The 131,769-nt window shown below is 39.0% G+C and overlaps 7 protein-coding genes and 1 long non-coding RNA gene across 15 annotated transcripts; 5 read left to right on the top strand and 3 right to left on the bottom strand.

Annotated features, from left to right (window-relative positions):
• Positions 1-28,232: 28,232 nt before the first annotated feature.
• LOC110379264 (uncharacterized) lies at positions 28,233-31,610 on the bottom strand. The gene is made up of 3 exons (XM_021338874.3): positions 31,238-31,610; positions 30,538-30,717; positions 28,233-28,386 (listed from the first exon to the last, which is right to left on the bottom strand). Exons 1-3 carry the CDS (start codon positions 31,453-31,455, stop codon positions 28,284-28,286), a joined length of 501 nt encoding a protein of 166 aa, XP_021194549.3. The 5' UTR covers positions 31,456-31,610; the 3' UTR covers positions 28,233-28,283.
• A 431-nt stretch (positions 31,611-32,041) lies between these two features.
• LOC110379260 (titin) lies at positions 32,042-42,470 on the top strand. 3 transcript variants are annotated; one of them, XM_021338868.3, is made up of 6 exons: positions 32,042-32,179; positions 32,534-37,720; positions 37,974-38,380; positions 39,972-40,355; positions 40,434-40,781; positions 41,393-42,470. In XM_021338868.3, exons 2-6 carry the CDS (start codon positions 32,730-32,732, stop codon positions 42,310-42,312), a joined length of 7,050 nt encoding a protein of 2,349 aa, XP_021194543.3. In that variant the 5' UTR covers positions 32,042-32,179; positions 32,534-32,729; the 3' UTR covers positions 42,313-42,470. The 3 variants fall into 3 exon arrangements, with proteins under 3 accessions (XP_021194543.3, XP_021194544.3, XP_021194546.3); XM_021338869.3 differs by having other exon boundaries at positions 32,042-32,202; XM_021338871.3 differs by having other exon boundaries at positions 40,434-40,785; positions 41,393-41,608.
• Position 42,471: 1 nt separating this feature from the next.
• On the top strand, positions 42,472-54,025 carry LOC110379263 (uncharacterized). 2 transcript variants are annotated; one of them, XM_021338873.3, is made up of 6 exons: positions 43,514-43,647; positions 48,702-48,793; positions 49,094-49,480; positions 49,872-50,255; positions 50,356-50,688; positions 52,844-54,025. In XM_021338873.3, the coding sequence occupies exons 3-6, from the start codon at positions 49,186-49,188 to the stop codon at positions 53,848-53,850; spliced, it is 2,019 nt and encodes a 672-aa protein (XP_021194548.3). In that variant the 5' UTR covers positions 43,514-43,647; positions 48,702-48,793; positions 49,094-49,185; the 3' UTR covers positions 53,851-54,025. The 2 variants fall into 2 exon arrangements, with proteins under 2 accessions (XP_021194547.3, XP_021194548.3); XM_021338872.3 differs by lacking the exons at positions 49,872-50,255; positions 50,356-50,688; positions 52,844-54,025 and having other exon boundaries at positions 42,472-43,647; positions 44,065-48,793; positions 49,094-49,447.
• A 3,158-nt stretch (positions 54,026-57,183) lies between these two features.
• Positions 57,184-71,856, top strand: LOC135117479 (uncharacterized). The gene is made up of 7 exons (XM_064036808.1): positions 57,184-62,580; positions 62,800-63,191; positions 66,323-66,673; positions 66,804-67,079; positions 68,288-68,383; positions 68,636-68,830; positions 68,948-71,856. The coding sequence occupies exons 1-7, from the start codon at positions 57,773-57,775 to the stop codon at positions 71,854-71,856; spliced, it is 9,027 nt and encodes a 3,008-aa protein (XP_063892878.1). The 5' UTR covers positions 57,184-57,772.
• Positions 71,857-73,973: 2,117 nt separating this feature from the next.
• On the bottom strand, positions 73,974-82,154 carry LOC110379266 (uncharacterized). Its single transcript, XM_049840934.2, has 6 exons — positions 82,006-82,154; positions 81,196-81,806; positions 80,258-80,655; positions 79,733-80,101; positions 79,238-79,507; positions 73,974-79,150 (listed from the first exon to the last, which is right to left on the bottom strand). Exons 2-6 carry the CDS (start codon positions 81,615-81,617, stop codon positions 73,974-73,976), a joined length of 6,636 nt encoding a protein of 2,211 aa, XP_049696891.2. The 5' UTR covers positions 81,618-81,806; positions 82,006-82,154.
• A 4,609-nt stretch (positions 82,155-86,763) lies between these two features.
• Positions 86,764-103,765, top strand: LOC110383091 (protein RCC2 homolog). Of its 2 annotated transcripts, none has more exons than XM_049836831.2 (12): positions 86,764-86,880; positions 92,264-92,472; positions 92,740-92,886; positions 93,560-93,635; positions 94,044-94,175; positions 94,786-94,885; positions 95,450-95,553; positions 95,978-96,144; positions 96,813-96,993; positions 99,517-99,594; positions 100,166-100,266; positions 100,871-103,765. In XM_049836831.2, exons 1-12 carry the CDS (start codon positions 86,877-86,879, stop codon positions 101,039-101,041), a joined length of 1,470 nt encoding a protein of 489 aa, XP_049692788.1. In that variant the 5' UTR covers positions 86,764-86,876; the 3' UTR covers positions 101,042-103,765. The 2 variants fall into 2 exon arrangements, with proteins under 2 accessions (XP_049692788.1, XP_049692777.1); XM_049836820.2 differs by having other exon boundaries at positions 92,252-92,472.
• Positions 103,766-111,150: 7,385 nt separating this feature from the next.
• LOC110383092 (protein Jumonji) lies at positions 111,151-128,043 on the top strand. 4 transcript variants are annotated; one of them, XM_049840426.2, is made up of 13 exons: positions 116,524-116,619; positions 118,449-118,533; positions 119,197-119,369; positions 119,501-121,233; positions 121,316-121,552; positions 121,787-121,982; positions 122,281-122,504; positions 122,607-122,822; positions 122,961-123,127; positions 123,253-123,544; positions 123,659-123,844; positions 124,124-124,222; positions 124,626-128,043. In XM_049840426.2, the coding sequence occupies exons 3-13, from the start codon at positions 119,249-119,251 to the stop codon at positions 124,809-124,811; spliced, it is 3,657 nt and encodes a 1,218-aa protein (XP_049696383.2). In that variant the 5' UTR covers positions 116,524-116,619; positions 118,449-118,533; positions 119,197-119,248; the 3' UTR covers positions 124,812-128,043. The 4 variants fall into 4 exon arrangements, with proteins under 4 accessions (XP_049696375.2, XP_049696377.2, XP_021199492.3 ...); XM_049840418.2 differs by lacking the exons at positions 116,524-116,619; positions 118,449-118,533 and adding an exon at positions 111,151-111,299; XM_049840420.2 differs by lacking the exon at positions 118,449-118,533 and having other exon boundaries at positions 116,456-116,619; positions 119,528-121,233.
• LOC135117210 (uncharacterized) lies at positions 114,327-115,665 on the bottom strand. The gene is made up of 2 exons (XR_010276711.1): positions 115,107-115,665; positions 114,327-114,671 (listed from the first exon to the last, which is right to left on the bottom strand). It is a non-coding gene; the product is annotated as an uncharacterized LOC135117210 (long non-coding RNA).
• Positions 128,044-131,769: the final 3,726 nt, after the last annotated feature.

Genomic DNA, 131,769 nt, shown 5'->3' with positions numbered 1-131,769 from the left:
CCACAGCATTTTTGTGCTTAAATCATAACAATAATTGGCTAACTGATCATTTAAAAAAAAAACATACGTTTGGCCAATCATTTTGAAGTCATAACTCCCTTTCAGCTAAATCATCGTTTAGTAACCCGACACCTACGGAGTTATCGAGAGCTTCAACAAGGCAATAATTTGACTTTTTGGAAAGTTTTAACCCTTCTCATTATTTTTCATATGGTTATTTTTGCATTTATCGCCAAATTTGGTATTTTTTTTATGTCAAACTGTGATAGGAGACGAGTTGTGGTCTGGTTCTGCTAACATTAAATTTGTTTTGTCGCAGCCTAAAGTACTGATACTGCTCTAAATTGTGTTTATTTATGAGAAAGGGTTATTTTAAAACGCGTGGACACAATATCTAAACAATAGAACGCTTTACGCAAAAATACCGAAACTCTTAACATTGCCATCAATCATCAGCACTGACCATTTAGAGCAGGTGAAAATTTTATCAAATACGGATAGTTTTTCAAAAATGTTTAGATTTAACAGAAAGGTACATTAATCATTTATTAAAACTGCATTATCAGTTTTCCGAAAATCACGTCAAAAACTTTTCAAAACCCCTACGAACTGTCTATCAGGAATTAGTCCAAAACAAGGTTGAACCAGTTTCTTAGGAAATCTACGAAATTCAAATTTAGAATACACTCTCACGCATGCTTGGCTAGCCCTTTTGATGCTAGTAACATCCTACAGTCATTAAAACCCTTTGAAATACACGTTAAGTCCTTAAAACCAAGATTTCGCATAGGTGCCCGTTTTTTTTGCAAAAGAGTGTACAAGCTGTTTATGAAAAAAGTCTGGGAAATATGTTCAACCTGTACACTATAGGCCGTCCTTTTCAGGAATGCGGAAGATTTAGATTTACCCAAGAGTTCTTGAATTGCCTGAGAACAGGGAAGGCTTCGCACAGCTTTTCTTATGACCCTATCCAACTTTAATATGCCTTAAAGAAAATCAAGGAGCTGAGGCTCGATTCTGCTAATTTTACTTAAGCAACATACGATTCACATCCAACTGAGATCCAATCACGACTCAATTACGATTGAAGCGTAGGTGAAATAAACTAATTTAAACTTTTTATGGTTCAATAATGAATCATATTGTCTGTAAATGATTAACGATTCCAATATGATTGTAGAGCAAACTACCGCATAGACCAAATGGCGGACCAATCTCAAACCGATATAATCATTGGAATACGATTGGTCTTATATTAGTAGCAGAATAACTGCCTCGTTGGTCTAGCTATCGCAAGCGCGGCTGCTGAGCGCGAGGTTTCGGGTTCGATCCCCGGGTTGGGAAGTAATTTGTGGGTTTTCGAAACTTTCACAAAGCAACCCGAAGCCTGGAAGTTGGTGATTGATACCACCCGTGCATCGGAGAGTACGTAAATGTCTCTGATCTCTCTTCGGTCGTGTTGGATTGCCGCCCCATCGGGCTATGAGAGTGAAGGAATAGTGAGTCCACCTGTGTCTGCGCAAATGCTTGTGCACTATAATACATATGTCCTACGCATTTGGCTAATCTCCTAACGTGAGAACAGTCACCGTAGCCGATAATCGGCTAGGAAGACAACAGTAGTAGAATAGCTAAGGTTAAAACTGCTGTTGCGATTCAATTTTGACATTATTGATTTAGCAGAATCGGGCCCCAGGTGTTAGAGGATATCGAGTCCGGAAAAATACTGAAGGTGGGGCAACACGGTGGGAAAAAAAGGTGGACAATGATTGGGTTCCAACTTTCTTCTGGGTTCTAACTACTTTGAAGCGGTTGAAGGAAGATGGAATTTTTTTGGTGTCTAGGGTTAGAAAGAAAGAACTTATATTATGCAAGGAAGTGGCGTGAAAGAAGTGCTCGCAGAGATCTATGCGGTAAAATCATTATAAAAAATGCTCCATGGTCATGCATACGCAAGAGCTGTTCGAGCCGCCATTGAGGAGCCAGACACCTTGAATAACTTTTTTTGCATACAGGGGAAAGATGGGGAACTTTGAAATTTTATTTACAATATTATTTTTAAACGATCTCACCAATTTTCAGCTCGTTGTGAATTAATGTAACTTCACACTAATTTTTTGGTCCAATTTGACTGGACTATTACCGGCAGACATCAGACAAGAAAATAATAAGACTGTTTAAAATTAAGTTAAAAAAATATTTCCATAAAATAATTGAATAGTGTAATGCTGTTGATAGTAGTTTAATATATATATATATATATATATATATATAAGTATATGTATGTAAGGCTCATCAGCCTTAGTCAAACCGCTAAACCAGTTTTGTGGGAAAATGACTATGTTCAAAACTGTACATTACTGAAATAAATAAAAATAAACCCCTTAGTTTATATAAGTATACTCGTAACGGGCTGTTTGCCATCGCTGTTGGCAAAGAGCATCAAATCATATCAGGCAACAAGGAGTAACAGCACAAGGCAGTATTAACGTTCCACAATATAGGAGAGCTCCTAACAGGGGCGATCATTGCGATTACAATTACTGTCATAAACCAACTCGTCATCGTCTCCCACAAAGTGTGAAAGTGTATATGTTATGTGAATGCAATCTGTAGAAAAAAATAATAATAATAATGGAAAAGTCACTTGAATCCGCTACCTTTTGATGTATTAAATGGGCTTACTGATGCGCGGAGCTACATTTTTCGGTCGGTCTAAATAATGACCAATTCGCATATATTAATCTCTGGGTGGAGGAAATAATCGTCCTACTATAATAGGTATTTATTTATTTCTCAAAATTAAGATCAGGCGAATCTAATGAACGATTACTAGCTACTTTATATAATATGTCTCGTCGACCATTGGAAAGGAACCTGTCAGTCGCAAGTCTTTAACAACTTTCGTCGACTTACATTTGGGATTCAACAGTATATCTAGGGACCACATTTTGGAACGGAATTTACTAACGCGGTGTCCTGCGTGAGCGACGAACGCGACGCGACGCGACGCTGCGAAAGCGACGAACGCGATCAACTCAACGGCATGCCCTACATGCGGCCTACGTGACAGTCTGCGGCGAGACGCGACGTAACGCGAACTTGTTTTGAGGGCGACCAGATGCGACAACACGAACTATTCAGAAGGGTTGATCGCCGCAGTGCGTGAATCAAGATTGTTGTGGGACAAAAAACATAAACATTATAGAAATCGTTTATTAGTTGAAAGAATGTTGCTGTCTCTCCATGATTTGAGAAGTAATGACCAAAATCACGTAGGACATTTGTCGCGTATAGCATCGCGTCGCATTACGTCGCGTCGTGTTGCTTCGCGTCGCGCCGCGTTCGTCGCTCACGTAGGACACCGCGTATCACCAAAAAGCATTTTCGTAAGTAATCAAAATCCAAAAGCAATTATATAATAATTGCTATTGCGATATCTCATTTATAATGAAAAAAGTTACATTTTTAATTCCAACGACAGACATATAGTTTGCATAGTTCGAAAAGCTCCTAAAACCTTTCTGGATTGTACATACGTGTGTGCTAGGTGTTATGATTATACTCCGTACCAAACAATTTTTTTAAGATTAGCAACCTCTTTTATTTCCTAGTTATGATTTGAATATCGAATATATCGCGTCAGTCGTTAACCGAAAGTCCATGTTTTAATGCTAGGTCAATATCCTGCCGTGACTTCTGATGCAACGCTTATGGCGGACATAGTATAATGAAGGTAATAACAACGGACAAGGTAATAATGAAGGTAGCAAGGGCTTCGCCAGGGGGGGGCAGGGAGGGGCAGCTGCCCCTCCTAGAGATTCAAATAAAGTTGCCAAATATAATGCAACCAAAGTCCTAAGTCTTTGAGTTGATTTGCTTGAAGTTCAAGCCTTGATACGTCGAAACTCGAATGAATTCACCAATTCCACTAATAATATTCCGTATGCTGAACTACGCTCGGCGTGCTATACTCTTTCGTTCGGAGAGGGGGAGCGGGGAAGCAACAAGTAACCGCGCGGCGCCCGCGCCCGCCGCACTATATTCATATTCTGGCATAATAAACCAAACTCAACAGATCAAACAGTTGTTAATATCCAAAAGAAGCAAAAACCTTCTTTCCCGACACGGAAATTTTGACAGCTCTTCCATGCACGACGTGCCCGGTAGAGCCGGCCCAGATTACACAGACTAAAAACAGTCGGGAAAACAGATCCGAATGTGCGAGCCAGATTACTATGAGAAATAAGTGACGTAGGTAAATCGCCCCATCAGAAATTTAATTTCAAAAAATCTGGTAGTTGTGAAATTTTTCACATCTCAAAATCGTCAAGAGGCAAAAAAAAACTTAGAACTTTTTCATAACTTTTATCGAAAATACATGTACATGTATTAATGTCAACATATTATGTCATGTCTCCAATGTCAATTGAAATTGCACACACTGATTTAATTGGAATCAACGGGAAAGAACAATAGGAAAACACGCAAGGTAAGATTAAAAAAAAAGCGTAAGTACTGCAATAATAAAAACATGTTACCTACACTTATTTATATTATATATTTTCTCTTTTAGAAATGGAACATTTGCCTTCCACTAGCAAGGGCGATGATTTTAAAATTATACCTTCACAGAGAGGCGGAAATATACTTATAAAGAATGGATACAGATATATTTTAAGGCGTATTAACTTAAATAGGCATAAGATTAAGATTTTATACATTTTTTGTTGGTTTTTGCTTTGGATTTGCATATTGTTTAATTTTGCCAAAAGGTTCTTCTTGTAAACTATAGACTAAAAACCCAAATCAACGCATCATAGTGGTATTAGAGGAGTCCAATTGGGAAATTCAAAATACGTAAAAGAATCAGGGAATCTGTTGGTGAATCAACAGAAAAGCCACCTGCAAATATATCCAATGCGCGTAAAAGTTTGTCCTGCTAAAAAGACCGTAAATCAAAACATACTTGTCAAGCTTGTCATAAATGTATATGTCCTGAACATCATATCTTTCTGCAGTGATTGCATTAACAACAAAGACACTATTTTTTTTTTTTTTTTAATAAATTCCATAAGCAACTGAAGACTTGTTATTAATGAAGCAATACTTTGAACCACTTTGGGCAAAAATACAAAAAAAAAAATTTTTTCACCATTCGTTTATTTAATCCCCATATTTTTATGTGCCGAAAAACTGGAACGATGTAGTGTGTTGATTGCTTAGTAATTAGTACAGCAATAACGTATAAAAAAAGATATTTGTTTATTGCCAAAATGAAGTGTTTCTACTTACAATAATCTTCAGGAGAAAAAGCAACGAGGGGTTATTAGTTTTAGAAGATTTTTGTTATTATTTCTAAAGCCATTTTAACGAAAGTTCCGTTACATTCCATACATATTGAATTTATGTAACAGCCATAATGACGTATGTTAACCAGTTTTTGAAAAATAAATTTTATTAAAATGAAACCGTATTTTTATTGACCAAAAAGTTACATTATTGTGTAGCCGATAAATAAAGTTTTATTATAAGTAAAAAATCAGATATCTAACTACTATAGATTTTGCCACAAAAAGGGTTATAACAGTAGGTAAATTTTAGTTGTTTTCGGGCTCTCCCGAGAAGTTGTCATTTTGGCCTTACGCTACTCTAGTTCTTAACCCACGATATGGTGTAAAATTTTCAAAATTCTATCTCTAACGGATCTAACTTTTTTGTTGATACACCCATATTAAACTTACGAAACTGATATCAGTTGTTTTGGCGTAGTTGAAAAAGTGAAGTCCAAAAAATGCACCACGTTCAACCTACGAATCTGTCATATTCGTGAATTGAGATCATAGCACACATTAATGAATTGATCTAGCGACTCACAGCAAACATACGAATATGTAAGATTCGTAATTTCACTTTGGTAGGATATATTCTTTAAGAGACTCAAGTAACCCATAGAAAACTTACGAATCGAGCAGTTTAAATGCTCCGCGAGGGGATAAAACTCGTGACAGAGATCAGCAGCAAAGAATGATCCCAAGACTTTGTCATTTAATTTTGACCTAGAAGCAGTCCTCCAAACTCCTAAAGGTGCGTCTGGACCATTCTTTTATGTTCGCAAATTAGCTGTATATGTCACCGGAAAATAACAAGGGGTAGTATTTAAACGCAAATCAAAAAATATCCTTTTTCTATGCAATAAGATTCCGATTTCCCATCAAAATTACTGATTGCACAGCAAAATATTCAACTCAAAATATCACTAAACACACTACAATTTATTTTCGCAGCGTACAGCGATTTTTCCTAAAGCAAAAGCTTTTTCATCAATGCACAGCTAATAATCTTAATGCACATTATAACATGTTAACTCTTTTTCTTTTAAATATACGTAGCTTCTATTTTTATATTATTTACAGCAGTTTTTCTGAATAAAACAGCATTTTATTAGTCACAGTCATCTTATTATTTATAAATTACCACATAATGAGATCAGCAAAAAAATATAAAATTAAATACAAAATTGTAATTTATTGAATTATATGCATGCAAGCAGGCATGCAGCATGTAAGTAAGCATGCAATATGCAGCAAGCATAGCTTCTGTCACGGCTCCGGCGGTCCCATGCGAGCTTATCGTCGCAGATGGTTTTCACGCTCACCACCGCAGCTTCGGCTTACTGGCCGGCAGAGCCGGCCATCCTCTACCGCGTCGGCGAGCGTTAAAACTACCTGCGTGTCAGCTCGCAGGCCGCCTCGCCCCTCCGCGCCTACGCGGTTTTGAATTGCACTCTAGGGGTAGGGCAAACAAGATTACGTGGAGTCGGTTTTGCAGCTATTCGTTTTCGTTACTAGCTTCAATTTTTAAAACAATGTTTTTTAATTGAAGGTTATAAATGGCTATTTGCTAAATAAATTGAATATAAATAAAATTCTACCATCTTCATAGTACGCTGAATGAGATTTCAGTTAATTTGTTCTGCTTTTAGAAATAATGCAATGTGACAAGATTTTTTTGTTATAATAATCAATAAATTTGCCGAGCATGGCTTCTTGAAAATTAAGACAAACATGATGAACAGATTTTGTTGTACTTACTGGTTAATATGCGACTGGGATAGTTATTTTGCTATGAAATATGGAAAATTTGCTGTGCATTCAGTATTTAATGCTTGCATGTAGTATTTTTGTACAAGAATAAATTTAACTGTATTGCATTATAAGGAAAAAAGTAATGTCATATTGATGTAAAATTTCGAATTATCTGCAGTTTGAGTTTTGTTAAACATTTAGTTTATTTGTAGTGAAGTAAGTTATTTGATGTAAAAAAGAATATAAATGATGAGTATTTATTGATAGGCGATTATTTATTTGATATGCAATTTATTATATCCCAATAACAAGAGCCGTAAGTTTATCAATTTAATAGGAAGTTTATAAACCTTCGTAAGATTCTAAACGGGAGATAAATTGAAATATTTTACGTCCACATTTTCGTAAATTGATAAACTTACTGAACTCACTCGTAAAATAATAAGTAAGAAGTAACCAAACGCTACGCGCGATCTGATTGGTTGGCTGTCACGTGTCACCTCTCCTTCCTCGCGGCCGCCATTGCTGGCCACGGAACATAAACAAACCGGTTTGCTCGTGCGTTTTTATTAGTTTTGAATGTTGAACTGTGTTGCAACTGTGAAAAATAGCTTTATTTTGTTAAGATTATCTATCAGTACCCATAATGAGTGACCTACAAGCTGCGGACACCCAAAATGAAGGAGATAGTGTGGTAAATGCTAGAACATTTGTTGACGAAGTAAAATTTAACACAGAGCTACGAAAGTTTTGTAGTGGGCATAACCAAAATAGTAAGAAATCGTTAATTATTTCGTCTGTCCATTCGACAGACGAAATAATTAAAAATGTTATTAAAATGATAGAAACCAGAGAGCCAGAGAGGAACCAGGCATTGTCGCTTGCAATTTATAGTTTGTCAAGTCTGATTATTCCAAAGTCTATGGACACAAGCATTGCCACTATGAACATTGACCAATCAGAGAGCAGTGTGTTATTTTACGTATTTCAAAGATCGTATATTTAAAAGAGTTTCCTTGATTGGTCGAACCATATAAAATCTTACGAATAGATATTCGTAAGTTTTTAAATTTACCGTATGACGTCGGAAATTGATCAATTTACGAAAATGTGGACGTAAAATATTACAATTTATCTCCCGTTTAGAATCTTACAAAAGTTTAGAAACTTCCTAGTAAATTGATTAACTTACAGATCTTGTTATTTTCCGGTGACATATACAATTTAACATTTTATAAAGGACAATGGGCAATTCCGGTCCAAATGTCCACCTCGAACGAGACCTATATGGCTAGATAGCCCGTTAAATACAGAACATTTTTTGTTATGAAAGTAAAAAAAATATAATGCCAGAAAAAAGTTATAGCAAAATCAAATAAAACATTTTATAGATTTTTTCAATTTAATTTTTTCAGCAACTTTTCGTGATGTTAGATTTTCGTACTTTCTGTAACTTCTGACAAAATAGAATTGTTCATTATTAGAGAGAAGACACCACCAGTTACATCGAACATTCTTAGATCCTGGAACCGCTGAGTATATTTGTAGCATTCCGACGTGATCGCGCAGATTCAGGACTCGGATCAAGCAGTAACCAAGCAGTGACAGTGAATAAAGAAGAACAGTGGTTCAGGTTGTGGTCCTACAGTGTTAACATCGTACCGGAGAAAAAGGTTGTGGTACAAACACAAGCGGTGAGCGATTTTATATTTAAAAAAAATGTCTGATCCAGAAATTTTTTCTGACGCTGACGGTAAAGAAATGGGGACTCCCGTCTCTTGTGAGGTATCGAAAGTCGGACTTCCAATGCGTTGTCCGCCCTTTTGTCCGGAAGAACCAGCTGTATGGTTCGCCCAAATAGAGGGCCAGTTTGTCCTAGGAAAAATAAGTAGCGATACGACAAAATTCTATACCGTGGTTACTCAACTAGAAACGAAGTACGCAATGCAGGTTAAAGACATTATCACAAAGCCGCCAGAGACAAATAAGTATGAACAGATCCTTATCTTTAAAGCATCGCGCTGTAACCAAAATAAAAAAAAACAAGAAATTAGAAAATTGCATCCACCTCGGCAGCACCTCCTCTCAAACGCAAGGCAACTGACATCTTGGTAGATCCGGACACCGGAAAAGCAATCGAAGATGCGAAAAAGCCAAAGATCGATCTGAATGCAGCAAAGAAGTTTGCTTGCATATCTGCGATAGTGGACATGTATGTGCACCTGCTTAATGCCATCTTTAGACCCAAGAGAACCCTTGCATCTGACTCTATGGAAACTGATGAATCCTATCTCACTGATAATGACAACCCAGATTACAACATCACGTCGGGGTCACCAATGAAGCATTTTTATTAATACACAGTCCTATTCAGGCCTTGCTTATTATATGCTGTTCTATACGGATTAGAATCCTGTGTAGTATGCTTGTGAGCATCTCGCTTAAATGCTACATATTCAAGCACTTCTGGCGCCTCAATTGGCTAATGATTCGTACATCCATCGGGCAAAAAAATATAGAGCAGATCGTGGAGTACCTGCGTATTAAGACCAAATGGACCTTGAGGGTCGAGAGGTTGGAGCCGCGTCACAACATGAACTTCAATTCGTTTGTGGTGCGTGTTCCGACGAGCGGTGTCGACAAGTTCCTTAAGGAAGACCTTTGGCCGAAAGGTGTTGTGTTCCGCCGGTTTCGTGGGCGGCTACGTGACACCAGTCAGCGTAACACGACGCCGATGATTCGTGTGCAGTAGTTTTTTATTTACTTTGTTATTTTGTATAAATGAATAGCATCTTAAGTTAAATATTATTGTATTTTTATTGTTACAACCTCATGTATTACTTTAAGTATTTTTATATTTTTGTAATGTATTTTTATGGGCCTTAGTTGCCTGAATTAAAGGTATAAATAAATTTAAAAAAAAAACTCCGGCCATTTAATGTGAATGTCTTAGTTCATGACGATTTTTTAGATTTCAACCCCAATTGGTGTCAGTTGGTAGAAGAAATTTCGAGAAAGCAAAGTTCGAAGAAGAAATGCTCAAATTAAGTTAAAAGAAATAATGAATAAGAAGACGATGGAGTACTAGAGGAGACAAAACCTAAAGTGGTAAATAAAAACAGGCGGATATTGAAACTGAAATTTATCGTAGAATTTATCACATCCATTTCTTAAAAATAAATATCGTCAATCTAAAGTTTCAAAACGCTTCTGTGTAAAATTAGTTTTTTCCAGTTTCGTTAGTTTACCATAAAGGTGACGATATATTGACCCGCCTCAACATCCGTGTAACTGTTTTTTACCCACAATGACGCCGGGTTAAAGATCCTGAAGACGCTAATGCTTCTTTTAAACAAAATGGCTTTACAATGACTATTCTCACATTCAATATTTCCAGGAAGGCTGTAGTGAAAGGTGTCCCGAGTGATTAGTCCGAAATGGAGATCATGGATAACCTGAAGTCCTCAGATTCGCAAAATATTGAAAGTGACACGTCTTAACATGAAAGTTGTCAATGAGTAAGTCTGAGTGGTTTCCTACTTCTACTAGAAACCACCACTACGGTGGTTTGATTGTCAGATCATTCCGTAACGTGTCTTCTGTTTTTAGAATTCCCTTTCTGTGGAAACATACAACTATCCTACCGTTCAATGCTTTGCATGCTGCAGATATAGTCAGATCAGATAATTGGATAACCTGGTGGATTTTTTCCTCTCGTTGCACAAAGTCCGAATCTAACGCGGACGAAGTCGCTGGCAAAAGCTAGTCATCACTAAAATGGTAAAACTTTTCCTGTATCAAAATTATTTCAAAATCGATGATTCAGGTTTGAAGGAGAGCAAGCAAAACCTTGACAAATTGTTAAACAGTCATCAGTGTACGGATTTTAAAAATGTTGATCAAAATAAAGAATTTGAATATGATCCAATTATCTTCGATGATGCAGACGTTGGAGACATTGTCGCATGGTTCGATCTGTTGATAGAAAACGAAAAAAAGCAACCCAGCAAATGTCTATGTTGGTTAAAGTAATCCATATTATTTACCACTTTTTATCCTTTTTTTTAGTAGGTAAGGACTTTAAAAATATTATTTACAAAACTTCCTTTGTGGAGCAACGTTATGTGCTCTTATTTCAAATCGGAAACCTCGGGCCCATCGCTTCATGTGTAAAACAAAAATAGCGAGACAACGAATTTACGAATATTTACAGCATCGGTATGATTATATCGAAGGAGAATTTGGCATTAATTCAATTAAAAAAGTTAGGTTCCACTACTTCACTAAAAACCAAATTACGCCGAACTAGGCGTGCCAATATTAAAAAAAAATATAAAAAAGAATAAGCAAATCCAAAAAAACAAATCCAACAAAAAGAATTATATTTTTCCAGTGATTCTATATTTAGCGATAGACCATCCTATTTTGAGAACTGGCGAGGAAAATCGAATAAGTACATTTAATCGTCTGAAAAAAGATGATGAAATAGTATTTAAAAGAAACGGAAATTTAGCTGTGAAGGAAAGCTCAGATTATTTCAATACATGTGAATTCGATTCGATTTTATTTGATAGGTCAAGCCTGTATTAGAAGTTCAGCTCTCAAAAGCTTTTTGAGTAAATTACAAGGAGATTGTGTCATTTAATTACATTTTTATGCTTTTGAACGGAGCACATGATATAGAAATTAAACAAAGTAAGACCTTTCTTTCGATGTATCATTCGTCTATCTGCATTATAAATATGTATAGTTTCTGTGTAATCACTGGCGATGACTACGGCAAGTGGCGGTTCTAGGGCCAAACTATTCTGTCATAGCGTCTTGGTTTTTTTTTTGTAACAAATTAACGGAAAGAGGGGTGGTAAAGTAACAAATTACTACTAATTCCTGGCAAAGTGTCATCAAATATTGTGAGTTGGCCGCGTGGCCGAAATGGACATTCAAAAAAAGCATTTCAGCAAAGTTGTAGATCTTAAAATTTTCTACAACATTTTTTTCCTAAGAGTTACCATTCGTGAGATATCGCGATTGTAAAAGTCACACTATACATAATATGAAATATGTATATAGGTACCTATCAGGTAATACATATAAGGCACTTAATATTATATAAGTATGAATACCTATCTGTGTCTCTTTTATACATACCAACTATTCTGGTAACAGTTATTGAAAAGACAGTCGGTCCCTAACTGAATTCCCTCTTGTTGAAGGATACTCCTTGTGACCCTTACTGGCCACATATGTACAGCGGTTTCACCCACATCCCGTGGAAACCTCGGCACGAACCCAGATAAAAGTAGCCTATAGCCTTCCTCGATAAATGGGCTATCTAACACTGAAAGAATTTTTCAAATCGGACCAGTAGTTCCTGAGATTAGCGCGTTCAAGCAAACAAACAAACAACTCTTCTTGTGAATTGAGATTTTTTCGATTATGATGACGGATGCTAATAACTGTCCGTCAGGAACCATTTTTGGAATAAATAAGCTCGCGGACCAGAAGGTTGATATTAGGTTTCACTTTATTGGCGAAACAATATTGAATAAGTCAATAGAGGTGACGTATGTGGCAGATAAGTTAACAAAGTCTCTGCCAGGCCCCAAATTTAAAAACACTTTAACGAGATTACCCATTAAGAGGGCGGGTAATTAAAGTGTTACTTAAGTTTTTATTGATATGTACTTTGTTTAAATTTATAATTTTGTTGGTTTTGTTGTAATGGTTTAATTTCTTGTTTTTGTGTTATTTTTATACATTGTGTATTTGTTTTGCTATGTGAAGACAATGTATGAAACTTAAATACATGTGGCAGATTAAGGGGGCATGTTGAAGGATACTCCTTGTGGCCCTTACTGGCCACATACAATAATAATCTGTCACACGTAGTGGCTTGTTTAAAATACTGTCTTTGATGTCATGATGCTATATGAAAAGTCTGTGTCGTTGTGTTTGTGCTATATTCGATTTTATAATATATGTTATTATCGGCACCCTGTGCAACTCTCTTTCATTTACCACTTGGTTATGGGCCCAAAAATGCCCTGCCGATAAGCAAAAAAATCGTATATTGTGAATTGAGATTTTTTCGATTATGATGATATGATGTAATAACTGTTCGTCAGGTTCCATTTTTGGAATAAATAAGCTCAACGGAGCAGAAGGATTCCAGGTTTGGAAATACCACGTAAAAAACTACTTGGAGTGCAAAAACTGGTGGGTGGCTGTAGAAGCCGATGAAATTACTCCTGCTCTGAAAGATGCCGATCGACAAGCACGAACAACAATATGTCTGCTATTAGAGCCTGAATGTTTTGCCCACGTATATGACGAGACCGCGCGTGAGGCATGGCACAATCTGTGTGCCGCATATGAAGGCAAAGGCTGGGACAGACGAATCGCGATGCAGATTCAATTATCTACAACTTTGGTCTGATGCGTTTTTTGATAAAAGTTACCTTTTTTGAAAAAAATCTAAAAACTTTAAATTTTGACCTCGAATAACTTTTGACGCACACATGGGATCGATGGGGACTTTTAATATTTTGTTTGTTAACCCTAGCTCTCCACCAAAATGTAACTTTCCGGGAATTTTTGTTATTTCAAATGTCTATTTTGACCGGACTAAAACTATACTGGCTTTGACAGCATCACTAAATGCACGCGCAAAATTATTCTTTGATTTGAGTTAGTCAAACAGAGATTATTATTTTGACTCGTTTTTCTCACCGCTCTCTCAAACAAATGTCTTTACAGCATCCAGTGTAAAGCCGCGCCACCTAAATGACGCCTACGACTCCAAGCTGGTCCGCGTCTACTTGGACGGAGACCGCTGCTCACTGATATCTCTCGGACATTTGCCACAAGTCCATCTAAGTCAAATTTGTTGTCACGGTGCGTCGACAGTTCGAGTTCTCTGTGAATTCATTCCAGACCGCTGTTGACTCGTTCCTCGAATGCATGCAACGGCCTATCGGCGAGAACTTTTACTCGACTGTTGTGGGAGAGTCCGTTTACGATGACTTCAACGAGGGACAGAGCCAGCTCGCCGAGAAATAGCGACGCGGCAGGCGGCATAAATCAAGAAAAATATAGGTTGTTGTTGAAATATAAGTTACCAAATACATAACATTAAAAATGCGTCCATGACAACATAAAAAAAATACCACATTCTTACCAAACTCCACCTTACCACAACTTAGTCTCTGTATGCTTACAAGTTTAACTCTACAAGTATTTTATCTTCGATCCTACTCTTGAACTTTTACTTTAATAGTTCTTTTTTTTAAACTGCAATTAAGTATATTACACTAACTGGTACCTACTGCACGCTGGACTGCACTGATGGAGTATTTTTCTGAATTCCTCGATGAAGAAGATAGAAATATCATTAGAAAAAATTATAACCAATATATATAGTCAGGGACACAGCGCCGCAACTTATTTAGAAATTAGTTCTTTTTTTATATGTATGTATAATATATTTTTTTAAATAAATATAATATTGTTTGTATTGATTTCTGCACTAAATGAATACACAAAAAATATATATAAATAGATAGAAGAAGAGCCTTTAATTGCAACAACGACACGCAAAACCAATAGTAACAAGAAAAGCGAAAGCCTTACATTTCCAGATCGTAAATATGAAGAAAAACAATACTTTTCGAACCAACCAACCGACATGTCAAGATGACAACGATCAACATAACAACAATATTCCAAATCCTGCCAATGATTGCTGACAGGCTAGTCTGCGTATGTCTCTGACAAGGCTGTGAGACACACCTTATGAACTTAGCAACTGGTGCACTTCCCATATGGCATAAAACATTAAAAAGCAACAAAAGATCTTTTAGACACAATATCAGAATGACATCAAACACAAGGATACTTTTTGCTAGTTATGTAATGGTATAGCACAGCCCACTTTTTCAAATCAAATTTTAATATCATGGAAAATGTTATATCATGTAAACCAATTCAGCATAAGACTTTTATTTTAAACTGTTATTTTTTTCCTTAATAAATAAAAGTAAAACATCCAACATAAATAACACAAAATTAATTGATCCAAAATTGATAAATTCAATTTCGACAAACTCCAATAATAAATAAATATTCACACATGTCAACAAAGAATTGAATTCTCAGACCACAGCAGCAATATAAGCCTTAGAATACCACATCCTAAAAACCAAGACAAAACCTACCATGTCAAAAAAAGTATATAGAAATAATAGCATAAGGTCTTTTTTTTATATATACACTAAATATTTTAAAATGTTGAATGAAGAGATTTAGAACAAAGTCTGCACATACCTAAGTTTATAAACTGGAGCAACTACATTAAATAGATTCATTTTTTAAATACTTGGGTCACAAATAAAATACATAAACTATACACATGTCTTAAAAACCAGAAGCAGGTTTATTTAATAAGGAATTAACAAGAAACAGTTTTAACTTGAAAATCAACAAATATTAATCAAAATCGTATTCCCGTCAAACTACGACATGTACTCCAAGCAGAGATGCACTGGCTGGGTGGCGGGGTGTCTATGGTCGCTCGTTTCTGCTACCCTCTATGTAACCACTGGCAGCTAACACGGCCTCTCCCGGCACCCTGACATTCTCGGCAGTTGGATCTGGCTCAATTTTAAAATATTTAAATCTCCATTGGTTATCGTGGTCGTCAACGTTTTTCTGGACACATGACACTTTCATATTTGAATTGAACAAAAATTATTCGAGGTTTTACAAATCTCAAACAAAGTAATAATCCATTTAAGCAAAGAGAAATAAATAGCATCAACTTTAGCTCAAATGATAGGAGGCTATTCGGAAACCATAAACCTCAGACTATTCGGAAGGCATAAGCCAACAGAACCAGCACAGCAGCACCCGTGCCGCAATCAGCAGCACCGGCACTGCAGCGCTCGTGCCGCGCCCAGCAGCACCGTCACAGCAGCGCTCGTGTCGCAATCGGGAGCACCAGCACTGCAGCGCTCGTGCCGCAATCAGGAGCATCGGCACAACAGTGCTCGTGCCGCGCCCAGCAGCACCGTCACAGCAGCGCTCGTGTCGCAATCGGGAGCACCAGCACTGCAGCGCTCGTGCCGCAATCAGGAGCATCGGCACAACAGTGCTCGTGCCGCGCCCAGCAGCACCGTCACAGCAGCGCTCGTGTCGCAATCGGGAGCACCAGCACTGCAGCGCTCGTGCCGCAATCAGGAGCATCGGCACAACAGTGCTCGTGCCGCGCCCAGCAGCACCGTCACAGCAGCGCTCGTGTCGCAATCGGGAGCACCAGCACTGCAGCGCTCGTGCCGCAATCAGGAGCATCGGCACAACAGTGCTCGTGCCGCGCCCAGCAGCACCGTCACAGCAGCGCTCGTGTCGCAATCGGGAGCACCAGCACTGCAGCGCTCGTGCCGCAATCAGGAGCATCGGCACAACAGTGCTCGTGCCGCGCCCAGCAGCACCGTCACAGCAGCGCTCGTGTCGCAATCGGGAGCACCAGCACTGCAGCGCTCGTGCCGCAATCAGGAGCATCGGCACAACAGCGCTCGTGCCGCGACCAGCAGCGCCGGCACAGCAGCGCTCGTGCCGCAATTAGGAGCACCGGCACAATAGCGCTCGTGCCGCGACCAGCAGCGCCGGCACAGCAGCGCTCGTGCCACAATCAGGAGCAACGGCTCAGCAGCGTTCGTGCCGTAATCAGGAGCATCGGCACAACAGCGCTCGTGCCGCGACCAGCAGTGCCGGCACAGCAGCGCTCGCGCCGCAATCAGGAGCACCGGCACAGTAGCGCTGTAGCTAAGACCAGCCGCACCGGTACAATAGCGCTGGCTTGCTGCGACATGGCAGTTACATATTCTCGTGTACAACTCTGCGAACAAGCACTCACGACATACATTTCGCCCTGCCACTTCTGATTATCATCTTATCTCTCTGATTATAATCTGGAAAGCTTTTACCTTTCAAAGAAATAAATTAGAGGCATAACTTTGACAATCAAACTCAATTTCTCTTTTGCTCAAACAAACTAAAACCTCATCTTTTGCTACACAGTACACGCATGCGTGACAATACCAATGGTTGGTACATTATTACACATTTTTCCACTTAATAAAGCTAAGAGCATTAATTACTTCTGATATGGAATCAAAAACCCATATGAAATATTGAACAGATCACCTGACCTCCTTATTCCAAACGACATGCTGGCAGTTGGCACTCCATACAGCATGCAAAGCTCATGCAGCAGCACAGCACCTGTGGTGCTTGAAGTGTCACAGCGCCTGCAGCCCCTACACCATCACCTCGCATGGTTCTCATAATGGTGGTCTCCTAGTGTTCTCTGTCTTAGGCTTATCCTCAATACCTGTAGTCAAAAGTCAAGCAAGCAAGCATCAGGCCAAGGTAACCAAACATTCAATTGAAAGACTCACGCATTGTCATGTCACAGATTTGAACATAGTTAACATCACCAATTAATGCACCCCAAAATACATATTCAGTAAGATAAAAGCTAAGGCCCAGTTGTTCATATGTTACGGTAAAGTTTAAGTTAAAAGGACAATGCCTAAAAACGTCCCCACCCACCAACAGACTTGAAAGTAGTGTCATTGGATGCGCCTCATTTAATAGATCATTTCTTATTATGGAGACACATTCCAAAAGTATGGGGTTTAGGAACTATAAGACAATTTAGTATCCTTAATAATCAATTAACTTCAAGTTTGTTAACCAATTACTCAGAGTTGGGTGGACCGATTTTGATGTTTTTATTTTTATTTTAAAGAATCTATCTCAAAGTTAGTCTAACGTAATTTTCATCAAGATCTTTTAAGCAGTTTTTTAGTTATCATCGGTTAAAATAATGGGTTTGAAGAGGCAATGTAGGACGTCGTGAGGACACCTTCACCACCACCAACAGACTTGAAACTAGTGTCATCGGAAGCGCCTCCTTTGATAGATCATGACTATCATAACGATTTACGCCAAATGTATGGGGTTTTGGAAATATTCGACATTTTGGTATCCACAATTAACGTAACGTTAGGTTAGGTTAGTAGGTATACACCGTGACTTTTTAGTCGTCTTACAACGGCAGCCCACTTCATGTATCCAATGACTAGTAAACGTTCATATTAAAAAAAAAAACAATTATGAGATTTGAATAATTTAAAAATAAAAAATAATTCATTAAACTCCAAACATTTAGAGTATGTCGTCACAGTAAAAAAATATCTATCGGATAAGGCGCTTCTGATGACACTAGGTTCAACTCTGTTGGAGTCAGTAAAGGTCCATACAAAATCATTAAACCAATTATCATTCTAACCGGTGATAACTCAAAAGTTGCTAAAAAGATCCCAATGAAAATTATATCGGACTAACGTTGAGACACCTTCTTTGCATCAAAACAAAAATAATCAAAATCGGTCCACGCAACTCCGAGTAATTGGTTAACAAACTTGACGTTTATTGATTATTAAGGATATTAAAATGTCGTGTATTTTCAAAACCCCATACATTTGGAGTAAATCGTTTTGATAATCATGATCTATCGAAGGATGCGCTTCCGATGACACTAGTTTCAAGTCTGTTGGTGGGTGGGGACAGGGTCCATACAAAATCCGGCATTGTCCTTTGACCTACGTCAATTTTGACCATGGTAAATTGACGTTTTTATTATGAAATTTTAACGTTCGTAAAACTATCTGGTACTTCAACGCTTTTTGAATTTAAGCATTGTGAATTTTAATGTAACTAGAATTTAACCCTTACCTTGACGTAACCGAGCTTCGAACAACCGGGCCTAAGGTCTGTAAACAGAATTTCAATTCGTAAAATGTGAATTACACCATTGCCTCCTATTGGGTTTACATGTTGGTTGTATCCCTTTCTTGAGCACTCCAGGCCTCCGAGGGCCACAACCACAACATAATGACACCAAAAATCTAAAGCCTGATTCACAATTTGAACTATTCCATCTTAATGTAAGCAAATTAAGTGAGTCAAAATCAAAACAGTGTGCATTTATATCACAAAAGCAGTAAACTTATATTTCTGTGTACTTGTTGAAACTCTCATGCAGAAAGATTGGAAATAAACATTATTGAGCTCATTCACATAGTAAGCCTGTTAGTTATCAAAATTTCAAGGGACAAAAACATTTCAAATGCAAACAAAAGATGCACATTATTGTTCTAGCTTGAATAACACTTTGTTCAGGCCTTAAAACATTTATCTAACCTTTTGTATTAAAAAACAACCCATTGGTCATTAGCGATGGCACCTGAGAAACACTTTCGGTCAGTGGGTCGTCTTAGGGAATATGTATTTAACCAATAAGCCACCAAGGTAGATTAGTCATGTATTACATAAAGGCTAAATAAAACCTGATTGATCTCACCATTTACATGCAGGTACATTACAGGACTCTACCGGTAACATCTCGAGCATAGTAGGAGCAAGGCATATTGTTCACGGACACCACAGCAATACATCAGAAACTCATTCCACCCGAAGAACACGAGAGTCCCAACAGCATCAACGTACTAAGCTCAAGCAATTCTCGACTTATTAATACCTTAATATCCACATGAAAACCAAAGCAATCGTTAATTCGGTTGGAGTTTTTTCAGATGAGCGTTGAAGATTCTCCCTCAGCCAGCTCAGCTCAGCCTTGTCGCGTTGAGCGCCTGCTGCTCTTTCTTTTGTTTCCCGAAGTTGCAGTGATTTCTTCGCGGTCGCCAGATCTTAAGGCGGTAAAACCGACCTTTCTTTTGGTTTTATCTGTGTATTCAATAACAATTAAGTTTTGGTACTTAATAAAATTAGTGAAATAACTATATTTCGACAATTATAAAGTTGAGATGCGTATTTTGTCCTAACGTAAAAATGGCAGAGTCGCGTCACCGGAAGTCGGTCGCCCCATCGAGCTTAATATATGTCAATGGGTCGCCCGCCCGCGTAGGCTGCGTTCCGTTGTGGTTCCGGTTTCTCTTACTATCGCTGCGTTCCGGCGTAGACAGTCAGACAGAAACTCACATTCAAAATGAAAAAACCATTAATTTGTGATTCTCTAGGGACGTGCATGCAACTGTGTCAAATACCTTCATGTACCTGTTTGAGTTTATACTTAACTAATCTTTTTTTATGTTTACAGATTTTTCCGTTCATACGTTGACGTTTAAAAATGAGCCATTAATAACATGGAGAATACAACACCAACCTACAAAAGAAAACATCTTTTTTTTTAACGACGTCAAAAATCATCAAATGCTTCCTCCCGCTGTGGGTTAGCAGCGGTGAGGGAGTGTCAGACTCTTACTGACTAGAAACCGTCGTGTTCCGTCGTATGCCATTTATGTACCAGGACATGACCAGGGCCGCGGTATCTCTTTTGAACAACCCGCAGCCCCGGCAGGCCTTGGCCCTTCTAGGCCCCGCTGGGGTAAAGAAAACAGCTCCCTTTCAAACTTCATTTAATTAAAATCCTTTTTGAAAAGCAAATTTTTATTTCCAATCTAATGTAAAAAGAAAACAATAAATGCTTCATCCATTGATCTGCGTATTTTTCTTTCTGTTCCCCAAAACTAAACCGGGATCAATTCCGTTGACAGGGTAAAACCGACGGAAACAGTTTGCGAGTTAGGAATAGTTACCTACTACTTAGGTACATACATAACTTTCAGTAAGTATGGTAACGTAACAAACTTGAGATATTTTTATTTACTCAATTTTACCAGCCGATCATGTAAATATATCGGTTCAGCAGAAAGATTTGTCAAACATCAACGAAGTGTGTTAGTAGTTACCATAGATGTTACCATACCATAGCATTACCATAGTCCATACTAACTTCACGCTTAAGGCTCGTTTACACAGTGCGAGCTGCTGCCTGGCCAGTAGACAGCTACTCGGTTTGTCTACTCGTACGCCAGTAGCTCGGCTTGTCTTTGATGTCTACACGACACCTAGCTATAGCCCTGGGCCCCGATTCTCCTAAGTCAATAATGTCAAAATCGAATAGAAATCGAATCGCAATATGATCGTAATAGCAGTTTTAACCATATCGGGCATTCTGCTACTAATAAAAGACCAATCGTATTCGATTGACATTTGATTGGTGTGCGATTGGTCTGCTATTTTGATGATTTTGGTCTATACGGTAGCTTGCTGTACAATCATTTTGCAATCGTAAATCATTTGCAGACAAAGTGGTTCATTATTGAATGACAGAAAAGGATAAAACCTTTTATTTCAAAGAAAAAATAGCGGAATGCCACATACGCTTCAATCGTAATCGAGTCGGGATTGGATCTCAGTCGAATCGAGTCGAATGTCAATCGAAGGGCGCTTAAGTAAAATTAGGAGAATCGGGCCCCAGAACGAGTCGTGTCGCGATGTCGAGTGAACATGTTTTATTATTGTCAGAAGACCATCTATCCGCAGCCATTTCGAACTCGATTTAGTACACAGGCGTAGCACACAAAAAAACACGGGTTTCACTCACAACTGCCCTGGGGCCCGATTCTCCTAATTTTACTTAAACGACCTTCGATTGACGTTCGACTCGATTCGACTGAGATCCAATCCCGACTCGATTACGATTGAAACGTATGTGGCATTCCGCTATTTTTTCTTTGAAATAAACGTTTTTATCCTTTTCTGTCATTCAATAATGAATCATTAAACCACTTGACCGTTATTAGAAGCTTAAAATAATGAGATAGGCACTTCCGTTTTCCGTTGTATTTTACCTCTCTTTCTACCTTATATATCCTTCTCTTTCGCACCCCCCTCTTGTCACCTGGCGTGGTGGGCTTGGTTACTTGCTTGTATCCAAGCCCGCCATTCTTCATTGGCTTGAAAATTTCCGTTGTGTTAACTTGTGCTCTTGTGCCATCATTTAATACCGAAAATTCCTATTGCTAAAATATATTTCTAATAGTTATATATTTAATTTTCCGTGTTCATAAAGTGGAATAAACCCTGCACGTAAGTAGCACAAGTACTTTATATCTTAACGGTTTTACCGTTCGCTTAACCATAATTATTTTTCTACCTTCATAATTATTTTTTGTGTTCTTTTTCTTCTTAATTACATAAATGTGATTTTTTCTTTTCGTTTAGGACTAATAAACGGTTACCCGTAATGGATAACAACCACAATACTTACCCTAACGAGCAATTGGCTACTACATCTGGTGTCAAACGTAAAGTTAATTTTCGCCGGTCAAGTAGTAGTAGTAGTAGTTCAAGTTCGTCAAATTCATCTTGTTCTTCGCAATCTTCGCGAGATTCAAGGAACAAGAAAAAGAAAACGAGTCATCGTCGTTCCAAAAAACATAAATATGACCGTCGTCTTATAGAAAAATTATCTAAAGAAGTGGGTGAGTTGAGAAAAAATTTTGCTGGTTACGGTGATAGGAATTACTTAGATAATGATAATGCTTCATGTATATCGGATGTCAGTCGTGATCTTTATGATAACTATTGTGTCGACGCCTCGCAGGCGTCACCGTCATGTAACATATCAGATACTGTAGTGCCGCATCTAAGCTTTGATTTCGAGACTAAACTTAAAGATCCCGCGATTCCAAAGGCACCTCAGGAATATTTAAAGATGTTGGATGAGGTTCAACGGTTTGGTAGTAGTACGTGGTCCGATGTGCGATATGCCGATACACAAAAATTATATAATCATTCGCCTGGATTTATAGAGTTGGAAACAAACGAAGAGGTGAAGGCGTATGATAACACACGCCACCTAGCCTACTCTGATAAATCATATGCGGCGTTTACTTTCTGTATTTTGAAACAAAAGGAGGTTGTCCTCAACGGCCTTCGAAATTTATTAATATGGTCTCAGACTCCTGAGGCATCATTAAATAATCTCAATAGCAAAATTGATGAACTATTTGTCAAAGGTGAATTTCATAAAGTTTCGACAGATCTGCTTCAAATGGCCTGTGGCCACAGAGCTGAAGCTGTAGAAATGAGGAGAGATGCCGTCCTCAAATATGCTCGGGACCCGTTATTTAAAGCTTCATTAAATAAAATACCCCCATCTAAAACTCATATTTTTTCCTCTGAAGCATTTACTAATGCCTTGGAGAAAGCCGGGGGAGTCCGAAGAGCGTTCTGGCCTGCAAAGCAGTCTAATAGCGGCAATGCTTCGCGAGCAAAGCCTTCTAGTACTGCACGGCACCCCTCGCAGGGGCAAGCCTTTCACCATGTACCACCGCGTGGTACCTCTGCCTATAATTGTTGTGAGCCCGCTCCGGCGGCATACATGTATGGCCACCAAAACCAACCCTCGCAGGGTGGTCATCATTGCCATTGTCCTCCGAAGGGACATAGTCACTCTAATATTGAACATACTCATTATAACCATAATAATAGGGGTGGTTCCTTTCGAGCCCGCGGTTCGAGATCACGACATCAGACTCAAAGAGGTACAAAGCGTTCTTTTTCGCCCTCTTGCAATAGGAACAATAAAAGACAGAGACAATGACTGTCCGCAGTTTCTAGCGGGGCAATTGGCACAATACCTCAGTGCCTGGAGAGTAATGGGAGCTCCGGAATTTATTTTAAAAATAATATCAGGGTATCGCATACCCTTTCAACAGAAGCCACCTATGAAAATTCCAAATTTAAAATGCGATCGGCGTCGCACACCAGTGTCGGCAACAATGTCAACAATCATTCATCAAATGAAACAGCAAGGTGTTCTGAAGGTTGTCGCTCCTTCGCCAAGCTTTGTTTCTCCTCTATTTCTGGTGCCAAAGAGCGACGGGACACTGCGCCCAGTCTTCAACCTAAGAGTATTAAATCAATATATTCTAACAGATCGTTTCCGTTTAATAAACATGCACCGGGTGCCGGATTTTCTGCAGCCCCAGGATTGGATGTGCAAAGCAGACTTGTCGCAAGCTTATTTCAACGTGCCGATTGCCGAGTCGCACAGACGGTTTCTGCGCCTGATCTACAAAGAAAAATTATTAGAGATGACCTGCCTACCCTTTGGCCTAAGCACAGCACCCAAAGTTTTTGCTTGCCTTTCGAACTGGGTAGCTCAAATTCTTCGGGAAAAGGGTTTAAGAATCATCGTTTATTTAGACGACTATCTGCTAGTACATCAAAACCGGGAAGTTCTCATCGATCACGTAAATATATTGTTGGACACCCTTCAGTTTTTAGGGTTCCAAATCAATTACGAGAAATCAGTCCTTGTACCACAACAAACCATAACCTTTTTAGGAATTGTCTGGAACCCCTGGACCAATCACAAATACTTACCGGTAGAAAAGTCTGCTGCTGTACAAAAGAAAGTCTCTCAGTTCATAAAGTCGGGGAAAGCCACATTAAAGGAACTGCAAAGCCTAGTGGGCCTGTTAAATTTTGCCAGTTTTACCGTTCCTCGGGGCAGATTACACCACCGAGCAACTCTCGACTACCTCAAAACCGTATTGGGGTCGGCAGCTTCAACCGAACACAATCTGCCGCTCATAGTTGTAGAGGAAATGTTTTGGTGGCTACAACATTGCAAGCTTCCGACGCCAATTCATGTACCACCTCCAACCAATTTTCTGACCACAGATGCGTCAGATGTTGCATGGGGGGCACATCTCGACAACATTGCTGTAACAGGCACTTGGAACTCGGAAGAACAACTCTTTCACTGCAATATGAAGGAGTTGTTAACCATAGAAAAGGTTCTGAAAATTCACGCACCGAGTATAGCTCACGGTTCCCTTCTGATCCAATCAGACAACCACACTGCGGTTACCTATCTTCGCAGCGAAGGGGGGACAAGATCTCAACCAATGACGATCCTAGCTCACCAAATCCTTCATATTCTGGACGAACATCAGATTCAGTTTCGTATTTATCACATTCCGGGGAGGTTCAACATTCACGCGGATTGTTTATCCAGACACCGTCAACCTCCAGAGTGGCACCTGCTACCGAGCTGCACGGAGATGATTTTCACAAAGATGGGGACCCCCGTAATCGATCTTTTTGCGTCCAAGACGGCTCGAGTAGTATCGAACTATGCAACGCTAGACCTCAACGATCAGGAAGCGATGATTCACGATGCGTTCAGCGTGCCTTGGAATTTTCCAATAGCGTGGGTGTTCCCGCCCCCATTTATGATACTTCGAGTCCTAAGACACCTGAACCACGCCACAGGAGTTTATCTGATCGTAGCACCACGTTGGGAGAAGGTATTTTGGAGGGCCGACCTCAAGTCTCGAGCCATAGCACCACCTTTCACGCTGACGAATCTGAAGCGATTTTTAGTCGACACGAGGACCAGCTTACCGCCTCCAAAAGTCCAAGATATAGTCCTGGAGATCTGGAAGTGTGGGGGTGGTCAGAGAGAGTAAAATTTTGGAATCCTGACCAAGTATCCTTGCTTAAAGATTCCTGGCGTTCATCTACTTGGAAGACCTATAAAGTTGCCTGGAATCGTTGGCTGTTATGGTCCACGCAACATAAAATTAACTCGGTTTGCCCCGACGGGGCTCAGTTGGCTCAGTTTTTAGCAGATCTGTATCTCAAATTTAACTTTTCGTACAACACAATTCTTCTTCACAAATCAGTAGTGTCTACATTATGCAATACAGCGTTATCTGGTAAATTAAGTGAAGATGTTCTAGTTAAGCATATTTTAAAATCGATATCTTTAAAAAATCCTAAACCGACTTCAAAAGCCCCTATCTGGGATATTAATATTCTTGCCGACTATCTTTCTCATTATTCAATAGATAGTGATAATATTTTTCAGACCGTTCGTCATACGGCAACACTACTAATATTATCGTCAGGTCGCAGAATTCACGACCTGACTTTGTTGGATGTTAGTAATAAACATTGTGTTATTAATAATGATTATATTATTTTTTGGCCTCTATTTGGTTCAAAGACTGATCGTAGTGATTATAGACAGTCAGGCTGGAAGCTTTTGGTGAATCCGGGACAACAAAATCTAAACCCTGTCTACTGGATCAATAAAACCATTTCTTTATTAGATAAAAGACGTAGTGAGTCCGGATCATCAAATTTATTTACTACCTTACGCGGCCCTCCAAAGCCTGCATCTCGAACTGTGATTGCGGGGTGGATTAAAACACTTATGAAAGATGCTGGTATAACAGCTACCCCAGGTAGTGTGCGGTCCGCAGTAGCATCTAGGAATTGGATTGACAATTTTTCCCTGGATGAAATCCTAGCTAGAGGCAATTGGAAATCTGTAGACACTTTTCGAAAATTCTATCACCGTGAAGTTATCTCTAGTAATAACAATTCATCCATAACTACTTTGTTTGATCCTGTACGATGATAATTTTTTATGTTTTTGATTTATTCACATCTGATTTAATTGTTATGAATGTCAGTTTAAGTTATATTTTTGATTATATCTATTGTAATCTGTGCCTTTTTGACAATGAGTATGGAGTGTATTGTTTTTTGTTCTAAATAAAGAGGATTTCTTTCGCACAATCAATTATTGTTTATATTTCATCCTTTCCTAAGTCACATTGGCCATGTCACCAGGCGATAACAAACAGGTCTCATTATTTTAAGCTTCTAATAACGGTCAAGTGGTGTAATAGACGCGTTTTACCTGAAATAAAACGCTTATTAAACTACTTACCTTATTAGAAGCTTAATTTTTATCCCTGCCTGGTTCCTATAATTTCGACGCAATGAAGAATGGCGGGCTTGGATACAAGCAAGTAACCAAGCCCACCACGCCAGGTGACAAGAGGGGGGTGCGAAAGAGAAGGATATATAAGGTAGAAAGAGAGGTAAAATACAACGGAAAACGGAAGTGCCTATCTCATTATTTTAAGCTTCTAATAAGGTAAGTAGTTTAATAAGCGTTTTATTTCAGGTAAAACGCGTCTATTTTGTCTGCAAATGATTTACGATTGCAAAATGATTGTACAGCAAACTACCGTATAGACCAAAATCATCAAAATAGCAGACCAATCGCACACCAATCAAATGTCAATCGAATACGATTGGTCTTTTATTAGTAGCAGAATGCCCGATATGGTTAAAACTGCTATTACGATCATATTGCGATTCGATTTCTATTAGATTTTGACATTATTAACTTAGGAGAATCGGGGCCCTGCTGGCATTGGCGAGCTACTGCCAAACGCGTCCAAACGATGCGAGCGACGCGACGCCCGAGTCGCTGTCATGTGCGAGTTGCTGCCGGGCGAGCAGGCGAGTGAAAACAAAAAATGTTGAAGTAACTCGGATGCGAGCTACTGTCCAACTGACGTCCAAACAGTGCGAGTTATACATGAGTTATAGCAGTGCAGCTACTCGGCAGGCTGTCTGGCACGCTAACTCGTACTGTGTAAACCAGCCATTAGTTATAGCTAACCATAAGACGACAATCAACGACGACGACGACGAGACGACGATCAGACGTCGTGTCTGATGAAAATATCATAAAACATTCTTCTGTCGTTTATTAGCATCCTGAGTTATGTTACCATATGCCCTTAATCATAGATTTATTTATTTATTTAGGATCCTATTATTCTATCCTATTTAGGGCTGATTTTTCAATCATCAGTTAACTTCTATCTGAGGAATAAATATGGCGGTTTGACATATTTTCCATACAAAAGCTGTCAAAACGTTAAAAATATTCCTCAGATAGAAGTTATCTGGCGATTGAAAAATCAGCCCTTAGGAGAGAAGCTTTATTACGTTGAGGATGGATTATCCAGATAGCAAAGAAATACAGAGACTGCGAATTATTGAAATTAACGCCATCTAACGCTAACTTGTAGAACTCGATGTTTGTACAAGCAACGTGCGTGGTGGAACTAAAATTAAAGAACTGTTTGATATTAGCGCTATCTAGTATAAATATTAAGAACTTTATGTTATCCATCTACTCTGTTATTCAAAGTGATGTCATAATTATCCGATATATGGTGTTTAAACTAATTTGAAGTAAAAGGCACTTTCTTTCTTATTGGCAAAATAATACTCCAGCAAATATAGAGTAACAATCACCCAGAAAACCAAAAACTAAAAAAAAACTGATGTGGTCTCAATGGTCTCAGGTGACGCAGAAAAAAAACCATAAGCTTATCAGTTACGTTTTATTACCTTCACACACAATAATATAACAGTTAGCCGTCATAGATATTTCTTCGGTATGGGCGGAGAATAGTCGTAGTACAAGTGTGCACACTTTGGAGGTAAATTCTCTTCATTGATGTCCAATTTCGTCAGAAAAGACCTGAGAATAAAGGTTAACTTAAGGTCGTAATCTTACTAATAAGTAAGTAAATTAAATATTTTTTTCAATGTCCTTCTCCGTGTGAGAGGAGGCCTGTGCCCAGCAGTGGGACGATAAATAGGCTGTAACTAACTAACTATCCATGATGATGAATGTAAAAAAACCGGCCAAGTGCGAGTCGGACTCGCGCGCGAAGGGTTCCGTACCGATTTATAAAACGGACAAAAAAATCAAGTTTGTTGTGTGGGAGCCTCCCAAAAATATTTATTTAATTCTAGTTTGATAAATGCTCAATCCTTCTCCCTGTGAGAGGAGGCCTGTGCCCAGCAGTGGGACGATATAAAGGCTGTAACAGTAACAGTAATTCTAGTTTGCAGTATTTGTTGTTATAGCGGCAACAAAAATACCTACATCATCTGTGAAAATTTAAGCTCTCTAACTATCACGGTTCTTGAGATACAGCCTGGTGACAGACGGTCGGACAAAGGAGCGAAAACAATAGGCTCTCGTTTTACCCTTTGGGTACGGAACCCTAAAAATAATTTCATCATCTGCGTAGTCTTTTCCTTACTAAGTAGGGGTCGGATTCCAGTCTAAGCGTATGCAGGTGAGTACCAGTGTTTGACTGCCTATCTAATCTCCTCAACTAGGTAAACATAATAGAAAACTTAAAGTTCAAGATCATTTGCTACCCATAGGTATACAGAGTGTTTCGTACCTAAACACAATAAATTAAATACGTTAATATACTGGTTTATAAATGTTGATTTGTGTTACAAAGAAAAAATAAAACTAAGTAAAAATAAAAAAAATGAATTTTTCAAACAAAGTAAATACATTCGCGAGCAAAAATGGAATCATCCCCGTGCACTATACAAGTAAAACGATTGCCAATAATACAATATTTTCAGTTAAATTTACGTAGTAACTATTATATAATCTGTGGTTAAATGTTTATTATGGTCTCATTTGAAAGCCTATACTTTAAGGGTAGAAACAAAAAAAAATCATTTGAGCTGAAAATGCTGGAGTCGCGCCATAACGCCAACTTCAAGGCGTTCGTGGTGCGAGTGCCGACATGTTTCCTGCACCTCGTGTTGGACGAGAACTTCTGGCCACAGGACGTGGTGTTCCGTCGCTTCCGCGGACAAGTGCCACGAGACCGCACAGTGACATAGTGCATAGTGAAGTGATACTAACATAGTTTTAAGTTTTTTATATACTAACAATAATTTTGTATAATATAATATGTATGTTAGTCATTAAGGTATATATCTATGGGCCAATGCAGCCAGAAAATAAAGGTATTTGATTTGATTTGAAAATGGCGCTGGTAGAGGAATAGGAGAGAATAACGCAAGAAACAGTTAAAAACTGATCAGGTCCATGAGACACCGTAAAAAGTAATAAGGGCTAGATGAGGAAATACAAAATACTGAAACAATAACCTATGCTTGATTTTGTTTGAAATGTTAAATTTTTCAGCTAAGCTCAATTTTATTTTTCGCCGATTTCCGTTGTTGTCTTAAATAAAGATGATTAGCTCCTGAAATACGGAAATGATTTTCCTGTTTGTACCCTTACTTTAAAGCTAAAAGTATAGGCTTTCAAACGAGACCATAAACAATAATTTAACTGTAAATATTGTATCATTCGCAATCGTTGTAATAGGTTATTTTTTTTACAATTCGCCATATAATATCATAAAGTAAATGTTATAGCATTCAATGTGTTAAGGTACGACACACCCGATATATAAAAAATCACACTTTGAATTCAGATTTAACATAGGTAATTTTGAATTTTGAATAAGAAGTCTTTTTACCTTAAATGAATTTCGGCGCCTGGTATAACTGACTACTGACATCTGATCCCTTCTTGCCGAGTAATCTACATGCTAATACCACAGAATAAAGATGTACAATTGTGAAGGTACCTACTAACGTTCGTAAAAATTTCACACATGTGACAAAAGCTCGCCGACGCATGTGCATCGACGAGCTTTTGTCGGCGCTATCTGTGCCTGCAGTATTGTATCGTGCACCGAGCATATGCGTATGTGAGTGACATTGTTACTAACGATATTAAGTAGCTCCCTATACAAGAAGATATTATACTTATTTACACTATGCTAATACGATGATCGGTTACCTCCTTATCCACTGTGCACACATTATGACCGCGAAGTACATGTGAACCATCATCTTCATGACTATATTGAGGAAAACAACGAAGTTTGCCAATAGAAAACAGATGATTATTATCAAATCCTTTACTGTGTTGCTGAAGTATGTTTCATTATGCTTCACAAAACCTCTGATAGGACAGTATCTGAAAACAGAGTAATTTTCACCGTTAGACTAGCATCGACTCTGCACATATTTGAATAAAGTCTATTTTGATTAAGTACAGAATACAAATCAAGTCATGATGTTACAGAGCGAGAAGAATGTTGATGTTTTGAAGGAAGAGCTGCTCCTCAGTCCCGGTATAAAGGTACGTACCTAATACCTATGTAATAACTATCAGTACCTACTCTATACAAAACATTGCCTCATGAAGCAATTAGCGCTAGTTAAAACATACAGCTAACTGACACAGCATACATTTATTTTAATGAAAGTGGCTTAGTCTTAAGCAGTTGTTTTCTATACAATTATCATTATATACCACTATAACAAAAAAACAGGAATTGCTAAGAGTGGATTGCACCATATAAGTAATGTAACAAGAATCGTATATCGTTCCATGGTGTAAATGCAACCCAACCTTACTATAAAACGTTGGAGCGGATATCGTTGAAGTATGACAACCGAGAGGCAGGCTAAGTGCCACGCGTGAATCACCTTACCTTAAATTATATCCAGCACAAGAATCGTACACGTTTTCCACGAGACCTACCACGGGGTTAGTCTTGGTCCTTTTGTTGAGATCCAGCAGACGGCAGAGGCTGTTGCTCTCCAACAACACGATACTGTCTGTGTCCTCTGTACGATAGCCAGCGCGAATGACCTTGCACTTGCACTTTTCCACTCTGAACCCTGTGCCCATACACGGTGTTCTACTCATGACAGTAGCGGTTGGATTATTTTCTAGCCAATTTCATCCCTGTTACTGTTTTGTCTCGTTTATTTTATATTCTAGTAGGTAGTGTTGTTTTGCAAATTCTTTCATGCTTATACTTGATGGGCGTCAGTGTGGACTGCTGCTAAGCAAAGACTATTGTAAGAATTTATCTTCTTTAGTTTATGGCATATGAAACTGAAAAAGTTTTAATTGGATATTAACTAGATCTACTGCGGAAGCGTAAAGAGGCGCTTCCTAGACTTCGTGTCTAGGAAGCGCCTCTTTTTTACTCGATCCGAATTTGCTACCACACCAAGCCACGGGCGCAGCGATAGCGGTGGCGGTGGCGGGAGAGCACTACACACAAAACGCCAAAAAAATACATTTAAGAACTCCCAATCTTTATTCAGAATTAAATACCTAACTTGTTTAATTTTCGGTTTCATCAAATGAATTGTGTCCCCCAGCCTAGGGTCATAGCTTCAAGGCTGGCAGCGTTTATTTTAAACTTTTTATAAGTGGATCGTATAGCAAGCAAAAAAATATATCATTCTAATTGAAAACTGTCATTTGACATTTGACACAAAAAAATGGCATAAGAGTTTGTAAAAATGCACTGTAACAACACAAAAATCTTTTAAAAACATGTTATTCATCACCCAATAATTTACAATAATGTCTAAACTGGAGAAAGAACCTTTAAATTTGTGAATAAAAAATAGCGAAGGTACGTTCCACGTTTTCTAACTGGTAAGCTGTTAAGATCTTATGGAAGGGCCTGTATAAGCTTCTAGCGTGTCTTTATAAAAGTTGTTTCGAGTTGTAGGTAATTGCTGAATTCAATGTTAGAAATATGATCAGATACATCTGATTCTTTATTCTGTACCCTAATGTCTAGTAAAGTGAAACTGTACATTGAAACGGGGATTAAATAGTATCCATTGCTGTTATTAACTCACAGGCGATTGTAGATTTTTTTATTTTAGATAGTTGATTTTTAAACTAACATCAACGACAGAACAACAGGTATTAAATTTATTAAGTAGGTAATCTAATAGTCAATTTATTACAATATTTACAGCATAATCAAACAAAAACTTTTCAAGATAATAATAACAATGAACCCATAACCATTAATAAAATGCCGTATCAAGTTGTTAATGTAAAACAAGACCAATTGTCTCGAATGGAGGTGAAGTAAGAGAACAAGTATACAATTTATTCATATACAAGGATAAGAAGAGCAGTTTGATTTCGCACTATTAAGTGATATCAAAATGAGGAAATTGCAAAATAAGTTTAAACGACAACATAAACCTTCTCGTTTGGATCACGAAGAAAATCCATGCCGTGGTGTAGATAATATCAGTATCATTGTCCATAAGAAAAAAGTGAAGAACCGAAAATTATACGATCTTTTCAAAAATGGTAAGCAGCCAGCAATCGCATTTCGTCTATCACGCTCAGGCTTGCATAAAACTAGAAAACGCCTTACTAAGCACCTCAGCTTACCAGAAATTAATAAAAAATCTAAAATATCTAAACATCATACAAAAAGTTCTGACGCCATTTTAAAGAAGAAGAACTGTTTTAATACAAAAATTATAGTTAACAGAGTCTCTGGCTATAATTTGAATGAATATTTAAGCCCATTTAACTTTCCCACCCAAAGAAGATGGAAAGTTTACCGCTGTCAATTGAGCAGTCAAGAGGACAGTTGCTGCTGTTCTTGCAATTCGGATGCAATGTTTGAGGTGATGAAAAGTCTCTACGACTGTTACAAAAAGAAAAACTGTGACAATTGCAATTGTATACTATGTGGGCATTTACCACAAGAAGAAAGACGCCTAGGGGAAATAAAGAAATCAATAGCATCACTCGGCCTCGATGCAAAGGAAAGAAAGGAAACAATTAAGAAATCTGAAAAAGCCTTACGTGGAAAGAGCAAGGAAGAAAAAGAAAAGATTTTGAAAGAGTTGGCTAAAACTGGGAAACCACTTCCGGAAGGCAAAACAGCTTCAGAAAAATCTTTGATCCAAAAAGTTAGGGCTGATCTTGGACTACCTCCTGCACCAAAAACTGCATCAGAAAAGGCAAAAATGAGAAAAGCTGAGCAGGCAGGTGCAATAACACCATTAGAAGGAAAAACTCCATCGCAGAAGGAAAAAATCCTCAAAGCACAAGCTCAGCTTGGTATTCCCCTTCCAGAAGGGAGAACAGAATCTGAAAAGGCACTTATTCAAAAGGTAAAAGCTGCTGCTGGCATCCCAATGCCAGAAGAACGGACGCTATCTGAGAAAGCTGTATCCGCTAAATTAAAAGCAAAACCATCGGAGGCAAAAGCTGCAGGCCTATCAACACCTCTTGAGGGTAAAACACCATCTCAAAAAGAAAAAATATTAAAGGGACTAGCCAAGCAAGGCATTCCTCTTCCAGAAGGAAAAACGGCTTCTGAAAAAAAGTTAATTGATAAAGTTCGTGCTGACCTCGATTTGCCACCTGAACCGAAAACTCCATCTATGAGGGAAAAGTACATCAAAGCAGCTGATGCAGGATTATTACAGCCACTAGAAGGTAAAACGCATAAAGAAAAAGAAAAAATTATACAAGGGTTACAAGAAATGGGAATTCCATTGCCTGAAGGACGCACAGCAACTGAGAAAGCGTTGGTAGCAAGGGCAAAGGCTGTACCTAGACCACCTTCTGTTTTAGCACCGTCAGAAAAACTTCGTAAAGCAAAAGCTGCGGGGCTACTGACACCTTTAGCAGGTAAACCTCCTGCCCAACGAGAAAAAATATTAAGGGGTCTAGCCATGCAGAATGTTCCACTTCCTGAAGGCAAAACGCCCTCTGAGAAAATGTTAATTGATAAAGTACGACGAGATCTTGGCCTACCTCCTGAACCTAAAACACCATCTATGAAAGAGAAGCATGCGAAAGCAGCTAAGGCTGGTTTTTTACAGCCATTGGAAGGAAAAACGCCTAAGGAAAAGGAAAAAATACTACAAGGATTACATGATATGGGTATCCCATTACCGGAAGGTCGAACAGCATCAGAAAAAGATTTAATAGCCAAAATAAAAGCATTGCCACGGGCACCCTCCATGCAAGCTCCAGTAGTAGGGCCTACAGCTTTGTCCCCTGAAGAAAGACGAAAATTAGATGAAAAAACAGCTAAAGTAGTTAAAGAAGGGAAAGGACCAGCTGATGAATGCATATGCGGCCTTCTGACACCAGAGCATGAAAGAGAACCCGCAATCGCGATAAGAATACCGTCTGCAAAAATGAGACCCACTAAAGCAGGTCTTTTAACACCTTTAGAGGGTAAAACACCTGAACAAAAGGAGAAAATACTTAGAGGTTTGATAAAACAGGGAATTCCGTTACCTGAAGCTAAAACACCTTCAGAGAAGAAACTAGTTAACAAAATTCGAGCAGATGTAAGATTACCACCAGAGCCAAGAACACCGTCGATGAAAGAAAAATATAGGAAAGCGCAAGCAAGTGGTGTTATCACTCCATTGGAAGGTAAAACAACAGCGCAAAAAGATAAAATTTTAAAGCGTCAAGCAGAACTAGGATTAGAACTTCCTAAAGGACAAACACCATCAGAAAAAGCAATAATTTCAAAATTAAAAACACTTCCATCACCATCAATTACTTCAGAAAAACTGAGAAAGGCAAAAGCAGCAGGATTGTTAACACCTCTTGAAGGAAAATCTCCTGCACAAAAAGAAAATATCTTACGAGGCCTTGCTAAATCTGGTCTACCATTGCCAGAAGGCCGAACCCCTTCAGACAAGGCAATGATAAAAAAAATCAAGAAAGAGATGGGTGTCCCCGAAAGAACTCCATCAGAAAAACTTCGAAAGGCCAAAGCTGCAGGTCTATTAACACCTCTAGAGGGTAAACCGAAATCACAGAAAGAAAAAATACTTCGGGGCAGAGCAGCGGCAGGTTTGCCTTTACCAGCAGGGAAAACACCATCTGAAAAAGACTTAATAAAAAAAATCAAAGATGACACTGGATATGTGACACCTTCCCCATCTGAAAGAATGAAAAAAGCAAAAGCTGCCGGCCTATTAACTCCTTTAGAAGGTAAAACACCTTCCGCTAAAGAGAAGATTCTTCGTGGCAAAGCTGCTGTAGGTGTTCCATTAGGAGAAGGGAAAACACCATCTGAAAAGGAAATAATAAAAAAAATTAAAGCAGAATTACCGGAACTTAAACCATCATCAGAAAAATTAAGGGCTGCCAAAGCAGCTGGGTTATCAACACCATTACAAGGCAAGACACCTTCACAAAAAGAAAAGATAATTAGGGGACTAGCTAAATCGGGATTGCCATTGCCTGAAGGAAAAACTCCATCGGAAAAAGAATTGATAGCCAAAGCAAAAGCCGAAACAAAACCTCCGTCACAAATAACATCAGAAAAATTTAGAAAGGCAAAAGCGGCAGGATTATTGACACCACTAACCGGAAAGTCTCCAAAGGAGAAAGAGAGAATATTAAAAGGGTTAGCAAATCAAGGCTTACCACTTCCTGAAGCCAAGACGGTATCAGAAAAAAAAATTGCAGCAAAAGTACGCAAAGAACTTGGTCTTCCACCTGAACCAGAAACAGTATCAGATAAGGAAAAGATGCGCAAAGCTCAAGCTGCTGGCATTGTTACGCCTCTCCGAGGAAAGACACCATCTCAGAAACAACGAATTGTACGTGGAATGGCTGATGCTGGAGTTAAGTTACCTGAAGGAAGGACTGCATCAGAGAAGGCTCTCATTAGTAAAGTTAAAGCTGAACCGACAAAAGTGCCATCTGAAAAATTACCTCAAGCCAAAGCTGCTGGTTTACTTACCCCATTGGAAGGAAAAACAGACGCACAGAAAGAAAAAACTTTAAGAAAGTTAGCCGAAGCTGGATTACCTTTACCAGAAGGCAAGACGCCGTCAGAAAAGTCTTTAATACAAAAAATTAAATCTGAATTACCAAAAACAGCCTCGGAAAAGTCTGTTGTTCGCAAGGCTAAAGCAGAAGGGCTGTTGACACCTTTGACAGGTAAGACGCCAAAAGAAAAAGAGAGGATACTACGGGGCCTCGCAGAAGCTGGATTACCATTACCCGAGGGCAAAACAGCTTCTGAAAAAGAACTTGTGAAAAAAGTGAAAGATACAGCCCCTGGAGTTCCACCGCAACCAAAATCTGAAAAGAGAAAAAAATCTAAATCAAAAAAAATTGGAGTTACACCTTCAAAGAAACTGGCAAAAACCATGGCCAAGGCTACTCCGGGTATTACCCAAGAATTTGAAGACATCATCAAGACAACAACTTGCGATCGTGGCTGCGGATGTGACAAGAAAAAAATCAGATTTAAGCATAGCTACGTCAAGATTAAAGTGACATCTCCAGATATATCCTCCTTGTGTCCCTGTCCAGATGAGTGCATTCCCGGTGTCAAAGCGGGAGCCTTTATTGATAACGAGGGTATTAAAGTAACAGTCGGCAGAGTTGATGGCGCCATTTCATACACCAATCAGCACAAAAATAATTATATAGTCACTTTGTTTGACCGAACTCTAAAGAATAGGTGCTGTAGTACCACGTCATCTGACACAATAGACGCAATCACAAAAGGCGCACCGAGCACCGTTGAAACAGATATTTTGAAAAGGAGTTTATATGAAACTTGCCCATCCTTAAGGTATACAAATTATAACGATAAATTTTATAGTGATAATGAAACTGTTACCGAATGTAACAGTCAACAGATTTGCAGCAATAGCTGCAAATCGAATGAGAACGATACAAATGATAGGTACGATGACACTAAGGACACGCAACAATGTGAAAAATGCACCGCATCCGATGTGTCAGCAGTCGAGAGCAGTTGTGCTTACACTTCTTACGCAACATCAGAAGCTTCTCAGAATTGTGGCTGTGAATCTTCATCGAATGAAAGCATTGCAACTAGAAGCTCCGTCAGTGCCAGTTTCAATTCAGCCCTAGTAATAAAAAGCGAGTCGTCATTATCCTTGGGTACAAATCCAAATACAAATTCATGTACAACAAGTATAAGTACAGAGGCAGCCAGTGCGATTTCGCTTTCGCATAGCAGCAACAATTCTGCAACTTCTGCCAGTCCTGTTTGCCCATTTTGTATGGAATCCGAAGGCCGCAACAGTAGTGACACTTCCGAAGACGAAACAGAGAGCTTTGCAAATGAGATTGACTGCTCTGGGACTGACGACAGCTCCAATGATACAGAGACCGGGTAAATTATATTTTTACTTTATCATTTTATGTAGTAAGGATCACATAACATTATTGATTATTTTTGGTCCTTACTTTCGTAATAAATGTGAAAGTAATTTCATTTTTTTTTTGTGCTAAAACAGTTAAACCGATTCGCATCAAATTTTTAGTGTTTTTTACTGTCATGGATTGATGCGTTTGTCAGTTTCAAAACCAGGGAAAGAGATGTAATGTTAAAGAAAATATTATCTAATATACTCTTAATATTTCAGCAATAGCTCAGAGAGTGTAGAGCCTTTCGACGGATCGCAATTAATGAACAAAGAACCCGGAATAATACTAGGCCTAGGACATCGACATGCATGCCTTAACTATAGACTGTCTCAGGCTCTACATCGCACAGAAGACAAAATGAATCGAAATAAAAAGAATATTAATAGTCACGAACCCGTGATAGTCATCAATAATTTGAATAGTGAGCGCGATATAACTGCAATTGTGGACCGACTGCTGTCAAATAATGAATTCTCCGATGCTTCCTCGATAATCTTAGTGGTGCCAACGTCAGATGACAATGACTCTGATCGGTCGGCACATTCTTTAAGATCCCCTTTATGTATACAGCTATCGGAACATTGCGGCAATTATTATCGCAAGCATTGTAGCCGTCAGGAACCAGGTTCGTGTTTGTATTCTTTGTTTTTATCCTATTTTATTTTACCAATAGGTTTCGCCCAATATCGATTACGTGAAAAGTTACTCTGAGTTGATATTAAAAAAACTGACTACATTTAAAAATCTGCCTTACGTATAGCGCAGGTTTGAATTGCAAAAGTGAATAAAGGGAGTGTAGAGGGAAAAATGACTGCCTCGTTGGTCTAGAGGTCGCAAGCGCAGCTGCTGTGCTCGAGGTCTCGGGTTCGATTCCCGGGTTGGGCCGAAATCGCTTTGTGGGTTTTTTTAAACTTTCACAAAACAGCCCGTAATCTGGAAGTTGGTGTTTGATTCACCCGTGCATCGGAGAGCACGTAAATATCGGTCCTGCACCTGATTTCTTTCCGGTCGTGTCGGATTGCCGTCCCATCGGGTTATGAGAGTGAAGGAATAGGGAGTGCACCTGTGTCTGCGCAAATGCTCGTGCACTATAATATGTCTTGCGCAGCTGGCTGATCTCCTTAAATGAGAACAGCCGCCGTGGCCGAAATCGGTCGTGGGCGCCATTATCATTTAGAGGGAAGAAGTCGGTGTCTAATGGATGTTACTAAGTTAATTTTGCCACCGACTTCTAGGCCGATGCACCTCAAATAAGGTTTTTTTTTTGCTTTTTAGTGTTTTTGGAAGTCAGTTTAATTTTTTTGTAAAAAAGTTTTTTATTTACAGCTTTTTAGTGACACGAATAGTTGTCACTATCCATATTAGTAGAAAGTTCTCATCAATACTAAGAATATAAGCCCAAATACGAGATATTTCACATATTCAGTTGTTGATTTCCCTCGACCTTCTCTGGTCTCCATCATTAGGTCAAATCCAAACCTTCACTGTTGCAAAGGTCTCGTCAATACAAATAATATGACCCCAAACACGAGGTACTTTACACATTCTGTTGTCAAGTTCCCTCGACCCTCTCTGGTCTCCAGCATCAGGTCAACTCCAAATCTTCACTGTTGAATAGTGTTTTCAGGCATACACCTGAGTGTCAAGTTTTTACCCTATATATGCCTACAACTTTCGAAGGTTGCCCTCGATTTCTCAGAGTTTCCATCATCAGATCCTGACCTGATGACTATGGGACCAACTGGCAGCAATTTCGCGTCGAACAAAAAAATAATCACGTAAATCGGTCTATAAACCTCGGAGTAATCGATGTACATACATAGAAAAAAAAAAAACATACCGGCCGAATTGATAACCTCCTCCTTTTTGGGAAGTCGGTTAAAAATGCTTTATGCTTTATAATGAACTAGCGACCCACCCCGGCTTAGCACGGGTGCTGGATGTTATTATAATATAAACTTTTTAGTTTTAAAGATTCAAGCATAGGTACATACCGTACATAGTGATATAGGGACAGAGAAAGCTTTATACTATGTAGTGATGATTACGCTTTTATCAAATAACGGTATGGAGCGGGAATAGGAAAGGCAATAGTAGTCAGTCACCCACTCACTAACACTCACACACTCACTGTTTACACACTGCTAGTTTTTTTTTAATTGAATACCTACTTTGAATTTGGACTAAGTAATTATCCTCAGTTTAACCTGTTACAGAAATAAAGCATGGAAGAGATGTTCGTAGAGTAAGAGTATCTGCCCAAGGTAAAAAATATTGCCTTCAAGGGATGGCACCGGCATCAGCACCGGCAGCAGTATCTTTCCATGACAAAGAAACTATGATTAACTGTAAGGGGCCATTTTGCCCTGCACATAAGAGAAAACATGCACTAATATACAAAAACAAACTCTGTCAGATAACGACTCCTGATGGAATATGGCAGAAGGTGTATCACGCCGTGAGCACTGACACTACAGCCGACAGGCCATGTTGTTGTCCTCGGAAAGATTTAGTAAAACACCAAAAGAGAAATTGTAAACACCGATGTGTCTCGAGCGTAATACGATCTGAAGTTATCTCGCCTCTTCTTGTGAATAAAGGTGCGAACTTAGGCGCACTTCAATGTCTCAAAAAATTATTAAATCATATTGAATTTATATTTTAATCTTTTTTATCAGGCTTAAGCTGTGAGGGGCAACAGCTGTTACCCAACCCGAATGTGACCCAGCAAGTATCTTTTGCTTCCGTAAACCAAGGTCCCAAATCAGTGGCTCCTTGTGAGATACTTCCATGTTCTGGAAGGTTCGAATGCCATACACCAAGGGATAGTTCGGTGATAAATCGCCATTCACGTGCTTCCATTAAGCCTTGTCCATCCGTTAAGCAAAACTCGAGAAAGAAGCAATCCCGACCATGTCAATGCAATCCAGAACAATTAAAAAAATTAATAGAAGAAGCCTTGCAAGTAGGAAAAGCACTGAAATTGATATCAACAGGGTGTGGTGGTTCTGCTGGTAACGTAACAGGTAGGTATGTTGTTTTTTATCATCTATTATAGTGTAATTAAGAGTGAAATAAACCTATAACAAATAATTTCATACACTTAGTATGAAATTATTCCTATACCAATGTAATTAATACTATACTTCTATACTAATATAATAAATAAAAATTGTTTGTTTGTACCCTGAAAGCTCCGAAACTACTGAACCGATATGAAAAAATATATTTCACTGTTAAAAGCTTGCCGATTAAGAAACACTGAATTTTGAAAAAACCGCGGGAAGTGGGCTAGTATTCAGTATTTTGACTTCTGCTAAACCGGACAGTGAGCAGCCTAATCCTTCACCTAGTAAATGGGCTGTCTAACACCAAAGTAATTTTACCTGTAATTGACCTGAGATTTGCACGTTCCAGTAAGCAAACAACTCTTCAACTTTATAATATTAGCATAGATTTAAATACAACTAGCTTCCGGCCGTGGCTTCGCCCGCGTTTTGTGTTCATAAAAAAGTATCCTATTTTTAATCTAGTACCAACAAGAATATGTGTCAATCATGATCGGTTAAGTAGTTTTTGCGTGAAAGCGTCTTCTTTTATTTTTAAACCAAAAAAGTAAGTTAATGTTCTGTTTTAGAAAAGGACGTAAAAATTGGATTCTGTACCCCTCCAAGAGAAGACACCACGAAGCAATGTACATGCAGTGGTAAGAAAAAGAAAGTAAAACTACGTCCTTTATGCCCATGCGAACAGTTTCAACCACCCATATCTCAAACAGTCCCTGGCCCAAAGGATGGCACGACGTCCTTAGGCTGCCAGTGCTGTAACTGCGATGACTCTTCGTTAAAATCCGAGCCACAAATGGGTACGATAACCGTCGTTGGTCCTGGGGGAGGACTCTCAAAAATTGAATCAAAAGGAACTTTTACTCAAGCAGGAATGGTACAGGAACAAAATGAAAAGCCCCGCAAAGAATGCGTATGCAAGAACAAAAAAGGAAAAAAAAAGCAAAATGTAAATTGTGAATGTCCTTCTGAACCCGAACCAGAGCTTGATTTGGACCTCTTGTGTCAAGAGTATGCAAACTACTTATGGCTTCATGATCAAATGGTTTCGAAGCAGAAGTCTGATATGACGCAAACGCAATCTGGATTCACAATGTTTAAGAAGAAAAAGCCGCCTGAGCCGCCTGAGGCGGAGTTAACAATGGATGATGCTGTCAGGTACTACGTGAGTATGAACCCGGCATTGTTCAAAGATTTGGTTCTTCCGCTACAAAACAACGAGGACTGCAGTTGCGAAGAAGATAAAAAAGGCAAGAATAAGAAAAAAAAATCTAAAAAAGTGGATTGTTCTTGTTCTTATGAACCTCCTGAACCACCACCACCACCTGAGCCTGCGCCTCCTGAGGGTCCCTCAGGAGGGTTAAAGTTTTCCATGTTTGGCAAAGGTTCGGGATCTAAGGGATTAACCGGAGTTTGTTGCTTTGACCTGATCGAAGAGAGAAAAGACACCAAGCAAGGAACTTGGATCTCGAAACCGAACACTAATGAGTGACGACGGCCATATTTTGTTCAATAGAGTTAAAGTTTTAAAAACAAAGTTACTAATTCAAGGCTCAGTATACCGTTACAATTCAGTTTTGTAAGTTTTTTTTTATACAATCAGCTTGTTTTTAATAGTAATTTATTATGATGTAAAATAAAAAATCCGGGAGCCGCTGGTATTGTTTTTATTCATTATCAGTATTACAAACAATTTACGTTTTATAAATATAAAGTATACGTTTAAAAAAGGGTGAATACAATGTCCGGGTCTATGATCGTGACGACGGCACTGGGAAAGAAACCTGCTCTCAAAGATTGAGCTCGTCGCTCCGCCAATACAGCCCGCCGACTCAACCGGCAGCCATTATGAAAACATGCGATGCCAACCGATAAGTCTACGCGTCTCCGCAAGCGGCCTCGCGACCTTTTTCAAGCGCTTTCACACAAGCGTGTTTTCTGCTTAGTTATTCCGATTTCGATTCGACTCACAACCTGTGTCGAAGATGGCCGTATCATCAGCGTACAGAGCCAGGATGGTTGCCAGAAACAGCATCGTCATTGAAAACCTTTGGCAGTCGTTACGGGTAGCTAAACACTGGTACTCAGTTGCATCCGGTTAGACTGGAAACCATCCCCTACATAGTTGGGAGGAGGCTAGGCAAATGATGACTATTGTTGATTTGTGCGATAAGAAATGGAATTTATTTATTTCTTCTACCTAAGTATGAATCATCATCATCATCCGAGCCTTTTTCCAAATCATGTTGGGGTCTGCTTCCCGTCTAACCGGATTCAGTTGAGTACCAGTGCTTTGTAACATCCGAAACACAGCCAATGGTGCCTAAGATATACTTAGAAAGTACATACAAACTTAGAAAAGTTGCATTGGTACTTGCCTGACCTGGGATCGAACCCGCGCCCTCATACTTGAGAGGTTGGTCCTTTACCCACTAGGCCACCACGACTTTTTGACATTACCTAAGTATGAATACATTGAAGAAATCATTTGGCACGTGCTTTAGGGTTCATTTTAAAAGGCAGTTTTTTTCATCTAGATATTGTAGCAGTATTGTGTAAGCTCTCCATGTGGCCCGTACATTACTACTTCACACCGTTTGCATATGAAAAGGGCTTCAGTAATAAGTGTTTTTAACAAATATGCTTGGCCATAACTATAAAACTCTTTACGCCGTCTGTCACATTACGCCACTTGACATATTAGATATGTCAGAAAAATATTTTTGTACAAAAGACATTACAACTTCAAAAATGTAACACTACATGATTCTAATAAATATTGTGTGCAAAGCAATAATAAAAAAATATATAGAATAGATAATGAATGGTACGTTATCTTTTTATGTTAATTTTGTATTAATGATCTCGTGATTGAACTTTCATGAAAAAATATTGAATGTTTGTAACGGATTGATGAGCCATTTTCCGATGAACAAACCATGGACACAGTTGTAGTTATGCATAATTGTCTCTCCTCAATATAATTAAAGTTAGTATTAAGAAAGTTCAGTCTAACGATCTCTTTTGTCAAATTGTGTAAACGTAATGACACACGTTTATTGATAAGTTCTGGAGGTGTAATTGTACCATATGGCTTCTGAATCCGCGAAGTAGCTCGTAGGTAAATATAACCTTTTACGATCGGTAGCGATGACGGAAATGAAGTAATGAGTTTAGATTGCTGTCTTTCTTGGTCTATATTATCTAATAAAGGCTATTCGTATTTTAAGTTTTGTAATTTCAGATTGTTGATGAGGATTAAATAACATTACATGTATCTTGAGCTGTTGCTAATAAGGTTGTTTTCTCTTTTTCACGTCATCAACCCGTGTAGCATACGATGATCATGCTTTAAATGGATTTTTTTCAAAAAAATATACAAAATGATTGTACACGAAGATAATAATAATGATGCCCCGATGACTTACATACACGAAATGCCATAATTTGATTACGGCATACTGATGTACCTATTCAAATGCAGCATTTTCTATAACCATACTCAGAGGCTTCACAATTTAATCAGAACTCAACGGTGTTAACAAAATGAAGGAATTGAAAAGTATTTACATTAACAAAAAAATGCGAAATGAATTGATTCATTTCAAAGAAAACCAAAACCCCGAACCATGCCATGGAAATGACAACGTCAGCACAATAGTTAACAAAATAAAATTAAACAAAGAAAATAAAAGAAAAATGAATGTACACAAACCACTGCCAACCGTCATCTACCGCATGTCAAGTTCTCGGATATCGAAATACAATATGCAGGCTGGCAAACATTTCAGTGCACCCCAATTCCATAAAAGAAGAAGATCCGGTCTAATAACCAATAGTTATGTAGCAATTCCAAAAAGAAAAAAATCCTCTAGTTCGAAAAACATAGTAAATTTGGTTTTAAAAATAATTTTAAGAGAATTACTCTTGGCTAAAAAACCTTTGCCCGAAGGAAAAACACCGTCGGAAAAAGCCTTAATTCAGGTAGTCAGAGCTGAGCTTGGATTACCACCTGAACCTAAAACTGCTTCAGAAACGGCAAATATGAGAAAAGCCGAATTGGCAGGAATTATAACACCATTAGAAGGGAAAAGTCCTGAAGAAAAAGAAAAAGTTTTTAAATCCTTAACAGCGGCGGGCATACCTCTTCCGGATGGTAGGACCCTATCTGAAAAGAAATTAGTAGAAAAAGTAAAGGCCGATGCAGCAATGCCCGTAGGTATGCCATCTGAAAAAAATAAAAAAACCAGAGCTAAAGATCTTGTCACTCCTCTTGCAGGAAAAAGCCTAGAACTAAAAGAAACAAATTCTGATAGAATATATATTGATAATGTTCGTGCTCAATTTGGTTTACCACCTAAGCCAACAACTCCTGAATTAAAAGGCAGTTATGCTACACTAGGACTTTTGGAGCCGTTAGTAGAAAAAATGTTACAAGGTTTACATAGCTTAGGCATACTAATACCAGAGGTACGCACCGCACCCGAAAAATCTTTTATCTGTAAAATAGCAAAAAGTGCTCAAAAAGTCTCACTAACGGATAAACAGCGCTTGGAACTATCGTCGAGGCCGGGAACGCCTCTCGAAGAAAAAGCACTTACACAAAAAGAAAAGATATTAAAAAGACTGGCTTTACAAGGCACTTCACTACCGGAAGGCAAAACCTCATTTGAAAAAAAACTTATTGATATGATACTCGTTGAACTTGGCGTACATTCTGAACGAAAAGCACAAGCACTTAGAGACAAGTATGACAAAGCACCTCATGCCGGATCTTTTCAGCCATTAGAAACCAAGACTTCTAAAGAAAAAAAAAACAAAAGGCTAACAGATAAGGGGATCTCTATTCCTAAAATTGAAGGAAAACCAGCACCATCTATTACAACCGTCAAAATAAAAAAAGCTAAGGCTGCTGGATTTCTAACACATCTTACGGGAAAATGTCTAGAGCAGAAAGAAAACATACTAAAAGGATTACCTAAAACTGGCCTGCCACTTCCTCAAGGGAGGACTCCATCAGAAAAAGTATTAATAATAAAAATAAGGAATGAATTGAAAAGACCCGACAGTGGTCCTGAAAAACAGTATTGTGTTAAAGCCGGTAGTCTCTTGATGCCTCTACAGGTTAAAACAAGAGTACAAAAAGATAAAAATCTTAGAGGTAGATCGGCTGCTGGAAAACCTTTACTGATTGGCAAATCACCATCAGACACAGCTCTAATACAAAAGATTAAAGATGACACTGGTTATATGACACCATCTCCATCAGACATGTATTTACGCATGGCAGAAGCTGCTGACTTAATAACTCCGGTTAAACAGAAAAGTCGTTCGATGAAAGAAGAAATATCTAAAGACATGTTGACTCAAATTCCAAAAGATAATACACCGTCCGAGAAAGATATAATAAAAATTCTGAGAGCTGAATATCCGAAAACAACACAGAAACAGAAACGTGCTAGAGCTGCAAATACTTGGACAACTTTGCAAGGCAAAACTCCAGAACAAAAAAGAAAAATACTCAAAACATTAATTAAATCAAGGCTCCCGTTACCAGAACCCACAACTGAATCGGAAAAAGATTTAATAGACCAAATTAGAAAGGGAACTGGACTTCACACTGAACCTAAAACTATTTCTACGAAAAAATATAAGAAAGCTCAAGCTGCTGACATATTACAACGACTATATCATGATGCTGGAATACCCTTACCTAAAGGACAAAAACCTTCGGAGGAGTCAATGATTGGAAAAATTCAAGCTGAACCAGCACAGAAAACGATATCAGAGCGATCAAAAACAGAGAAAGAATCTGCACTGTCTTCACCACACGAGAGAAAGATACTGGCTCAAAAGGAAAAGATGAGAATTGCTAAAGATGAGGGTGATACAAACGGCCCAAAGAAAACGAATTCAGAAAAATTTAAAAGTGCTAAAGCCGAAGGCCTTTTATCACCGTTGGCTAGAAAAATACTAGATGAGAAGGAAAAAGTAATTACAGAATTGGTAAAGCATGACTTATACATTCCCGAAGTAAAAACAGCTTCAGATAAAAAAATTGCATCAAAAGGAAGTAAGATCCGTAAGGAACTTTCTTTAAGTCCAGTGCCACAAAATCTATTGATGAAAAAGAGTCAAAAAAATGCCACGACATGTTTGTCTCCTCCTATAAAAGGGGATGTGCTAAAATCACAAGCATGTATGGGTATATCTTTGTCAGAGGGAAAAACGCCATCAGAGAAAGCATTAATTGCAAAAGCAAAAGCTAAAACACAACGTCCAAAAGTCACAAATTCAGAAAAAAATAAAGGTGCTAAAACAGCAGATCTATTATCACCGTTCGCTGGAAAAATAGCAGAGAAAAAGAAAAATTGTAATAGAGGATTGGCAGAGCATGACTTACCGCTTCCCGAAGCAAAAACACCTTCGGGAAAAAAATCGTCATCAAAAATACGTAAGGAACTTGGCTTATCTCCAGGACCAAAATCTCCACCGATGAAGGAGAGGCTGCCAAAAGCCGCTGCCAATGGAATAAGTAGTCCTTTAGAAAGTTTGTCACTGGCCGAGAAAAAACGCATTGTAACAGCCCGGACAGATTATGGTATGATTTTAGATGAAAGAAAGATTGTTTCGGAAAAATTATCGGCAAAAATATCACCCGAGAAATTAAAGAAAGCAAAAGCTGCGGGTCTACTTACGCCACTAGAAGGTAAAACGCTGGCGCACAAGGAAAGGATACTCAGAGGTCTTGCTGAAGCTCGTCTACCTTTGCCGGATGGTAAAACATATTTTGAAAAATCTCTTATTAACAAAGTGCGAACTGAGCTCGGACTGCCTCCACTTGCAAAGACGCCATCAGAAGTAGCTTTAATACTTAAGGCAAAAGCAGACGGATTATTCACACCGCTTACTGGAAAAACGTCTGCTCAGAAGGAGAAAATACTTCAAGGACTCGCTGCAGCAGGAATGCCATTACCTCTAGGTAAAACACCATCCGAAAAAAAAGTTCTTAAGAAAATAAGGGTAGTAGCTGGATTGCCGCCTTTTCCAACTCCGTCAGAAAGATTAGGAATGATAAGAAAGAAAGATAAAAGACTTGTCGTTACATCAGGAAAACTTGGCAAAGACAATGGAATTTCAGACGAAGAATTCAAAGAAACTATTCATATTAAAACTACTTGTGACCGAGGTTGTGGCTGCGATAAAAAGAAAATCAGATTTAAAGATAGTTTTGTTAGAATCCGAGGTTCGACCCCGAATAATTCTTACACATGCCCTTGTCCTGAGAAACGTATTCCAGGAGTTAAAAGAAGATCGTACGTCGACAATGTAGGCGCTAGGGTTACGCTGGAGTCTGCTGATATCCACAGTAAACATTCAAAGATTGAAAAATACAATGAAAGTAAAATGAAACCAGTTCAAATTAAAAAAGAAGAAAAAATGCGAAGTAATAAATACAAAATGCAAAACCACAAAATGTATGACATCAATGATGATATTGGTTGTACGTTAAACACCACAAGTTCTGACGAAAGCCTTAATATAGTATCAGCAATCGGTACACCTTACATTGATTCGGAAAATGATTTACACTACTATTCACCACCTTATGAGAGATGGGCCTGTGAATCCAAAAGATTCGTTGACCCGACATGTATTTTTTGTGACCCTTTGAGTAAACTTTGTAACGAGCCCGTTTCAAAGAATTATATGGTAGCGGATAATCCTTACCACGGCAGTCCTTATTCAATTTTTGTTGTAAAAAGTGAAAGATCAGTAAGCTTAACTAAGAGCTCTTCCGAGAGTATGGATACGATTAGTGTGATGTCGTATGCAAGCAGTAGTGTCTCGTCTAATTCTGAGCATTATTTCGATTACCAGCTGTCCAACGAACTTTTTAGCAATAGCTCCTTTGAAACCTCCGACTGCTCTGCAAACAGCCTTTCCTACGATGTCGATGGGACACTAAGAAGGTAAATTAGTAAAAAAATGTTTACTATTGAATAACTTTTAGTTTTAGTTTCACTTGATAATTTGAGCTAAAGTCATTAAACACGTTTGAAGGCACTTATGATCGGCACGACACGGCGCAGCTATTATAAGGTGCGTTTATTGACGTGATAAAATGTTGGCCAAATTCGAATATTAGGTTAATTGCTGGGTTGGCGCTACGCCGTGCCGTGCTGTTCATGTGTGTCACCATTTATGCACCGGTTACTCAAATTTTCATAAAATTTAGTTTTCAGTTTTATTAAAATTAAGCTGTTTTGTAGTGATTGACAATTTACAAGAAAAAATCAGAAAATAATTCAAAATAAAAGAGTTATAAAACAGGCATAAACCAAAAGAATAGCACGTGTTTAGTATGGATCAAACACAAGCAAATACAATGTGTGAAAAAAAGGAAATAAGTACACTAAAGAGTAAAAATGGCGAACCAGTAGTAGTAATAAACCACCTAAATAGCGATCGAGATATAACAAATATGGTTGATCGACTTTTGTCAAGGAGTGAATTTTCTGATGCCTCGTCAATATTTGTTGTTGTACCATCCGATGATAATGAAGCAGATAACTCGTCTGATGGTCGCAATTCTACTATTTGCGTACAAATGAGTGCAAATCCTATGAAATGGAAAAGACTGAATTCATCCGAATACGGTAAGTTGAATATAGAAGCTGATCTATTTTTTTTCTCTTTTCAGAAGCATATTTTGTCTCATATAAGACTAACCTAATTGAGGAATGACTAATTCTTCTTACAATGTAACCACAACAACTTTTTTAACGACGTAAAAAATCATCAAATGACCCCTCCTGCTGTGTGTAAGCAGCGGAGGGGGAGTGTCAGGCTCTTACTGACTAAAAACCGTCGTGTTCCGTCGTAGGCCTTTTATGTAGGTACCAGGGCCGCGGCAACTCTTTCGAAATTGAGCCCACTCTTCCACCAGCGTTTGCTATTAAATTAATGAGTTGTTATAATTCTGCTCTGATCCGGTGTGTCTGCTCAATTTCTCGCAAAATACGTCAATAATACTCGGTCACCTTACAGATTTATCGCAACTGAGGAATTCGTCTACTGCGCATGGCGTAAGAATATCTGCAAAGGGAAAAAAGTTTTTAATGGAGGGCCTGCCGACAACAGTAGTATCTTTTCATAACAAGGAAACCATGATCGAATATCATGAAACAATCCAGAGAGTAGATTCAATCCGGAGACAGATAGAAAGGACGAAGAACAAGCTTTGTCAAGTAACAACTCCTAATGAGATTGTGGAAACATTTGGGAATTGCCATGTCGTGGGTACCGACACGACTGCAGACAGACCCTGCTGTTGCGCTCCCAAACCCATTGAGTACTCCGACTACAGCTGCAACGATACATGCGTAGCGAATGTCACTTCCAAGCAAGTAACACCTCTTCTGGTTGATCATGGTACTATTTCATTTCTCCGTACTGCACATGGTTACAATGTTCCATCTTGTTGAAATTCTAAAATGATAGACTTTGATTTAAAATTATTTGATGTTTGCAGGTCTGAATGGCGATCCATTCCGTTCACCAGGATTAAGCATGAAGTCGCATGACTCGATTGAGCCCTTAAATGTATCAACCATTCCAATAGTGGCTGCCCCTGTTGAAAGTTGCAATTCTCCCTTAGCAACGAATAAACCTACTGAAGAGACAGGAAAAGAACCAAATATTAAACCGTGCCAATGCACTACAGAAAAGTTGACGGCATTGCTACAAAAAGCCGTCAATACTAGTCTGTTACTGAATATGAAGTCTACTGGATGTGGAGGAACTGAGAATCTCCCGCCCCCACAACCCCATTGCCCAGTTTCTGGACAGATGCCACCAGAACCAGGTAATAGAATAATATGGTACATTAAAATGGTAATCCCGATGACACTGAAGCTACACAATGCGTTTCTCTACCGCCACCCCTGCGCGGCGCCGCCCTTTTGATGTCCGATCCGTAGATCAAGGCGGGAAAAAGAAATCTTTCACCAGTTGTCTGTTTCTTGAGCTCTCTATTGAGTCAATCATGGCAATATCGTTATTAGCAACGATTGCCTTCATCGACACAAGCTGTACCCCACAGTTCCACATGCTCCCCGAGGGAACTACTCTTCACCCGGGTTGAAAGTAGTGCATAGGCCCAGACTTTAGCTTATCAGTGTACCAAATTTTATTTAAATCTGTTCTGTAGTTTCAGGGTGAAAGATCTATAGAGGCCAACAAAGATATTTTCGCGTTTACAATATAGTATTAATAAAATAAATATAAGCCAGCATACTTCATTAGGTAGTTTTAATTTTGTTGTACTAGTAACCAATATGAATTCTTCAATTTGGGATATTATTAAAACATTTGAAATAACAAAAAAACGCACAGAGCTGAATATTGGTGAATACTTTGGATTCACTATAAAAGTCGACGTCGAACACTTCGATCCAGATCGAAATTCCGAAGATATTCGATTTCAAAGGTCAAGACTTCTTTTTTCTTTCGCAAACTTTTCATGTGTGTTGCAATTTCTAGTGTGTATTATTGTCTTTTACAGCCAAACAAAGCCAAATTAAATTAATTTGATAATTGATAACTGTTTTAAATATTTTTCCCGATCTTGTACAGTGTGTAAAAAAGTGTGCCGGGGCACCATATATTTTGAAACATCTCCTTTAATAATCTACAAGTTTGATCTCTCTGACATTTTTGATAAAACTATCAGTTTTCTAAAAAATAAACTTAATCTTTGAAATCGAATATCTTCTGAAGCTCGCTCTGGATCGATGAGGACTTTTTATATTTTAGTGAACCCAAGGTCTCCACCAAAATTCAGCTGTGGCCGAATTTGTTCTATTTGGTCACCATTTTTAGGGTTCCGTAGCCAAAATGGCAAAAACGGAACCCTTATAGTTTCGTCATGTCCGTCTGTCCGTCTGTCCGTCTGTCCGTCTGTCCGTCTGTCACAGCCGATTTACTCGGAAACTATAAGTACTACAGTGATGAAATTTGATGGGAATATGTGTTGTATGAACCGCTACAAAAATATGACACTAAATAGTAAAAAAAAGAATTGGGGGTGGGGCCCCCCATACATGTAACTGAGGGATGAAATTTTTTTTTTCGATGTACATACCCGTGTGGGGTATCAATGGAAAGGTCTTTTAAAATGATATAAAGTTTTCTAAAAAACATTTTTCTTAAAGTGAACGGTTTTTGAGATATCAGCTCTCAAAGTCGTAAAAAGTATGTCCCCCCCCCTCTATTTTTATAACTACGGGGTATAAAATTCTAAAAAAAATAGAGGTGATGCATGCTAATTAACTCTTTCAACGATTTTTGGTTTGATCAAAGTATCTCTTATAGTTTTTGAGATAGGTTGATTTAACTGTAATTTACGGAACCCTTCGTGCACGAGTCCGACTCGCACTTGGCCGGTTTTTTATGTGTAAATTGACTACGACTATTATATTGTAAATATCATTTTTTTTTTCTTTTAACAAAAAAACTTACTCTAAATGGCTACACAGATGTTTGTAACTAAATTAACCACGAGTATATAACAAAATATGTGAATCCAAGTGAGTTGTTGTTATAGGTTGCACCCACCGATCACCAGCCCAGGCTAATAACGCGAAGAACTTTCTAAAGTATAGCTGTGACCACAACTCCGTGTGCCTGCAAGTCGGCAGACAACAACTATGTCGCAAGTAATTACCGTTCCTTATCTGAAGTCAGTCTTGAATTATCTCCATCAAATTCATCCATATTATTTATACGTTTACCATGCGAGTGTCACATTCGAGTTAGCCTAACGCTTTTATAAAATAATTACTTAAAATAATAAAAAATGGGAAAAAAATGAAATCGATGGAGTATGCTGGCAATTAACGAACAAATCTATGTATCATTTAGTACCCAAATTTAGATAGCAGAGGATAACATTAACACTAGGTTCTTAGGTCACAGACTTAATCAATAATAGTATATCAGAGAATTTGAAATCTTTTCAGGTAAATTTGACGATTGTCCCAATTGCTTGCATCCACCAGAAGTCGACTTATGCGGTTGTGACGAATCCAAGAAACCAGTAAAACTTAAATCAAAATGCCCGTGTCCGTGGCGCCATCCACGCTCCCGAATGACCTCTCCAGCTGGCCTCATTCCAGGTGAACTAGCCAAGGTGAGCCAGGGCCTGTATAGTCCGGCGGATCCAATACATCAGGGCGCGCAGACGCGCCAATATGGCGCAGCAGGAGAGTCCGTACAGACAAAAACGGGGGAAACTTGTACTCAAGCAGGCACAAAACAAACAAGATTTACCTCTTCCGTCGGCACATGCACTGACCCCAATAATGATTGTCCCTGTAAACGGGGAAAGAAGAAAAGGAAGATCGTATGCAAGTGTCACGAGTCAGAACAAGAGTCAACTCTTGAATCCGATTCACTAGTAACTCCACCAGTAGAAACACAGTGGGTTAGTGTTGATGTTACCGATGTTGAAAGGGTCGATGAAAGAGAGGTTATGAAGTTGAAGTCAGGTTTAACGGAGAGAGTTTCAGGATTCAAAATGCATCAGAAGAAACGTCCGCCAGCCCCACCCCCACCCCCGCCGGAAGAGGAGATTGAGTACACCCTTGACGATGCCCTTAGGTACTACGCAGCTGTAAACCCAGACCTATTCCGAACAATAGTTGAAGAACAACAGATTATGATAAAACCACAAGAAAACAAAAAAGGACGTAAAGGCAAGAAAAGTAAACAGAAAGTGGAATGTGAGTGCCCGTCTGAAGTCCTAGCTCCGCCTCCTCCATCTTCTGCTACCAAGCAAGCCCCTCAGCAGCCACTTGGTATCACACCGATCATGTCACAATCTGCACCATCAGACGGCCAAGGTGAAGAGGACGAAGGCCCATTTCGAGGACTGAAATTTAAAATGGCTGGCAAAGGTTCTGTGTCCCCAGGACTCGCTGGGATTTGTTGCTTCGATCTATTTCAAGAATCGTTTACGACGTGGTGAACATCCGCAAACCAATCAAACAGTACTTTTCATTAGACCTTCAATTCTTTCCATTAAGTTTATAAAGTCGAATAAATAATTCTATATCATGTACCTTAGCGTCATAGTTTTTAGTATTTTTTAACGAAAATAAGTTGTTGTAATATTTTGATAACATATTGTAATTAAAAATCGAATAATAGTAGTCTTTTTGGTTTTCTTCGTCTCCTTTTACAATCTCTATGTGGGTAAGTGTTTAAGGTCACTTCTTATTTTACCGTGGGTTTATCTTCATTTCCATTCTTTAATTACGAGCGTGTCTTACCAGGGTTCCCTCTGTCGGGCAGACTTCATGCTCTGAATTTTATTTGGCATAACACACTTGGCATAATTTTCTTTTAACGAATGTTTTTAAGGCATAAAAATATTTAGTATAATTATTGTTTCACCAAATATTTATATGTATGTCCGAGTTTACAGTTGCATACTTTTAAGATGGCAGAATTTTATTTAGCATAATTGCTTTTGGCATAGTTAGAATTCCGCACTATTTCGTTAGGCATAATGTTTATTTTTAGCAACTATTATTTGCTATAATCTCACTTGGCTATGAAATTCTGTCATCTTCATAGTACATGAAGATGACAGAATTTCATATGGATTCATTTTACTTCGCATGTTGCCATTTGTGACCTTCAATTAAAAAACATTGTATTATAAATTTGAAATTAGTCACGAAAACGAATCGCTGCAAAACCGACTCCACGTAGTCTTGTCTGCCCTACCATTCGTGTGTAAACAATTCAAAACTGCGTAGGCACTGAGGGGCGAGGCGACCTGCGAGCTGAGGCGCAGGTAGTTTGTGTGAAAACCATATGCGACAATAAGCTCGCCATGGGACCGCCATGAGCCATGCCTGCTGCAAGTTGCATGCTTGATCCCACTGGCTATTGGCTTGTTTACATGCTTCTTACAGAAAAATAAAAATCATATAATACTTGATCAGTAGGTCAGTGACCCGTAAGGACTGCCGAGAATGTTCAATGACAGCCATGACAAACTCCAAAACAGTAATAAAATTGGTGTCCGTCCGACACATAGGTACTTAAAAAGGCCTGTCCTGGAATCGACACCACGCACTCATACTTGAGAGTTTGGTTCTTTACCCACTAGGCCATCACGACTCGACCTATTTAATATTGAAAAATTGCAAGGTTGCGAAAATTATGCCAAGTGGAGCTTAAAAAGTAAATAGCTGTTAAAAATAATTTGCAGCATGAACATCTTTGAAAATGCGTTGATAATGATAAAAAGGTGACCTCTGCATGTGGGTGCATCGTGTCGTTCACTAGCTCGTATTCGATCGCATAAAAAATTAAAAACTATTTGTATGTAATTAATCGGAGACGAGAACGCTCATTTGATAGGCCTAGGATCATTTGATCAGGCCCGCCGTAAGCGGGCGTGCAGCGCGTGCACAGTACGCGGGCGGCACGTCCTAGGGGACGGCAAATCTAGCGACTTATCACGTAATATTTAAAAAATACAATATCTTTTTACCAATGATTTGATTTCAATATATCCGAACACAGCAATAGCGCTAAGAATATTACTTAGGTACACTGCCGGTTTCAGTTAGGTACATCTGTTGAAAGGACATTCTCAAAATTAAAGATTCTTAATAACTATTTAAGATCAACCAGTGGATGGCGTAGCGTGGAGCAAATGCTATTTAGAGGCGGCAAAATTAAACCAATAAAATTTCAGAAAAAGCCGCCCTAGCTTTGGTCGTCTCCAATTTTGACTGTTTCACCCTTTGCATCCCCAAAAAAATTCGCGCTCGCTGCGCTCGCGCATGGCAGATATCGCATTTTATGTTTATTTCATTGTTGAGGCATTCAATTCTGAAAAAACATTTTTCGCGCACGTCCATTATAGCTTTTTATGATATGTTTACTTTATGAAAACACTAAGGAAAAAATCGCGCTCGCTTCGCTCGCGACTTTTGCACTTCTCTTCTGTGCATATCTTACTTTATGACTTTGCTTTCTTAATTTACAGTGGTTTTTATTTGTTTTGTGTCCTTAACTAAAAAATTTTCGCGCTCGCTCCGCTCGCGCTTCCTTACATATGAGATGTATATTATAAGTTGACTTTTCTACGGGAAACCCACCAAATAACATATTTTACTGACTTTAACCATTGTTATAGATATTTAAGGGCGTTAGTTTAAGTTAATCACAATCTTTCAATACATAGGGGCCACTTGGGTAATGATTGCACTGCCTTGATGCCCTAAGCAATTGCTTGCTAATAATGCCCTAATTAATTGCTTAGTTTGCTTATAACCCAGGACTGCTTAGGTTACTCTGAACATTTGAAGTAAATAAAAAGTTATGTGTAATGTATGTTGTGTATTGCAATGGTTATTTATCCAAAAGTAGGTGGATATTCTGCAATCAGAGCGGTGCATGTACATATTTTTTTCTGTTGGACAAGTAAGATGGATATGAATGGGCGGGGGGGGGGGTGAAGGTCCAGACCCCCTGGATCCCCCACCCCTTATATATTTTTTGACAAAAGGTATGTAGTCATAGGGCGGCATAGGCTGTTTTGCACGCAGGCGAACAAACAGCTAGCGGCGGGCCTGGCCACATGACTGTAAAAATGTAATTAGTAATTAGAATTTAAAATTGCAAGTTGAAACCACCGTATCTAGAGATCTATCCAGGCGGGTGGTTGACTCTTCTCGTGACCATCCTCGGTCAAAGGATGGCGATTGAACGAGGTAATGCTGCAAGCCTCTTGGGCACACTCCCAGTCGACAGCGATGGGGACCAAGTGTTCATGCTTTTTAGTTTTTGTATTAAAATAGTCTTTAATTTATATATGTAAATATTGGACTAAATATAATTTACTAAAATTTTGATTTAAAATTGCACCAATCTGCGCCAATAGATTTGAAGTCTTTCATAGCTTTCACCCATCTTTCACCTAACTGTATCTTTTTCTTAATAGTACCTAATATGTGGAAACGTAATGGATTGTACAATTAGTAATAATTTATTGTGTAATTTAGAAATTATAAGAAGTGTATGATTGTTTGTTTCCCAAATAAAATAAAATAAAATAGCTTTACCACCTACGCCTTTAATACCTAAAAATCAGCCCGAAAGACCTTATTACACCTTTACCACAGATTACTAACTAGTTACTACGTACCTTTTCACTCAACCTGCAAACTTCTTGGCTGCAATTTTCATTGAGGTTCATTGGTTTCAGTTTCATCTAAACAGGAAAAAAAATACATATTTGGCACTGACATTTTCAAATCATGCAGTCAGGACCCTTTGACATGTGAACATGAATGGCGTGTAAACTATAACTTTACTATTTAAAAAAAAAAAGCAAAAAGCCGCGTAGAACGTATCTCCATTACATTTTAATGCATTAAATTTCCTTTAGAAAAATTATACATTATGAATTTTTTGGCTTGAAAGGTACGTGGAAAAGTTTGTATCATCACAGTTTGTGTTATGATAACTAAGCGTCAGCTTATTTAAGCACAAGCTACCAACGTCCTGACGACCTCCTGAAGCGCAAGCGCGCCTGCTGTGCTCGGGGCCCTGGGTACGATTCGGGCCGAGGTTTCACTTTCACAAACAAGCCCGGAGTTTGGACTGTGGTGGTAGTACATCCCCTGTACCTGCGTATCGCCGTAGTCGGTGCTTTCTGGAAATGGTTTCTTTTTATCAGGATTCAACAAGAGAAATCAGAGCACAGATAAATAAAAGAAACAGCAGCTCAAAAGCTGATACTAAAAACACGGGAAACCGTTCGTTTTATTGTTTGATCTTTTGATTTATTTACTTATCAACCCACAGTTACTGTTCAATTATCAGGATGTAACCAATCCAACAAAGAAATCACGAGGAACTTCAGCATGCCGGAAATTAATAAAAACACCATGCAGAAACAGCTACGCCTTCGTAGTAGTCATGCAATGAAAACACAACAAAAATCCCTTTTCGAATCGAAGTTCATCGTCAATGTCGTGTCGGAGGATCGATTCGATGAATGTTTAAATCCTTTTAACTACCCATATCAAACCAATCGGAAAGTCCGTAGGTGTCAATTAAAACCTGGTGAAGACGACTGTTGTTGCTCTTGTAACTCTGACGCTATGTTTCAAGTGATGAAGGCCTTGTATGAATGTTATAAGAAGAAAAATTGTCAAAATTGCAATTGTATTCTTTGTGGCCATTTGCAAAAGGAAGAGAGATTGCTCGGATTGATAAACAACTCTTTTGGCACTATTGCGGTTGATGCTACTGACAAGGAACAGAAAGAAAAAGTAAAAAAAAATGAAAGGGCTTCACTTGAAGGGAAAACACCTTCAGTAAAGGCTTTCATAAAAAAAGCAAGAGATGAGCGTGGTTTACCTCCAGAACCTAAAACTGCTTCCGATGTGCCGCCAGAAGCAAAAACAAAATCAATGAAAAAAAAACATATAGAAGCATCAAAAGTATTGGAGCCACTACAGGGAAAAGCACCTAAAGAAAAAGAAAGAATATTACAGGGCTTGCATGACACTGGCGTTACACTTCCTGAAGGTCGGACACCGTCTGAAAAAGCTCTTATTGATAAAGTCAAAGCAAGACCTCGTAAGCATTCGGCAGTACCTAGATTTTCAGAAAAAATGCGAAAAGCAAAAGTTGATGGCCTATTAACACCTCTTAAAAGTAAGGCACCCGAAGAAAGAGACAGGATTCTAAGAGAACTTGCTATGCGCGGAATACCTCTCCCTGAGGGCCAAACACCATCAGACAAAAAACTTATCGATAAGGTTCGCACCGACCTAGGTCTTCCTATTGAGCCCAAAAATAAAGCTATCAGAGATAAACACCACAAAGCAGCTTCAGCTGGCAAACTTTTGCCATTGGAAGGTAAATCAGCTGCACAAAAAGAAAATATATTGCAAGATTTACACGACATGGGTATACCGTTACCCATAGGAAGGACGCCTTCTGAAAAAGCTCTTATTGCTAAGATAATGACTAGCCCCCGTGCGCATTCCATTACAGTGCCTACAGAGAAAATGCGCAAAGCGAAAGCGGAAGGTTTGCTCACTCCACTAAAGGGCAAAACTTCAGCTCAAAAGGAAAAAATATTAAGAGGACTTGCAAAGCACGGCATTCCTTTTTCCGAAGGCGAAACACCGTCAGAAAAACAGCTTGTTGAAAAGGTTCGCAGTGAGCTGGGTTTACCACCTATACCCAAAACACCAAGTATGAGAAGAAAATATGTGAAAGCTGCCGATGCTGGATTCTTGCAGCCATTAGAAGGTAAATCCCTGAAAGAAAAGAAAAAAATTCTACGAGGTTTACATGATATGGGTATACCGTTACCAGAAGGTCGTACACCATCTGAAAAAGCAATCATAAAAAAAGTCAAAAGCAAACCTCGTGCCTCTTCACTTTCTCTGAAACATCCAGAAAGAATTCGCAAAGCTACAGCTGAAGGGCAAACATCTGATCAGAGAGAAAAAGGTCTAATAGATCTTGCAATGCGAGGACTGCCACTTCCCGAAGGTCTAACTCCATCAGAGCGGAAACTGATCGATAAGATTCGTGAGGCCCTAGGTTTGCCCATTGAGCCCAAAACTAAAGCTATGAGACAAAAATACAATGAAGCAGCTGCAGCAGGCAAGCTATTGCCATTAGAAGGTAAAACATCAGCACAAAAAGAAAATATGTTGAGAGGATTGTATGACATGGGCATACCTTTACCCAAAGGGCGAACACCTTCTGAAAAAGCTCTTATAGCAAAAATTACAGCAGGCGCTGCATCATCCGCAATTCGGCAGACGAAATCAGAAAGATTGAAAGATGCTAAAGCTGCTGGGTTATTGACACCGTTAGAAGGAAAAAAAGCTGAACAAAAAGAAAAAATACTTCGGAGGCTTGCTAAGCGTGGCTTACCACTCCCTGAAGGTAAGACTCCCTCGGATAAAAAACTAGTCGACAGAGTACGAGCCGAAGTGGGGCTACCACCAGTACCAAAAACACAATCCACAAAAGAAAAATATGACAAAGCTCAAGCAGCCGGTCTCATAACACCCTTGGAAGGCAAAACCACTTCACAAAAGAAAAAAATTCTTAAAGCACAAGCAGCTATGGGTTTGACACTACCAAAAGGGCGAACTCCTTCCGAAAAAGCTATTATCGCTAAATTGAAAACAAAATCAACACCATCAATTACAACAGAAAAAATACGAAAAGCTAAAGAAGTGGGACTATTAACACCTCTTACAGGTAAGCCTTCTAAAAAAAGAGAAAAGATTTTAAAAGGCCTAGCTAAAGCAGATTTACCATTACCAGAAGGAAAAAGTCCATCTGAAAAAGCTTTAATAAATAAAGTAAAAACTAAATTGGGGCTACCCGATTTAACTGATTCAGAAAAAATACGACGTGCTGAAGCTGCTGGTCTTTTAACACCATTAGAAGGAAGAACACCTGCACAAAAAGAAAAAATTCTAAGAGGCAGGGCAGCAGCGGGTTTACCTCTACCGATGGGAAAATCGCCTTCAGAAAGAGCTCTGTTACAGAAGATAAAAGCTGATACTGGCTATGTGACACCGTCACCCTCAGAAAGGTTACGAAAAGCAAAAGCTGCTGGCTTGTTAACTCCTTTGAAAGGAAAAACACCATCAGTGAAAGAAAAGATATTAAATAATATGAAAGCCGCCGGCGTCCCTATCTCTGAAGGTGAAACACCATCTGAAAAAGATTTAATAAAGAAATTAACGACTGAACCTCCACCTTTAAAGAAAACACAATCGGAAAAAATGAAGCTAGCAAAAGCTGCAGGTCTTTTAACACCTCTGCAAGGTAAGACTCCTGAACAAAAGCAAAAAATTTTAAAAGGTTTGGTGAAAGCTGGCATTCCATTGCCTGAACCTAAGACCGAATCAGAAACAAACTTAATTGACAAAATTCGTAAAGAAACTGGTCTTCCACCAGTGCTGAAGACACCATCATTGCGAGAAAAATACAGAAAGGCTCAAGCTGCTGGATTAATTACACCGTTAGAGGGTAAAACCCCTGCAGAACAAGAAAAAGTATTACAAAAACTTCATGACGCTGGTTTACCTCTTCCGGAAGGTAGGGGATCTACGGAAAAAGCTTTAATCAAGAAAATTCAAACAAAGCCACCACGACAAACTTCCTTCGAGAAATTAACATCAGCAAAGGCTGCTGGGTTCTTAACACCACTAGAAGGAAAAACAGCAGCACAAAAAGAAAAAATATTAAAAGGCCTTGCAAAATCAGGCATTTTATTACCAGAGGGTAAGACTTCTTCTGAAAAAGACTTGATAAACAAGGTTCGACAAGAAATGGGATTGCCGCCAGAACCTGAAACACCATCATTGCGAAAAAAGATACAAAAAGCTCATGCTGATGGATTAGTCACTCCACTTGAAGGTAAAACCCTAGCACAGAAAAAAAAAATTCTCCAGGCTCTAGCTGACGCCGGTATTCCACTTCCTGAGGGAAGAACTCCTTCTGAAAAATCATTAATTGCTAAAACCAAACCCAAGCTTAAAGTACTACAAGAAAAAGCTGCATCACTGGAACGAAAAGTAGCCGCAGAAAAAAAGAAAAGAATAAAAGGATTGATAGACCAGGAATTACCAGGTGGGCAAGCAAAAACGAAAACATCTTTGGAAAAGTCTATTATTCATAAAATTCAATCTGATCTGGAAATAGCCTTAACGTCAAGGACGTCATCGGAAAAATCTATCATTCGCAAAGCAAAAGAGGCAGGTTTATTAACTCCAATAACTGGAAAGTCACCAGCTGACAAAGAAAGAATACTAAAAGGTCTTGCTGAAACCGGCATACCGTTGCCAGTTGGTAAAACGGTATCTGAAAAAGCTTTAATAAAAAAAGTAAGGGCCGAAGCTGGCTTAGCACCTGAGCCAACTTCTTCGGAAATAATGGGTAAGATAAAAAAGAAAACAACAACGAAACCAGGAAAAGGAATAGAAGCTAGAAAAATTGAACGTGTAATTAAAACAACTACATGCGATCGAGGTTGTGGTTGTGATAAAAAGAAAATTAAGTTCAAACACAGTTACGTAAAAATCAGAGTTACTTCTCCAGATATATCTTCCCTCTGCGATTGTCTGCAAGAATGTATCCCAGGCGTTACAAGTGGAGCTTTCATTGACAACGACGGAATTAAAGTTATCGTTGGCAGAGTAATAGGCGTACCTTTATACTCTCGAGAGTATAGCTACCATAATGTAGTTGATGGTAACCCTAAATCAAAACTCACAAACTTTTTTAATAAACATAATAAGTCACAGTACAAGGTGTGCATGAATGTTGCTAATGAAGAGGAATACGTCATGAACAGCAACTCCGATAGTAGTTCCAGCAACCCGCACAGCAGCTCGGAAAGTGACAACATTTCCGAGCACACTTATACACCCCCCTACGAGGGGAGGCGGTGCATTAAACTCGGAGTTTCAAAAACTAAATCAAGAGCAAACAGTTTTGATTCGATTTTCGTTATTAAAAGTGAGACCTCGTTAAGTCTGAACACGAGTCAAAGTAATAGTATGAACACAATCAGTGTGGTGTCCGTTATGAACAGCAGCATATCAAGCAATTCTACTCATTATTCGGGTGATCGAACGACTGATGAAAATGTGACTTTAAGCTCACTAGATAATTCAATAACAAGGTACGTTGCATACACAGATATCTTAATTTATTTGAATACCTACGCTTAATAATTCATAACTTTTTAAATAAGAATCAATGGAACATTCCATTATCCGACTTGATGCTCCAAGTTAATGAATAAATTATCTGATTACCTGTTTGGAAGCACACGTGTACACTAGTGTTATTATTTTCTTCATAAAATTGTATAGTACTACTACTCACCTTCTTTTTTTAGCGAAAGCGAAGATAACAACGAACGAACACCCATTAGGACAGCCAATGTGAAAAAGAAAATTGTGCAACCAAATCCACAACACGAGTACAAAGTGTATATGATGTCTCAAACCAAAATAAACTTTCCTACTCATCAAAGCGGCAAAACCAAAAAAACACTGACTGAAGCTCACGCGCCTGTGACGATATTAAGCCACATACCGACCAAACTAGATTTGTCGAAGTTAATGGATAAGATTCTTAAAAAGAAACGATACGCCGATGCTGCCTCCATATTCATTGTAATACCAACATCTGATGAGGAAACGGAAGATTCCGAGGCTTCCGAAAACTGCAATGCCAGTAATAAGTCAAGTGAGACTCAAGTTTCACACCAAAATAAAAATCTGAAGAGTAAGTGATTTTATGTAAAACATACATATATAAGGTCCATTGAAAAAGATGAAATGTGTGAATGAATGTTGGAGTGAAATGGCAAGCCATATAAGGGAAGTCGCAAAAGACGTGTGCGGAGAGTCGAGAGGAAAAGGTTTGATAGATAGAGATACATGGTGGTGGAATGATGAAGTACAAAAGGTTTTGAAAGAAAAGAAAGTAGCATTCAAAGAGTGGCAGAATGTTGAAATAGTGAATGCAAGTCTGAAGGATGACAGAAAGAGAATCTACATGGAATGGAAGAGGAAAGCAAAGAAGGCGGTAGCAGTTGCCAGAGCTAAGGCGCAGGAGAGGTTGTACAACTCCCTGGACAGTCCAAGAGGCCAAAAAGAGCTCTACCGTATTACGAAAGAGAGAGAAAGACGATCGAGGGACATAACCCACATAAAATGCATGAAAGATGAATCTGGCAAGGTTTTATGTAAAGATGAGGAAATAAAAGAGAGATGGAAGGTTTATTTTGAAAAGCTTATGAATGAAGAGAATGTTTGGAATGGAATACTCCAAGAGGCACAAGTAAATAAGGGATTGGTAAGAGAAATTAGCATGGATGAGGTTGAAAGAGCGCTTGGAAGTATGAAAAATGGAAAGGCCTTGGGCCCTGATGATATACCAGCAGAAGTATGGAAGGTATTAAAGAGGAACGGATGTATGTGGCTAACTTTATTCTTCAATAAGTTGCTGCATGAAGAAGTCATCCCGCAAGAATGGTGCACTAGTTCGCTAGTGCCCATCTTCAAGAATAAAGGGGATGTGCAAGATTGCGGCAACTATAGAGGGATAAAGCTCATGTCGCATACTATGAAGGTATGGGAGAAAGTGATAGAGAAAAGAGTGCGAGAAGAGAGTGAAATTACCCAAAACCAATTTGGGTTTATGCCAGGTCGAGGGACAATGGACGCCATCTTCGCACTTCGCCAATTGTGCGAGAAGTACAGACGTGTGCACAGGAATCTACACATGGTGTTCATTGACCTTGAGAAAGCGTATGATAGGGTGCCTCGGGAAGTGTTGTGGTGGGCCATGAAAGAGAAAGGTGTGCCTGGGAAGTATGTGGAGTTAGTTCGTGCGATGTACAGGCAGTCCTGTACGTATGTCCGATCGTCGGCCGGCAATACTGACCAGTTCAGTGTGGCTGTGGGCCTGCACCAAGGGTCGGCTTTAAGTCCTTACCTCTTCCTGCTTATTATGGACGCCTTGACGGCGGACATACAGGAGGAGGCACCCTGGTGCATGCTGTTTGCCGACGACATCGTCCTGGTTAATGAAGACGGACCTGAGATCCAGAGCAGATTGGGGAGTTGGCAACAGAGACTGGAGAATGTTGGCCTAAAAATCAGCAGAACCAAGACCGAATACTTGTTCTGCGATTTCGGCGGCCTCTCCAGTCCTGAAGCCATAGCGCTTGATAACGCACTTCTTCCAGTCTGCTCCGATTTCCGGTACCTCGGTTCGCTTATTCAGGGCGATGGCGAAATAGATCGGACAGTTACGCACAGAATTAACGCAGGATGGATGAAATGGCGGCAGGTAACGGGAACAACTTGTGACCCTCGTATTCCCCTTAAACTTAAGGGGAAAATTTACAAGAGTATGGGCAGACCTGCTGTCTTGTATGGATCAGAGTGCTGGCCCACAAAAGCGACGAATGAAAGACAATTGCATGCGGCAGAGATGAGAATGTTAAGAGGTATGTGTGGGGTTACGCGAATGGATAGAGTGAGGAATGAGTATATAAGAGGAAGTTTGAAAGTGGCGCCGGTATCAGAAAAACTGCGTGGAAACCGGCTGTCGTGGTATGGGCATGTGATGCGGAGGAATGAGAGTCATGTTGTGAGGAAGGTGATGAGTATGAACGTGGACGGATATAGTGGAAGAGGAAGACCAAAAAAACGATGGATGGATTGTGTGAAAGTAGATATGGTAAGAAAGAATGTTACTTGTGAGATGACGGCAGATAGAAGAGTATGGAAGAAGAAAACATGCTGCGCCGACCCCAAATGAAATTGGGATAAGGGCAGGAGGATGATGATGAAAAAGATGAACCCTGTGGAACCAACGTTTCATCAAAAAATTATAAAATTAATATATAGTGTAATGCGTATTAAAGGACATTGGGCAGATTGGTATACCCCACCAATAGCGATGTCATGCATATCATTGGATAGGTCTTTTTATGTAGAACAACATTTACTATGACAGCTTTGCTGAAATGTTTGTCCGTTTTGAGATATAGATCAAAAACTGAGCAAAAGTTAAACTACAGTTAACTTAATAATCTATTGATATCTCAAGTTTTAAGAGGAAAAACTAAGTTCCACTAAGTGTAAGTCTCCTGAGTCCTACCTACTGTACCCGTTAGGGTCCATAATTGTTACTATTACATATTTAGCATTTGAACCTTATACTGTACCAACTTAATATTGAGCATAATGATAAACCCCACCAATAACAAAGTCATGCATATCAATCGATAGGTCTTTTTAACTGGAACAACATTTACTATGACAGCTTCTTTCAGTTCTACATAAAAAGGCCTATCCAATGATATGCATGACATCGCTATTGGTGGGGTATACCAGGTCCCATATATTTGTGCCCATTGTCCTTTCTGAAATACTTTTTAACCAGTGCGCAAACTTTGACCACTATCTATACTAATATTATAAAGAGGAAAGCTTTGTTTGTTTGGTTGTAATGGATAAACTCAAAAACTACTGGACCGATTTTAAATATTCTTTCACCATGAGAAAGCGAGTAACATATGCTATATTTTATCCCGGTGCGGGTCCCACGGGACGCGGGTGATACCGCGGGAAAACAGCTAGTCTAAAGTAAAACAAGTTTTAAAGGTACGTATAATTTTAATTTGATGTTTTAGTGCAAAAATAAAAAAAAGTTTTTGGGTAAAGAAAGGTATCATTATATTATCATTGAATAAATTTTATGGTCATAACGATGAAACAACCGGTCACCGCCATACGCATAAAAAAAATACAAATACATATTAATGTTAAGGATTTTTTCGCGCACTGCTTGAAAAAGTATTCTGTAAATGTAGTTTTTTAACATCTCATAAAACTTTTAAGGTGTAACGATGCAAACATCTGCATCAACAAACAAGAAGGTTTGTGGCAAAGGAAATAAGTTTTATATGAAAAAAGTATCATCTTGTAACGACAAAGAAACAACGTTCCTAAAAGAAACTGTGCAAGTACTTAGACAAGTTGAAATGAAGAAAAACCAATTTTGCCAAATAGCTGCGGCTAGTAAAATGACACAAGTGGAACAAAAAATAGATCAAATCGTTGGTACCGATTTTATCGTGGAGTCGCCGTGTTGTTGCTGTCTTGCGGAGCAATCGTCCAGTCCATGCAGTTCCAGGAGCAGCTATATAACTAATGTGATGTCAAGGCAACTCACACCGCGGTTCTTGAAAGGTAAATTGTATCAACAATGACAATTCAAATATTCCTCATTATTGAATGCAAAAGAAGAAACCCTGGTCTTATAACTTAGGTGACAAGCTTTTTCATATTTTGGGTAAATCATTGGACTTTTATTTTTCAGGCTTGTCGAATGAGTCACTAAAAAGACTTTTATGCGATGTAGCTCCTTGCTCCGATGTCATTTCCTGCAATGAGCCGTCGAATGCATCTTGCCAACATCGCCAGTCCTTCTCAGTATTGAAACAGAGTCACAGAAAAGAAAGCTCTTCGCTTTGCGATTGCATTCGTAACTATTCGATGGAAATTATAAAATCTCCACGTAAGCGTATCTCATTCATCGATTCCAAGAACTCAAAACTCAAAACTCAAGTTAGCAAAACGGCTCATGAAATAGCTGGCAAGTATATTTTCCTTAGCTTAATTAGAAAAGTATTTGACTGCTATTCTATCACAAGACCATCGCCCGACCTCCTAAACAATACGGACTAATCATTCAGTATTTAAGATCTCATCCTGCAAAGTAGTAAAGCGTATTTCTTTTATTTCATTTATTCTTATCTAGCTGTTCTCCATGGTTCTACCTGCGTCTCCATGAAGCTACTTAGTGCACCCATGTAAAGAGAAGTATAATTTATGTCCTTTCTCAGCCTCTAAACCATCTTTTACAAAATTGTATTATAATGGGTTCAGTACTTTTGGCACGAAAGCCGGATATACAGACTTACTTCGACATTTAAGATATTTTTATCTACAAACATGTTGCGATGACACTATTGTACAAACAAACACTGACCATTTCAGGTCACCGAAGATACAACTCATCAAACGATAGTTCACCAAAATCTGAAAGCGATGTTGAACGCGGCTACACTAACAGAAAGAAAATATTCACAAAAGTAAAGAATAAAAACGAATGTACATGTACAGATTCCTCTTTATCGGGGGTGGGTTCTGGAACAACTTCGTCAACGGGGTCAAGAATCGGCGAAATGTTTATTTCTGTAGGACATTCAAGGTCAAATCAATTCGTAAATCAGCAGCGATACCATCAGGCAAATAGGCGATCCGAGAGACAAGAAGACAGCTGTCAGCTCATTGACCAGAAAGACAGTTGCGTATGTGACGATGTCGACCACGTTAGTGATGACATTGTGATACCTAAAAAAACATCACAAAAAACACTACGAAAACCGTCTGCAAATTGGCGATCTAGACAAGAAGAAACCAAAGGTAGTTGCGTATGTGATGATGTCTGTAGCGATGACACGCGCAACTCTAAGAAACGAACTAATGATACTGGTTATGATATTGTAATACCTAAAACAGCATCACAACATTTACCTCGTGAAAAGCGACTACAAAATGTATCTCGTAAAAGCACAGTACAAAATATACCTCGTAAAAAAATAGTACAAGATATACCTTGTGAAAAAAAAGTGCATAATTTACCACCTGACGAGGCAGAACAGGCAGACGACTCGAGTTCCAGTAAAAAATCAAAAAATCCGAAACGTCAAAATAGCCCCTTAAAATACTTATCTCAGTTAATTAAATCTTCCTTAAGCAAATTTAATAGTTGCACATGTGAAGGCAAACAACAAACAGGTCAAGTAGACGTAGATACTTCGCACCGTAAGGATTCTAAAAACCTTGAAATAGCAAAGGAATCTAGAGAATCAGAACAAGCCACAAAATCTAAAGGTAATAATTTCGCAGCCAATACCGAACATTTATCTCAAAAACCCGTTCAAAATTTACCACGTGACGAGGCAGAACAAGCAAACTACCCGAGATCCAGAAACAATTCAAAAATACGGAGATGTCAAAGTAGCCCCTTAAAATTATTTTCTCAGCTAATAAAATTTTCCCTAAGCAAATTGAATTGTACATGTGATGACAAACTACAAACGGATCTAGTAGACATAGATAATTCGTACCCCAAAAATTCCAAAGACCTTAAAAAAGCAAATGAATCAGAACAAGCAACAAAATCTAAAAGTAAAAATCCTATAGCCAGTACTGAACATTTATCTCAAAAGACTGTTCAAGATTTACGTGGTGAAAAAAGAGTACAAGATTTACCTCGTGAAAAACCAGCACAAAATTTATATCGTGACGAGGCAGTACAGGCAGACGACTCCAGTTCCAGTAACAAATCAAAAAAACCGGAACGTCAAAAAAGCCCCTTAAAATTTTTGTCTCAGCTAATTAAATCTTCCTTAAGCAAATTTAATACTTGTACATGTGATGACATAATACAAACAGATCTATCAGATGTAGATACCTCGTACCCTAAGGATATATGTCGTGAAAAAATTGTAGAAGATACACATCCTGAAAAAACTGTACAAAATTTACCTCGTGAAAGAACTGTAGAAGATATACCTCGTGCATATAGGCGATCTGAGAGACAAGAAGACACCAAGCAACTCTTTTCCCACAAAGGTAATTGCGTTTGTGATGATGTCGACCGCACTGGCGATGACATAAACCTGAAAACAAGCAACTTTAAAAAACCAAAAGGAACTTTTACCACCGATGACACTAAAAATAAAGACTGCGCATGTCAAGTGATCCGCGGCCATGATACCGTGATACCTGAAAAAACGTCAAGTGCAAATAGGCGATCTGAGAGACAAGAAGACACCAAGAAAGTCTTTTCCCACAAAGGTAGTTGCGTATGTGACGATGTCGACCGCACTGGCGACTCTAAGAAACCAAAAGAAACTGTTACAACCGAAGAAACTAAACACAAAGCAGATGCCGCATGTCAAGTAGTCGACGGTTATGATATTGTGATACCTAAAAGAACATCACGTGAAAAATCAGTACAAATCATACCTCGTGAGAAATCAGTACAATTTATACCTCTTGAAAAAACAGTACAAGATATACCTCGTGAGAAGTCAGTACAAATTATACCTCGTGAAAAATCTGTACAAATTATACCTCGTGAAAAATCAGTACAAGGCATACCTCGAGAAAAAACAGTACAAGATATACCTCGTGAAAAAACAGTACAAAATGTACCCCCTGATGTGGCAGAACAGGCAGACGACTCGAGTTCCAGTAAAAAATCAAAAAAACCGAAACGTGAAAGTAGCTCCTTAAAATTCTTGTCTCAACTAATTAAATCTTCCTTAAGCAAATTCAATAGTTGTACATGTGATGACAAACAACAAACAGGTCTAGTAGATACTACGCACCCTAAAGATTCTAAAGACCTTAAAGAAGCGAAGGAATCTAAAGAATCAGAACAAGCAAAACAATCTAAAGATAAAATTCCTGTAGCCAGTACTGAACGTAAATGTTCTCAAAAAAATGTTCAAGATTTACCTCGTGAGAAAACAGTACAAGATGTACCCCCTGACAAGGTAGAAAATGCAGATGACTCAGGTTCCAGTAAAAAATCAAAATCACCAAAACGTCAAAATAGCCCCCTTAAATTCTTGTCTCAACTAATTAAATCTTCCTTAGGCAAATTGGATAGTTGTAAATGTCCTGACAAACATCAAACAGATCTATTAGATGCAGATACTTCCCACCCCAAGGATTCCAAAAACCTTAAAGAAGCAAAAGAATCTAAAGAATCAGAAGAAGGTAAAAAATCTAAAAAAGAAAAAGCAGCAGATAAAACGCACACAATTTGTGGTTGTAACGATGATAAAGCCAATAAGAAGGAGGCTGAATCAAAGAAAAATTTGTGCACAGACAAAACGCCTCAATCGCAGAAATCATCAAAAAATAAGCCCTCAATTTGTAGTTGTAAAGATGATAAAGACAATAAGAAGGAAGCTAAATCAAAGAAAAACTCGGACACAGGCAAAACGCCTAAATCGCGGAAATCATCTTCTAAGAAGCACTCAATTTGTTGTTGTAACGATGATAAAGGCAACAAGAAGGAGGAAATTTCTCAACCGCCGCTTGTATCTAACAGTGAAGTTCCTCAATTGCAGCCATCATCTAGCTCTGGAAAAACTCCTCAGGCGCAGCCGATGTCTGACTCTGAACAGAATCCTCAATCGGTATCAACTTCTGGAATTGAGTCGTCATCTCAACCAACATGTGAAATTGAATCATCGCCTCAATCATCACCAATGTCACCAAAGAAATCTTCACTAAGGAAATCGTTACCCCCATCTCCCGTGCCAGGTTCACCTATCTCTGAACCAAATCCTCTACTGGAACCAACATCTGAATCGGAATCTTCACCTCATTCAACACCTATGTCACCAAGGAAATCTTCACTAAGGAAATCGTTACCCCCATCTCCCGTGCCAGATTTACCTATCTCTGAACCAAATCTTTTACTGGAACCAACATCTGAATCGGAGTCATCACCTCAATCAACACCAATGTCACCAAGAAAATCGTTACCCCCTTCTCCCGTGCCTGGTTCACCTGTCTCTGAGCCTCAACGAATATCACCTCCAATCGACTCATGCTTCCCAAAAACAGAGCAGACCCGGCAATTATGTATGCAGCCATCTGCAGAATATCTCCCTCCTGAAGGATACTCTTACGAGGAAATTGGTCCCAGTTGCGGTTGGGTAGACATGGCAGAGGTCATCAGAAGAAAATCCGAGTGGTCACAGTATACCTCTGGGTTCAAAGCCTGCAAGAGAAAAAAAGCAGTAAAAAATTTAGATGTACCGCAAGAGGAAATTGAATTAGACTTTGAAGATGCCGTCAAATACTATGCAAGTACGCATCCAGAACTATTTCGGGATTTAATGCAACAGGAGTTACAAAAGAAAATCGAATCGGAGACTGACTTAGAGCAGTTCAAAGGCAAAGAAGGTAAAAAACTAAAGAAAATAAAAGAAAAGGAGAGAAAACAAAGAGAAAAAGCGAGAAAAAAGGCAGAAAAGGAAAAAAACAGGAAAGATAAAAAAACTAAAAAGAAAGGAAAACGCAGTTCAGATTCCGATGAAGAAGTTAAGCAAAAGAACTCACTTAATGAGGAAACCTGTCGCTGTCCATACGGACCCGTACCTCTGCCACCTTACGCGAGTACATCTGAAGAATGGGAATATCCCAGAGGATTGAAAATGTGCCTTGGAGGCAAGTTCTCCACTACACCAGGTCTCAAGGGTGTGGCGTGCTTCAAAATGACTCAAGAATCTCAATCACTTTCAACTATCTTTAATCAAGAATCTCTCATCTCTTGGTAAAATGTACAATTTTTGTTTTGTTTCTAATTAAATTGTTTATGGGTTTATTTTGATAACCTTGTTTGTACGAATAAATATAGATAATCATGGATATATTTTTTTTATTACAAGCTATTTTTAACTTGCAATGTATGTATGTAACTATGTCGTGTAATAAGTCGTGGTGGCCTAGTGGGCAAAGAACCAACCTCTCGAGTAAGAGGGCGCGGGCCCGTTGTTCGCCAGTTGTCCGCCAGGGCGGAGATGTAGACGGCGCCTAAGCAAATGAGCGAAATCATGTTAGAAAGAGACAACGTCATAGTCAGTTTAGGGAATTTCGCTATTGTTTCGCAGCCCAACAACTCACAACTCACAGCGATGGCGGTTTCGCCCTTTGGGTTTCGCAGCGGAGGTGTGCTACAGGCATAAATTATTTTCAAGATAGTTCTATGAAAACAACTTGGCATGGTACAGGTACCTAGATAGGCTCCTAGCACACATGGCATATTTTAAACCGCAGACGACGCGTGTTTCAGAAACACGCTTCTTCTGACAGCGTCTTTCAAAGATTCTAACTCGCGCAAGAGCTCGGATAAGAATGGATGTAAAAGAAATCACACTTCTTTGTTATCTACGTCGTACTGACTGGCGACCACACTGGCGACTGAGTGATTGAGGTGTACTTTAAGGCCTCTGCACACAGCGGGCGTCGAGCGTGCCGTCCCGGTCGACGCGACGCTGTGTGTGGCGTCGTCCGTAATATCTAGTACATTACAACTGCTCAGTGTCGCGTCGCCGTCCCGTCCCGCCGCGCCGCGCCCGCTGTGTGCAGAGACCTTTACCGTGTACGTTATAGTGGCAACGTCGCCAAGCTGCCGGAGTTTTGTGGCCACGCTTCCAATTTGGCGACGTTACCAAACCGTGGCCAAGAGAGTTAAGTACCATACATTTCATATTAACTGCTTGGATACGTAGCCGGCGACGTCGTCATGGCGTCTTAATGGGGCAGAGCTCTAAGTCACAATGTAAACGCGTGCGAAGCTCGTCTGTCTGATGGCCTAGAAAGGGCCAGAAGGTAGGTCTGTATCGTTGCATCAGATCGTCTGTATCGTAAACGCGAAATAACTACACGTTTCCCGATCGCTCCGTGGGCAACTAAATAGCATATGGGTACTTAAATCTTGTGTACTAAACCAAGGTATTTCTGTGTCATGACTGAAGGATGAGAAAAGAGTGCATGTAGCAGAGATGAGAATGTTGAGATGGATGTGTGGGGTTACCAGAATGGACAAAGTGAGGAATGAGTATATCAGAGGAAGCCTGCGCCTGCAAAGTAGCGCCAGTGACAGAAAAAATTAGAGGTCAGCGTTTGTCCTGGTATGGGTATGTGATGACACGGTGTTAAGAACGATAAGTGGCGCCCAACCTGGGGCGCCACTTAGGTCGCGTTTCTACTGACGCGGAGCTGGGCGGAGAGGGGCGGAGAAGAGCGGTGAAAAGTGGTCAGTGTTTCCACTGAAGCGGAGCTGGGCGGAAAGGGGCGATGAAGAGCGGAGCAGGGCGGAGTGGAGCATCCATCCATTTTACGTATGCACCTAGTGGCGTAACGAAGACAACTGACACACTGCACGCAAGTCACGCACCGCCCCGCTCGGTACCGCTCCGTACCGCCCCGCTGTCCTCCGCTCTGCACCCCAATGCTAATTTTCATATTAATTTTTCCTAATTAACACAATAGTTTGCGTGTTTTTTTGTTTGTATTTTTTGTTATGTTTATTATGTTACATATGAATATAGGGACATATTATAAGTTAACGGTCGGCCATAATTTTTTTTTATATATATATTATCGTTGATGTACCTTATTAAATAATTAAATTAAAATCTCATGTGCATTGCGAGCAAAACCGTCGGTCTTTAGTCTTTACCTTGTCTCTTTAGGTAGGTAATAGAAGGAAAGGAATAATAATCCACATTTTTCTTAATTTTCAAAATTTATTCTTACGAACGCGGTCATTTTAGTAAATTCTCAAGAACATAATTCTTATAAAATTATACAAAGGGGTACGAAATAGTTTAACATAATATACTCAAGAGTTACCTTAACAGAAAAACATCTTAATGCAATATGGGGTATTTCACCACGATAAGTAAGCTACTCGAGTCATTTCGAAGCATAACGTGCCTAAGGGGCCTGGTGTACACGGGCCTGCTATGGTTAATTTAAATCCTTTTTCAGGATACATATTTGTTATTTCCTCGGAAGTCTCCGGCGATTGTAACGCTTCTTTTTTCTTTTTAGTCCCAAATATTTTTTGTTTTTTCTTCTCTGATTTTTTTCTTTCCTTTTCCAACTTTTTCATTTCTTTTTCTTGTTTTTTTTTAAACTTTTTTTCATTTTTTCTCTTACTAACCTCAGCATCGACCTGTTTATCTAGTTCATCTTGCATCAACTCTTTGAATTTTTCAGGATTCAAACAAGCAAAGTATCTGATGGCATCTTCAAAGTCTAACTCAATATTCGGTTTTCTCTTCTTCTTTCGCGCTCTAAAACCTGATTTTACTGCCGTTAAGTCGGACCTTAATTTCATCATCTCATCAGACTCTATCCATGCACAGCTAGGCCCAATCCCTGGATAAAGGTACTCTTCAGATATAACAGCAGATGGAACTTCTAGTACAGTCTGAGGCTCGGGTGGAGTTTCGGATTGTGCTATTTGTTCGGGCTGTGGCTCTTGATCGGGCTGTGGCTCTTGATCGGTCTGTGGCACCTGATCGGTCTGTGGCACTTGTTCGGGACATACACACGGCAACTTTTTCTTTGGGTGCTCATTTTGTTTTTCATTGGGTTTTTGCGGCAGATTTGCTACTTGTTGTGGCTCTTGTTCGGGCTGTGCTACTTGTTCGGGACATTCACACAAAATCTTTTTCTTTTTGTGCTTATTTTGTTTTCCGTCGGGCTTTACGGGCAAATTTGCTACTTGTTCGGGCTGTGGCACTTTTTGGGGCTCTGGCACTTGTTCGGGCTGTTCCACTTGTCCGGATTGTTTTTGGGGCTGTGGCACTTTTTCGGGCTGTGGTATTAGTTTAGGCTGTGGCTCTTGTTCGGAACATTCACACGAAAGCATTTCCTCGGGGTGCACATTTTGATTTCCGTCGGGTTCTGAGGGCAGATTTTCGGATAACGCTGCTCCTGACCCAAACACAGGTGGTACTTTGTCGGTGTCAGATTCCGATTGACATTTGGGTGTTAGTCCGGTATGGTCAATAGGTTGCGGCTTTGTGTCATATTTTGGATCAATTATCGTAATGGATTTTTTTGTCTTTGAAAAATTTCGTTCGTTATTCATTTTACATTCGTTGCATCCACATGTACTTGATTTTAATGCAGATTTCCTTATTCCAATTTCTTTTTTTCTTTGTAAGGCAAAATGACTACATGGACAGTTCACTTCTGAAGAGGAAGTTTTTTCCTTTGAAGAAGAGAATCCTGATTTGATCTTAGGTTTAGATTTTTTTAGAAGTTGCTTAAGTTGCCAAGGCCTGCATTTTTTTCTTGCAGTCTTTGAAATTTGGTGAGGTCCCGACCAACAACTGTATCGTGAATTTACGACATCATGACATACGCATTCTCCTTTACTGCTGCTGCTAGATGCCTCCATGGCATAGGGTTTCACTTTAGATTTTTTAGGTCTACGGCTTTCTTTACTTTCGTCATAACCCATGTCATCATGGCATACACAACTCGGTTGAGTAGGTTGATTCAGCAATGGTTTATTAAGTACTTTTGACTCTAAGTGCTTACGGCTTTCTTTCTTTACTCCAAAACATGTCTCACCATGGCATGAACAACCTGGTCGAGTAGGTTCACTCGGCAATGATTTAGTAAGTACTTTCGGCCCTAAATACTTACGGCTTCCTTTCTTTACGCTAAAATCACTGACGTCATCACATACACAGTCTGATTCAGTAGGTAGCTTGAGATGAGAATGATTACAGCTTCTTTTACTTTCGTCAAAACCTAAGTCATCATAGCATGCACAGCCCGGATGAGTAGGTCCACTCGGCAATGACTTAGGAAGTACTTTCGGTCCTAAATACTTACGGCTTCTTTTCTGAAGAAAACTACGCACTTTCTTTATGCTAAATTCACTAACGTCATCATATGAGCTTTCTGAAACAGTGGGTGTCTTGAGCTGTGGATGCTTACGGCATACTTTCTTTACACCAAAATCTCCGACGTCATCACATACACAGTCCGATTCATTAGGTGCCTTGACCTGCAGGTTCTTACGGCTTCCTTTCTTTACGCCAGAATCTCCGACGTCATCACATACACAATTTGATTCAGTAGGTGTCTTGACCTGTGGATACTTACGGCTTCCTTTCTTTACGCCAAAATCACTGACGTCATCACATACACAGTCTGATTCAGTAGTTGCTTTAACCTGCAGATGCTTACGGCTTCCTTTTTTTCCGCCAAAATTACTGACACCTTCATATGCACTGCCTTCTTGAATAGGTGCCTTGGGCTGGGGATGCTTACGGCTTCCTTTCTTTATGCTAAAGTCACTAACATCATTATATGAGCTTTCTGAAACAGAATGTGCCTTGGGCTGGGGATGCTTACGGTTTCCTTTCTTTATGCTAAAATCACTAACGTCATTATATGAGCTTTCTGAAACAGAATGTGCCTTGGGCTGGGGATGCTTACGGTTTCCTTTCTTTATGCTAAAATCACTAACGTCATTATATGAGCTTTCTGAAACAGCATGTGCCTTGGGCTGGGGATGCTTACGGTTTCCTTTCTTTATGCTAAAATCACTAACGTCATTATATGAGCTTTCTGAAACAGTGGGTGCCTTGGGCTGTGGCTGCTTACGGCTTCCTTTCTTTATTCCAAAATTTCTGACGTCATTACATGAACAGTCTGATTTAGTAGGTGCCTTGAGCTGTGGATCTATATTTTCGTCAAAACCTATGACATTATGCCGTTCACAACCTGGTTGAGTAGGTTGACTTGGCTCTAAATGCTTACGGCTTCCATTCTTTACGCCGAAATCACCGACGTCATCACATACACAGTCTGATTCAGTAGGTGCCTTGATCTGCGGGTTCTTACGGCTTCCTTTCTTTACGCCAGAATCTCCGACGTCATCACATACACAGTCTGATTCAGTGGGTGCCTTGACCTGCAGGTTCTGACGACTTCCTTTCTTTACGCCTAAATCTCCGACGTCATCGCATACACAGTCTGATTCAGTAGGTGCCTTGAGCTCTGAATGCTTAATAAGGCTTTCTCTACTTTCGTCAAAACTTATGACATCATGGCTTACACAAGCTGATTCTCTTTTAGTAAGTTCTTTCGGCTCTGAATGCTTAGAGCGTTTTTTCTTTTCGCCTTTAAAATCATCACACTCTGGTTTTCTATTTTCTTTCGACTTAGTAGGTGATTTTGGCTCCGGACTAGTAGGTTTCGGTTCTCTTTTAGTTAGTTCTTTTGGCTCTACATGCTGACAGCTTTCTTTATTTTCGTCCAAGCCTGCAAGATCATTACGTTCACAATCTGATTTAGTAGGTGCTTTTTGCTCTGCTTTAATACTTTCTTTTGGTTCTGTTTTAGTAGGTGCTTTCGACTCAGTTCTAGTGGGTTCTTTTGGTTCTCTTTTAGTAAGTTCTTTCGACTCTGAAAGCTTAAAGCTTTTTTTCTTTTCGCCTTTAAAATCATCATAATCTGATTTTATATGATCTTTCGATTTTATTTTAGTAGGTGGTTTTAGCTCTGTACAAGCAGGTTTTTTCGATTCTCTTTTAGTTAGTTCTTTTGGCTCTGAATGCTGACGGCTTTCTTTTTTTTCGTCGAAACCTGCGAGATCATCACGATCTGATTTAATAGGTGCTTTTTTCTCTGTTTTAATACGTTCTTCTGGTTCTGCTATAGTAGGTGCTATCAATTCAGTTTTAGTGGATTCTTTCGGTTCTCTTTCAGTAAGTTCTTTCGACTCAGAATGCTTACGGCTTTCTTTCTTTTCACCTAAATCTACAAAATCATCACATAAACAATCTGGTTTAACGGGTTCTTTCGATTTGATGTTAGTAGGTGCTTTCGCCTTTGTTCTAGAGGGCTCCTTCGATTCTTTTTGTTCTGAATGCTGATGATGGCCTTGTTTTTTTTCGTCCAAACCTGCGACATCATTACATGCACAATCTGTTTTAAAAGGTTCTTTCGTTTTGATTTTCGTAGGAGCTTTCGGGTCTGTTCTAGTACGTTCTTCCGGTTCTGTTTTAGTAAGTTCTTTTGGCTGTGAATAGTGACGGCTTCGTTTTTTTTCGTCGAAACAGTCGAGAGGTTTAGTAGGTTCTTTCAATTCGATTTTAGTAACTGCGTTCGACTCAGTTCTAGCGGCTTCTTTCGGTTCTCTTCTGGTAAGTTCTTTTGACTCTGAATACTTACGGCTTTCTAACTTATTTGGCTCTGTTCTAGTATGTTCTTTCGATTCTCTTTTAGTAAGTTCTTTTGACTGTGAATGGTGACGGCTTCGTTTTTTTTCGTCGAAACAGTCGAGAGGTTTAGTAGGTTTTTTCGATTCGATTTTAATAGGTGCGTTCGACTCAGTTCTAGCGTGTTCTTTCGGTTCTCTTTTAGTAAGTTCTTTTGACTCTGAATACTTACGGCTTTCTTTCTTTTGAAAATCTACGAGATTATCTAGACAATCTGGTTTAGTAGGATCTTTCGAATTTATTTTAGTAGGTGCTTTTGGCTCTGTACTAGTAGGTTCTTTCGGTTCTCTTTTCGTATGTTCTTTTGGCTCTAAATGCTGACAGGTTAGTTTTTTTTCGCCCAAACCTTCAAGAATATCACATCCTTTAGGCTCCGAAGGTTGTTGTGAGGTTGTATTCTTCCTTTTCTTCTTTCTGTGTGGTTGTCTGTTTGATTTAAGTACTGGTTGTTCCATTAGCTCTTGTGTTGGTTCTGAACTTGGCTGCTCACTTGGCTGTCGTCTTGTTTGTTCGCACGGCTGTTCACCAATTCGAGTCCCCGCCTGCGCAGCAATTTTTTTAACAGCAGTTTCAAATAGTATTCTTTCTTCCGGAGACATGTTGTTACACTGAAGATCAAATATCTCGAAGCCCTTTAAATCCGTTATCATACCTTTTGACATCATTCCCTCTACAGAGCCTGATTCAGTCTCCTCCAGTAGGTCACAACGTGGGCATATATCTACTTTCCGGTTAACTGTTATTGATTTTGTACCACTGCACTCGCAGAGTAATCCCCCTACAGACTCTACTGGTCTGACATGAAGTTGTTTACCTACAAAAAATAATATCAACATTACTATTGAAATATTTAGGTATAGTATGTTTGCCCCTTACATCGCCCAAGTATAGAAAAACCTACCAACTCTACCCCTGAGCTGCATTGACTCTACGTGTGGAGTTTTTAATCTTGAATTTGGATGTTCTGTATAAGAAGAACATGGCATAGGAATATGTGGACAGAAATATTCAGATTCACACGGTAAGCAGTTGGGCTCTTCACATTCATCTTGAGAATGGTTTGTAGGTTTGTGATACAATCCGCAATTAGAGCACATACGCATATCGCTCGGAAGTGTAGAAAAAGATGGCGCACGCCTCCCCAAAGAACGAAACCAGCGGGATGCTTTACCTAAAACATGAAATATTCGTTGTATGGAAATCACATAAATTACCTATGCAAAAAAGTATTCAATAGAGGCATGGCAAGCATCCCTTTGCGGGTAAAAACGTAACCACAACCAATCAATCGGCCATAGCTACTTAGTTACTCTCGTCTTCTAGTACTGATGACTACTCGTTTAAGAAGGAAAAAATAGTAGTCTAGTCGAAAGATTTAATAAGGCAAATAATTTACCCTTCAGAAATAATGGGGTGCTTTTCCTGGACATAACATTGGCTATATATTTGTCCTTGGAACTGCTGCAGTTTTGAACCACAAAGGTAGCGGTGGATATCTTTGCACAACAGCAACATGGCCTATCCATCGTTGTATCTGTACCAAAATCTACATCTGTCTTCCCAAATATTTGTAACTTGGTAGTCGATGCGGCCATTTGACAATACTTATTTTTGCTCCACTCAACTTTTCTAAGAACCTCAACTGATTCTTTCTCGAACTCAGTTGATGATTCTGATGTGTGTATTTCTTCCATATAAAATTTCTTACCCTTTCCTAAAACTTTTATTTCATGTTGGATTATCGGCGTTTTTCGCAGCGGTGTGTCTAAAATAGAATGCTTTAGATTCATAATTTTGCAAATGTTAATAAAACTCGGATTTCTAGAATTGTTGGCAATGCAAAAGGTTACATTTGGGCAAATAACCTCATGAAAATTTTGAACCACATTACCGACAAAGAGAGAGGGAAAGTAACACGTACCCAAGTCCACAAAAGTGCAACGTTCAGCTATAACATGAGTGTCTTTAGATGTGCGACTAGTAACAGACTTGAGGCTTTCGGAAGCGGCTTCTGAACCGCTATTGGTAGACGTTGGGACTATTATAAAAATGTTTGAAGCATCAGAAAATCTCTTTTTCTTTAGAATCTTCGCCATTATATTTGAAATATCGAGCGAACTAAGTACATCTGTAGACTCGTTAGGGTTTTCACTTGCTGTATTCAGGGTAGATTGATCAACAGTCATATTAACTTCATCAACAGTTGTTTGGGTTACTTTAAATACTTTGTATTCAAGTCGTGGGCTCGTTGCTTTTGTACTCATATGATTAGATCCCCCAGGCTTATGAATACTTGTATTTTTATCGCTCACCGAAATGCTGTAATATTTTTTAACATTCAAGCTAGCCCCAGATCTATGTGCCGGTCCGGTCCGGCCGAGTCAACAGGCATGTGTGGGGCGATGACCCGGTCTCTTTTCTGTTCTTACTATACCGATTGTTAAGAAACCGGGCCGGAATGGAACGGTAGGTCTGGGGCCAGCCTTAAATTGGTTTTGTGACTGTGATTAAGTCAAAGCTGCGCGGATTGAACGATCATAAGGCTAAGCAACCCTTGGCGCGGTCGGTGTATGAATGAGTGACCATCTTGTCATAACGAGATCTTCCGTGTTTCGGAAGGCACGACAAACTGGTGAGTTCTGGCTGTCATTTAAACATCTTTGGCTGTTGTTACGTGTATTCAGAAGCCAGAAAGTCTGACAACCAGTCTTACCAAGAGGTATCAGGTTGCCCGCGTAACTGAGTTTTGGAAATCAGTCTCTCCATATGAAACAGAGGTACTCAGCTCCATTGGAGAAAAGCTAGGCAGATGATTATGATTATTATGACGGTGAAACCTACATGGAGCATGAAGATTACCTTGACATTGATCCCTCTAATGAACTCATAAGAGACAGAGAACTAGAACAATAAGCAGAATTGTATGTGACGCTAGTGCTCGACGAAATACTAAGTGTGTTCATGCTATTAGATACACTTGTATTCAATGATGTTCCATTTTTAATTACGACAATTTTTCGATCAACGCCCTTTGCTAAAGATTTTGCTTTTGCATCTTGGGTTTTAATAATATCGCCCAATGATTCAGGATCTTTTGGAATTTTTGTTATCCTGTTAGATAAACTGAATCGTTTTTCGTTGGTTGAAGTAATATCCTTGATGATAATATTTTCACTTCGTGTTCCATTCGGTCTGGTGAACATAATATCGGCAATTCTGGTATAAGAAGAGCGAAGTTTGAGGTCAGTTACATAAGTGATAATATGGTCGTTTTCAGACATGTTGTTAACGATGGTATAGGTGCTCCTTTAGTATGAAGCAGGTGTCCGCTACAATGCACACGTCCTAATTGCAGTTGACTTTTACGTATTCTTTTATCACAGCCCGATCGCAACCGCAAGCTTATCTTGGTTTGTTTACATCTTGCACCTATATTTTCATTTTCTATTGTCTTCAAAGTGTTTCTGATTCTGTAACTGTTCTGATTTATTATTTTTAATCAATAGTGTAAGGATACTTGTTCTTTATATGATGCGATTAAAAATGGTCGGTGTATGTGTAAAGAACCGTGGGTGCCGTGGGCGGCCCATGGCGGCCAAGCTCTCGAGATTTTTTCATGACCTTTTATAATGAGACTAGACTATTGTGCACGTTTATTCTACAACATACCTGTCATGCCGTGATCGATAATGTATAATACAATCGTAAATAATCTAGCTTAGATACTGAGGCTTGAAAAATTGTGTAGATTTTTTTTATAAAAATATTAACATAAAGTTTATTTGTCACGATTAATTTGACAGCACACAGAGTTTGACAGGGCACAGGAATTTTGAGAGGTTCTTAATCCCCTAAACAGCCTCCTCTGAGCTAGGCCTTTATCCAACTAGGTCTAAACCTGCCCAACTGAAGTGAAGGACATACCATATTATGATTATGCCTCTATGTTATTAATGAAATCTTCAGCAGAATGTGTTTCGCAGCAAAAATATAGCGAACCGCTCCGGCTTCGCATGGGATAACAGTATTTCCCCACTATTTAATGTATGTTATCTATACTTATAATAAATCTGTAGCCAAGTCAAGTCTGTAGAGTCTGTAGTGTAGGTCAATTCTGTGCATTAAATATATTTCCAAAATAACTATCGGGGGAATATTAGTGATCGATACTGATGCCAAAAATATTGCATTTTTTGTTGCAGTGAAATTTTTGTTTGTCTGTCTGTATGATCGTTATGGAAACAAAAACTACTTGACGGATTTTAATGAAACTTGGTACAATTATAACTTTAAGACTTTAAGTAATTTATTTTTAATTTTCTTTTGCTACAAACATTTTATTTCTTTTTAGGTGAAGTAGTAGTTGGTACGCAAAGATTTAGATAATTGGATAAGCTGGTGTTTATTATTTCCTCTCTTTGCACAAAGTCCGCATTTAACGCGGACGAAGTCGCTGGCAGAAGCTAGTTAAACATATAAAAGTTTCACTTAATCTCTCTGTCTATTTAAAAAAACCGCTTGAAAACAGGTTGCTTGGTTTTGAAAATTTTTAAGCGTGAAAAGGGACACACAAGGTTAATGCCTCACAAGGTTAAAGGTCAGGCCTTTTATGAAAAACTAGCTTTCAACTAAAGTGGATATACAGGGTGTGTCGTTCACAATCACATTAAATCCTACCGCATATACTTTATGACATTCTATGGCGAATTGTAAAAAAAATAACCTAATCCATTCAGTGGTTTAATCACAGGAGTCATTTTTAGTTTTTATAATTTACAACATCATGTGTAAAGCAGAGATAAAGTTAGGAGTATCGAATGTTTGGAACTGTTGACAGCTGTCAGTTTTCAAGGGAGAATTTCAGTTGTTTGTAATGACTGACTTTTATATGGTGTTCTAATTTTCGCACATTTTTATCCTATTTACTTTGTTTGAAAAATTCATTTTTTTATTTTTACGTATTTTTCTTTTTTCTTTGTGTTAATCGACATATATTAACCAGTATATTAATGCATTTCATTTAATGTGATTATGAACGACACACCCGATATAGTGACAACTATACTTGTCACTAAAAAGCCAAAAAAAAAGTGCCTAATGGATGTAACCTAAGTTTATTTCGCCACCGACTTCTAGGCCGATGCACCTAACAATAGTTTTTTTTTTGCTTTTCAGTGTTTCTAGGAGTCGGTTTTATGCTCCAAAGCTCCAAACAGTCCAAACCTTCACTGTCGAATAGTTCTATCAGGCATACATCTGAGTGTTAAGGACTATGAGGCCAACTCGAAAGTAGACCATATCAAACAAAATAAGAATCATAAAAATCAATTAATAAATGGCGGCGCAATGGCGTAACAAACATAGGTACAAAAAAAACCGGCCAAGTGCGAGTCGGACTCGCGCACGAGGGGTTCCGTACCAGAGCAAAAATGAGCAAAAAAAAACACGTTTGTTGTATGTGACTCCCCAAAAATATATATTTTATTCTAGTTTTCAGTATTTGTAGTTATAGCGGCAACAGAAATACATCATCTGTGATCAACTCTCTAACCATTACGGTTCATGAGATACGGCCTGGTGACAGACGGACGGACGGACGGACAGACGGACGGACGGACGGATGGACGGACAGAGGAGCGAAAACAATAGGGTCCCGTTTTACCCTTTGAATACAGAACCCTATTGAGAACCCTATTGAGAACCCTATTGAGAACCCTATTGAGAACCCTATTGAGAACCCTATTGAGAACCCTATTGAGAACCTAATTGAGAACCTTTCTTGAAGTCGTATAAACAAATAAAATCTGTAACTACGAATGTTTATAATTTTAATAATTGGCGGGAATTAGCAGTAGGTACCTACCTATAAAAGCAGGGCTCGATTCTCCTAATTTTACTTAAGTGACATAAGTACAATTCACATTCGACTGAGATCCAATCCCGACTCGATTTCGATTGAAGCGTATGTAGCATTCCGCTATTTTTTCTTTGAAACAAAAGTTTTTATCCTTTTCTGTCATTCAATAATGAATCATTTTGTCTGCAAATGATTTACGATTGCAATATGATTGTAGAGCAAACTACCGTATAGACCAAAATCACCAAAATAGCAGACCAATCGCACAACGAACACAATTATAGGACGTCATACACTAGTTATCTGCATAATTAAAATCTTTAAATTCAACAACATTCCGCTGCGCGAACGCACACAAGTAGCAGACCAATCGCACACCAATCGAATGTCGTTGGAATACGATTGGTCTTATATTAGTAGCAGAATGCCCGATATGGGATATATAAAACTGCTATTGCGATTCGATTTCTATTCGATTTTGACATTATTACGTTGGAGAATCGGGATCAGGAAGTCTCGAATTGAAGACTGCATACGACTGAATTTTTTGCTTCTCATATAGACTGCTGAGCCATTTATATTAATTGTTAATTTTTTGGTAAGCTATAGGTAATAAATAATAGTACAACAGTTTAAGAATCTATCACACATTCATTATAAGAATTCATGGGCATCTTACTTGTTTGATTTACCTATGAAAATGTTATTATTAGCTAACCTGTGGAACGATATGTGCAACCACCATAGGATTCACTTTTACAAGTATAAACGCAACACCTTTTCATCATTTTACTAGTTATAGATAAAATAGTTTTAATACAAATAACTTATATTTAAATAGGGGTATAATTTAGGCGGTCACCAAAAATATTTTTAAGACTCTAAGCTGAGGCACCAAATAAAATAAACAACTCCAAAAAAAATAAATTTACTTTATTAAAAGGGCACTAAAGTATATAATGTTATGATCCAAAAAAAATTAAATAACATCAGAAAAATCGCAAATCTCGCACAAATATTATTTTTGGTTCCCAAAATGGATTAATGGTCACCAAACTCTATCCAACTAATAGATTAATATTACTACCAAAAATCATAGTTAGTGACGAAAACGAATCGCTGCAAAACCGACACCACGTAGTCTTGTCTGCCCTACCCCTAGAGTGCAATTCAATTCCGCGAAGGCGCGGAGGGGCGAGGCGGCCTGCGAGCTGAGGCGCAGGTAGTTTTAAGGCTCGCCGCTGCGGCTGAGGCTGGCCGGCGGAGCCGGCCAGCAAGCCGAAGCTGCGGTGGTGAGCGTGAAAACCATCTGCGACGATAAGCTCGCATGGGACCGCCGGAGCCCTGCAGCGCCGGAGCCGTGACAGAAGCCATGCTTGCTGCATGTTGCGTGCTTACATTTTAAACGCACTGAGTTACACACAAATTCATATAAAAATAAATAAGCGACGTACGTTTGGGAACCCTAGTATATTAATTGGTATTTGGGAAATATTCTAGCGATCGTTAGCTTTTTTAGTCTAACAAAAATGACCAAATTAGGAGTCATGGTATTACATAATTGGTAACATCTAAGTAGTGACAATATAATATTTGGTCTAAAGTGTATTTTAAAGGCGTCCATATATTTTTTTAGTAGTCAATAATACGAAAAAATGGTTTTATCTAATAATATTTTTGGAAACTTTATTTAGTGACCATTTATCCATTCCAGGTAACCGTTTAGAATTTTTTTGGTAGTAAAATAGGTACTTTTTTGGGTGGTGTTTAAACACAAGCCTTTAAATAGGTACTGTTTCAATAGGTGTCGCTACAATACTTCTTACGTTGTTCAATAGATGGCAGCTCTGTAACGAAGTCCTGTAATGCCGCACGGATGCAGCCTCTGAATTTGTCTGTAGATTCGATTAGATGTAAATAAAATAATTTTGCTAGTATGTTTTGAATTATAACTTAAAATTACAAGTGAGCACTGCTTCAAATTATTATAGGTTTATTGAAAAAAATAACGTATGTACCTAACTTAATTTGTCATAATTTCTACTTTCTTCTCAAAAATAAACATATCCGATTACAGAACTATAGACGTAGCTTTTAGTTGTTTTTATTTTCATATGCATTATTTTATAAGTATTGTAATGTAATTTATTTATGTATTGTATTTTGGTTAGTTAGTTAGTTTAGTGGCCTACAATAAAGGAACAAATAAAAAAATAAATATAGTCTGCCTATCTGACCACCAAATTTTTATCAAATCGGTTTAGCCGTTATACCACATTTCACAGTGAATAGTAAGCAAACCTACGAAACTAATTTCACCTTTTTGTACTGTCATGCATACCGATAACATACATTACGAAATTCTTACTAAACGCGTGAGTAGCCTCCGATTTAAAATCTTGAATTATTAAAATATTCCATTCTAATTTGCTCGTAATGCGATAAAATGGTATCAAAATAACTAATCAATACCATTCGGAAAATAATATCATATCGATTCAGATAAGTATGTTACAAAAAACTCGGTGTACGCCGTAATGCCCATCACTAAAAATTTTATAGGATCGACTATTTTTTGTACCTCCTTGTTTGCACAACACTAGTAGACTAATAACTTGTCGTGCGGAGCTTGTGTGACAGACATTTTTGAATATTATTTTTAAACAATTGTTTCTACTTCAATATGAGTAAGTATACTTATTTAAGTTATTACTGTGCTAATTATATGTTAACAAACTATTTGTGATTTCTTTATGGGTAAATATAGAAGCAAATAATAACATTGCACGTGTCGGCTTGCAAGTCTATCACCGAACTTGAAAAATTATGTTTTAATTGTACACATTAAGTAAATCATAAAAAATATCATGATTGATTGCTTACGTTAACATTTCAGTGTGAAGAGATCGCATATTAAATTAGATAATCGGATGCTTATTTTTTATAATGTATCATAACGGTTTTTTTTTCGTTCCGTTCATTGTTGAATCAAGATGCCTACCGAGTGCGCCCGGACGCTGTCGAAAAATCGTAACAGAACAAAACTGCTTTGGCTAGGGTACTCAGATCATCGCATTAAAATAATAACAAATAAATAAAATGCGCGCGTTTTACTGTTTATGAATGAATAAAATATGTATGTTATGGAATTTCAGATCCATTGTAGTTGTTGCACATTTTTGCCAACAAAAACCTTTCTAAATTGAATAAGCAAGTGCTGTATTGCTAGGAATTTAATTGATAATGCTATAAGCAGTAATATTTTTAGCATAAAGCTAACATATTGGTGCCAGTAACTTAATATTGAAGGTAAAAATTACTGCTTAATGTTAACAAGTGGCTCAAGTGAAACTGATAATAACAGCACCCCCAAAACATTTCCCAATATACCACTTGAAAGAATCACATCTATTTCATTTAAACTATTCAACTTTAAGCATTTCATATCTTATCCTTCATTGTAAAGATGTATTATTTAAATACACTTTTTTCTACACCTATCTGTAGATACTTGGAAGAAGTATGAAGAAGGTGTAATCTTGAGCATGAAAACCACTCACATATTTTCTCAATTAAAAGTATTTATGTTGTTACAAAGTTGTGGTAGTAAAAGTGGGTAAAGAACCATCATTTATGCTTGCATGCTGGTTCTATTAGGTCAAGCGAGTAGGGGTAGTCAGAAGCCAGTAATTCTGACTACCAGTGTTACCGAGGGATATTGGGTTTCCACAGCAACAGGTTGAGTAGGTCAGATAGGCAGTGTTCCTTGTACTCAGAAACAAACACTGGTACTCAGTTGCATCCAGTTAGACTGGAAGCTGAATATAGTTGGTAAAAGGCTGGATAGAAGATTGCTATACTTATCTTATTTATATATATACTTAGAAGATGTATGTTATTGAGGTATAATTTTTAGTATGAAAACCACTCACATATTCCCTCAAGTAAGAGTATTTCTGTTGTTATAACCTTATTTGCAAATTCACCCATATTCTAAAGAGTAATTGCAGCTGAATATGACCCATGCTTCCCAGGCTTCAATGTGATATGGTAATTCTTCTCTATAACAATTTATCTTCAAAGAATTCAACATTTTCAATAGAATGTTTATTTATTAGCCACAGATATGGAGAATATAAACAAATACTCTGTGAATGAAGCTGAGACCCAATTACAACTGAACACAGTTGGCTTATGAAACAATGCTTCAATGTACTGATATAAAGTTGATAAAAAAAAAGAATGAACATTTTATTCACTAACAATCCAATATCTTCAAAACAAAAGGCTTCACCCGCTGCCTTAACTAAAACTATTCAAGAAAAATGTTTACTGCTTCTTTCAGTTATTATTTACAGTCATTTTCAAATTAACTAACAAGACAGTATTTTAAAAACTACATTTCAAACTATTAGCATAATTAATGTTATCACACCAATAAGGACTTACTACAGCCATTCTCAATATTCTATCTACCTGTTATTTTGCTTACTAAAGATGTTGCTTGTATGAGGCTAGCAGCAATTATAGTATAATCATAGGATATTGGGAACAACCATTAAAAGACAAGTCAACAGATGAACAGTCCACTGAATGGTGTAAGTTAGAACAATTTACATTGCTTATTATTCTCATGCATAAGTAAGTACACTTGCAGTTTGGCCTAATAGGAAAAGAACCGACCTCTCAAGTATTAGTTCCATTCCAGGTCAGGCAAGTGCCAATGCAACTTTTCTAAGTTTGTATGTAATTTTTGAGTATATTTTGGACACCAATTACTTTTTAGAGGGCACAATGAACTGTAGATCCCAGCTTCCATTTGAATATCTTTAGCAATCGTTATGTGTAGTCAAAGCCAGATAGTCTGACAACCAGTATTATCAATAGATATCATTGTGCCTGGGTAACTGGGTTGAAGACGTCAGATAGGCAGTTGCTCCTTCTAAAAAAAACTGCAACGGTACATGGTACTCAGCTGTATTCCGTTACATTGTACAGCGACCTCAAAATAGTTGGGAAAAGGCTTGGCAGATGTGAAAAAATTTTATTAGAAAGTTATATTAGTTATAGTCTAGGGACAGATAAATAAATAAAATCGTTTATGACTTCACTTTGTACAATTTTTTTACAATACTTTTGCTTAATTCTAAATTTCTTTTGCTTAATTAGTGCTGATGTATGATTTGCCTGAACTAAGTAAAAACCTGTGTCTCAGGCGTAAAAAGTGCTTATATGTATAATATTTATAGCGAATTAACAATAAATTGCTATAGTAACTAAAAACTAGGTCACTGTGACAAATAAAGTGTCATTATACATATTTATTATAATGCTTACATTCTATTTGGGAACAAATATAATGACCACCATAAAATGCTTTGATACCCTTAGTTTTGCAACCAGAAAAATCTACTGAACACCAGAAAAATAAAGTCTAAAAATGTAATAGTACCAGCTATTTTAGTCACGACTTCACTTTAAATTGTATTCGACCACCAAATTTAGTAAATGATCACCAACTCCTGACGACCAAATTAATGTACCTATTATTTTTCCTAAATAAGTCACTGTGATTGCCATAAAATGTAGGCTTATTATCAAATAAAGTATTATGATGCCATATTAAGTTATGTGTCCGGCTTGCAATGCATGCGTGAGTGTCAGTATGACGAGTGACAGGGGAAAATGGAAGAAAATGACATATTGCGCCGACCCCAAGTAAAATTGGGAACAGGGCAGGAGAAAGAAGAAGAAGAATGTGTTTCTCAATACACTCCCTCGAAAACACACTCTTATCGCACTGTTTAGAGGCATGCAATAGACAATTTTCCACCCTAGTGCAGGAAAAGGGTCCCCATAATGTTAATACATTTATTGTATCAGGCTGAACTTACATATTTTTTTGGAGTCAGTTTACTTAAACAGGATAGCAAGATGTAAAAACTTTGATTATCATTTTATATTAAAACGCTGGTATAATTTTGATGATCATTCACTACTTTTGGTGATCATTTACTACTTTTCGGATAACAATGATTTATTTGGACTCATTTTGCTTAAATAGGATAGCAGAATGTAAAAACTTTGGTTATCATTTTACTTTAAAATGGTGGTTTAATTCTGGTGATCATTTACTATTTTTGGCTTGCGCATGATTTATTTTGGAGTAATTTCACTTAAATGGGATAGCAAAGTGTTAAAACTTTGGTTATCATTTTACATTAAAATGCGAGTTTCATTTTGGTGATCATTTACTATTTTTGTCTGCTATTTGTTACTATTTCTGGTGATCAGTTAAACATAAGCCATTCTATTTTATTCCGATTATCTCTGGGTATGTTGGATTTACTAAAATCGGCAATTCTTTGATCTGATATAATGATATAATCTAATGTTTGGCGCTCTCAGGCGCCTTCATAATCCACAGTGTATTCAGCGGCTTTCCTAGCAGGGCAATCCAAATCTCCTGTCTTATGGTTGTGGGGTTTATTGTAGCGCTTGCAGGTTGCACATTTCGGTGGTTGTTCTTTCGAAGAGCACTCTTGAGTCGCTTGTCCTTCAGATGCAAGGTAGTTGTTAATGATGCAGCGTATTACATTACATATTTTATTGCTGATTTGACTATGCTGTGCGTCTGCTGAGCGCTATACTAACCTACGTCATCACACATACATTACTTAGCGTGCCATTTCTTACCTATAATTTGTGTGGGTTGCGGACTATGTTCGTAATAGGACCTTTGTACAGATATTGGTACATAGTTGATCTTCAAGTATCTGAGACCCGTTTTGATGTACTTCATTACCAACACATATTGATAAAATTGTTCTCTTCTCATATAAAGATGTAGGTTGTGTCGTTAAATAATTAAGTAGAGTCAACTTTTCACATTAAAAGATATAAGTTCTTAATTGATAGTTTATCAACAACTTCATTTTTTAATTTCAGTAGGTACCTAATTGTAGTGCTGTGCGTTCGTTAACCTAACTTGCGTAAAATTTCTAGCTTCTGACTACATGTCACGACATAGCATATCATTACCCATAGAAAAGAACTGGCGCATAAGAATTAGTCTCCCTATACGTCACAGATTACTGCGTCCAAGATTCACCAAGTAGGGTGTAAGGGTTCGTCCACATCTGGCGACTGCGCAGCTCGCAAGGTGCGTGCGTGCAGTCACGGCAATGGTTTTGTGCGTCTCTTTAGCGCAAATTCATGCAAGGCTCGAACGGCCTTCGAAATGTTAATACCGTGCTTAGGTGGCTAACAAGTTGTCACTTACAGTCAATTGTAGGCAATTGGCCGAACACTTGCTAATAGATCGATGTCATGCAGTGCAATGCACTTATGATTTATACTGTTACATGCTGTCGTCAGTCTATGCAATTTTAATTGTGCCGTGACGGAATAACTTTTGCGATACTCGTGTCACATATTTGCTATCAAATTGTTTGTCAGCTACTAAAGATATGTACCGTATTGGCCTGGATAAAACATACTCAGACCATCCTCTTAAATATTCTCTCATTTTTACTGAGATCCGCATTAAAACACGTTATATAGTTTATCGAGAAATAGACTACTTATAAAAATTGTTTTTTTCTCATACAAACAAATACGTAAATGTATAGGTTGAAAAGCCTTGCAACAACTACATAATCATATTATGAAATATAAGATATATACATAGAAGTACATAATAACACCTTTGACGTTTCCTTCGAGAAGAGAGCTATTGAACATTGTATAGATACACCGTACTAATTGTACGCCCTGTTCTGAGAAGAGCCAATCAATAAGTTACAGGAATATTTCACCCCGTATGTAGGCGGGGTGCACTTATCTACAAGTATGAATTATTGAATGCAGCGAAAGGTGAAGGCTTGCTTTCTATGTACCACTAGATAGGTTGTTTACGACATTATTAGCATTACGTAATTGAAATATGAGTTTTGATACTTGTATTTTTATACCTACCTTTGAGTTTTTCTAAAAAGCATCCAGGCTTCTTGTCTCTTATTTTGAAAAAATACTAAATTAATCTTAATTAATTTAAAGCTTCTAACTCAGTTCCGAGAAGCAGTATGACAAGAGATGGCAAGACGCTGCCGTTCCGCAACGCTGGTCCCAGGAACAGCCGCCACAACAAGCATAGGAAGCCAAAGAAGCACGTCTCTGAGGACGAGGAGAGTGAGGACTCCCCAGTGGAGGAACAGCCCCAGGAGGAGCAGCGTGGACCCTCCCCTATGTTGGAGGAACCTACTGTTCGTCTGCCTGAGGTAAAAACTCTTTTCATACTTATTTACCCGACTCTTACCATCATCAGGCGTACTGACTGCATGTTTACCCTATTAATCATTAAACAATTCAAACCAGTCACAGGTCCTTACAAAAACTAAACTTAAAAAAAAAAACAGGGTTTTATGACACAACCAATAAGCCGTTATCGTGATCCACTCGTGCACGCGAATTACTCGTTACAATTTTTATTAAGCTGCGAGAGCCTGTGAAACCTGCAGCACTTAATATTGAACGTGTAATTGCAGGAGGTGCTCAAGGCCCTGTACAAGACCCCGGGGGTCCTGATGATAGCCGGCCTCGTGTCGTGGGATCTCGTTGCTCGTCGCGACAACAACCCCACCAAGCGGACCCACCCCAATCTTTACACATTCCACAAGTTCACTGACCGCAAGGTAAGAAAAACCATCTTTTAATTATCCACATGTAGGAAGTAGGTCTGCTTGTATTTAAGTATGACCTCTTTAGTGCAATGGGCACTTTGTGGCCGAACTGCCGTTCTGATGGTCCCGGGTTCGACTCCTGGTACGGTCAACATGATTGGCTGTGGTCTGGGCGTTGTAATATCTATCAATTTAAGTTTAAATAGTTTGGTTCAGTTGTGTTAGCACCCATAACACAAGCTAATCAATAGCCTGCCATGGGGCTAACCAACCTTGTTTGAAAGTGTCCCAAATATTTATTTCTGTTCATAATAAATCTTTTTTGTCTATGCCTCGTTGGTCTCGTAGTCGCAAAGTCAAAGTATTTATTATTTGTAAGCTGTACACGAGGTCTCGGGTTCGATTCCCGGGTCGGGAAAAACCCGTAAAGTGGTTTTATTAACTTTCACAAATCAGTCCATAGTCTGGTAGTAGTGATTGATGCACCCGTGCATCGGAGAGCACTTAAATGTCGGTCCTGCGCCTGATCTCTCTCCGGTCGTGTCGGATCAGCTCCCATCGGACTATAAGAGTGAAGGAATAGTGTGTGCTCTTTTGTCTGAGCAAATGCCTGTGCACTACAATATATCGTGCGCTGGGCTCAATTATTATAAATCTTTGTTGATGTATTGTTTGTTTTTTTCAGTACCGGTTCATAGCTAGCAGCTGCTCTGCTGGGCACTCGGTGCTCGTTGATGAACACGGAGAAGTCTACACTTTCGGTGAGATCACATTTCAATTAGATCCTAGTTATTTGTCTCTTTGAGAAATCTATATATCTGTAGAATCTGTACAATGTTTTCCTTCATCAGACATAGGTCCATCTTTCATCTTTCTACTTCTTTTTCTACATGTTCTCTTTTTTTACTTCTTAAGTTTCTTTAATCTGACAGTGGTGACAGGAATCTTGTCTCATCTTTATCTCCTTATGCGCTGTGTCCCTTTATTAACCACAGCAACAATCTCTCGTCTACTACTAGCAAACTCTACTACAAGTCTGCTGGAAGAGATTTCTATGGTAATAAACGGCACATTGGTACTATTTTCATGACATTACCCGTTCTGTCATATTATGACTTCACGGTATAATGTTCTAACATAAATGGTGAAACTTAGTATTTGTTTTTCAGGTCGCAACACGTGCGGCCAGCTCGGCTTCGGCGACACGGTGACACGCAACGTCCCGGAGCCCGTGCCCGCTCTCAAGGGCAAGAACATCATCCACGCCGCCGTAGGCAGGCACCACACTCTATTCGTCACAGGTAAAAAAATCACTAGCGCAGATTCTTATAACGCAAAATCTTTTAAGAAAGTACCTCGCGAAAGCACTTGACGAGAAACGTCAAGCTCCACCCTCGTACCAGCCTGTATTTTTTAAAATAAAATCACCAATCAATCAAGAGCAAAGATTGGTCTTGATTTGACAATTAACTCAAATGTCTCGTTAATTCTAGGAACTGATCGATTTGATTATGCTTACCGTACGTTACTTCACGATAACGCATGTTTTACGCGATTAAACAAAACTTATCTTACAATAAGCCGCCTACACCTACCTTATGGAATCTCCGCTCATCTCTCCTTCCTCCGTGCTTTAGCATCAAGTTCATTGACATTACATAAATGTTCGTTTTCATAAAACAACTTTTTTACTTTTCACTAATTTTCACGCTCAGTTATAAAAGTCAACAGTTTTTTTAGGAAACAGTCTTTCATGTTGTCAGTGAACTTGAGCCCTAAGTATACTTATTGCAGAGGTTCTCTAAAGGCTATTATAGGAATTTAACATTACTTGTATGGGGCTAACGTCTAGTTACTAAACATAGAATTTTCAACAAATCAACAGATAGTAACTATAATTCTTTATACTAGACACGGGCACGGTGTACGCTTGCGGCGACAACAAGTGTGGGCAGTGCGGCGTCGGCAACACCACGCCGCAGATACTCAAGCCGACCAGAGTCAGATACAGGTAACTTATGTCCTTACACTACTCATAAATGTAATTTTTATTTCACTAAATTAACTGACAGCTGATACAAGTACTCAAACTTATAGTAAATACCTGGACACTGTTACTTACCACCTCTACACAAGGACTGTTAACCCCATCATTTTCCGAGCCGTTTCACAAATATGTTGGGGTTGGCTTCCAGTCTAACCAAATGCAGGTGACTACCAGTGTTTTACAAAGAGCAACTGCCTATCTGACCTGCTCAACCCAGTTACCCAAGCAACCTGATACGTATTGGTGAAATACATGTAAATATAAAGTTTCACAATGTTCTGTTTTACTTGAGTTCTGAGTTTTTGTAGGATATGTGCATTGCACTATTGTTATCAGTGTTTCATTTTTCAAAAAAGTCGGTCACTGATTATCTTCCCAAGACATGAGATAGTACAATACATATTTTAAAATGGATTTTACTCTTTTGTATTCTTGCCTGTTCTTCTCCATGGGACCCACTTGAAATGGTGCAAACAGTGTGACATTTCATAAGAGTCTGCAAATAATAATATTAAACTTTTCCCTCAGTGGGGCTCCGGTAGTCAAGGTGGGCTGTGGTGCCGAATTCTCCATGATCCTGGACTGTAACGGAGCCCTGCACTCGTTCGGTCTGCCTGAGTATGGCCAACTGGGTAAGTTTTTGAGAACATTCACACCATACATCATCTATTATTGCTCTGGTGCTAAAAAAAACCATAAGGAACTATGTAGGTAGAGCGAGTTGGGGTAAATGCCAGTAGCATATTTAACAATTGACAATATTTTACTTTATAATAGTACTTTACACATATCAGAGATGACATCACCAGTTTTCTTTAGTAGTTGAGTCATAAATACATTCTATTACTTGTAACCCGTCATTGCAATTGTCCCCCGTGGCTATAAGCAAGTACATAAGGAACAAAAGGGTAGTACATAAAGTAAATAATGATTCTAATATCATTTTAGTACAATGTTATAAACGCTTTGGTTTAAACTGTATAGTGTTATATGTTATAACTGTATAGTGTTGTTGTAAGTAAAGAATAAGTTAATGTCCATTACTGGTTGTTACAGGCCACAACACTGATGGGAAGTACTTCGTGACTTCCACAAAGCTGTCGTTCCACTTCGAGACGGTGCCGAAGCACGTGGCGCATTTCTTCGAGAAGACCAAGGAAGGCCACGTTAACATCGTTAAAGATGTTGAAATCGTTGACTTCTCCTGCGGAAATAATCATACAGTGAGCTTGTTTTTGCAAAAAAATTTACATAGATAGAGAAATACTGCTTTCTAACGGCCGTTCCCAATACTGCATTTGTTGATTTGCTGATTGAAGCTTACTACAGATATAATTTTAACACTAGCCTACACACGCTGACAGAATTTTGACACTAGTAACATCAAATTCCTAATAAATTGCTGATCAAAACCACAGATAGATAATAATACATTTGGGATCAGCCGTAATTAGCACATAGTGTAGAATTATTCAAATCGTTTCAGTAGTTCCAGAGCCTATTCGATTCTAACAATCAAATTTTTCCTCGTTACACTTTAAAAACGAAGCATTGATTCCTTCAGTAAGATGTCTTTTAATAATTGTGCCAATATTCGTTGATTGTTTGTTAAATAAATATGGCCCAACACCTGTACAGAGAAAGATTAACTTGCCGCCACTGATAATGCCGATTTCGTGGCGAAATACTGCGTAAAATATAAATCTGATTGTCATTGACTCGCCAAGAAGAAGAATAAATAGTCATAGTCAAGTCATTTATTGCAATAGTGTAGTTGACAAGATGTTCCATATAATATACAGATGTAATTAGATACATACATGACCCTGCTAGGGCACAGCAATATTAAATTAAAAAATAATAACAATCAAATATTGTTTGATTATATCAGGTGGCGATAGATTCCCGTAAGCGCGCGTACAGCTGGGGCTTCGGCGGGTTCGGGCGCCTCGGCCACGCAGAACAGAAGGACGAGAGCGTCCCCCGCATGATCAAATACTTCGACTCACAGTCGCGGGGCGTTCGCTCCGTGCACTGCGGCGGGACCTACAGCTTAGCCGTCAATGAGCTCGGTCAGTATACACACCCCTGGATTATTATAATATTCGTATGTCTCTTCCAGACCACGGGACTAGGGTTGTAAACTGACGGTCACATACGATAAGTGACCGTCAATTACTATTAAATGACCGGTCACATTGGACATTTATTGTCAGACTGGTCAGATATATTAAATAAGTATTTTTTACTTGCTACAATTATTATTTTCGTCTCAAGCAAATTAAAAACATTATGAATGTGAAATAATACCTATAATTGCCTTTCTAAACCAACATAGTGCATAGATAACCTTTTAAAAAGATAGACTCTCAAGTACGTATTTATTTTTATTGATGTATACTGACAAATCATTAATCATAGAGTGTCGGCGAAATCTTTCTTTTTTTATCGACGTTAAAAATCATCAAATGACCCCTCCTGCTGTGGGTTAGCAGCGGTGAGGGAGTGTCAGATTCTTGCTGACTAAAAACCGTCGTGTTCCGTCGTAGGCCTTTTATGTACCAGAGCCGCGGTAACTCTTTCGAACAACCCGCAGCCCCGGCAGGCCTTGGCCCAACTGGGCCCCTCTGGGGTTGCTGACATCTCTTTGAGGAGCGCGTGTCGACACAGGTCTGTTGTCTAAGTAGACAGAGGGACGATGAGCCACCGGAACTCACCGCCCACAGACCCACACCTACGGTGGCCGGGAGTCATCTCGCGACACCCGGCGCCCGTGGTGTCTACCTGGTCCAGCACGGCGGCTGGGATGAGAGGTGCGAACTCTCTGGCGTTCCGCCTCCTCCTTCTCGAGCATGACTGCTTCGCAGAAGGAGGCGACGGCATCCCATTCCCTCTCGCCCCGGACCATGGCCTGGATCAGGGCCAGACGAGAGAGGTCGCCGCCGCCTAAAGCCTCGACGAGGACCCAGCGGTGCCCTTCCCATGCGGGGCACACCTGGACTGTGTGGTCCACCGTGTCCTCGGGGCTGTCCGCACAGTGGTGACACCCGGGTGCCTCCTCACGACCGATTCGGTACAGGTACCTCCCGAAACAACCGTGTCCGGTGAGGACCTGCGTCATGCGGTACGTGAGGGCGCCATGACTCCTCCCGAGCCACTCCTCAAAGAGGGGACTTACCGCCACGATGGTGGCGTGCCCTGCACTGGGTTGCGACAGTCGCTCCCTCCAGGCCACCATGAGATCGCGCCGGAGCTCCGCCCGCTGCCCGACAACTTGCCGCGGCAACGGGGTTTCTCCCCGGCGCAGTGTCTCCTCGCGCCAGTCGTACAGGCGCAAGAAGACTCTCGCCTCGAGATCCCACGGTGGCAGTCCAGCAAGTAGGCCAGCTGCTTCGCGGGAGATCGTACGGTACCCCCGGATTAGCCTAATGGCTATCACCTTTTAGGGCACGTTCAGGTAGTGTACAGCACGCGGCCGTACCGAACGTGCCCATACCGGGGCCCCGTAAAGGGCCATGGACCGCATGACCCCCGCGTAGAGTTTACGGCAGGGGGCGTTTGGGCCTCCCAGATTGGGCAGGAGCCGTTTGAAGGCAGCACCTGCCTTCTCCAGTTGTGGGCCCAAACGTCGGAAATGCTCAACGAAGTTCCACCGGCTGTCGAGGACGAGTCCTAGGTACTTCATCGCCCTCTCGACGCCGATGTGAACCCCCACCGTGACTTGGAAGCCTGAAGGTGGCGCGTTCCGAAGCCCATGAAAGCACATGGCCTCGGATTTGTGCAAGGTCACCTCCAGGCCCAGCAGCTAGATCCTCTCGATGATCGTCGCAACCCCGCGCGTCATTATGTCGGCCGCCTCCTGGTGCGACCTCCCTTGTGCCAGAACCAACGTGTCGTCAGCGTAGCAGACCACGCTGACGCCGCTAGGGAGGTCGGCGCGCAGCACCTAGTCGTAGCGGATGTTCCACAAGAGCGGCCCAGAACCGACCCCTGCGGAACACCGCACGACATCTCCCGCCGGGCGAAATCTTATCTTAAAGATCTATGAATGACATTTGGTTACCTTCGATGATTCTAAAACTTCCGTAGTTTTATAAAATAAAGAAAGAAAAAACGTTTATTTCTAATAAATTCTATTTTTAAACAAAAAAAAACGATTCTGACGTTGCTGACAATAAATGACAATAAGTGACCGGTCAAATTGGATAAATGTCCAATATGCTCGGTCAGATTAATCGGTCACATATAACGTGACGGTCACTTTACATCTCTACACGGGACTGTAAAGTCCCAGATTTTTGGAAGGCGAACGTGGGGCCGAAGCCAATACGCTGCCTTTTTGAGACCACTACTTGATTGAAATCCATGAATGACAATCCCCGGTTCCGTGCTAATCTATTACTAATTATGTACCTGTGGCAATTACTGCCCATACTTGGATATTGGATAAAATATTGCCTATGTTCACCGGGCATAATGTAGCTTCCCAAAAGAGAAATATTTTTTTCAAATTGGTCAAGTCAAACAAACAATAAAATCTTTATAATACTAGTAGATAGAAGCAAGTTGACGAAAAAACTGATGTTGTTCGATAGGTGGACTGTTCCTGTTTGGGCAGACCAAGCGCACCGGGGAGGCTAACATGTATCCCAAGCCCGTGCAGGACTTAAGTGGTAAGAATACAATTTATTTTATTACATACTTGCTTCCGCCAGCGGTTTCATCCACAGCCCGTGGAAACTTCTGCACGAAGCCGGGTAAAACGTTGCCTATAGCCGTCCCCGCTAAATGGGCTATCTTACACTGAAAGAGTTTTTCAAATCGGATTGGTTCTTACTGCATTCAAGCAAATAAACTTTTCAACTTTATAATATTAGTATAGATTTGAGAGTAAAGAGCTCGTGGCTAAGTCAAAACCGCGAGGACTGATCGGTCTTAAGGTTAAGCAATGCTTGGCGAAATCGGTGTGTGGATGGGTGATCATTTTGTCATAACCAGCACTTCCGTGTTTCGGAAGGCACGACAAAGTAGTGCTAAGGGGTATCAAGTTACCCGGTTAACTGGGTTGAAGAGGTCATATAAGCACTCGCTCCACATAAAACACTTGTTAACTGCATCAGGTTAGACTGCAAGCCGACTGCAACGTTCTTGCGAAAAGGCTAAGTAGATGATTTGACAGAGGTATTTTTGAAAAATCATTTCTCTTTAAATATTAGTATTTATAGATAAATGTTTGTCCGTCAGGTTGGAACATCCGCAGTGTGGGAACCAGTAACACTTCGATTGTGATCGCTGCTGACGACTCACTCGTCGCTTGGGGCGTCTCGCCTACTTACGGGGAACTGGTAAGAACGTAGTTTATAATATCACACGTTGACCAAAAAAAAATGGATATATTCTATTGGTGTCTGTTGTTTAGTTTTCCATCGGTATTTATTTACTATTATATCAGTCCAGTAGATACGGAGCCTTTGTGCTAACTATGTTACTTCGTGGTAAACAGACAAAACAATGTTTCTCCTTTAACAAGGGCACTTGCCCGCGCATTTGCGCGCGCAAGCGGCAAATGCGCGCCATAATGTTGGTATGTCGTGCGCGGGCTGTCTCGCACGTTTCCGTCTTTTTATGAATTACCTCTACATCAGTGTGCAACAAATTAGCGAGTTTGATTAAATTAAGATTAAGAGTTTGAGAAAAATTAAATATTTTCTGTTAATGTTCTGTACTTCTCCTTCTGACTATCTTTTGTGTGTGTGTATAAAGTAAAGCTGTGCCGTGTAACCGTGCGTGCAATAAACAGTATATTCTACCTTGTGCACCCTGGACTTTAATTCATCTTACACACTTCTTTTACATGACACCCAACATTGTATTCCATTTATTTATTTTATAAAACATTTTTAATATTTAAAAAACTATAAAATAAAATATATTTTGTTATTATTACAGGGCACGGGTGATTTGAACAAGTCTTCAGCTCGGCCCAAGGAGGTGACTCGTATGGACGGCTTGAACATCACTCAAGTCACCATGGGCTACTCCCACACGTTACTGCTCTGCGACGACGCAGGGGAGGAGGTCAAGGCTAAACTGGCGTCTCTCCCCACCTTCAACCCCTAAACACCCCTTAGGCCCCCGAAACACCCCCCTTTAAACCCCTAAACAGGATCACTAAGGCTGTAAACAGTGCTCGACGTAGCTATATCTGTGCAAGTCTATGATCGCGCACACAGCTACGCTGGCGGTACGCGCGTGATTTTGTATGTGATTCAGTCGGGACGTACGGTCAGCACTGACCGTCGGCCGAGCACTGTTTCCAGCCAACAACATTTGGTTACATAACATAACATAACATTTTGGCACAGCAAAATTAATACATAAATTTAAATATTACTTTAACTAGCCTTTGTAGTTATGGACAAATCGAATCGCTTTGTTTACATTGCCAGCCAAATTAAGCTATTCTATTGGTCCTCAAACATATACCTAGTTAAAAAAATATAGAAGAAGCTTAGATGAACATCAATCCTTTACATTAGTAATCTCTACCTAGAATACTGCTCACTCCTTTGTGCGATTTCTGAACAATTTATTAAAGTAATAATTGAGAAAATTAAGCATTTTGAAATCAAGTATTGTTACCTTAAGAATGCCTAAGCTGTATTAAAGTTGAAATATTGTCTTAGTACTTTTAGCTTCTGTTGGAGAGATTACACTACTAAGCTAACTAATGTAAAACAAGAACTTAGTGCACAAAAATATTGTTATAAACCCTGGATTCGTGAACCACCAGTGTTAGGCTTAAATAAAAACAAGCTCACTACACAATCTCGGCAAACGGAAGCTTCCACAACTCCACAATAGCAGGCCTACGGCAAAATCACATAAATTATACTTTACTAATGAATGTCCAGTAGGTTACATAAATATTTACTATTAAGTTTTTTTTTGTACTTCTATAAGTCAACAACACTTGTCCTTTGATTGTTAGACAAAAAAGTGAACAATTTCTCAATTCAACTGTTTTTTTTTTTTATATTTAGAACATATTAGCATAATCACTATGCTTTAATGTTTTGATTTGTTCATTTATGCATGTGTATGTTTCAATGTCACAGGTAAAATAGATTTTTTTTACTCAATAATCATGCAAAATAGATAAGTAGCCTTTGAAAGAAGATAAACATGCATGTTCTTCTATAAAATCTGGTTATCAAAGTACAAGTGCCAAGAATCCATCGAATTATTATGTTTTAATTTTAATTAATGACTCCAATTTATTTCTTATCGTGTTTTATATATTTAAGGGTTTATATTCATTGCTCAGTTATTACTGTAGCATAAAAAATACATTAATAAAATAGTTTTAGGTACACTAACGTTAATGGTAAATTATTATGTGTATAGATGTCGAGCCTGGGCAAATTTCGTTGGACACCCATCATTTATTTTACTGCATATGCTACTGCGACGCCTTTTGCGTAAACACATCTTACGATGAGTGGTACCATTTAACTACACCGATAACGGAACCATTTTTAGTTGTCAAATATCAGATTTAATCAATGGGCGGTAAGCAATTAGATTAATTCAAACTGTAAACCGACCATAACTTTATTACACTTACAGCCAGTTTCTTCATCAAAAGTAAAAGCAAGTTATGTCATAAATTAAAAGTAACGGTCAAATTCGTTTTTTCAAGGCTAAAGTAACAGCAAAACTAATAGTTAAAATCGTGAAAAAGCGAATTTGACCGTTACTTTTACTTGATGACATTACTTTTGATGAAGAAACTGGCTGTAAGTGTTTGCCAATAGTACCTTTAAACGGAGTGTGTAGACGGTTATCAGTCTCGCGAAATTTGCCACGGTATCAGAGAAAATGTATTAATGTTTTAAACTTCTTCTAGTGTAAGTGTACCTACTTAAGGATCGGCGTGTTGGAGCGCAAACCTTTCATACGTTTGTTTCACGTGACACGGAGGGACAGTCTTGTCAAACAAATAATATACTTGATGATATTTTCATTTCAGGGTGGATGTTTGAAAGGAAAACCACTTTGAAACTTTTTGATGTCTATTCTTCTAATATGTTAAAGGAATGCTATTTACGATGTGACCATATTTAAAACAAACTTGACAAGCAATTTCTTATAGGCATGAGATTTTTGAGAAACTGTATTCGGACTGTACTTAAGCTGTGAATTTCCCGCGCTCGAGCCCACCCTGTACTAGCCACGAGTTTCCCGAGCGACTGTGGCAGCCCACCTCACTTCGATCATTCTAGTATACGACTAAGATTAAACAATTTGTATGAAAACAGTAATATAGAACACCTCTTTTCGAGATTTTCTACTTTATTATGATTCTTTAGAGTAAGCATAGCTGTAACTGATCGTACTTATTTAATATTTGTAAGTGTAGTTGTATGTTCACATTCCCTCAGCCGGGCCCATGTCGTTGGACCGTTTCCACGTTAATATTTCGGGCTACTGGTCTATAGACTGAATTTTACTTGAATTCTAGTTTAAAAAATTAATAAAAGATGTCTTTTAGTCATATTAACATTGTACAATAGAGATTTTTGCGAGCCTTCTTACTTTCTGCAACAAGGGAGAATATTTGTCTGTCATAGTTTATTTCTACAATAGATATATAATTAATCATTAATCACTAGCGTATCACCCGCTCTTACCTAAATAATAATAACTTGTAAGGTTGTAATAAAATATGTATTCAGAGGAATAACAATCTCATCTCCGGTCAGGACTAACGGGTACAAAGTATTTATCATAATGTGACCTTGCCAACTGATGATTTGATAAATAAAACTTTTTTTTCACGTATCCCTTCGTTTTTTTTGTTCCATAGTCTTTGGGCTTACCAACCTCAGATGAATGAATACCAATAGATGGATGGTGGCTATCAGAATCGGTATCATTCTTTAATTAAGGTGGGTACTGACCAACGTTACGAGGTGTAATGTAACATTCGCATCGAGCGTGTTCGCATCGAGCATGTTACGCTGTTTTTAAAATCGGCGTAACATGCTCGTCAAAACTCTGTGCTCCACATTCGCTCAAAGCTATCTATCTAATTGCTATCAGATGCGGGGGAAATTCGGAAAATCCAAAAATTGGCTATATATTGGAAACTACAATGGCCCGATCCTGCTAAGTTAATAATGTTTGAACGTTTTTGTTATCAACAATTCAAAAATAGAAAATCTATAATATAAAAATGAATCGCAAAATGTGTTGGTAAGCGCATAACTCAACAACGCCTGGACCAATTTGGCTAATTCTTTTTTTGTTGTGTTTGTTATTGTCAGGAGAAGGTTCTTATGAAAAAAAAATAGGGTAAAGTAGAAAAGTCAGTTGACGGGAGCGAAGCCGCGGGCAAAAGCTAGTAGGGAATAAAAAAGTACCTAATAAAAGGAGAATTACAAAAAATAAAACCGACTTCCAAAAACACCAAAAAGCAAAAAAGAAAAACAAATTTTAAGTGCCTAGAAGTCGGTGTCTAATGGATGTCCTTAAGTTAATTTTGCATTTTACTGTTTTTGGAAGTCGATTTATTTTTTTGTAAAAAGTTTTTTATTTTTAGCTTTTCAGTATTAAGAATAGTTGTCACAATCCGCATAACTGGAAAGTTCTCATTAATACGAATAATACAAGCCCAAACAAGAGGTATTTTACATATTCGGTTGTCGAGTTCCCTCGACCTTCTCTGGTCTCCATCATCAGGTCAGCTCCAAACCTTCACTGTTGCAAATGTCACGTCAATACAAATAATATAAACCCATACATGAGATAGTTTACAAATTCAGTTGTTGAGTTCCCTCGACCTTCACTAGTCTCCATCATCAGGTCAGCTCAAAACCTTCACTGTTGAATAGTGCTATCATGCAAACACCTGAGTGTCAAGTTTTCATCCTATGTATTCCTACAACTTTCGAATGTTGCCCTCGATTTATCAGGGTTTCCTTCCATCAGTAGATCGTGACTTGATGATAATGGGACCACCTCGGAAGTATACGCTATCAAACAAAAAAAGAATAATCAAAATCGATTAATAAATGGCGGAGTAATCGCATAACAAACACAAAAAAAACGGTCGAATTGAGAACCTCCGCTTTTTGGGAAGTCGGTTAAAATAGTCAGTCAGATTATTAATATTCCGAGAGATTTTTAAATCAATTTGTCCAGAAATCTGTATTTCTTGGGTCTCAGCTCAAAGGGCTCGGTGCTACATTTTTTTAGCTTGACAAAACGCCATGGAATTAATAAGTAGGTACTACGTAGAACTGGAAAGCCTACTGTGCGAATAAGCGCGCGCCGAGTGAGAGGTGTAACCATTCTAATCTGTATACATTGGACCTTTAAAGAAAATAGCTCAATGCCTACGAATAAATTCAATAATAATAAATGGCGTAGGTAGGTACGGCAAATTAGCCAGTTAACTAGGTTTATATTGATTATTGAAATTAAATAATATTAATATGAAACAGAGAGTGCGAGAGAAGGAAAACTCGGAAAAAAACCCTCTATCAACCCGTCTGGCCAGCGTGATAGCAGTAGACTAAATACCTCTATGAGCAGCACAAAAAAGCCACGGCCCCTAGTTCCCGGCAGTCCCGCTATTCCCGGTCACGGTGGCGACCGTGGTTACGGCGGGACAGGGGGTGCGAAGAATCTCCAGGTTACGGGAGGCCACCAAATAAAACTGACTCTTGCTACGTACAACGGCCGCACGCAACGGCTTGACTCGCTTCTGGCGCAACTCGAGGTGGAACTTGGGAAGATTAGGTGGCACATATTAGGGTTATGTGAAGTTCGAAGAGAGGGGGAGGACACCATAACCCTCGAATCAGGTCACCTACTGTACTTCCGAGAGGGAGACCAACAATCCCAAGGTGGCGTTGGGTTTCTGGTTAATAAGTCCCTAGCTGATAACGTTGTGGAGGTGTCTAGTGTGTCGAACAGGGTAGCGTACCTTATCATAAAGCTCACCGACAGGTATAGCCTCAAGGTAGTGCAAGTGTACGCACCGACCTCGACACATTCAGACGATGAAGTGGAGGATATGTTTGATGATATATCAAGGGCCCTCCACTTCACTACAAAGACCCATTATTACACCGTTGTCATGGAGGACTTTAACGCTAAAGTGGGAGTACAGATTTGCGGCGAATCGGCAGTAGGATCCCATGGATTTGGGAGCAGGAATCATAGGGGGCAAATGCTCGTCAACTTCCTCGAACGCGAGGGGCTCTTTTTGATGAACTCCTTTTTCAAAAAGCAGCCCCAAAGGAAGTGGACGTGGCAAAGCCCCGACACTATGACTAAAAATGAGATTGACTTCATCATGACGAACAAGAAGCACATATTCAGAGACGTCTCCGTGATCAATAGGTTTAATACCGGGAGCGATCACCGACTTGTCCGAGGCTCTCTGAATATTAACTTCAAGGCCGAACGTTTGCGTCTGATGAAGGCCAGGGGCCAGGCTCCGACCAACACTGCTCCAAACCATGACAGGATCTGAAACGTTCCAGTCAAATTTGGAGAACCGATTTGCCGCCGTGGAAACCACAACAGACGTTAACCAGAACCACGAATATGTGGTTCGAATCCTCAGGGAGGAAGGTTCGAGATTCTGTAACATGCAGCGTAAGGGCAAGAAATCAAAGCTTTCGGAAGAGACATTAGGGCTTATGAAGAAACGACGTGAAAACCCGCCCGTCACTTCGTCAGCTAAGCGGGCTCTAAACCAAGAGATCACCAAGCACGTACGACGCGACCTACGGTGCTCCAATACTCTTGCCATTGAAAGAGCAATTGAGCTGAATCGGGGGTCAAAGGTGTTCGTACAATCTCTTGGAAGAAGCCACTTGACGAAGCTGACCACAACAAGTGGAGAAGTCGTTTCTTCGGTGCCGGCAGTCCTTTCGGAAGTGGAAAATTTCTATGGCCGGTTATACGCATCGCATGCATCTCGACCTGATCCCGGAAATGAGGATTTTAGAGCCACATTAACACGCCATTTCACCGAAGACCTGCCAGAAGTCAGCATTGGCGAAATCGAGATCGCTCTGAGACAGCTCAAAAATGGAAAAGCTCCTGGCGAGGATGGCATTACAACAGAGCTATTAAAAGCAGGAGGAAACCCCTTACTGGGGGAGCTCCAGAAGCTTTTTAATGCCGTCCTGTTTGAAGGGAGAACTCCAGAGGCGTGGAGTAGGAGTGTTGTCGTCCTGTTCTTCAAAAAGGGAGACAAAACCCAGCTGAAGAACTATCGACCCATTTCCCTCCTAAGCCACGTCTATAAGCTGTTCTCAAGAGTGATCACGAACCGACTTGTGCGAAGACTCGACGAATTCCAACCACCGGAGCAGGCTGGGTTTCGTAGCGGATACGGCACCATAGACCACATCCATATAGTGTGGCAGATTATACAGAAGACCGAAGAGTATAATCAGCTCCTGTGTCTTGTCATTTGTGGACTATGAGAAGGCCTTTGACACGGTTGAAATCTGGTCTGTTCTGGAGTCCCTGCAGCGTTGTCAAGTAGATTGGCGATACATCCAGGGCCCCGATTCTCCTAAGTTAATAATGTCAAAATCGAATAGAAATCGAATCGCAATATGATCGCAATAGCAGTTTTAACCATATCGGGCATTCTGCTACTAATAAAAGACCAATCGTATTCGATTGACATTTGATTGGTGTGCGATTGGTCTGCTATTTTGATGATTTTGCTCTATACGGTAGTTTACTGTACAATCATTTTGCAATCGTAAATCATTTGCAGACAAAATGATTCATTATTGAATGACAGAAAAGGTTAAAAACGTTTATTTCAAAAAAAAATAGCGGAATGCCACATACGCTTCAATCGTAATCGAGTCGGGATTGGATCTCAGTCGAATCGAGTCGAACGTCAATCGAATGGCGCTTAAGTAAAATTAGGAGAATCGGGCCCCAGGTGATGAGATGTCTCTACGAAGCCACTACAATGTCCGTCCAAGTACAGAATCAGCAAACAAGGCCCATACCGTTGCATCGAGGAGTGAGACAAGGGGATGTTATTTCCCCGAAACTGTTCACTAATGCAATGGAGGATATGTTCAAGACGCTGAACTGGAAAGGACGCGGCATCAACATCAATGGCGACACATCTCTCACTTGCGATTTGCTGACGATATCGTCATCACGGCGGAAACTCTGCAGGACCTACAACAGATGCTGAACGACCTGGCTGAATCTTCCCTACGCATCGGCCTACGGATAAACTTGGACAAAACCAAGGTCATGTTCAATGAACATATTCTACCGGAACCGATTGCGATACACGGCGCCGTTCTCGAAGTTGTTCAGAAATATGTATACCTCGGGCAGACATTGCAGTTAGGGAGAAACAACTTTGAGGACGAGGTGAATAGGAGAATTCAGTTGGGTTGGGCTGCATTTGGGAAGCTACGTCGAGTCTTAACATCGTCGATCCCACAGTGCCTAAAGACAAAAGTCTTCAATCAGTGCGTCCTACCTGTCATGACTTACGGAGCCGAAACGTGGACATTGTTGGTACGGCTGGTTCACAAGTTTAAAGTCGCTCAGCGGGCTGTGGAAAGGGCTATGCTCGGCATTTCTCTGAGGGATCACATCAGAAATGAGGTAATCCGTCAGAGAACCACCGAATCAGCAAGCTGAAGTGGCAGTGGGCTGGCCATATTAGCCGAAGAACCGATAACCGTTGGGGTAAACGAGTTCTAGAGTGGAGACTACGCCTCGGCAAACGTAGTGTAGGACGTCCTCAGGCACGATGGAGTGATGACTTGCGCAAGACGGCTGGCAGGAGCTGGATGCGAGAAGCCGAAAATCGATCTCAGTGGCGTGCATTTGGACAGGCCTATGTCCATCAGTGGACTGCGATAGGCTGATGGTGAATATGAAACATAATAATCTAATTTAATCTTAACCTAACCTTAATCCAGTTGTACGTAGTACTTATTAATTCCATGCAAAACGCTCACTCACATAGTAGGAACAACGCCATCTGGCACTGATTTTGGGAACTATTGTTTTTTTAATTCTTAAAAAAGAAGATAGGTGACAGATGGCGTTGTACCAACTCCATAGATGTAATAATATTAGGGGTTAAAGTATGAAATTGCCGTTTTATTCTAGTAGGTTTTTGAATTGCCATAGAGTCTTCATGGTTTGAGGTTTTCGAATGGAACTTTTTTCACGTGGTTTCTGTGATGTTCTTCTTTTAAAAAATGTGAAACATTTGATTATCGATGTTCAATTGTTTTTGTTATTCAAGTTAAACAAGAAAGATGGATACTGCGAAAATTTGAGTAATTTTTGAATATGAGTTCCGACGCGGGATTGAACGGCAGAAACAGCCCGCAATATCAATGCTGCATTTGAAGAGGTGTCTGCTAAAGAACGCGCCGTGCGATTTTGGATTAAACGCTTTCGTAGTGGAAACTTCGACTTGAAGAACGAGCCATGAGAAAGACCGCCTGACAGGTGACTAACGAGAAATTAAGAGAGACGGTGAACGCCGATCCTAGTTAAACTACCCAGATACCCAGCCGAACACCGAATAATGTTGAAAAAATTAGCAGTAAAACAGCCACGACTCATGAATCGACCTTCACCGCTATTGCTCCATGACAACGCGAGGCCTCATACAGCAAAATAAACCGTTTTAACTCTTCAGGAACTGCAGTTGGAAACTATTCGTCTTCCTCCATATTCGCCAGACTTTGCTCTAACGGACGACCATTTTTTTTTGTGATTTGGACAATTATCTACGTCACAAGAAGTTTCTTCCCAGGAGGCAGAACAAAATTCTTTCACACTGTTTGTGCAGTCTAGATCCTCAGAGTTCTATCGTAAAGGCATAAATGACCTTCTTATTAGATGACCGCAATGTATAGATAATAATGGCAACTATTTTGATTAAATAAGTTTGTTAAAAATTTTAAAAAAATACAATTTAGGTTTTCAGTACAAATCGGCAATTTCATACTTTAACCCCTATTATATTATATACTAAACAAGATTGCGCACTATCAAAATATATATCTACGAAAATTATCTCTATTCCAGCGCAATAAGGTACTAAATTGGTTGCATAATACACAGAAGCAAATCCGAGCCGAGAGGGATAGTTATAACGGAGGCCGCGTGTCTCGTTCTAACACCTTGCCAACTTAAAAAAATGTTATGATCAACAGTTTTGTCTACCCAAAAAAACAATTGAATCACTTCTATTTTTTTCTTATTTTAACAATTGTAAGGCAACAAATTAATAACAATCGCACTAATTTATGCGCATTTATTCTTAAAACATAAATAACATTTTGTATTTAGTTTTTTTTTTTTCTAGTGGTAACCCTGAACATTCTTGGCGCGTATTCAGAATTTAAAATGTTGTTTATATTTTTTTGTCTTAAATCAATTTAAACTATTAAAATAGTGAAAAAGTGTTGCGTTTATACTTGTAAAAATGAATCCTATAGTGGTTGAAATATTATCGTTCCACAGGTTAGCTAATAATACAATACATTTTCGTAAATCAAACAACTAGGGTGCCTGTGAATTCTTGTAATGAGTCAAAATATGGGTGATGGATTTTAAAACTGTTGTACTTTGTTATAGCTTCCCAAAAAATGAAGAAGGCGACATAAATGGCTAGTAGTCGGTATATGTGAAGCAAAAATACAAAAAAAAACAGTCTTCACCCTGCTTTTATACTGCTAATTATTAAAAGACTATATTAGTATCTTAAGGTCACAAACTGCGTAAGTTAAAACTTCAATACCAATCTGTGTTTAATAATCTTAGCAAATTCGGATTTGTCTCACATAGCTCAATCTCATAGACACTCTATTAGAAAGGGACAGACGGCCTCCGTACTAACTGTTTCACTCGGCTCGTTTTTTGGGTAAAGGTGCGCAGTCCTGTTTACTATATTATGTCTATGGCTCAGTGCCTCAGTCTACTGCTCTACCAACCTAAGCCTCAAATCTACCTATTATTCAAAATTTTCTAATGTGTTTTTTATTTTCATAATTTTACGACACGTAAAAAAGTAACCAAAAAATATTAAAAATAACCTATTAAATCAAGGTATCATCTACCTATTTATTTAATCTTGGATTCTACCAACTTCTAACGATTTTCGGTACATATTCTACTACTTTTCTAAAATTAGGGTTGGCAATACTGGGCCCGGCTTCCTTCCTTTCTTTTTTCTTTCGTGATATTTCGTGCCGTTAGCTGTGTTTCGTGTTGGTTGTCTAATTGTGATCATTGCATAAATAAATATAACAATAAGACAAGAAATAGTTATTGCGATGAGACCGTAAGTGCTCACTTTCAATTGTTTATTAGTCTTAAGTTGACTGCGCCAGCTATTAAGGCGATTTTTACTGATTAATGCTTTGCCTATAGCAGCGGCTTTTTGTGTGTTCGGCCATTTTGTATTTTTGTTTGTTATTATTTATTTTTTGCGAAACATGAAATTAAATTATGTTGGTCTGAGTTCAAATTCGACTAATACTTGTAAATACCGTTAGAGCGGGATTTTCTTTTATTTAGTTTTATGGTTTAATTCTATGTATCCACCATCATTTAATTTCGTTGAAGATACCCACTATACAAAGACACTTTTTACATGAAAAAAGTAACGAAAATAATTTTACCTCAGAACAATTTATGTACCTATACTTCTAAGAAAACACAGCTCATGCAATTTTAAATGTTACTATTTCACTCAGAATGGGCGCTTCCCATTAATTCTGTGTATATTCTGCGATCAAACTCCATTTTGTATATATGTATTTAGACTGATGAAAAATAATCTTTTCATTGAAATGCAATCGTCTTTTGTGTTTAATTGAATATTCGTATTCTTGTAACATAAGTGCTCAAGCGTCGGGAACATTTTTGGTGTTTTATGTACCATTATGGACTCCATTCGCGTTTTACACAACAATAGGTTCTATTTCCCTGACTGACGAGCCCTCACGTATATTGTAACATTTAGTATGGAGCTTAGATCTATATCTATAAATATATCTAAAATGCATGTCAATTTTATAACTCAAGAACTGGCTCACCTATCTGGCTTTGTTCGGACTATTAAGAAGATGTGAAGTCTGCACTAAATCGGTTGAGCGAGCTTACCCGGCCAATAGTAACATGGTGATTTTGTATTTCCGCATATTCTCTTATGATTCAACTGTTTCCTTAATGTCACACAAATGGTTTTGAGGGCAGCTATATTAATTTGAGACTATTATTTAAGAAAACAAATACAAAATTAGAAAAATATTTAATAACTACCAAAATAGCAACGGTTTGGATCATACAAAATCAAACTAAAAAACGTTTATTCAAATTAGGCTGATATATCAGCACTTGCCGAACATCAAAAACAAAAGACAGTCCTCAAAACGCTCGCCCTTCACCATTTTACATGGACCTACAACATTTTGTATGGACCCCGTCCACCACCTACCATCAGACTCGTACTAATGCCATCTTTAAACTTATGATTATAACAGATTACTAAAAAACAACTCTTACTTTAAATTGGTTTTATCGCAGCCCAAGGTACTGATACTCCTCTTAAATAGTGTTTATTTATGCAAAAGCGATATTTTAAACCATGTGGGTACAATATCTAAACAACAGAACGCTTTACACAAAAATACGGAAACTTAACATTGCCATCAATCATCAGTATAGATATAGACCAATTAGAGCAGGTGAAATGTTTTGATCTAACAAAAAGTACATTAATCATTAATTAAAACTGCATTATCAGTTTTCTGAAAATCACTTCAAAAACTTTTCAAAACTCCGACGAACTTTCTACAAGGAATTAGTCCAAAACAAGGATTCACCAATTTCTCAGCAATTGTACAAAATTCAAATTTAGAATACACTGTCACCCAGGCTTGGTTAATCCTATTGATGCTAGCAACATACTATAATCATTAAAAGCCTTTGGATTACACGTAAAGTCCTTAAAACTAAGAATTCGCATAGCTGCACGCTTTTTTTACAAAAGAGTTTAAATATTTCTTAAACCCTACATGAGGAAAAATTATAAACTCTAGATATACTGGACCAATTTGAAAAAAAATCTTACAGGAAAGCTACACTGCCCAATTAACATAGGCTATATTTTATCCTCGGAAAACAAATACTTTGGAATATGTTGCCATGAAAAGAAATGATGTATCAAACATGGTGCATCCGATGACACTAATTTCAAGTCTATTCACAGATGGGGAAGTTTTTCTTTGATTTATTTTACCTCCAACAAATTATATACACAACACAATCTTAAAACTATCACAGTCATCTATAATGTATATTCCTTTAATAACAGGAGGACATATTATGTATGTCCTTCAGTAGTAGTTAACTATGTATGTTGTTCACTAGTAGTTAAATATACCCGGAGCAATGAGCCAAATGGTAAACAAACCATAAAAAGGGTTCTTTATAAGTCACAATAATAATTGAAGTAGTGAACATATTTTATAAAAATAACTACAGAAGTAATACATTCATCCAATTATTGTTATAATTACGTGGGTACCAAATACTTTCATTTACCAAAAAGCCAGTACAAAAATATTAAATTAATATTAGACTGTTAAAGTATAATTATAATGTTACTTTAATTTACCTACCATCAATCATCGCCCTTTTCCCAACGGTATTTTGATTGGCTTCTAGCGTCACTGGATGCAGCTGACCAAGAACTGAGTACCAGTGTGTAAAGTAGGTACTTCCCATTGACTTAATAAAATTAAAATTGGGAATTAGTGGTTGGTCTTCAGCTAATAATGATTTTGATAGTATCTAATTTTGTTTTTTTCTTTTTATTATTATTGTCTTTGTGTTGCATGTTGTACTTGTCCGATTAATATTTAACAAACACCTGTCAGAAACGTTCTAGAAATCTACGATTCTTCCATATTCGGACGATTCGACCGAACACCTCGCGCAACGTTTGACATAAAGAGTTAAAAACTACTGTTTGGTTGATATGTAAGTATAGTACATTGACATATAACTATAGGGACAGGAAATGTCACGAAAAAAACGTGCACATCTACTGTCAGTCTGCAGTCGTAACTAAAATGGCTGCCATTACTAGGGTTGTACCGCTACCGGATTCAACAAATATCGATATTGTATTCTAGTTATTGTATGTACGAGTCTTACTGGGTGCATAAAAATAACCGAGTATAAATAATCTCTTCGTCATAGAACTAACTATCACATTAACTTCACTGATACTAATAACCTCAACAACATCAACCAAATGGGAGGAGTCATTTCAGTAGGGTGATACCATTGAAAAAAAAAAAACAGGCAAAGTAATTATTTATTATTTCAAATAGCCCTATGAAAGTTCTTTCACGTCAGACTAGTTGCAGGGTGCCAAAGATTCGGTCCTATGAAGAAGAATCCGCAAGAAACGACATAAGGAGATACTCTCTTAAAAAAAATACAGTAATTTAAAATCGTTTTCAAGCTATTCATGAGAAAGTTATATAATGCAAATGGAGCTAATTATGTATTAATCGATTGTACAAAACAATTTTAGTGCTAAGAAAAAAATATTTACACAATTCGAAATCTATACTCGGTAACTAAGTTCTCAAGCAAATATTGCAACTTGCATTCCGATTTGCTCGTCTGTGCGGAAGCACTGCCGTGCCCGTGGTCGCCGTAGAAGCATCATGTGAAAATAAAAAGGCAAAACATATTATTTTCAATAAAATATGTCTTTAAAATCCTGAATTTTATAATACGCCTTTTTAATCAAAATGTTTTTAACTGATGTTTTGTTGAAAATAATACACAACTCCGAGGGCTCAGTGTCTTAGGGACAGTAAGTTCTGATGTTAAAATTTGTAAAAGCAGACTTATTAAGTGGATATTATATCGATACTATTATGACAACTGCACAGCACTATGCCAATATAACATGTTATTGTAAACAACATTTATTTCTAAATATAGGTTTTTATACAGAAATAAACCAAAATATAAGTACTTTCACCATCAATTCATGTTCCCGTAACATATTTTTTATAAAATGTGAATTATTTTATGTAGTTTCTAGCAAAAATAGGTTCCTAACCTGTGTAAAGACAATCCAGCTTGATTTTGGTGCTTCCTAGCACCACACTTCACAATACAACACATAGGCATATTCGTTGATTATTTCACTATTGAAATAGTAAAGTCTTAAAAGTAAACACGAGTGATATTCTATAAAATAGCAAAAATAAGTCACGAAGAGCACCTATTTGACAGCACAACTACCATGACATATATGGCCAGATATGGCACGCAGAAGGATTTCAAAAGTAAATGTCACCATTTTACGCAATCACAAAAATATTGTTGTCCCTGTTTTCAAATACACTTATCTGCTTAGAAAGAGTGAGACAGAACTATGTTGCATAGTTTGTTTCATATTTATATAACTATAGATACGTCAATATCAAAACGGCGTCTCCTTATAATTCTAAGCTCGATGGTATAGTAGAACAATAACTACTATACTTGCATATCAACCAAAGAGTTGTCACTATTATAAATAGACGGGACATATATAGGAATGAGGATTTTGTATTCTGTATTGATGTTCGGCACACGCAGGAAAATTGCCCTAGCCTTTGCAGGGAGTTCGGGCAAAATCAGTCTGCCTCCCAGAAATCCCCCTTCGTTATATTCTGTGTTGTTAATGAAAATGCGAGAATGGACTTTACTGCTCGACCCCAAGGTAGTTCATTTATACTAGGTGCCTTGGAGTAAGGAGGAGGGCCCCAGACGTATCCGCTCGATACCTATACAGCGATGTTGCAATAACATCGCGTCTGTCTGTCCAAACTTCATATCCAAAAAGGTTCGTAATTATTTACCCTTTGAAGGGGTGCCCGACACAAAATAGTGGTGGCAGCCATAGTGATGTAAAATGAAAAAAAACGATTTGTTTTTTTTCACTTCTTTGAAAAAAAACATGAAAAAAAACTTTGCATCGTTGTTTTTTTTCTAAATTTGGTTTTTTTTCTAGCGTAAGTTTTAGTTCAATTTTCAAAATTTACCTTTCGTTGAGTTAATATCAATGAATGTTGCCAATATTTTTATCAGAAAAGTACCGTAGATTCAAGAATAAACCTAAGACTATCTTGTAATCTTAAGTATTAATCTTTAACGGTAAATGCCCTAATAATTTTAGGGTTATTATGCTCTTGAAAATAACCAGGCGCAGAAAAAAAACAGTTTTTTATCAGGGTTTTTTTTCAAGGTTTTTTTTCACATTAGAAAAAAAACGGTTTTTTTGCAACACTAGGCAGCCACCCTCGGATCTAGGGGACCTAACTACGCAACCCACCCCCCCACGCGGCGTGCAGACATCCTATATGCAATTGGACGCAGTATGCGGGGCGGGAGGGGTGAGGGGTGCTGACTCCCCCTCCTGCGAGGCTATAAAGCGGGGAAGCGCATCGCGGAGCACAGTTCGGTTCAGCTCGGCAGCACTGCCACAACGCGGTCCGTGGCAGTGCTGCCTGCTCCCTACCTGTGCCACCACCTATATGTGCTTGATTGGATTACCAATTTGCTATGGCGCGCCATCATAAAGATAAGTAAGTGAACATCTTATTTTAACTCTATATTATGCTGCAATCTGAGACAGTATGTCCTGCTGAACTTGCGTCATCAACTAGTAAGGCTGTGTTCAAACCAAACTAAAGGTGAGTAATCAACTCCCGAGTACTCCTGTGTCGTTAGCGTGATGGAACAGCTCTGCAGCACTGGAGACTACTTCGATCGTTGCTCAACGGGTAATTAAAATACTCATAATAAAACTGTTTGACCATGAGACATGTTTTTTGGAATTATCAGAGGTGGGAATTAGGTAGAGTTATTTACGTATTTGCATCGAACCCGGGATTTCTAATGAACAGTCAATATAACAATATTAAAACTAAATAGTAATAAGAACGTCAGAGACAGACAAATAAAACAAAGATGTTTAACATACAATTTCTTATAACTTGACATTAATTCACCATACAAATTATTGATAGTCTTAAAATTAATAACTTTTATTTAAAAAATCACGGGATTTTTTCTGCTCTTTCAAATAAATCTTGGGATTTGAGGCATATGGTCCACTTTCTTCTTTCGCTGTATGGAATCAGTGTAAGTACATGACTAACTACCTAATTCCGACCTCTGGTAATATTGGTAATTTGGTAATTTCTGTTGTTGGAATTTGTGTTTTTTGTAGTAGTAGTTTTTATTTAGTACTAACTTCCGCCCGCTGCTTCGCCCGCGTAGACTTCGGTTATATCGCGTTTCCAAGAGAATTCTTCAAAAGTCCGGGATTAAAACTATCCTATGTTCTTTCTCAAGGTCAACTCTATCTCTGTACCAAATTTTATCAAAATCAGTTAGTGGTTTAGACGTGAAAGCGTAACAGACAAACAGACAGAGTTACTTTCGCATTTATAATATTAGTAGGGATTTAGTATTCCTATCGAAAACTTGAAAAATACTGTGTGTACTCATATTTTTTAACTGAAATAACAATGGTATAGTTATCGGCATGGATAATGAGCTCTCGGCGGAAGAGTGTGGATCACTTAAGGCAATAAACCAATAAATCACTTCTGCGTAGGTGAAGGTCAGGGCTCAATATCCTTGCCGATGATTATATATGTTCAACTTACCAACAGAAATAGTAACATGTAGCAGTAAATGATCACCAAATGTTAGAGAATTTGATTTGAGAAAATTAATGCGTTTATTTCTGCCTAAATAAACCACAGTGATGGTCATACAAATTTAGATACCCTGCTAAATTCGTTTTGTGTCAACTGTAGTTAAAAAAGAGCTACGAGCAAAGACCTAAGTCGGGGTGCCCTAAGTCTCGAAGACTTGAGGATGATTCACGCTTCAACGTGCGCCGACCGGGCCAGTCATTCATGTAACACCAGATTGTTTGGGTGTATGTATCATGAAAATTATATACCTACTGAAAATTATTTCATTATGGTTCTCCGAACTCGATCACGTTGCGTTGCAAATAAAATAGAATAGAGGCCTCAGCTAAAATTGAGAGGACTTTCGATAAACAGTAGATATCTACAATTAAAACTGAGGGGTTGGCTACGTTTGGCATATAATCATCCACCGCGCTGTGCACGGCCGAGTCCCGCCGGCGCAAGCGTTCACGTATGAATTACTTCACAGAAAAAGTATACAATGAAGTTTTTTCACCGTGCCCGGGGCTTTGTCGCGGCCCTTTGTAGCGTGAATCATGCTGTAGCCTTAAGCTCCAGAATTAGGGCTTACAACTTGCTTAGTTGGTGATAATTTACTATTTTTTGTGTGCGAATGCAATGCGAAGTTCAATTTTATTGTGAGAAAAAAAACTGCTATTGGCTATTGTAATTATTTTTGGTTACAGACAACGTATCAAAAAAAAATATCATGGTGGTCAATCATACTAAATCCTAATAACAATTTGAAACCAGCCATGTAATTATTTAAGTGTAAGTAGAAGTTAAGCATTCAATACATTATTTTAGAATCTTTTTAATTATATTAGTTGATTTTAAATTAATTTAGCTCTTCTCGCCTGAAACAGTATTCCCTGCTTCAGGCACCTAAAGACTGATTTAAACTTATTTTTAAGAATGTAATTTATATAAAAATATTTATAAAAAATGTAATAAACTCTTCAGCTGTATTTGTGTAGATATGTGCTAATTTGCTGGCGGTCACTAGCGAAGTTTTTGTTTATTGTTAAAAATAAAAGGCCGTGATTGTGTGTTTGTAACCTTGAATTGCAAACACCCCTCAAGTACTAGTTTGCTAGAGGGGCTGTTGGAAGCATTCCTACGATTTCAAGGTTACCCAGGGGGAGTCGTAACTCCGAGGGGATGCATACATTTGTACACGTACCGGATTTACAACGTGTATGTTAAATGTGCACAACCTGAAAATAGTTTGATCAGTGCAATGGGCAGAATCCGCTATTAACAACAAATACTGAAAACTAAAATATTGGCCTGCCTGATTTTGTATGCGTTTGCGTAAAAATAAATACGCGTGTTATATTACAACAAACATTTTTCGAGCCTCACGTGATTAACGGACAGCCCCTCGTTGCTAGCTGTCCTGTCGATATCAATATTAATGATTTGCCTTTTCAGGGCACGTTCGCGTCGGGTACAGGCGCAGCGAAAATTTGCGCAGGGGGCTTATATGCCACCTGCTGCGGTCGCCGTTGTCACAACCGACACTCGGCAAAATACAGTCCAGGATCCCAACGTGACCATAAACCACGTATCCGCGACAAGCTTGCTAGACACCGTAGCTATGGAAGGTCTGTTCTATTTACTATATTGTCTTCGTTGGTCTCATTTCGTTAAAAAACTGGAAGTGCTTACAGAATTCGAGACTAATGTCTAGATACCAGAAATATTGTTGAACCGAAACGTCTACAATCTGTTTTAGGTCTCCACACACATTTACAACCTGTAGTGCTGCTGGAGAGGCTTCGTGGTAGGAAACCGAGCAGCGACGCGCCGCCGAGCCCCGCGCCCCCGAGCCCCGCGCCCCCTATTTGTGCACCGCCCCCTCCTGCTTCTCCTGCTCTCCCAGTGTTACCGCGCACCAAATTAAATATAATGGTCAAAATAAAACACACGATGTCACTGCGCACACGACGTAAACCGACGAACAAGTATAGAGACTCCGAAAAGTTTGTCGTACCTCACAACTCTGGGAAAAGACGTACAACGAAACGGAGATTGACGAATCCAACCAGTAAGAGTTCGCATTCAAAAAAAAGTCGTGGGGAGCCTTCAGAATTTTCCTTGGAAGACAATCAGCCGTTAACAATATATTTTGGCAAGTGCAATAGCAAGGCAAAGGCAGAGGCGCCGGTGCAGGGAGCGGCGCAGCAGCCGGCTCAGGATCAGATGCTGCAGGCTGCTCAGGAGCCGGTGCAGGCGCCGATGCTGGAGGCTGCTCAGGAGCCCCCACCGAACCCGATGGACGAGTCGATGCAGCCGGTGCAGGAGCCGGAGCAGGATCTGATGCAGGAGGCGCTGCAGCAGCCGGTTCATGAGCTGGTGCAGCAGCCGGTTGAGGAGCCGGTGCAGCAACTGGCTCCGGAACCGGTGCAGCAACTGGCTCCGGAACCGGTGCAGCAGCCAGCTCAGGAACCGGTGCAGCAGCCAGCACAGGCTCCGGTGTGGGCACTCGATGATATAAATCGCCAGAACAGAAGTGATAACGTCCTGGAAGGAGCTGTCCCGGTTCAGTCGGAGGGAGGAGTGCCGGTGCCGTGTATTGCGCAGAAGTGGAGATCTGTGCAGGGCGTCATCAATGCCACTAAGGAAGAGCTGGACTCTCGCTGCAAACAATGCGCACCCTGTGTACGCATTGACAAATTGATGAAATTGTCGGAACTGCTCCATACTCAGCTTGACTTGCCGAACGGCAGTCATACTAATGCTAACGACGACAAAAATGACGAGGCCATGGTATCACCGGACGCAGACCAAGGCCATCTCTATCTGGACCTGCTCCCGAAACACCCCAATGTCGTGATGAAGATCAACACTCACATTGTACATGGGAAAGAACTAATGTCTGCATGTTTGATACCCAGAAATGAATCTAAGACGAACAAGCAAGAGTTTGTGCTGGAAGAACAAGAACATCTCCTTGATCAATTAATCGAGACTCTAAGTCTCAACAACAAAACCGATAACCGAGTAACCCGCAGAGCGAGCGTTTCTTCTATCGTTAGCATAACCGACGACAGTGATGACGCCGAATCTCTAAGCAGAGAGACCGAAGACCAACTGACAGTGCAGAGGAAGAAGAAGCGTCAACAGAGGCCGGCTAAGAAACGCAATAACAATTTGCGTGCGCGCGTTCAACAACAGAAACTCAAAGATTTGTTGCGCATTGAGGCTAAAGGCACTTCTCTCGCAAGGGGAAAAACCCGCGTGCAGGAACAGGTTGACGAGTCCGACTCCGACTCCGACGACGACGAAGCTACGTTAGAACAGCTTACGCCTCAAGTGCCAGAAAGCGTCACGCCTCAAGAAGAGGGCTTGGAGGTGGGAACGAGCTCCGACGCCAACGCCACTGGAACCGGCGCCTCCCCACAGACTCCTGAAGGTGGCGGTATCGTGGACGCGCCCATATTCCGCCCTACCAAAGAGGAATTTAATGTATGTCACTTATTATTATTGAACAAGATGTCTAACTGTCATTTATAAAAAAAACTTTTTCTAAGTCATTTTAAATTTTCAGGACCCTATTGAATATTTTGAAAAAATTTGGCCAGAAGCGGCTAAATTTGGTATTTGTAAAGTAGTCCCTCCTGAAGGGTGGAACCCTACGTGTCGAATCACTGATGACCTGAGATTTGATGTATCAAATCAATATATTCCGCGGTTATTAAATCGCTGGGGACCAGCTGCGAGGGAACTTAGTGCTATTAAGCTTTGCCTTTACCAACAGAGAATCAAATTGGTGCGTCCGGCTGTGGTAAGTCATTCATTTGATAGTACAACTATGAACATGTAACTATGCATTCTTTTGACTTAGATATTTTGTCAGCTTTTTTAACGTACACTACACACCTTGTTCGTATTATGAAGGTTGCAACATTTTGAGTGCCTAGGTTGCATACACTTAACTGAGATTGCTTTTTCGCTGCAATTTGAGAACATATCTCTTGCAATTTTATTTCTTATTAAATAACTCTCCAACGTTTTGCAGCTGGATGGTGTGGAAGTGAATTTGCCCAAGCTGTACCACACTATTCAAAAACACGGTGGCCTTGAGAACGTCATGAATAAGAAACGATGGACTAAAGTCTCAGATGAAATGAGATTGCCCAAGCATCCAATCCTTGACAAGAAACTAGACAATATGTATGTGAAGTATCTCCTGCCTTACGACACTCTAACAAGTCGTAAGTATGGCTCTGATATCTATATTATATAAAAAAAAACGTCTTGTTAGTTACTCCACTTATTTATTAAGCTGAAAATTGGCAGGGAGGTAGTTTAGAGCCAGGAGAAGGACATAGGATAGTTTTTGTCACCATCCGGCTACGGGAAGCAGTTATATCGCGACGCGTGTGAAACCGCGGGCGGAAAGCTAGTTTTTCATGAATTATGATGAAATCATGGACACGTGTTCATACATGTTGTCATAGTTTGTCACAGTTTTGTCATATTGGTGTGCTAACAAAAAATATTTGTCTACAGAGGAACGACAAGAAATATTGGGCAAGGTTGAAAGGGGGTGGAATAAAAAGAATCAAAAGCTTTTGGAGCGCGCGATGAACCCACTGCATCGCCAGAAGCGTATGCTCGGCTTGTCTGACAGTTCCGACGATGATTCTGAGGACGAGGAAACAGCTCTAGCTATCAGCGAAGCTGAAGACTGCATCATGAAAGGAGCTGTCATGAACCCTCCCAGATTTAAAAGGGTAAAAAATATTTTTTTAATCTCTAACCGTAAAACAACTGATAAACAGGATATAGAATTCCGCAGTTGGTCGTGTTTATTTATTTTATCTGTTAATTTTCAGGTCGCTAGACACATGTATGAAAATATTTTGGGTCCGGGCGCGGAAGCAAATGGGCCGCCGTCTTTAGAAGAAATAGAGGAAAAATACTGGCGTTACGTGACGCAGGGCACTGAGCACCTTTGTGTTTATACCGCGGCTATCGACACGGGTGAACAGGGACACGGCTTCACCAAGAACAAGAATGAGCCTTTTGGCAAACACCCCTGGAATTTAAAGGTAAATAAATAATACAAATAGTAAATTTTTTTATTCAAAATTGTAAAAATATAAATAGTTTTTGAATCAAAATCAAACAGTTATTCACTCTATTAGTATACTTATACACACAAGAATAACACAGAAGTTGTATTTCAGATGATAAGCCAAAACCCCAGGAACATTCTTCGCTATCTGGGCCCTGTACTGGGTGTCACTGTACCCACCTTGCACTTGAGCATGCTCTTTTCAACCAGCTGCTGGCACAAGGACCCTCACACTCTACCTTGGCAGGAGTACCAACACAGTGGACCCACTAGAATCTGGTATGACAACAAAATTAATAGCAACACTTCAAGATAACTGATAATTTAGATCAATCATTGACAGATTGGTTTTGATTTGACACGTTGGTTTATAATATTAATGTGATGACATTATTTTGTGTCAGGTACGGAATTGCAAACGAACAGACAGATCGGTTCAGGATGGCAGTAGAGACTGTGTGCCCAACCTATGCCCAGAACAAGGGTCTTTGGCTATCTACAGACATCACAATGATCCCTCCCAATGTGCTGCGCGAACAAAACGTATGTTTGTCGCGAGTCACTCAGGCAGCTGGAGAGTTTATAGTTGCCTTCCCGAGGGCGTACACTTGTTGCATCAGTACGGGGTATACTGAGTCTGAGAGCGTGTACTTCGCTCCTGTTAGCTGGCTGGCTAATATTCACGAGGCTTTCCAGGTCAGTTTTATTATATCTCTTAAACTATCAAACGATGACAACTGAATGTACACTTTGTAAAAATTACGTTTTAAATGTTCAAATAAGAAAAAAAACCCTTAATTGGCTAAACAGGAAGCGCGCGAGAGTTGTGAACCAACGATGTTCTCTATGGAGCAGCTACTGTACCAGATCGGCAAGGACCCGCGCACCGAAAGGGATGTATTGGCCATACTACAACCCATTTATGACAAGATGCTCCGAGATGAAGTCACCAACAGGCAGATGCTGCAGGAACGAGGAATTGCATTCGTCAACCAGGTAGAACACATGTTCTTTGTCCCTGAACATTTTTTGTAATACCAAAAATCGTTGACAGCTGTCTCAAAGAACCCGAATGCCTCGTTGGTTTACTTGACTGATCGTTTCGGTGATGACCACCGCACCTATTGGACCCAGAAGATGGCGCCTGACTTTCCTGCATTGTGGCATCTTCGCGATCTTTGAACAGCTGTCAGTGTTTATTTGGTATTTCGGGCACAGCTGGCCCTGTAGCTGTGTGTGCAACAGTTGTGACATCTGAAGTATTCTTTGTGTTAGAACTCGACGAGCAGTAAGCGCAAGCGATCCGGCCTCGCCTTCAACTCACGCGAGCACGACGAGTGCGATTACTGCCGCGCCACACTCTTCCTCTCCAAGGTAACCTACACCAATGTACTAACGATAACCTTCTTGATAATTCATTAAAATATTGTAATCGGAATCTTAGAATGTGTCTTTTTATTGTTGTCGCCAAACTTTATTGTGAGCTAGTTTAGTGTTTCAAGTTAATTGTGAGCTGCCTAATTAACTTTAGCGAGAACCGTACCTGTAAGCTTTTATTAAAAGTTCGGTCACTGCTCATGAATTCATATGTACGGTCGACTGTACATCAGTGGTAACTGTCATGCACCTTAACTCAATAGTAATAAGTACGATTTTCCAATAAAACTGTTACCACTGACCTGAAGTTGACTGTACTACATTCTCTAGAGTCTAAATCTTGAGTAGTTTTTGCAGGTGTGTGTAGTTATTTCATGGTATATTTTTTTATTTTAATTAGGTGAAGGGGCTGACAGGTAGGAATGAGTCGCTGTGCCTTGAGCACGCCTTAAAGTTGATGGACGTCGGCCGCTACAGCCTCAGAGACATCAGTCAGTCCGAAGTCCACGTGCTCGTCACTGTAAAAGAACTCAACACGGTCGGCGATGACATCAAACGCCGCCTCCAGAACATCAAAAGGCTGTAAGCTAGTACTACAAATTTAGCATTATATTCCTTGTTTAGTCGTATCGCAAAATGCCCAATTCGCGAATAGACTAATTCTCAAAAGGAAGAATGTTTCCTCCTGAGAATTAGTTTATCATGCATTTCAAGCTACAATTAACAAGTTAGAAGAATAACCGTCAGTTGCACAAAGCTCCATTTAAGTTAAACCTTCATTAAATCTATTGTTGACTCTTTTTATCTTGTTGACAACGAAAGAGTCAGCAATAGATTTAAAGAAGCTTTAACTTTAATGGGGCTTTGTGCAAATGACGGTTAGTGATTTTTCGATTGATAAAAGTAAGTTAGGAGTAATAATTTTATTTTCTCCACACTTTACCAGTAAGCTGTGCGTAGTTTTTTCTCACAGACAAACTGATAACGTGCGTTTGTGCTTAACTTCATATTTCTGATTAGGTAAGTCTACTGAGTACATTGTAGTATTAACAGTTTAATCATTCTTTCTATAGAGATTTAGTAGTAGGTTATTCGACGACATTAGTGCCCAAGCCATTAGGTGTAGGTGAGAAAACCCTTAAAAGTGCGTGTTAAGGGATTAAGCAGCAACTATACGAATAAGGTAGGTAAGGCTATATTTGGAAATATTTGAAATAATAACTAGAAATTTTAAACTGAGCTTATGTCTAACCTTATTCTATTATGTCTAATAATATCGATTAGGTATTAAGGTAATTGTGTAATTTGTATTATATTAAGAACCATGCTTAAAGTCTAAAGTATGGACTAATGGCAGGGTACACGGATAAAGGCAAAAAAATGCCGCTTACACGGTTCTTGCTATCTCACTTTTGGGTGCAAGAACAACTTCCGTCTTACCACAAAAACTTTTAAACGTCAGTTTATGCCTTGTCTAAAAAAATGTCAAATTATGCCGTTGACATATGGTTCATTTTGCAGCCAAAATTTTATTAGACAAGCGTAAAACAGGGTTTAAAGTTTTTGTAGTAAGGCCCCTTATGTTCAAATTCTCATATTTTCTGACTGTGGCCACTGTCTCGAAGATTTTGATATCTAACTTTATGATTACAACTTTTTGGAGTCTACTTAGTAATTTATTTATTTGTCGACATCTGTATAAATCGTTAATTTGTAATTATTTAACAGTTTATAACGTGTTAATTGTAAAAAAAATACTAATATTATTTACAACATTAGGAGACCAAAATATTCTTGTAGTTTTTTGAATTTTTAAAACAAAAAGACTGATTATTTTATATTAAAGTCTTTTAAAAGACTAAAATTTATTGATCTCTTTAGAAGGTGAAATTTTGATTTACATAATCATGTCTTTTAGACTTCTGCTAAATACAGAATCTTTACTTTTTTTTATATGTTTAATCCCAATTAAGTACGCGCCGCTTCATATTATCATTAAAAAAATGAAAAAAAAAAAAATTTTAATACCTACTGTTTTGGACGGTTTCTCTTAAATCTAATTACAAGTATAAATTCGGATTCCTCAGACCATAGGGGATAGATGTTAGGCATCATCTTCTGTCAATGACTCCTTTCAGGTTTTGTGTTCTTCTTCATTAACTTCCCTTTTGATCTCCTTGGCTCGATTGAGTATGCCTAGAGACTTGCTAGTGGCAACGACATCTTCCAGCTTCATGCTGAATTTCTCACAGAAAGCTCTAGAAATTAATTTGGCATCTTCTACCTCTGCTAATCTAGTGCTGACCCAATTGGCTTCCCAAACTCCTGCATTGCCTTGGGCAATCTCCAAAATTCCGGCAAGAATTGCGCAAAGGTGAAAATTTTGTTTTGCACTAAACTCCATCAAATAGGTGTCATCAATGATTCGAGCCCAGGGGTAAGCCATTTGCATGGCATCTTTGCGGAGGTACGTTTTCATAAAATGGAGTATTCCGTGCCATGAAGCTGCGGTGGAGTTGAAGAAAAGAGCTCCTCCAATAGTGATCCAGTCCAGGGAGAAATGTAGGGAGACCTCTGTGAGCATATGGAAGACTTGAAGACCATTGTACGCGGTGTGAGTTAGGCAAGTCGCAGCTAAGACAGAGGCTCCCCATTGCGAGTCGGATCGCTGCAGTTGTATCCAGGTCCTTACAATATAGGCAAATAACAATCTTGGAGGATTTCATTTCATTTCGGTTTTTTTCAGAGTTGCACTTGCAGACCTGAGAAAACTCGTGCATTCCGCAGTTGTATAATCGTGAATGAGTGGGTTGCTCGTTGTGGTTTGTTTTGAGGATCCAGGAAGAGGCTTTTGTTGATGTTTATGTTGAGAGTCCAGATGGATGATGGACCCATAGCTTTCAACAACCGTCAAGGGTTTGACGGCAGATTCCTCAACCTTTTGTGTTTCTTTACCAGGGGCAGATCTGGGAGTTATGTAGAAAAGTCGATCCAAATCTTCGGTGTCGGTTTTTGAGGGCAACCGAAAAAGGAGGTCTGATGCTTTCGTGGCGTGTTCTGTTGGCATAATACAGATTGCTCCAGCAATTATATCAAAAGCACGAAATCCGGTTTCGACTTTAGTTTTGTAATAGTACGTCCAGACTATTTTCGATTTCGTGGTACACGGTAGACTGCACATCAGTGGTAACTGTCAAGCACCTTAACTCAATAGTAATAAGTATAAGACAGTTACCACTGACCTGTAGTTGACAGTACGTGTGAACTGGCATAAGTGAGCGACACAATCAGTCGCTGGCTTTTGTACATATATCGGTACTTTGTGTGGTTTATGAATATCAAGGTAATATTTTCCAGTAGTATTAAATATCTATTAGAAAATCGTAAGTCGTGACGGCTGCGTATTTAGCATAGTACAGAATTCTACACTCGCGAGCAAAAATGGAATCACCCCCTTGCGCTATACAAATTCAACGATTGCCAATGATGCAACAATTTACAATTAAATGTTGATGGTCTCGTTTGAAAGCCTATACTTTTAGCTTTAAATTAATTATTTTAATTTAGACAGAAAAAATATAATATGAATCAATCGTAAATATTGTATCATTGGCAATCGTTATATTTGTATAGCGCAAGGGGCGATTCCATTTTTTTGCTCGGGAGTGTAGTTTGTAGGAAATGTTACAGCTCGCACATCGAGCTAATGTAACTTTAGGATTAAGACAACTTTCAGTTCCATTTACGCTTTATTTCACACATTTTTCATTAATACGTGATGGCTTCGCCTGGACACGATTAATATGTACTGACATTTACTAAATTACCACAGATAAGTTAGCTATAGTCACTTGTATGAGCTCAGCTCCAAGTCTTAGGGGGTAGAATTCGTCTAGAAGGTAAGTTTGTATGAATGTGCGATTATGCGCTTCAATTATAATACCGTAGGTATTTTTTTTTTATCTTCTGACCATAGGTATTTTTTTTTTATTTCTAATTCTTTTTGTATCTTCTGACCATAGGTATTTTTTTTCTTTTATTTCGAATACTTTTTGTAACTACTGTTTCTTGCTTGACTATTGGAACATTGATTCAATTTATTGATTATTATATTTATTGATTCAATTTATTACATTGAACATATTTAGATTGGAACATTGGTTTATATGTGAAGATATTCTGTGTGAGGTTTGCAAGGGAGGTATAGGTTTAGTCACCCGGCGAGGGCGTAGTGGTAGTTAGGTATAGAAGTCGCCACAAATGGCGCAGGTCTGCCCCGCCTACAAGAGAGGCTTAGTATTTAGTTAGATGTAAAGACGTCTCCGCGAGACGCACATAGGATGTAGGAACATAGCTATACTAATGTCTGGCGAGCTCGTTAAGGCCGCCCCTATGGTCCGGGTGTAAGGGGCACGTGACTGTCAATAGCGTCGTCTCAAAGGCTCTAGACAGACGGCCTGCAATCCAATTGCAAATTTGCAGTTCGGATGCAGTTAAAATGCAGTTGACACGACTGCAAACCAACCGTGCGGTCCGATTGCAGTTAGCTACACAAATTCAACGATTGCCAATGATACAATATTTACAGTTAAATGTTTATGGTCTCGTTTGAAAGCCTTTGAACTTTTAAGTAAGTGTAGAAACAAAAAAAATCATTTGCGTATTTCAGGAGCTAATCATCTTTACTTAGACAGCAAAGAAAATCAGGCGAAATTGAGCTCCAGTTTCCCTGAACCTTCTGTAGCTTTTTGATAAACAGGACTGGCTTAAATGAAGGTGACGAGCCACAGCACATTGACTCATCCCTTGTCGTAGCAATGTTACAATTTGAGCAGCTTCTACAGGCGTGGTGTCCATTTTTCCATTGATTTTTTTTCTAGACAGAAATTTAAAGCTAAATGTATAGGCTTTCAAACGAGATCATAAACATTTAACTGAAAATATTGTATCATTGGCAATCGTTATATTTGTATAGCGCAAGGGGGCAATTCCTTTTTTTTGCTCGGTAGTGTATTATTGTCCAATAAGTGATGTAACTGTGATCACTCCCGCCGCCTTCGTCCATCTCCCCGTGTGGACCATGCGAGTATCACTAACGAGCTGGTCAGCCAATACTTTAGGATAGAAGAGAATTTTATTTTGCAGTTCAACGCTCTTTTACGTCGCTATCCGCCTAACTTGATACCAAACCTTTTTTTACTTATATATATTAATTACTGTGTCTAGTTATTACATTAAACAGAACATTATACACTGCTCACTGTTACGACTCACAATTAACCCTGTATTACATACACACTCACACACACACACACAAACACGCACGCATCGATTCACTCATACATTGCTACTTTTTATCATCTTAATTGAAACTCATTAGTTGTCATTTTTTGCTGTATGCTTCAGAAAAAAGAGTCACCATCATACTTCAATAAACCTTGAATTGAAATTATATATTTCTCATAGAATAAATATCTACATAAAATATAAAAAAACAGCGTTCATTTTTAGCCTAGTTTACAACGTTTTTTTCAGCCGACGTGAAATATATCATTTCTTGAAGATTATTTGACTCTTAATCGAAGTCTAAAACACAAAGTTGCTCTAGCACGTCGGTAACATGATGCTTTTGTTAGAAATTGCACGAAATTTTAGTCATATACCTATGTACCCCGACATGCTAGTGCAATTTTTGGTCGAGCTGGACTTTAGGTATCCAATAATCTACAAGAAATTATACGAAATGTGTCAAACCTAATCTCTTTGAATTTAATACTTTAATTTAATTTTTAACAAAGTAAATATAATAAAAATGTTGCGAGAACTAGACCACCACTAATGAGTAAAAACCGTATTTTCCCATGAAAACAAAGCTGTCAACTGCACAAAACCTTCAATACCTCTTTATTTCTGCTTTGCAGTTTATGTTACAGTAAATTATGAAAACGAATAATGATGCCTTTGACTAAACCGCTGAATGGTTGTTTCTTATACAATTCGTCATAGAATATCATAACGTTTAAGTTATAGGATTTAATGTGATTAGGTTCGACACGCTTGATACATTTCACTGTGGGTGCAAAATGCTGTAAACTAGTGTTATGAAATGAACTAGTGAAATGTTTGTCACAGCGAATAACTGCAACTCGTAGATATAGGGCAGTAATTGTAGATTTTGTAAGTATACGGCCATCACCAAGATGCCTTTGTTATAATTTATCCAAACTTGCTTTACTTTGAAAAGTAAGCAACTAAGTGCATATATATTGTCGCTTTTTGCTTCTAAATTGATAATCGTATTAAGTTGTAAAGCCCTGTATCGCGACGCTCCACGAATTATGTTTAGTTTCCGCCATCGCACTTAGATCTGGTTAAATCATAATGCTCTAGTATGTAAGTGGCTCGTCAGCCGACCCCTACTTTGTAATTCACTTATACTAGCTTGTAAGTTTGTCTGAATTCTTAACTGACTTCAGTTCAGTATTGGTCTCTGCTTAGTTAGTAAGTTTACTGTAGTTCATAAGATGTGATTTTTCTTAAAAGTCTAAAAAGTGATAATTCGCCCAGTCTTGGACAATATATTTATTTATAAGAAATTACTTTTGCCAGGAGAGCGGGCATTTAAGTTTTGTTTTTGTATCCAAAGTTTACTGTTAAAAACATGTTTGATTTGAGAAAATTAGTGAGGTGTCTAATCTAAGGACCCTGGGATCTCATAAGTCTGGATGTCCAGGTCAAGTGTTTAAATTACCCACCGATCGAAATCGAAATAATTATATACATATATGTAGTCATAAACGTATGTACCTACATCATAATATCATAATAATCAAATTATAACCGTCAGCTGTTGTTTTATTTCTCTACACTCTACAGTATCCAAAACACACATTCGAGCACATACTTTTTTGTTACGAGCTGTATTGGTCGTAAGTATCGTAAAGCAATCAGGTGGAGGAGTACATAATGGAGTGTACATGAGGAAGCCCATAAAGGGGTTGGTAAGGGAGTTTATAGACGGAGAACCTAAACAGAAGACAGTACGACAGACGGACTGCACTTCGACTGCAATCCAACTGCAATTTGTAGTTCAAGTGGCGCATCCACACATGCCGCCGGGTTTCAGACCGCCTTGCCGCTGAATGCAGGCGGCCGGCAACCGCCGGTAAAGCCGGCGGCCTGCAGATGCGGTTGCAATTTTCGCAGTAGTGTTGTGACTTTCGTCGAAGTTAGTCGTGTACGTAGGATTGAAAGCTGTTGGACTATGATATAGTTGCGTGTATCGCAAGTGTAGTGTTGTATGTTATTATTCGTAAAAAGAACCGCAAAATCAAACGAAGATATTGGGTCAGACCAAGTCTACGAAATAGGCCTAATGTGTCCCTGATACTTGAAGATTTTAGAAAGGATGACATAAACCGAAAAAATATTCGTTCGAAATTTCGTCTTTCGTCTATTCTGTCATTTCGTTATTTACTTCTATGAAATTATACGACAACACTACCACTCCGTATCGAAGCCGCAAGCAAACTGCCGCCGGCAAC

The sequence above is a fragment of the Helicoverpa armigera genome, chromosome 1 (assembly GCF_030705265.1).
Source record: "Helicoverpa armigera isolate CAAS_96S chromosome 1, ASM3070526v1, whole genome shotgun sequence".
NCBI lineage: Eukaryota > Metazoa > Arthropoda > Insecta > Lepidoptera > Noctuidae > Helicoverpa > Helicoverpa armigera.
This window is presented reverse-complemented; position numbering and strand designations above follow the sequence as displayed.

Coding starts and splice junctions, on each gene's coding strand:
- LOC110383091 (XM_049836820.2), top strand. Junction 92,473..92,739: donor CTACTGTTCGTCTGCCTGAG/GTAAAAACTCTT, acceptor GTGTAATTGCAG/GAGGTGCTCAAGGCCCTGTA. Junction 94,886..95,449: donor CCGACCAGAGTCAGATACAG/GTAACTTATGTC, acceptor CTTTTCCCTCAG/TGGGGCTCCGGTAGTCAAGG.
- LOC110379260 (XM_021338868.3), top strand. CDS start 32,730: ATGAGGAAATTGCAAAATAAGTTTAAACGACAACATAAACCTTCTCGT. Junction 38,381..39,971: donor TTGTAGCCGTCAGGAACCAG/GTTCGTGTTTGT, acceptor AACCTGTTACAG/AAATAAAGCATGGAAGAGAT. Junction 40,356..40,433: donor GCCTCTTCTTGTGAATAAAG/GTGCGAACTTAG, acceptor CTTTTTTATCAG/GCTTAAGCTGTGAGGGGCAA.
- LOC110379263 (XM_021338872.3), top strand. CDS start 44,367: ATGAAGGAATTGAAAAGTATTTACATTAACAAAAAAATGCGAAATGAA.
- LOC135117479 (XM_064036808.1), top strand. CDS start 57,773: ATGCCGGAAATTAATAAAAACACCATGCAGAAACAGCTACGCCTTCGT. Junction 63,192..66,322: donor CCAAAATAAAAATCTGAAGA/GTAAGTGATTTT, acceptor AAAACTTTTAAG/GTGTAACGATGCAAACATCT. Junction 68,384..68,635: donor ACAAGCCACAAAATCTAAAG/GTAATAATTTCG, acceptor AAAATTCCAAAG/ACCTTAAAAAAGCAAATGAA.
- LOC110379264 (XM_021338874.3), bottom strand. CDS start 31,455: ATGAGTAGAACACCGTGTATGGGCACAGGGTTCAGAGTGGAAAAGTGC. Junction 30,718..31,237: donor TGTGCTGGATATAATTTAAG/GTAAGGTGATTC, acceptor CTCTGTTTTCAG/ATACTGTCCTATCAGAGGTT. Junction 28,387..30,537: donor TGTGCACAGTGGATAAGGAG/GTAACCGATCAT, acceptor CTTTATTCTCAG/GTCTTTTCTGACGAAATTGG.
- LOC110379266 (XM_049840934.2), bottom strand. CDS start 81,617: ATGTCTGAAAACGACCATATTATCACTTATGTAACTGACCTCAAACTT. Junction 80,102..80,257: donor TTGCACTTTTGTGGACTTGG/GTACGTGTTACT, acceptor ATTCTATTTTAG/ACACACCGCTGCGAAAAACG. Junction 79,508..79,732: donor CACCCCATTATTTCTGAAGG/GTAAATTATTTG, acceptor TTCATGTTTTAG/GTAAAGCATCCCGCTGGTTT.
- LOC110383092 (XM_021343817.3), top strand. CDS start 116,597: ATGGCGCGCCATCATAAAGATAA. Junction 116,620..119,196: donor GCGCGCCATCATAAAGATAA/GTAAGTGAACAT, acceptor TTGCCTTTTCAG/GGCACGTTCGCGTCGGGTAC. Junction 123,128..123,252: donor AGTGGACCCACTAGAATCTG/GTATGACAACAA, acceptor ATTTTGTGTCAG/GTACGGAATTGCAAACGAAC.